Source organism: Muntiacus reevesi, chromosome 2 (genome assembly GCF_963930625.1).
Source record: "Muntiacus reevesi chromosome 2, mMunRee1.1, whole genome shotgun sequence".
Classification (NCBI taxonomy): Eukaryota; Metazoa; Chordata; class Mammalia; order Artiodactyla; family Cervidae; genus Muntiacus; species Muntiacus reevesi.
Window position 1 is genome coordinate 258,381,627 of NC_089250.1, and position 104,512 is coordinate 258,486,138.

Consider the following 104,512-nt stretch of genomic DNA (forward strand, 5'->3'; position numbering starts at 1 on the left):
TTCTGCTGTCTGCTCAGTGAAAGATGGTTTGGACTGTGCAGCCAAGGATGTAGGCAGGAAGAAGGGTGAGGTGTAGAGGGCTCAAGAGACACCTTCAAGGAGGCAGTCTCTAAAGGGATATCCTTAGGTGAGGGTAGACACCAAGTGGGAGGGAAAGATGGGGTTTCCCAACCTTGGGGGCTTTAGTTCACTGAACGGGGAGTCCCCTCACCCCTTACCCTCCCTGTTAGGTTTCCTGAAAGCCTGTTGGCACTCTCTGTCAACTGCATTTGGATAAGAAAATGTTACTCTTTGAGCACAGCCTCCAACTCTTTTGAACATCAATGGGCAAACCACCAGTGGGGGAGCTGAGTCATGGGCACATGCTGTAGGCCTGGGAAGTGAGGGGGACCCCACTCCACTGGGTGATGACGTTATCTTCCAGACCCCTATACCTACAGTTGGGGTTCCTCCTTTGTGGCTTCCCCCACTTATTCCATATCCTCAGAGTGTGTATTTCTGTGTGGGAGGAAGGATGTTTTTCCTCCATATACATACGCGTCAAGGATTGGTGTTTTTCTGTGTCCAAGTCAAGGGTCTCTTATATGGGTATTTCATGGGTCTCTGGGTGTGGTGGTGTGAGGAGTTAGAAAGCTTAGAAATGGAAAATATTTAACGACCAGAGTAGCAAATGAATACAACTTCCCCATTTGCATTTTCCCTTTCACTCTGACTCATCTTCCCCTCTCCCCACACTATTATTGCCCCTCCACTGGCCCCACCCATTGGCACACCCTGTCTGATCTAGGAAGGGATAACATCTGCTTGCACCCAAGCTAGAATGAGAGGTAGAATGAAGACATGTTAGGTCTCAACAGAGAGTAGGATGGTCTGAACATTTGGGGGTCCTGAAGCCAAAAGGTGAAACAGGAGTTTTAGAGACATAATATTTGAATCTAGGAGGGAATGAAAATCTAGAGAGAAGCCTCAGGGAAAGCAGACTGGGTCTTGTCATCAGACCAGCCTACCAATGCCTGACTTGTTACTCTTCTAGTTATTTATTAGGCATATATGTCAGGCACATATCATAAGCTATCTAGCAATACCTGTTCTATGCATGAAAAATCTGTAAGAAATAATAAGAAACAGAAAAAGAAATGTGAGTCTCTCAGACCTCATCTTTTCCCCAGGCTAAGGAGTGCTAAAGTGTGAAAAGAGGGCAAATCTCCGAGGACCTTCACCCCCTGGGCAGGAAGTCAAAGAAACCCCGAAGTCCTGATTTCAGAGAAATGTCATTTGTCATCAGCCCAAGAAAAGGAGTTTTTCTCTTCGAAGACCACCGCAGGTCCTTCCTGGGGTTGCCCCCTTCAGAGCGTGATGGGAGGATCTGAGTCACTCACATACCCTGTCCCCAGTGATGGCCCAGATGACCTGGGTCATTCCCACAGAGGAGTGGAGGCTTCCCAGTACCAAGTCAGAGAGAGGGAGGAGGAGGCATGCTTTTGGCCCTCTTTCGCTCTCTTCTTAGAATCCAGATGTTTCAGTCCTTTTTACTTTTGAGGGTAGTATAGAGAGTTCCCAGCTGCTAGAGCTCTATTGACACCTCTGAGAAACAGAACTAATACTATTTGAATGATGCTATGTACCGAGAAACCACTTTCACATATATCATGTCATTTCATCTTCACCCCACCTCATAATGAGGTAGGCAGAACTTATCCCTATTTCATGGATGAGGTAACTGAGGCTCAGAGAGGTGACTTGCCCAAGGTGACTCAACTAGTATGTGGGAGAGATGAGAGGCAAATGCAGGTCTGATTATCCCAAAGTTCTTATTGCTTCAGATATACTTCTTTGACTTCAGAAATTCACAAATGAAATAAGAAGACCGGAGGTCAGGAGGCAGAACGCTTGGGTTCTGGAAGGAGAGGAGTGGTCTCTCCTGGAGGGGTGAAGCACAGCCAGGGGTAGAAGACCACACCCCTTGGGGGACTGTGGCAGACTGATACTTGGGACACCCAATGGAAGACTGTGAGGTCAGGGGCGGGGCTAGCTCCAGAGTAGGGGGGCCAGGAGCCCCAACAGCATTTCAGAGCATGCGGTGTCCAGGAGGAAGCTACAACCGGTGAGTGGTTGCTTCTCCCCAACTGAGACTTTCCTCCCATTACACTCCTCTTTCTGTCCACTTCCTGCCAGCCTGTAGCCCTCCCTGTGAGGTGTCCAAGTAGTAATTCCTCCCTCCTACGGGGTCTGTACTCAGGGTGAGCCCACGCATAGGAATATGCCTGCTGGGCTCTGGGACACTTAGGTCTGTCTCTTTGAATCTGGGTTCCCAGTTCTCTTCTTAAAAGCCAATGTGGTGGTTTTGATGTGTGACAAACTTCTGTCTTGTTGGGTTCTGTCTTTCTAATCTTCATTTTGGCTTATGAAAAACAAAATTGAACCGTCTCCTTATCCTTGAGAGGAAATAGCCTTTCCCTCCATAATTTCTATTTCCTTTTCGCCTGCTTCCTCCGGGGTCAGAGCCTTCTCCGACATCTCTCCATCCCTGGGTGAGGAGCCTTCTCTCCTGTGGGTTCCAACCTGCTCTCTTTATCTCACTGCATGGGAGCTTTTGGTCACTTCCAGTTCCTTCTCTGAGGATGGTTTCTAGAAGTTTCATCCTGAGGGAGATGATCAGTTGATGCCTTGGGCCTGCTTTCTGCAGCTACAACCCCATCTTGCTGCCCTTTTTTCCTTTCAGGACCCTCAGCTCCACATGACAGGCTTGCAGGAGAAGGACACACTAGTTTTCTCAACTCCCATGAAGCTGTGTCTGGCTCCATCCCTAACTTACAGGGCTGACTGAGTTTTGTGGTGATCCTGTCTGGAATGAGAGCCGGGGCCTACTCAGGGGTCTTTCCCTCCAGAGGAGCTTGGAGTAGCAGAAATATCAGGGTCTGCTCTCCCTTAAGTCAGATATTGCCAACTGGCAGGACCCATCTATCCACTACTTGAGATAGCTCTTCAATGTCAGGTCCTTGCTCTTTAAGTCCTGAATTTGGTCTAATTTCCATTCTCTCACCACCTCCACCCCTGCTGATTCTGAACAACCTCAGGTTTTCTCTTGGGTCAGTTTATCTGCTCCATTCAGAACAGAGAGCTGATTCAAAGCCAGCAACTCACTCTTTCTTCCCTCACCTCCACAGGCTTGAGTATGCGGTTCCTCCCTCCCCTTTTCATCATGGACCCTACACTGTGGCCTTTCTCTCAGAACCTCTGAGATTGTTACCCAGGCAAGGCACAATGCCCCTGTCCCCAACAAGACTGCCTAGTCCCTATGCTTCTGATCGGCTGGTACGGCTAGCAGCCAGGCTCCGGCCGGCACTATGTGATACCCTGATCACAGTGGGGAGCCACGAGTTCCCTGCGCACAGCCTGGTGCTGGCAGGTGTGAGCCAGCAACTGGGTCGCAGGGGCCGCTGGGCTGTGGTGAAAGGCATCAGCCCTTCCACCTTTGCCCAACTTCTGCACTTTGTTTATGGGGAGAGTCTAGAGCTGCATCCTAGGGAACTGGGGCCCCTTGAGGAGGCAGCCAGAGCACTGGGGGTACAGTCCCTGGAAGAGGCATGCATTAGGGCTCGAAGGGACATGGCCAGAGAAGAGCTGGGTCCAGGACTGAAGAGACAACAGGAGGAGCTAGAGAAACCCACAGGGGACTCGATGAGAAGCGTGGGAGACTCTGGGGAGAAGCAGAGACCAGAGAAGTTTGTTAGGGCTGGTGGGAAAGAGCAGGAGACGTTGCACAGGCACAGGCCACCAAGAGAGAGCCCTGAGATAGCAGAGGCAACTCTGGAGGGTCAAGAGGAGCAGATGAGACCAAAAGAGAAACTCCACCAAGCCCTTGTTGGCCATGGCAGAGTAGGTGGGAAGCAAGAAGTAATCATGTGGTTGAGGGACAGTGCAGGGGGCTCTGAGGAAAGTCTGCAGGAGTTCCCTGGCCCCCTTCCCCCAGCAGGTTCCTTCCAAACTGGCATCACCCCCAGGCCTTGGTGGGCTGAGGCCCCTTGGCTGGGGGAGGGCCAGCCTGCCCTGTGGAGCATCCTTCTGTTGCCACCGAGATATGGCACTCCCTTTTCCCATAGCATCCCTATGACTGGAGCCTGGCAAGAGGTCTGGCCTCGGGACCAGAGGTGAGTTGAAGGGCTTATGGAAGACCTCTGGCTGGGAGGGAGTGGCTCAGGAGGCAGCAACGATGGGTGGAAGGGTACCATATCTCTTATCTCTACTATACATTTCCTGAGTTGAGGTAGGACAAGAAGCTGTCACCACAAGGCAAGCCAAAGCCCAGTCCCCACAGAGGACTTATGACTCCTCCCTCCCTAGAAAGGGATCCGCAGGATCCCAGGTGTAACCAAGGCTGTAACTCTTCCCCATCCCACCCCCAGGATCCCACTGTCCCTGAACCTCCACAAAGGCCTTTGGAGCCAGAACCAGCTGGCCTCCTCCAGCCCCACCCCAGGTAAGCCCCTCACTGCCTGGCATGCACCCTGTAACATGGTCTCCCGGCTAGGAGTGGCTGGAGCTCCAGGAGTCCCGCCTGAGCAGGGCGCCTGCTTCACTCTGTTCCCTCCAGGTTCCCTCCCCCAGGGCCCCACACAGCTCAGTCCTGGGGAGACAGAAGAGTCTGATCAGAGGCACACAGGTGAGTAGGTGCTTTTGCCTCAGCGCCACTATGGCCCCAGCCTGAGTGTTCCAGTGGCCCGGCTCTGGGAATCCCAGCCCTGCCCTCCTTTGCCTTTTGTTCCCACAGGTGAGCTAGCAACCTGTGTGGGTCATGTCGGCACCGCAAGCCATCCATCTCACCAACACCCTCCCCCACCCACTCCTGCTCGGTCTCGGCCCTATTCTTGTTCTGTCTGTGGGAAGAGGTTTTCACTCAAACATCAGATGGAGACGCACTACCGTGTCCACACAGGTATGGGCGCCCTGCCTTGTGCAAACTGCTTCCTTCCAAACTCCAGTGGGCCCGCTCCTAAGGCCCTCTGTGAGTGCCATGCTCCCGAGCAACAACCTTGCCCAGCTGCCCCTACCTACCCCTACGCGAGCCTTCACTCCCTTCTTTCCTTCATGAGCCTTCCCCTCCACCTGCCCTAGGAGAGAAGCCCTTTTCCTGTAGCCTCTGTCCCCAGCGCTCCAGGGACTTCTCAGCCATGACCAAGCACCTGCGGACGCACGGGGCCGCACCCTACCGCTGCCCTCTGTGCCAGGCCGGCTGCCCCAGCCTGGCCTCCATGCAGGCGCACATGCGCGGCCACTCGCCCAGTCAGCTCCCGCCGGGATGGACCATTCGCTCCACCTTCCTCTACTCCTCCTCCTCCTCGAGGCCGTCTAGGACCTCGACCTCTCCCAGTAGGCCCTCTTCCTCCACCACCTGACGGGGCGTCAGTAACTTCTTTGGTTTCAGCCAAGCTTACAATTAAAAGGTGAAAGACGGGCCGGTGGGCAGGCTAGGCTTCTGATTCCGCACCGCGGCTGCGGCAGCCTAGCAAACTCGGCTCCAAGAAGCGCCGCGGGAAGGGCGCCAGAAGCCCTCTCCCAGACGGCCTCGGGCCGCGGACGTGGGCCAGAGAGGCCCTGTGGGGTGAGGGCAGTGAAGTTTGCACGAGTGACGGTTAACTGTGCGGGGACTGGCGATTCATCACCAAAATAAAGAGTTTCCTGTGCTCTCCTCCCGGGACCAGAAAGTCGAGTTCAGATTTTCGTCTGCGCGCGGGGGGCCGCCTTGCCCTTAGTCCTGTAGCGGCCCCTGGTGGTTCAACGTGGCGGCCACCTCCTCCGTCTCCCGGGGCTTCTGATCTTCCCCTCGAGGCAGCGGGCCGCGAGGACAGGGTGTCCAGACCGACTTCGCAGCAAGCCCTGTGTGGAAAGGCTGTGAGAACCCAAGTTACTGGTCCCTTCCGCAGCAAGCAACTGCGCGCCAAGTTTGAGTCTGGGTCGTCTAGCCCCGGGCTCGAAAGGAACTCATGCTACGGTCTGCTTTCAGCCACCCGACTCCTTCCCGGAGCACAAGAGCCAAAAGGCCGCAGCCCCTCCAGAATCTTCCCTCCACGCCGTACGGAGCGGCTGCCGGGTCAAACTCCAAACTGAGGCGGCCGCCCCTTACCCAGCCCACGCCTCCTGCAGTCGCGAACTTCATCTCCCAGTGTCCCTGAGCGTCCCAGGGTCCAAGGCCCGCTGCACTCTGGGAGTGGTAGTTCACGCGGGCCGCTGGTCTCGACAAAAACAATGGGAGGGGTCTGGGGCGGGAACCACATCTCCCGGCGGCCCAGGAGATGGCTTTCTGGGCCGGGTCAGGCTCCCATAGTCCCGGTTCTCGCGGCCCTAGCTCGCGGCGGAAGGAGCGAGGCGCTCGAACTACATTTCCCGGAGGCCCTTGCGCTTCGCCCTCTCCCGCCGCGACGCGGGGTCTAGGCTCTTTAGGTGCGGTCTAAGGGTGACCAGCCGGCCGGCCTCGGACTCCCGCTCCCGTGGTGCCCCGCGCGGCCGGCCCAGCCCCCGGCTCGTGTCGGCCCCGCGGCGGCGCTGGTTGTTGTCGTGAGCCTAAGCCGCCCCGCCCCTCCTCTGCTCCCCTCCCCCCGGCCCTGCGTACGGGCCGCCCCTCCCCCCGCCTCCCCGGCCCCTCTCACGGTGCCAAGATGGCGGCGGCGGCGGGCGGCGGCAGTTGCCCCGGGCCTGGCTCCGCGCGGGGCCGCTTCCCTGGCCGGCCGCGGGGCTCCGGCGGGGGCGGGGGCCGCGGCGGACGGGGCAACGGGGCCGAAAGAGTGCGGGTAGCTCTGCGGCGCGGCGGCGGCGCGGCGGGGCCGGGCGGAGCCGAGCCCGGGGAGGACACGGCCCTGCTCCGTTTGCTGGGACTCCACCGGGGCCTGCGCCGGCTCCGCCGCCTGTGGGCCGGCCCGCGCATTCAGCGGGGCCGGGGCCGGGGTCGGGGCCGGGGCTGGGGCCCGAGCCGGGGCTGCCTGCTGGAGGAGGAGAGCAGTGACGGGGAGTCCGACGATGAGGTGAGGCAGTAGGAGGCGTCCCCAGCGCCGGGCGGGGCGGAGGCAGGGGGCTTCCATGGGTCTGGGTGGCCCTGAGGGGTGGCGTGGGGAAGCGGAGTCCTTAGGGCTCTTGGGGAGGGAAAGGGCCCTGGAAATAGGCAGGGGAGGAGGTAGGCTGTGCGGAGCTGTCGGTGGAAGAGGCCTCTGAAAGTGGATAGAGAAGCCTGAGCTGCCGCTGAGCACTTCGGCTCGAGGCAGGTCCTGCTGAAGTGTCCTGGGCTGATTTTTCTTGGTAGTTGGCAAAGCCGGGGCTGGAGAGATTTGGGCTAGGAAGCTATGGGACTGCATCCCCAACCAGTGGTGGTTGACAGCAGAAGCGTGGCTTGAGTGGACGCAGGCTAGCCTGTGGACCTAGGCTGTGGACCTGCAAGCTGCCCCACCCGGCTTCAGAAGCTCCGACACATCACATTTCACCAGTGCCCCAATTCTTCTTCGGACTAAAGTGGAGAGAGGGGAGAATGGTGGAGGGCTTCCTCTTGGGGGCAGAGGTGGAAGAGATATGGGATGTAGGTGAGACTGGGCACTCGAGCAGGTCTGAGTTCAATTCAGGATTTATCACCAGTCTCTCAGAAAGGGCTCGAAGGTGTGGGTTGTATTGCTTAGGACGGTTTGTAGGCACCTGAGGGCTCACAGCAGGTCATAATATGATAAACTACTTAATACATGCACACCCCACTTGGGTGCCCCAATTCCCATTTTTCATTCAGAGAGAAACAACAGCTTGAGAGGGTATAGACAGAGGTTCTACTTTTTTCTGAGTTGGAGGATGAGGGAATATGAGGGTAGTAGCTACTGCCTGACATAGGAAGACCCTGTTCTGTTCCCTTTGAGCCAGTGGACCACTGATGGCTTGTGTTGGTGTGGTCTGAAACTGGGGATGCAATTTCAAAATACATTCTGTCTCCATCCCTGTGAAGATATTGTGTATTTTCCCAGTTCACCTTCCAGTCTTTTTAGTTCATTTGTAAATAGGGAATACGTTAAGGGGGAAGCTGGGGATATTCCTCAATACCTGAGTCTCAGGCTAAACAAGGGCTTTGGCACTGACTGCTGTTTCTCCCCTCCACCCTTGGTCCCATAAATCAGGAGTTTCAGGGTTTTCATTCAGATGAAGATGTGGCCCCCAGTTCCCTGCGCTCTGCGCTCCGATCCCAGCGAGGTGAGTGATGGGGAAACTCTACCTCTGTAGCTTTATAGGAATGTTACTCTTGTTTTTTGTGTCAGCTCTGCCCTGCTCTAGAGTCTCCCATCAGTTACCAAGTGTGTTCTATGTCAAAGCCTCAGCTAGGCTGGGTTGTGGGGGAAGCAGACAAGTCAGAGTCCCTGCACTCTTGGAGTCTTCCTCTGTCTGCAGGGCCAGCTTGACCCATCTCCCCACACCTATTCTCCTTTTAGGTCGAGCCCCCCGAGGTCGGGGCCGCAAGCATAAGACGACCCCCCTTCCGCCTCCTCGCCTAGCAGATGTGGCTCCTACACCCCCAAAGACTCCTGCGCGGAAACGGGGTGAGGAGGGCACAGAACGGATGGTGCAGGCACTGACTGAACTTCTCCGGCGGGCCCAGGCACCCCCAGCCCCCCGGAGCCGGGCATGTGAGTCCTCCACCCCCCGTCGGTGTCGGGGACGGCCCCCAGGACGGCCAGCAGGCCCCTGCAGGAAGAAGCAACAAGCAGTAGTGGTGGCAGAAGCAGCTGTGACAATCCCCAAACCTGAGCCCCCAACTCCTGTTGTTCCAGTAAAACACCGAACTGGCAGCTGGAAGTGCAAGGAGGGGCCCGGCCCAGGACCTGGGACCCCCAAGCGTGGAGGACAGTCTGGGCGAGGAGGCCGTGGAGGCAGGGGCCGAGGCCGAGGCCGGCTCCCCCTCGTGATCAAGTTTGTTTCAAAGGCCAAAAAAATGAAGATGGGACAGTTGTCCTTGGGACTTGAATCAGGTCAGGGTCAAGATCAGCATGAGGAAAGCTGGCAGGATGCCCCCCAGGAGAAAGCTGGATCTGGGCAAGGAGAGGGCCCCTGCTGGAGGAAGGAGCAGAAGCTGGAGGAGGAGGGAGAGGAGGAGAAAGAAGAGGAAGATGAGGAAGAGAGAGCTGTAGCTGAGGAAGCAATGGTGCTAGCCGAGGAAAAGGAAGAGGCAAAGCTGCCGTCGCCACCCCTGACTCCTCCAGCCCCTCCACCTCCTCCATCCCTGCCACCCCCCTCAGCATCTCCTCCATCCCCACTTTGCCCTCCCCCCCCACCTGTGTCTCCTCCCCCCCCACCATCCCCCCCACCGCCTCATGCCCCCGAGGAGCAGGAAGAGTCCCCTCCTCCCGTGGTCCCAGCTACATGCTCGCGAAAGAGGGGCCGGCCTCCCCTGACTCCCAGCCAGCGGGCAGAGCGAGAAGCTGCTCGGGCAGGGCCAGAGGGCACCTCTCCTCCCACTCCAGTCCCCAGCACTGCCACAGGAGGCCCTCTGGAAGACAGCCCCACTGTGGCCCCCAAAAGTACCACCTTTCTGAAGAACATCCGACAGTTTATTATGCCTGTGGTGAGTGCCCGCTCTTCCCGTGTCATCAAGACACCCCGGCGATTTATGGATGAAGACCCCCCCAAGCCCCCAAAGGTGGAGGTCTCGCCTACTCTACGGCCTCCCATTGCCACTTCCCCACTGGCCCCCCAGGAACCAGCACCAGCCCCCTCTCCTCCCCGTGCCCCAACTCCTCCATCTACCCCAGTCCCACTCCCTGAGAAGAGACGGTCCATCCTAAGGGAACCCACATTTCGCTGGACCTCACTGACCCGGGAACTGCCCCCTCCTCCCCCTGCTCCTCCGCCGGCCCCACCCCCACTTCCTGCCCCTGTCACTCCTTCCCGGAGGCCCCTGCTCCTTCGGGCCCCTCAGTTTACCCCAAGTGAAGCCCACCTGAAGATCTACGAATCGGTGCTTACTACTCCTCCTCTTGGGGCCCCTGAAGCCCCTGAGCCAGAGCCGCCTCCTGCCGATGACTCTCCAGCTGAGCCTGAGCCGCGGGCAGTGGGCCGCACGAACCACCTCAGCTTGCCTCGATTTGCCCCTGTGGTCGCCACTCCTATTAAGGCTGAGATGCCCTCCCCTGGGGCTCCAGCTCCAAGCAGTGGGCAGCAGCCTCACGCTCAGCTGCAGCAGCCCCTACAGGCCTTGCACACCCAGCTGCTGCCCCCAGCACTACCACCACCGCAGTCACTGCTGCAGCCACAGTTACAGCTGCAGCCGCCGCCACAGCAGGCGCCACCACTGGAAAAGGCCCGGATCGCAGGCCTGGGGTCCTTACCACTGTCTGGTGTGGAGGAGAAAATGTTCAGCCTCCTCAAGAGAGCCAAGGTGCAGCTAATCAAGATTGACCAGCAGCAGCAGCAGAAAGTGGCGTCTTTGATGCCGGTGAGCATGGTGCTTTGGCCAGGCCCCTGCACCCAGTCACTCAGGCTCAATTCTCTGCAGTCACTTTATCTCCTGTCTCTCAGGACATCATCTAGTGTTGCAGGGAACCTTTCAAGCCCGTCTTTCCCCTGTCCCCCAGCTTCTTGGGTTCCTTTCCCGGCCCCATTTGTCCTCCCTCTCCAGCCTCTGACCCTATTTATTCCCCCACCAGCCCAGCCCTGGAGGGCAGATGGAGGAGGTTGTGGGGACTGTCAAGCAGATCCCAGATAGAGGTTCTGTCAAGTCGGAAGATGAATCAGTGGAAACTAAGAGGGAGAGACCATCGGTATGGAGGGGGGAGAAGGCCCTCTGGGGAAGACTGGCAGAGGGAGTGTGAGGGGCAGCTCTCCACAGGTATTCCTGGTTTCTCCTCCCCCAGGGCCCCGAGTCCCCTGTGCAAGGACCCCGCATCAAACATGTGTGCCGTCACGCTGCTGTGGCCCTGGGTCAGGCCCGGGCCATGGTGCCCGAAGACGTCCCCCGCCTCAGCGCTCTCCCTCTCCGTGATCGGCAGGACCTCAACGCGGAGGGTAGGGGCGGGTGTGTTGTGGGGAAGTTTTGACAGCTGTGTCAAATTTGGGGGTAAGCGAAGGAATCAAGAACTTGGGAGAATGGCAGCTGAGTAGGGTGCTTAGGGCCAGGTGGCAAGTGGGTTGGACTGCTAGGTCTTAGAGCGGACTTGGGAATACCTGGAGCCTGAGCATGGTGGGAAAGTGGGGCCGGTTGAATGGGATCTCGGGGAGGTCAGGGGACTGGGGTAGAACTCCTGTGCTTCATGGCTCCATACCCACCTCTCCACTGCACTAGATACGTCATCAGCATCTGAGACCGAGAGCGTCCCATCCCGGTCCCAGCCGGGAAAGGTGGAGTCAGCAGGGCCCGGGGGAGACTCAGAGCCTGCAGGGTCTGGAGGGACCCTGGCACACGCACCCCGGCGCTCACTGCCCTCCCATCACGGCAAGAAGATGCGGATGGCACGGTGTGGACACTGTCGGGGCTGCCTGCGTGTGCAGGACTGTGGCTCCTGTGTCAACTGCCTGGACAAGCCCAAGTTTGGGGGCCCCAACACCAAGAAGCAGTGCTGTGTGTGAGTAGCTGGGGTGCAGGCTTAATTCCTACCCATGGTTGTCAGTCACCCAGGCCTCCTGCCCCAGCAGAGCAGTGGGATTGGCATCCTTGTGGAGAGCTTCCTCTCTTCCCCCAGACCACCAGTCCCCTACCCTGGTGACGTGCTGCTCCCCTCCCCAGATACCGGAAGTGTGACAAGATAGAGGCACGGAAGATGGAACGGCTGGCCAAAAAAGGTAACGAGGCTTGAGAAGCATTTCTTTACACAGTCTTACTGAGATGCATGGTATGGAGGAAACCATGTCTTTCTCTGTTCTCTTTGCTTTATCCTTACAGTCCACCACCTTTGTCGTTTCTCCCATTGCGCACTTTTGTATTTCCTGTACTTGTTCTCTTCTGCCCCGCTTTTTTCTGGCTTTTCTCCATCCTAGTGTCCATTTCCCTGGCTGAGCTCAGATCCTACTAAGTCCCCTGTTCCCACAGGCCGGACGATAGTGAAGACGCTGTTGCCCTGGGATTCCGATGAATCTCCTGAGGCCTCCCCTGGTCCTCCAGGCCCACGCCGGGGGGCGGGAGCTGGGGGGCCCCGGGAGGAGGTGGTGGCCGCCCCAGGGCCCGAGGAGCAGGACTCCTTCCTACTGCAGCGCAAGTCAGCCCGGCGCTGCGTCAAACAGCGACCCTCCTATGATATCTTCGAGGACTCGGATGACTCAGAGCCTGGGGGTCCCCCTGCTCCTCGGCGTCGGACCCCCCGGGAGAATGGTATGAATTGTTGCTGCTTTCGCTATCAGTCCTGTGTGTGGAAGGGTTATTAGGACTCCCCAACCCAAGGCTCTGTCAGTCTCCAGGAGAGTGACTTAGTGAAGAAAAGGGTATGGTTTTAGTGGGCAGGGAGAACAGGTGCCGGAGGTTTTCAGTAGGTTATTGAACAAGGTTCAAGTCATCCTCATGGACTTGGGCTCATTAAAGGCCTGGGGATCCGGAAGTCACATGGGGTGGTAGAGGAGGGGGGATGGGGCAGAGAAGAGGGGGAACCTCACCACTCCTGTGTCCTGCCTAGAGCTGCCAGTGCCAGAACCAGAGGAGCAGAGCCGGCCCCGCAAACCCACCCTGCAGCCTGTGTTGCAGCTCAAGGCCCGAAGGCGCTTGGACAAGGTCAGCATAGCCCCACACCAAGAACCTGAGCCCTGTGTAAGGCATGGCTCCATCCCAGGGAGTTTCCTGACAAGTCAGGGTCACAGGCTCACCTGAGTGCTGTAGTGTGTCCATGCCAGAGGACAGGCCCTGGGTGGGTGAAGCAGGCATGTCTCTCTGGAAGGTCAAGTAGGACCTAGGCAAAAGGCAGGTTGGCGTAGGCTGGAGAGAGGGCAGTGAGAAGTTGGTAAAGGGTGGGGCTGCAGCCCTCTGAGCACCACTGTCCCTCCCTAGGATGCTTTGGGTCCTGGCTCTTTTGCCTCTTTTCCCAATGGCTGGACTGGAAAACAAAAGTCTCCAGATGGTGTGCACCGGGTTCGTGTGGATTTTAAGGTATGGTTTAGGGTGGTGGGAAGAAACATGTTGGTTACAAATGAGAACCCTGGTCTTTAAGTTTGGATCTTGCTGTGTTCCTGGCTGCTCCCTCATTCTTCATCTTCTCTTCCCTCAGGAGGATTGTGACCTGGAGAACGTGTGGCTGATGGGTGGCCTAAGCGTACTCACCTCCGTGCCAGGCGGACCACCCATGGTGTGCTTGCTGTGTGCCAGCAAAGGCCTGCATGAGGTTGGATCCCTTCCCCTTCAAGTCTCCGTTAGCCCTGACTGCCTGGTTTTTGGGCCCTCTCAACAGGGTCACTCTCCCTGGCCTCCTGGCCCCTCACTCTGCCCATTGTTCACTCTCCCCACTCCTAGCTGGTGTTCTGCCAGGTCTGCTGTGACCCTTTCCACCCATTCTGCCTGGAGGAGGCCGAGCGACCCCTGCCCCAACATCATGACACTTGGTGCTGTCGCCGCTGCAAGTTTTGCCATGTCTGTGGGCGCAAAGGCCGGGGATCCAAGGTTTGGACACAGGGGCGTGGCAGTGGCAGCGGCAGCATGGAGGAGAGGGGTGTCTCTGAGCCGGTGGGTTTTGCCATTGCTGTCTTTCTATGACATCCTATAGCACCTCCTGGAGTGTGAGCGCTGCCGCCATGCTTACCATCCAGCCTGTCTGGGGCCCAGCTACCCAACCCGGGCCACACGCAAACGGCGCCACTGGGTGAGAGATGAGGCCCCCTCTCCTGGCTGTGGAGCGCTAATTAATGCCGCCACCACCCCAGAACTGCTCTAGGCCAGGGCTCTTGGGGGTGGGAGGGTGGAGGTCCTCTTAAGAGTTTGATAAACATCACATGTCCTCTTCAAGAATTTCACACAGACGAGATTTCTGTGCAGAATTTGCATGTAATGGTTTTACAGGCTCATGGATTCCGTAGTCCCCTGCTGTAGCCTCATCTCTTCCCGTCTCAGTCTGCCATTCTCCCCACTTCATCTCTCTCCTGCCCTGCTGCTTTCCCTCTCCATCCTCCTCTTCACCTCTCCCACACACCTGTTCTCCTTACCCATCCTTTCGCATCTGTCTCATGCCCACTCCTCTTTGCCCCTCCCCACTTTGCACTGCTCCAGCCTGGTGTCTGGTTCTCCCCCTAACATTGCCCTGCCCCCCCCAGATCTGCTCAGCCTGCGTGCGCTGTAAGAGCTGTGGGGCAACTCCAGGCAAGAACTGGGACGTCGAGTGGTCGGGAGATTACAGCCTCTGCCCCAGGTGCACCCAGCTCTTTGAGAAAGGTGGGGACCTGGCAGGGGACCGGGGCCCCGGGGGCCACCGGGGAGTGGGCCAGGTTCCTAGACAAGCAGTTGGAAGAGATACTCTTTGCTAGTATTTCTCCACTCTCTTCTACCTCTGGAGCCTTTCTTTCCATTCAAAGCACTCTTTTGTAGGAGCCCTTCTAGTACTTGGAGGGACACGGCCCCTCTGAGGGCAGTGGGAGTGGAGGGCTTGGACCCCACTCTCATGGTGGTCCTGGAAGTACCTCCTAAAACCTTAAGTCTCTGCTGAGCTATCTGAAGACATGGGCTTCCTCATTGGCTCAAGCAGCGGGTTTAGCAAGGCTCTTTGCATTGTGAGGCCTTGGGGCTGCAGAGTTAGGAGAGCAACCTTATCCTTAGCCAGCCTTTGGGGCGTGGTAGGGGACCCAGGTGGGGCAGGACAGGGCAGCTCGTGCAGCAGTCATGGGCCGGCTGGCCTCCATGCCAGGCTGCTGAGGGCAGCTCATGGCACCAGCCCCTCTGACTTGCTGCTTCTTGTTCCAGGAAACTACTGCCCGATCTGCACACGCTGCTATGAAGACAATGACTACGAGAGCAAGATGATGCAGTGTGCACAGTGTGACCACTGGGTGCACGCCAAGTGTGAGGGGCTCTCAGGTGAGTGGACGGGAGACGGGTGTGGCCCCAGCCATGTCCTGCCCTTGGCCGCAGGCTCTCAGGGGACAGCAAAACATTCTCAGTGACCTGGGGCGGTCTGAGAACTTCCACGTCACTGAAACCATTTTTCCCTTTCCTGCCCTGGCTGTTCTAGATGAAGACTACGAGATCCTTTCAGGGCTGCCAGACTCGGTGCTGTACACCTGTGGGCCGTGTGCTGGGGCCACGCACCCCCGCTGGCGAGAGGCCCTGAGTGGGGCCCTGCAGGGGGGCCTGCGCCAGGTGCTTCAGGGCCTGCTGAGCTCCAAGGTGGCAGGCCCACTGCTGCTGTGCACCCAGGTCTGCGGGCCCGGATGACTGGACGGGAGGGGCCCAGCCCAGCACGAGCCCTGCTGACTTCCCCTCTTTGCAGTGTGGGCAGGATGGACAGCAGCTGCACCCAGGGCCCTGTGATCTGCACGCTGTGAGCCGGCGCTTCGAGGAGGGCCACTACAAGTCTGTGGTGAGTGGGACACTGAGGAGCCGCTGCGTGCCTGGGGGAGAGGATTATGGTGGGGGCTCAGGTCCTGACAAACCCCCTTACAGCACAGCTTCATGGAGGATGTGGTGGGCATCCTGATGAGGCACTCTGAGGAAGGAGAGATGCTGGAGCGCCGGGCTGGAGGCCAGACCAAGGGGCTCCTACTGAAGGTGACCTCTTTGGGGGCTGCCCTGAGGTTGGCTTGCATGGTAGCAGGGAGGAGAGTGGGTTCCTGCCCTCACCACCTCTCCTGGGGAAGACAGTTCTCATTCTGTTAACCCCCTCCCCAGCTGCTAGAGTCTGCGTTCGGCTGGTTCGACGCCCACGACCCCAAGTACTGGCGACGGAGTACCCGGCTGCCCAAGTGAGCAAGGCTGGGTAGCAGGGAGGGAACCAGGGAGTGAGGGCAAAGGCAAGGGCACCTGGGAATCCAGGGTCCAGCTGGACTGAGAAGAGACAAGGAGCATGCTGAGGGTCTTGGAGGGCAGTGGGGCCAGGATGAGAGTCCCTCGTGGTTCCAGACGAGCAGAGACTCGTGTGGTTAACTCTGACTTTGGGTGTACATTACGCAAGGTGCTGCTGGGGACAGCAGTGGGCAAGCCGTGCTTGGGGGATTGGGCAGGCACCGATAACCTAGACAGCTAGGGCTTTGATGGGGAGGCCCAGGGGCTGTGGGAGCCCAGAGGAGGTGCCTACCTAGGAGCCTCAGGCCTGAGACTTCCCAGAGAAATGACATCTAAGCTGAGAAGTGGAGGAGATGTATTCTGGGCATGGAGAACAATATTTTATGTGGCAAAGGAGGCACAAGAGGGTCTGGCTTGTTTGGAAGTCTGAGAGAAGTTCCACATAGAGGACAGAGGGGGTCATGTCGTAATCAGGTTGATACCATGGGTGGGCCCCAGTCCAGCACCCCTCCGTTAGATGTGTCAGAGGCTGACCCTGCCTGTCCACAGCGGAGTCCTTCCCAATGCTGTGTTACCCCCATCCCTGGACCACGTCTACGCTCAGTGGAGGCAGCAGGAACCAGAGACCCCAGAATCAGGGCAGCCTCCAGGGGATCCCTCAACAGGTACTGGGCAGTTGGGGCTAGAAACTCGATCGCCTGGTTGGTGGGCCAGGCTCCAGGTCCTCATTCTTTGACCATCCTTCCCACACCCCTTCCAGCTTTCCAGGGCAAGGATTCAGCTGCTTTCTCACATCTGGAGGACCCCCGTCAGTGTGCGCTCTGCCTGAAATACGGGGATGCGGACTCTAAGGTGAGGGCTACTGCATGAAGACCCAGGTTGTGGGGTCTGGTCTCTGACTCCTCCCCTCACACCACGACTCTGCCCCCAGGAGGCGGGACGGCTCCTGTACATTGGGCAGAATGAGTGGACACACGTCAACTGTGCCATTTGGTCAGCCGAAGTGTTTGAAGAAAATGACGGCTCCCTCAAGAACGTGCATGCTGCTGTGGCTCGAGGGAGGCAGATGGTGAGGGCGCGGGCCTGGAGAGGGGGCAGTTCTCGGGGGCTGGGGTGGGGCCCAACTCCAGTAGAGACAGCTCTGGTTTTGCGGTCTCTGCCACAGTTTGTCCTCGGTGCCTCTTTTGGCTGTCCAGGACTCTAGTGCTGCAGCGAAAGCAAGTCTTTTCCTATTTGTGCTGTCTGGTTTAATACGGGTCTGAAGCCTGCGAGACTAAAAGTTAGATGGTCTCCTGTTACTAAGCTTGTGTGGCATTTGCCTCTTACTCCATCCCTGTGAGGTGAGGTGCTGCGTGGGAACCCCTCCCCTGTGGGTTGCCGCCAGCTCACCCTCAGGAAATAGGATGAGAGAGACCTGCCACAGCGGGCAGAGGTGAGGGTTCAGTGAGGTAATACGGGCTCCACGTTAGAACAGCATGTGGAAGCCTTAGCTCCTGTTATTTTTCTTCCTGCTACAACTGTTTCAAGGAGTCTGCCCTTGTTTTGATGTGCGCCTGGGCCTGGATGCCACTGGTGGGGAGGGAATGCGCCGTTGTTCTGTGAGGTGCTAGGCTCGGCAGGGGCCCAAGGGAGTCTTTGAGGACAGCGATGCTGGGTGTCAGGCCCTGGCTTCCTCGCTTAGCAACCCCTTCTGCCCGTAGCGCTGTGAGCTCTGCCTGAAGCCTGGTGCTACGGTGGGCTGCTGCCTCTCCTCCTGCCTCAGCAACTTCCACTTCATGTGCGCCCGGGCCAGCTACTGCATCTTCCAGGATGACAAGAAGGTGTTCTGCCAGAAACACACAGACCTGTTGGATGGCAAGGTGGGCCCTCACCTTGGGGACCCAGTGCCCCACTGCGCTCTCCTCTTCCTCTCAGGGAGCCTGTAGCCCCTTGGGCCTCACCCAGCTGCCTCTTAGTGTCCCTTGTTCCCTTACGCTCCGCCCTCAGTCATTTAGTCAAGCCCCTTGACTGACCAGTCTCTGGAGCGAGCCTTCCCTCACATCCCCCTCACCCCCTCACCAATCCAGCAACCCCATTTGCCACCCACCTCCCAGGAGATCGTGAATCCTGACGGTTTTGATGTTCTCCGCCGAGTCTACGTGGACTTTGAGGGCATCAATTTCAAGCGAAAGTTCTTGACGGGGCTTGAACCTGATGCCATCAATGTGCTCATTGGTAAGCAGCTTGCTCTCTCCCCTCGTCTTCCTGACCCTGCCTAGGCCCGCTCTCCTGACCTCTCCCACCCACCTATACCATAGGTTCCATCCGGATCGACTCCTTGGGCACTCTCTCTGACCTCTCAGACTGTGAGGGACGGCTCTTCCCCATTGGCTACCAGTGAGCAACCCAAGGGGCGTTGGTGGGGCTGGGGGCCTCCAGGGTTGGATCTTGTTTCCCAAGTTGTCCTGACCCTTTTGTCCCACACGCACCCCCCCCCCAACCAACCTTACCCCCGCCAGGTGCTCCCGGCTGTACTGGAGCACAGTTGATGCCCGGCGGCGCTGCTGGTATCGGTGCCGGATCCTGGAATATCGGCCGTGGGGGCCAAGGGAAGAGCCAGTTCACCTGGAGGCAGCAGAGGAGAACCAGACCATTGTGCACAGTCCTGCCCCTTCCTCAGGTACGGCCTTGGGGCTCACGCATTTTCTTCCCTGAGTGCTGCCCTCCACAAACAGCTACCCACCAAGCCTTGTTCTCCTGTGCCATAATGAAATCCCAGGATGTTTGGCATTGTTCTGTTTGTTGTAATGATTAATTTCATGCCAGGAAGTGAGGAGAGAGGTGTGCACTAACTGCTCGTGAGGTTGGCAGCTTCTGGACATATGTAGGGAGCATTTATGGCTACCTGACTTGGGGCTCCGTGCTTGTGTTATGCTCCCCACAACCCCTTGAGAAAGGGATAAGCTCCTCTGTACATCTCAGAAAGGACATAGTGGCAGAGCCAGGATTCAACCCTAGATCTCCTCATTTCCCAAACTGACACCCTCCCCTCCATGCTAGCGCTTAGGGCCGGTTGGCAGGAAGCACAGAATGGGCTTAAGGACTGGTAGCCCACTGGGAGGAGGGAAAGATGTGGATTGTGCTTGTGGGCAGGGTGTTTGTTCTGGGTTGGAGCACAACATGGAGAGAGGGGAAAGAGGGTACGGCCATCCTGGCTGGAAACACGGGAGTGTTAGGAGGAGGCGGCAGAGATCAGCTTGTACAGATTGGGTGGAGCCAGGTAATGGGGCGCCACAAGCGCCAGGATGGGGTGGTTGCGTTTGATGTGGCTGGGATGTGCAGCACAAGTGAGAAAGTGGTAGGACTGGCCGTGCTGGAGGGAGGGCAGTACCCTGCGTGGGGCCTGAATCTGGGAGAGAGCAGCAGGCATCCAGGAAGTGAGGAAATGGCAAAGGATGAGTGAGGGAGTCACAAAGGGACTCTGAGCCACGTGTATGGGGAGGTTTTGCAGAAGCCAGAGAGGTTTGAGACCTGGGCGATGACTGCGAACGCAGCACCTTGTGTCCAGGTCAGGGGCCAGACGGAGAAGGTGTGAGTGCCTCAAAAGAATGAAAGGTGTGTGAGCAGAGGCTTTCACAAGGAGCCCCCGCCACCCACGATGCCATTTTCTTGCCACTCTAGAGCCCCCAGATCATGTGGACCCCCCGCCAGATACAGATGCCCTTGTCCCTAGAGCTCCTGAGCACCACCCATCCGTTCAGAACCCGGACCCCCCACCTCGGCTGGATCCAAGCAGCGCCCCTCCTCCAGCCCCCCGCTCCTTCTCGGGGGCTCGAATCAAAGTGCCCAACTACTCACCATCCCGGAGGCCCTTGGGGGGTGTGTCATTTGGACCCCTGCCCTCCCCTGGTATGTACCTGGAAGTCCTGGGGAGGGGTGGGGCAGGGTGAGGCAGGAACTCCTGGCTGACACCAACCCTTCCCCCTACAGGAAGTCCATCTTCTCTGACCCACCACATCCCTACAGTGGGAGACCCGGACTTCCCAGCTCCCCCAAGACGCTCCCGTCGCCCCAGCCCTCTGGCTTCCAGGCTGCCACCTTCACGGCGGGCCTCTCCCCCTCTCAGAACCTCTCCTCAGCTCAGGGTGCCCCCTCCTACCTCAGTCGTTAGAGCCCTCACACCTACCTCAGGGGAGCTGGCTCCCCCAAGCCGGGCCCCGTCTCCTCCACCACCCCCTGAAGACCTGGGCCCAGACTTTGAGGACATGGAGGTGGTATCAGGACTGAGTGCTGCTGACCTGGACTTTGCGGCCAGCCTGCTGGGGACTGAGCCCTTCCAGGAAGAGATCGTGGCTGCGGGGACCGGGGGTAGCAGCCACGGGGGCCTGGGGGACAGCTCAGAGGAGGAGGCCAGCCCCACCCCCCGCTACGTCCACTTCCCTGTGACTGTGGTGTCTGGTCCTGCCCTGGGCCCCGGTGCCCTCCCCGGAGCCCCCCGCATTGAACAGCTGGACGGAGTGGATGATGGCACCGACAGCGAGGCCGAGGCAGTCCAACAGCCTCGGGGCCAGGGGACTCCTCCTTCAGGGCCAGGAGCAGGCCGGGCAGGGGTCATCGGGGCTGCAGGGGACAGGGCCCGACCTCCTGAGGACTTGCCGTCAGAGATTGTGGATTTTGTGTTGAAGAACCTAGGGGGTCCTGGGGAGGGGGTTGCTGGACCCAGAGAGGAGCCCCTCCCCCCAGCACCTCCCCTGGCCAATGGCAGCCAACCCCCTCAGGGCCTGCCCCCTAACCCAGCTGACCCCACCCGGACGTTTGCCTGGCTCCCTGGACCCCCAGGGGTCCGGGTATTGAGCCTGGGCCCTGCCCCTGAGCCCCCGAAACCTGCCGCATCCAAGATCATCCTCGTCAACAAGCTGGGGCAGGTGTTTGTAAAGATGGCAGGGGAGGGTGAACCTGTCTCACCCCCAGTGAAGCCACCGCCTCTGCCCCCTCCCATGCCCCCCACAACTCCCACTTCCTGGACTCTGCCCCCAGGACCCCTGCTGGGTGTGTTGCCAGTAGTAGGGGTGGTCCGCCAAGCCCCGCCCCCACCCCCCCCTCCATTGACGCTGGTGTTGAGCAGTGGGCCCCCCAGCCCGCCCCGCCAGGCCATCCGTGTCAAAAGGGTGTCCACCTTCTCTGGCCGTTCTCCACCAGCGCCTCCACCAAGCAAGACTCCCCGGCTGGAGGAAGATGGAGAGTCCTTGGAGGACACCCCCCAGGGTTCAGGGCCTTGTGGCAGTGGGTGAGTGAGTGTGGCCAGGCTGTGGAGTGGGAGAGAGGTGGGCAGGGGAAGGCACTCAGCCTTCTTACGGTGCCCCTACCCCAGGTTCAGCCGAGTGAGGATGAAAACGCCCACCGTGCGTGGAGTTCTCGACCTGGATGATCCTGGGGAGCCCACTGCAGGGGAAAGTCCGAGGTGAGTGACCAGCCTCCTTTCCCTGGAGGCTCTGGTACCGCTGTCCTTTCCTCCTTCTGACAGGTCTCTTCTCACAGGCCCCTCCAGGACCGGTCCCCTCTGCTGCCACTTCCTGAAGGTGGTCCTCCCCGGGCCCCTGACGGTCCCCCTGACCTGCTGCTTGAGTCCCAGTGGCACCACTACTCAGGTAGGGACCAGCCTCTCCCTCTCACTGCCTCCCTCCCCCATGCTTGTCTCAGCTGAGTAACTGGCATACATAATTGGTTCACTTTAAACACTTCCTAGGTGTTGCACATTGCACACTCAATGTGGATACAAGCCTGAGGCAGGGTGCTAGCGTTGCAGAGATACCCTTAGGAGCTTGTGGTCTGTGGCGGAAACAGACATATGCCTGTCCAGTGTCCCCTAAAGGTCAAGGAAGGGCTTCAGAACTTCGTGTGCCAGGGTCAGAGGGTTAGGTACCTAGTAGAGCCAAAGATGGGGTTCTGGGGATTATTCAGAAAGGGTTCAGCCCACTTGAGACCCAGAGGAAGGGCAAGAGCAGTAGGGAAGTCAGAGGAGAAAGGTGTCCAGAGGCTCAGGGCAGGCAGTAGTCGGCCATCCCACCTGCTGCAGAGGACACCATGCACGTGGGCTCTGGGAGAGGTGTGCTGTCTGTGCAGGTAGCAAAGGGTGGGGAAGACGTTGGGTCAAGAGTCTAAAACTGAAGACAGTGGGTGACGAGGAAGCCAGAACAAAGCCCAGGCACCTCACCGAAAAGCTCAGCTGAGAGTCTTGGGTAGGGGAAAGGTGAGACAGACTTACAGGGGTTTTATGTGAGGACTGAAAGCAAAGGCAAGAAGGAAGTTGAATGGGACTCCTGGATGGAAAAGGAGGTGGGAGGAGGTGTGGCAGTCAGGTTTGAATTGGAGACCCCTGAGACAGAGGGAAGGACACGAGGAAGGTGTACAGGCATACCTCGTTTTATTGCCCTTCACTTTATCACATTTTTACAAATTGAAGGTTTGTGGAAACCCTGCATGGAGCAAGTCTTATCAGCGTCATTTTTCCAACAGTATTTGCTCACTTTGTGTCTCTGTGTCACACTTTGGTGTTTTTCATAATACTTTAAACTTTTTCATTATCTGTTATGGTGATCAGTGATCTTTGCTGTTACTATTGCAAGAAGATTACAACTTGCTGAAAGCTCAGATGATGGTTAGCATATTTTAGCGATAATTAAGGTATGTACATTGTTTTTTTTTAGCCATAATGCTGTTGCACATTTAAGAGACTACAATGTAGTGTAAACATAACTTTTATATGCCCTGGGAAACCCAAAAGATTTGTTGACTTGCTTTATTTCAGTATTTACCCTAATGCAGTGGTCTGGAACTGAACCCGCAATATCTGCGAGTTATGCCTGTACTTGCAGAGATAATGAGACATCAGGATGCAGGATGGGGCACTTGGAGCTATTCTGGCTGATGGACTCAGTGAAGCTGGAAGGGCAGTGCTCTGCTGATCATGGAGGGCAGGGGGAGAGGGAGTGGTCTCCAGCCAAGTAAGGTGGTAATTGAGCAGCCCAAGGCTCAGAATTTCTTGTGGCTCCAGTCCTGTTGGAATGTGTGGATTTTCTCATTATGTAGAGCTCAAATGCTGAGTAAGGAAGTGGAGCGAAGTGGACTGAGACTTTAGCTGAAAGGCTACTTACAGGGTCAGAGATGGCATAAGGAGGTGGTAGTGACCATGACAGACAGGGCCCTGCCCACAGGGACCAGACACATTTTGCTAGAGGAAACCGACATGTAATTAGCAAGTGCACTTCAGCTCAGAATGACCACTGTGAGAAAGAAGCCAGTGAGAGTGTGCCTGGGTGAGGCCTCTGTCTACAGACTGATATGTGTAGCTGTGTTCAGGGAACGGAATGGAAGTGAGAGTGGAGAAAGGCGGAAGAAGTCAGAGGAGGACCCTGGGTCACTTGGAGGCTTGGCGATGATGTGGGTCACACAGCAAGAGTTAGGTTTGGTCTTGCTTAGGACCAGAGGGTGGGCATATGGGCAGGTTGACCCAAAGAAGTTATGTGGGAAGAAAGTATGGCCATGTGAGTCCTGCCTCTCCTAAAATGTGCTCCATTCAAAACATTTGCCCCCATCCCACTCACCCTAGGTACAGTGGTTGGGCCTCAGTTCACATCCTGCTTGAGCCAGTAGCATCATTTGCTGCATGGATCCCTCCCTCCTTGATGCACTTCCTCTCCTGGCTTCCAGCCCTCTCCTCACCTTTGGTCATGCTTCATTGTTCTAGCCTGTCAACTTTGGTGTGTCCCAGGACCCTGACCTTGACTTCTCAATCTCCACTTATTCCTGAGTTCTCTTGTCTATTATCCTGGCTCTAAATCCCATCTCTAATTCTGATAGCTCCCAAATCGCTAGCCAGGCTCCTGTATCCTGCTGCCCGCCTGCCATCTCTGCCACAAGTTGAAAGGGGAGGTTTTCTAAGAGGGATCTCTGACTCTGTGTGTCCTAAACTGAGTTCTTGACTTCCACTACAAACTTGTTTCTCCCTTACCTTTACTGCCTCAGTCAGTGGCTGTTGTATCCTTCCAGTTGTTTAGACTCCACACCTGGAGTTGTCCTTGACTCTCCTCTTTTTCACATCCACTCACCTATGTTAGCTAGGCTTTCTGTTCTAGCTTTAAATTCTTTAGCCCTTGAGAAGTCCCTCATAGTGTACATATACTTGATTCTGTGAGTATGGGCTTTTTATAATACCATATTGGTAATCTTTACAGAAATGGGGTGCACATTAAAAAATTGTTGTTTAGTCAGTAAGTCATGTTTACCTCTTTTGTGACCCCATGGACTGTACTCCAGCAGCCTCCTGTGTCCATGGGATTTTCCAGACAAGAATACTGGAATGGGTTGCCGTTTCCTTCTCCAGAGAATCATCCCAACCCAGGGATCAAATACACGTCTCCTGCTTGGCAGGCAGATTCTTTACCACTGAGCCGCCAGGGAAGCCCACTTAAAAAAACACATGTGCAAAATAGTTCTCCAGTATTTTAAATTTTGTGTGAGATTCAGAAGAATGAGGAGCAGGTGGGCATTTGTGATAGACTGAATTTGAGTGAACTGTGAACATGTCCTACGGAAAAGGGACTAAAAACAATGTCCATTCTGTAGGATTCATTGGGCAAATATTGCAAGAGGAAGGCCATTAAATCTAGTAACTGTGCTTATACCCGAGGAGGAAGGGAAGGCAGAGGGGAGCCAGGGACGTTTGAGTCAAGGAAGGGTGACCCTCCCCAACTCTGATCTGCTCCCTGGGACCAGGTGAGGCTTCAAGCTCCGAGGAAGAGCCTCCATCCCCAGAGGACAAAGAGAACCAGGCCCCTAAACGGGCTGGCCCACACCTGCGTTTTGAGATCAGCAGTGAGGATGGGTTCAGCGTAGAGGCAGAGAGCTTGGAAGGTGAGTTGGGGATAGCGTTGACAGGGAGGGGAGATGTTCGATAGAACATTATCCTGACAGCTCGGCCCTGCCCTCTCCCCAGGGGCGTGGAGAACTCTGATTGAGAAGGTGCAAGAGGCCCGAGGGCATGCCCGGCTCAGACATCTCTCCTTCAGTGGTAACCGAGGGGGGTCCACAGGGATGCTGGGAGCTAGGATGACTCCCAGTTGACAGGATGGGCCTCCGACATGACCAGTGTGTCTTCACCGTTGACTCTCCCCAGGAATGAGTGGGGCAAGGCTCCTGGGCATCCACCATGATGCTGTCATCTTCCTGGCAGAGCAGCTGCCCGGGGCTCAGCGCTGCCAGCACTACAAGTTCCGCTACCACCAGCAGGGAGAGGGCCAGGAGGAGCCACCCCTGAACCCCCATGGGGCAGCCCGCGCTGAGGTCTATCTCCGGTGAGAGGTCTGGGGTGTGGCGCCTGGGTCTGGGTAGCCCTAGAGGAGTTCTCAAGGGTGGAAATTTAGTCTGCACAGATTGGAAACTGAGGTCTGAGAAGACACTAGGCTACTCCAGAAGTTGTTTCTGGAGACCACATCAGAAGAATGAATCCCGTCTCTTCCCTTTTGCCGTGTCTTAAATAGTAGCAGTATTCTTCCTGCCCCACCAGCAGCAGGCCCAGGCCAAAGAATAGATGAAAGAATGCCTACGAACCTCCCTCCTTTTCTCCCTCCCACCTGCAGCAAGTGCACCTTCGACATGTTCAACTTCTTGGCCTCCCAGCACCGGGTGCTCCCTGAGGGAGCCACCTGTGACGAGGAAGAGGATGAGGTGCAGCTCAGGTCAACCAGGTATGGGGGGCAGGCCGGGGTGCTGGGGGTGGTCTGGAAGGGCCCAAAAGAGAGTAATCGGGGCAAGAGAAGTCATTTCTCGGTACCGGCCTGTGTGACACTGCCATCCCCCACCAGACGTGCCACCAGTCTGGAGCTGCCCATGGCCATGCGCTTTCGCCACCTCAAGAAGACATCCAAAGAGGCTGTGGGTGTCTACAGGTTCGCGGGGTTGTGGGGAGGATGCCCCTTGGGTGGAGAGGCAGGTGCCCTGGTCAGGGGCTGCCTTGGTTCGGTCCCCCTGACCTCCCCTTTGCCCATCCTACCCTGCAGATCTGCCATCCATGGGCGGGGCCTGTTCTGTAAGCGCAACATCGATGCTGGCGAGATGGTCATTGAGTACTCTGGTATTGTCATTCGCTCTGTGCTGACTGACAAGCGGGAGAAGTTCTATGATGGGAAGGTAGGCTCTGCCAGGCCATGGGAATGAGGCAGCTGAAACAGGGCGGTCCATGGGAACAGAGCCTCTGACGTCCCCACCCTGTCCCTGTAGGGCATTGGGTGCTACATGTTCCGCATGGATGACTTTGATGTGGTGGACGCCACCATGCATGGCAATGCCGCCCGCTTCATCAACCACTCGTGTGAGCCCAATTGCTTCTCTCGAGTCATCCATGTGGAGGGCCAGAAGCACATCGTCATCTTCGCCCTGCGCCGCATCCTGCGTGGTGAGGAGCTCACCTATGACTACAAGTTCCCCATTGAGGATGCCAGCAACAAGCTGCCCTGCAACTGTGGCGCCAAGCGCTGCCGTCGCTTTCTTAACTGAAGCAGTGGCTGCCTGCCACACCCCCCGCTGCCATCTTGCCCCTAGCCTGGGGGCTCCCTCGTCCCTCCTAGAGCATCTCACCCCCACCCTCATGTTCAGGGTGGATGTGGGCCTGCAGGTGGCGAGGGCCCTGCCTCCACCCCTCCAGCCCACCCAGCAATCGCCCCCTTCTTGCCCTGGGGGCCCAGGATGTAGATATTGTACAAAAGTTTCTAAATCCCTTCTTTTCTATGCACTTTTTTATTTAAGGGGGTGGGATCCCAGGTGGGAACCCCCCCACAATAAAGTCTGTCAATGTTTGGAGAGGTGGTCTTCCATTTGTATGGTGCTGGGGGCAGGTAGGACCTCCTGTTTCTCTGCCCCACCCCCATCCTGAGCCAGGGAAGCCCATCAGCCTGAACAGGTAGCTAAGAGGGCATGGTTCAGAACTAAAATTGTGGGGTCTCTTAAGGCTCAGAGCTAAATACAGTACCTCTTCTGGGTTAGAATCGAACTAAGTCCCTGTAGATGAACTCTCCCAGGGGGAGCAGGGCCTTTTCTCAGAGGGGACCCTGGTTGCCCAGAGGTAACCCACAGCTGGTCTTGTATGTGAGGTGGGATTGGCCCATTCCATGGGGGTGGGATTAGAAGGAGAATCAGATAATGTCTGTTGAGTTTTGGCCCAATTAAGGCTCTGGGGGTGGGGAGCAGCATGCAAGATCCTAGTTTCCTGACGGGAAGTCAAACCCAGGCCCCTTGTAGTGGAAATGCAGAGTTGGAACTACTCTGCTGCCATGAATTAGGATTTCCTAATTCATACTGTTTTAAGAGGGCTCTTAATGAGGCCTGGAGATAGCAGCACTTACTTCAATAGAAATTTTATTGAATACTAGGCCAGGCAAGTCCCTGATCAGCCAAGTTTGGACAGCACCTGCAGTGCATCCGCTCTCCCTATCTGGGCCAGGTGTGTGCCAAGCTGGCCCAGAGAGGCAGAGGGCTCCCTCGCCACCACCATCTCGATCAGAGCCCTCAGAGGTGAGCGGCTGGGCCGCAGTGAGTAGGCAAAAGTGGACCAGGTAGCAGGCAGTCCGTATCTTGCAGCCAGGTGTCGAGTGGTGCCACAGGCCATCCTCCCACCTGGCCCAGGCTCAGGATCCAGCAGCAGGATCAGCTCCTCCAGCACCTCCAGCTCATCCAGGAGGCGAGACAGGGGCTGTGACTCCAGGCTTGGCATCTCTGGGAGACAGAGTGAGGGGTGAGGGGGCGAAGTGCAAACTTCCAGTCCACCTCCCCATCATTGGTGTATCCTCAACTAACCCCTGCCTAAGAGTGGAGGCAGAGAGACCTCCTTCCATGAGTCCCTTGCCTCTGAAGTCTCCAGGGAGGCTGGAGAGGAGGGGTGCAAGAAGCGGGTGTGGGTGTCAAGGTCGGTGCAAACCAAGCTAGGATACGGGTGTTGGACTGCTTTCCCTTGGTCGAGGCGACGGTGATGCCTTTGCAGGGCAAGCAGGATTATGACTGAGATCACGAGCAGAACCAGCACTAGGAACAGGGCAAAACTCAAACTCGGCCAGGCTTGCTGAGGGGCTTTGTGCTCAGAAGTCCACAAAACACTGGGAACCGCTGGTGAGCTGGGCTCCTGGGAGCTAAGGACGCTCGATTTTCCAGGTGTCAGTGGGCAGGGCTCCTTGTTAGGGACAGGCTTCTGGAAAACAAGGGGTTGGAATAAAGTGCGAGGCATGCTCTACTTCTGAATCCTCAGCACAAACCTCTCATCCTTACATCCTTCAATGGATCCACATCCCCGCCTGATCCAGCCCCCGCCTCCCACAACCCGCGACTCCTTTAACCCAGGCAAGTTATCTCTGGATACCAGGGCCCCATCCCTACTCTCTTCAGTTAAGCTACTCCCCTTCCCTTAAGACCCCACCCATCCGATCCCAAGTTACGCCTCCAGTTCTCGCCCGGCTCCCTGAAGCTGCACCCCTGACCAGGCCCTCTGAAACCTAACCAGTACCTCTCGGCAGGGCCGCCCGGTTCCGCCGCGGCTCCCCGAGGGAATGGGTGCCGTTGCTCCGCTGCCACAAAGGCTACATAGCTCCGCGTTGTTGCGATTGCACTGTCCAGGAGGACACTCTTTGAAGGGGTGCATTACGTGATTGCCAGCATCATCCAGCCCGCAGTTTTCCGAAAACTCTAGGTCTGGTGGGAGAGAGTCTCACGTGCTGTTGTCAAGCCGGCCTTCTTTGCGCTAGCTACGCCCTTTCATCTTTGCGCTGTCCTGGTAGGCCCCGCCCCTTACACGGTACTCATCCGACCTATCAGAGGCCGTGCCCACTTCTATCCCCGCCCCACACTATCTCAGGCAGCCTCCCAACCCTCTTTACCCAGGCCCCGCCCTTTAAATTGTCCTGCCCACTTCTTCCTCACTGTTCGGTTCCCGCCTAATGGGTCACACATCTTCACCTTGACCCTCTTAACCCACACAGCTCCCTTCTTCTCAGGTTTAGCCCCCATCCTCACACCGCCCCTACCCCGAAGCAAGCCTCACAGGCCTTAGCACACAGACCTTGCCCCTCCCCTCCGCCCCCATCACCCTTTAACTCCGACCGAACATACGCAAACGCCCAGTCCCGGATCCTCACCCGGGCAGGGGGGCGGCCCGAAGCGCTGCAGGCAGCTGCCGCAGCACCGGTTGTCAGGGTTCCAGTACTCGAGGCGGCCGCAGTGCTGAGAGGCCTCCCAAGGCGCCGCCTGGGCCAGAAGCAGCACAGCAGTCGGGAGGAGGCGTAGGGGCCCCATCCGGGCAGAGCCTGCAATCTGGGGGCCCCTGACCACACGACTTCCTGCCACAGCGCTTCTGCCGCACTTGCCAGGAAACCGGGGCAGAAGAAGGAAGCAGTGGATGTGGAGGCATAGGATCCTCAGTCCCCTTCAGAAGCCAAGAATCCATCCCCCAGCCCCTAGTCCAACTCCTGGCTGGTCATCAGAGAGGCCATAAGGCCCTGAGATGGTTAGAGCGAGGACTCTAGAGCCAGACTGTGTGGATTTATATCCTATCTCTGCCATCTTCCTGCCCTCTTTTCCCATCTGTAAAATGGGATAATAATAGTAACCTGTCTCACAGGGTAATTGTGGAGAAGTAAAACTATGACTGAAAGTAAAGCATTCAGAAGAGCATCTGGCATAGAATAACCTTAAGTATTATGTACTACCTATTTCAATCGCGGGGCAGTGGGCATGGAGGACCCAGTCCTCACCCACTAGACACTCCCACCCAATGCCCAGCAACCTTACCTTAACTCCTAACCACAATCTCCTCCAGATTAGGAGTCCTCCAACCTGCTGCAATCAAGCATCTCCCTCGAGAGTCATCAGCCAGATGTGAAGTTTCCAGCACAAAGGCAGCCCCACCTATTCAGCCCCACTTGGGGATTTCTGGGACCCCGGGTGTTCTGCTTTTGCACCTGTTGTTGGAAGTTCCTTGGCTGAGGTTGTGGCCAGAGCCCAGCCCCGCTTCCCCTTTTCACCAGATGTGGGGGTGGAAGGAAATCAGCCTACAGCCAGGCTCAAGCTAACAACAAGCTCTAAACCCTCAGTACAGAATTTTATTAGGGGAGGGGCAATAGAAGTTCCCTGTGTTGAAGGTGTTACATCATGGAGACACGAAGTCTGGAGAAGACGTCACTGGGAAGTTAAGGGAGCTTTGAGGAGATGTCCTGGTCAGGAACGTCTATGCCTGCCAAGGCTGGAGGGCAAGGGGGTCAGGGTCTCAGAAACGGCCATGCCGGTGGTCTGGGGACCGTCGTCGATTTCTTTCTCGGGGACGGTGGCCAGTATGGGACCTTGGGGGTGACCTGGGGACATAGAGAGGAGGGTTAGAGCCATAGGGAATAGTGTGCAGATCTACCACTTCAGCCTCCCTGCTCCGGGATAAATCATGGCAGCTGATGAAGTAAACAGTTACTGGGGGTGGCCTCAGGATAGGTGCACAGGGGCTAATCTCAGGACTGGAGATCCAGGATGGACTTGGGTTTGGGGTTCAGGCTGATTTAGGGGTATAGACTTAGATGCTGACCTTCAGAAGGGGCTGAGGGCTAGTCTTAGGGCACAAAAGGCTTGAGACACTTATTGGGGCATAGGATCAGATCATCTCAGGGTTCGGGGGGCTTGGGGTATGAGAAGTCTTGGCAGGCTGGTCCTGAAATACCTGCGCCTGGGTCCCCGCCCGTAAAGTTGCCGCCGGAGGTCGCGGGAAATGGGTCGCAGGTGCATGAAGTTGCAGAAACCACCGCGGGTACACTCCCTGGGTAAAGAATAAATACATGGCTGAATGGATGGATGAGGCCACTGTCACTGACAGCCCCCTCAACACACAACAGAAGTCTGGGACTCCAGGTGCCCATCCCACTTCTATACTACCATACCCCATCTCATACTGCCGACAGCACGACTCCCGGAAATCGGTGACGGGAGACAGCTCGGCATGCACAGCTTGCCCGTTGAACCAGCGGTTATTGAGCTCAACCACTGCCCGCTCTGCATCTTCCTCGCGCCGAAACTGAGGAAAAGTCAGTCAGGGTGAGCAATCAAACTCAGAAATCTTCAGGGGATTAGCTAGCAGCTCAAGGGCTGCACTGCGTTTAGTGATGGACCTCAAGCTGTGAGGCTTCAGTGGTGACCTTTAGGCACTGAAATGCCTTCACTTCTGGGCTCTGGGGGGACAGCAGGCACCTTGACATAAACATTGCCCACGAGGTGATCCCCCAGGTTGTCGCACACATTCATCTCTTCAATCTCCCCGTACTTCTCCTGCAGTTCGGTGAACACTTCCTGTGGAAGATCAGGAGGAAATCAGCTGAGCTCCCGGCCCACGGGAAACTCAATCCACCCCCGCCAACCCTCACCTCGAAGAAGTTATCGTAGTGTTCTTGCACCTCCACGTCGCTCACGTGACCTGGAGGAGGGGGCAGGGTGGAATCAGGGGGCGGCCTGCTGGGGGCTGTCCGCCCTGCCCCCAACACCGGCCGCTTACTCACAGTGCGATCCGTCTGCGGTTTGGGCGGTGTTCTGCGGATTCCGATACAGGTTGAGCAGCACTATGGTCTGAACAGAATTTAAAAGGGGCAGGGCCTGAGCTCAGAGGGCGGGGTTATATGCGAAGGGGTGGGGTATGACGGTTGAGGGTGAGACCTTGCAACAGAGAAAAAACCAGAAACAGCTTGTGTGCCTCAGCAACGCTTGCCCCTCTGAGAACCACAAGAGGGGGTATCTAGCTGTGAGGGATAGCCCAGGGGTGTGGTCTGTACGTACGGGGGCGTGGCCAAGTTCCTGGGAGAGGAGCCTGAAGGTTGGGGGACGAACCTGTAGAGGTCCGACAAGAGAAAAACCGGGCGATAGGGTGGGCCCTAGAAATCCGGAAAAGGCGGGACCTCGTGATGATGGACAACAGAAGGGGAATGGCTGGGACGCGTTAACCCTCCAAGCTCCGCGCCGGGTCTCACCTGGCTGAAAGTCGGCTTGTTGTGAAGCCGGGAGCACCGGTCCCCGTGCCGGCAGGCCCCGATCTTAAAGTAAAAAGAGCAGTTAACCCTGGAAGAGGTGCAAAGACAGAGGTGAACCGAGGGCCAGGGAGCTGGACACCCCAGAAACACCTACCCACGCCGCCCAGCCACCAGGTTACCAAGTGCCCCGTCCCCGGCCCCCCGAGGAGCCACTCCCTGCACCCATTCTCACTTGTCCTTCTCAGTCCCGAATATCGATGCTAAATATTCAGCCATTTTTACCCAAACCCTCCAGCTCTGTCTGCTATTACGTCATTTCCGTTGCTTAAAAGCACTGGGAAGCGTAGTTCGCTGCCTCCGCTCAGAAACTCCCTAGTGCGCTTGCGTGATGGAGGCTCTTTCCGCACGGGCTCACCCAGTAGAGTTGCCTGAAGGCGCATGCGCCCGGCGTTGCCTCACTAAAGAAGACTACAATCTCCAGAACTATTTGCGGCATCTCGCGCAAAAGTCCGTGGTTGAAAGTGGCAAAGGGGCCCAGACCGGAGGAAGTTAGGACTCCGCTGGTGAGTCGAGGGTCGTTTCCGCACCCAAATAAACATAAAGAGCGTCTCAACCCAGTCAGCTTGCTGGTGGGGGCAGGGGTGCCCTTCTTCCAGAAAATCCACCCTTCAGTTTCTCTCCGTTTTGTCGTAATAGGGGCGTGGTTGTTTGTGATCCTTGCATCTGTCACTTAGGGTCAGGACTTGGGTCTTGCCCCAGACCCTCGGAAGACCGGCCCTAGCGCAACTATGAACTTGGAGCGGGTGTCCAACGAGGAGAAGTTGAACCTCTGCCGGAAGTACTACCTGGGTGAGGGCCGGTATCCTGGGGTAGCCGAAGCGAGGGGGCGGGACTAGAGCGCCTGATGGAAGAGGGTCTGGGGCCCTGGGTTCTTGGGTCCAGAGGATGAAGTGGCTGGGGACGCCGATTCTTCGGTCCCAAGAGAGGAAGGGCCTGAGTCTTGCTGAAAGAGCAGACTGGGGCCTCAATTTCAGGATCCCAAAAGAGAAGTGTTCCGGGGGCTGGACTCCTGGTTCTGACAAAGAGGTGGTTGAGGACTCGGATTCTTGACTCCCAGGGAGGAGCCAGGATTTCTGAGTCCCTGATAGCAGAGATATCCATTTCACTTAGGTTGTGGGAGAGGATCTTCCTACTGGACCTTTCAACAGGTGGGTATTGGGTGGATCCTCATTTCTTCATGTCCCAGTCTTTTTTCTTCTCTTCAGGTGGGTTTGCCTTCCTGCCTTTTCTCTGGTTGGTCAACATTTTCTGGTTCTTTCGAGAGGCCTTCATTGTCCCGGCATACACGGAGCAGAGCCAAATCAAAGGCTGTGAGTCCAGGGCACAGAGGAAGGGAGGCTATCAGGTGTAAGGAGGGGGACTCCAAAAGCCTTGGTGGGAGGGGATGACGTAAGTTAAAGAATCCTGGAACTTTGTGGAAGAGAAGAGAGGGCCGCTCTCAGGAAGACCACAGAGCAGGTTGAGGCCAACCTTTCCCTTCCTGTTCCCTCTTACAGATGTCTGGCGCTCAGCTGTGGGCTTCTTCTTGTGGGTGATTGTACTCTCCACCTGGATCACTATCTTCCAGATCTACCGGCCACGTTGGGGCGCCCTTGGGGACTACCTCTCCTTCACCATACCCCTGGGTACCCCCTGACAGCTTCTTCTGTACAGGCCTGAGAACCAGGATGGGCTCCTCTATTCCAAGCCCACTCTCAAGCCCTCAAGACTTGTTCCTGTCTCCTATGTTCTCTGCTGACATCTCCCAATAAAGGACCCTAATTCTCAATATTGACTTCCTGGGGTCTTTTGGAGGTTGAAGGATAAGATGATTGGGGGGGGGGCGGTGTTTGCCCGCCATGCACACACCTTGTGAAATTTTATTTTCCCAACTAGAGATTGAACCCAGGCCCTCTGGGCCCTTGGCAGTGAGAGCACGGAGTCTGCCAGGGAATTCCCTAAAATAATTATTAATATTCAGAAACATTTATTGACTGCTTACTTTGTATTACGCTTAGTGCTTCAAACATGATGTACATTAGTTTACTGTGTACTACTCATAACTCTCAAAAGTCGGAAACGTCTTGCTTGGGAACACTCTTTTACAGATTTGGAACCAAAAAAGGAATAGTACTTCCATGAGTAGGGGCTGTTATCCTGTACTGGTAGTATGTGAATTTGAAAATATTAACTTTTCCACTGGGCTTCATTCATTATTTTCATCAGAAGTGTGGATCACAATACTACCCCCTAGAATTTATCTTGGCCACGGCACATGTGGTAAATGGAAGTTCCCCATTTTCTGAAGGAGACTGTAGCGATAAACAAGTATTCAATTGCTTTATTAGAGAAGGCTTCCTTGACTATCCTGTTTAAAGTTTCAGTTCCCCTCCTGGGTACTCCCCACGTGTCTTTCAGGCTATATTCTTTTTCCTATTACATTTCATTTAAAACGTTCTACTTGTTTATTGTTTATCTTCCATTCTCTATAAGCTCATTAGGGCAAGGATTTTTATCGTTTTGTTCACTGCGGTGTCCCCAGTACCTAGAGAGAAGTACCTTGCACGCTAATATTCGCTAAGTGAATGAAGCTAAACTTGAAAAGAGATTAACAGGGAGCTAGCTGGCACCTAGCGAGTGCTCAGTAAGAGGGAGCCCCGCCTACCCCCAGATTTGTTTTCCTCTTAGGGATAAAGAGACTTCCACAGTTAATAACTCCTGTTCAATAGCTAAACTGGTGTTACTCAAAGCTGCTAACTCTCCAAGTTCTCAGCAGCAGCCTCGCGATGCTCTGATCCTTCGTTTCCCACCGTGCGTTACTTCTACCGAGTCTCGGAAGTTAGAACCAGGTCCCAGGAAGGGCCCCGGAATGTCGTTGGTTTGTTTCCGGAAACCAGGCTCTAGGAAGGTGGGACTGAGAGCTGGGAGCCGACAACGGCAGCTATTAATTGGCCACGATATGGGATTGACGGTTGCACTGACTAATGGGAACAAGGAATTGCCGAGCGGGCCCGCCCACAGAAGGAACAGGAGGAGGTGGCGGCATCCGCGTCCGTCGCGGCCGGACACTACTCCGGGCGGCGGACTGGCTACACATGAAGCTTACCTTTGACCTCTCCCCGTCTGCCTCCGGCCTTGACTTGTGACTTTAGGCTCTTTTGGGCTCCTCTGGCCCAGCTAGCCAGATCCCAGACCCCAACCATGTTCCCGGTGAAGGTGAAAGTGGAGAAATCAGGTGAGGATCCCGAGGTTGGGGCCAGGTAAGGGAGCACCGGACTGATCAGGGTAAGGGAGCCCCATTAGACAGGATTATCGCGATAAGGTGGACTACGTGACTTCTCCCTGCAGCCCATGTGACTACCGCTGTCAGGCATCGATCGAGCGATTCCAGCCACCTTGATACCCTCCCGATCTGTGTTCAGGATAGCTTGGAGGCTGAATGGTGGTGGCCTGGCAATGTGATGCGGTCAGACCTGGGGAACCCGAACCGTGCGACTCTAAGAAGGACTCTTCTTGGCTCTGCCTCCATTTCCCCCTTTCCAGCAGTGGTCTTGAGTCAAGCATTATGCTGATCACCTGAAGTACAGGAAAGCTTTTAATCTTTGCAGTCACTGTATCCCAATAATCCTAGGGGATTAATAATTCTTACTTCCTAGGAAGTAGGAAATATAGATGGGGAAACTGAAGCTGAGAGAGAGGAAGTCATTCTGGGGTTGGGCCAAGCTGATGGGAACCCAGGGCTAGCATGTTAAGGGTGGTGGGAGAGACCTGGAATCCAGACCAAGTGAAATGACATGAGATAGTAAATGCTATAAGTGGTCAAGAAGAAAACGAAAAAGAAAAACAGGAGAAGGTAAAGAGATCAGGAGTGAGGCAAGGTGAGGGAGAGAGTGATAAGTGAGGGAACAGCAAATCTGACAAAGGAAATAGCTTTGAAATGGCAGAGAAGTGAAAGATTTCTCTGGCATGTTCAAGGGCCAGCAGGGAGGCCAGAGTGGCTGGAGCAGATCAAGTGAAGTGAGGTAGAAAGGTGAGGAGACAAGGACAAAGAGGGGAAGGAGGGGGGCAGATCTTGTAGGCCCAGGTTATGACTTTGGCTTTTGCTCCAAGGGCAGTGGGGAGCCAAGGGAGGGTTTTGAACCACAGAGGAAGTTTTTACAAGATGCCCCTTCCAACTGCCAAAAAATGCCCCAAAAATCGTGGGTGGAAGAGTGAAGGGGGCCTGACCACAAATGAGGGTGTTGAGGAAGGAGTAGGCAGGGTCATGAAAGCCTGTGAACACCAGGCTGACCACTAGGACTCTGCCTCAGAGGGCACTGCAGAGTTCTGGAGGGTTCTAAGCAGGGAAGGATCGGGGTCAGGTTTGGCTTTAAGAAGATTCCCCTGGCCACCTTGTGGAGGGTGAATCAGAAGGAGAGACCGAGGCTGGGGGCCCAGGGGGAGGAAGGGACACGACAGACAGACCAAGGAGGGGGCAGAGGGGAGAGCCCCTCAGGAGACAAGTAGACAGTTTATGGGGTGGGAGGGGAAGGGAGAGCAGTGACCATGTTGAGACCGAGAAAAGGGCTGGGTGACAGTGGGGATATCCCTGACATGGCGGTCCAGGAAAAAAGGATACATTTAGAGAGACACTGAGGCCAGTGTGGGACCCAGTCCGTGGAAGGAGCCTGGGGAATGTCCAGGGGGAAGTATCCGGGATTTCATGGGATCCCAAGATCTGAGGTTCAGGAGAGAAGCAGGGACTGGGGAAAGACACTGGGCGTGATCCATACCTTGGCTCCTACCCAAGGCTCTTTGCTAGAGAATCTCAGCTGCTCCCAGCCCCGCATCCCCACCCTGTCTCCTCTGAGTAATGTCTCCTGGCCTCTTCAGGAAGTCTCAGTACTGGCTAGTCATGTCCCCAAGCGTCCTTCCGGGCTCTGAGCACTGGGTCAGAGCTCCTATTAGTTGGAAGAGAAGATTGATCACCCCACAAGAAATGTAAGGAGATTTATAACATTATTACCTCCATAAATTCTGTGATGAAAAGAGGCAAACACATAGGTTCTTAGGGCCAGGCTGGGCCTGTGGCGTGCAGGAAGGTGGGCCCAGATCTCATTTCCTGAGGGGAAAAAAGCCCAAAATGGGTATTTTTAGGTGAAATCTCCCAACTATTCAAATGTAGTCATCTCATTCAGATTTAACACAGATTTGAATTAACCTCATTACCTCAGCCAAACAAAGTGCATCTTGGGGTTGGATTCTGCACCCACTTTGAGCCCCTGCCTTATAATGTTCACTGTGGAGCCAAATGACCTGGTGTACATCTTCAGCCTTTCAATTTTCTAGCTGTGTAACTTTGGGCAAGTAGCCTATCCTCTCTGTGCCTCAGTTTCATCATCTCTGAAATGGGGATAAAAATCGTATCCACCTGCCAGGGTTGTTGTAAAAACTCAATGGGTTGATATACGTGATGTACCTGGAACAACGCTTGGCACATAATAAGCTTTCATATACAGCATAGGTTTGTTTAAACCTCAAATCATTCCTAGCAATAGATATCATTTGGAGACCCATTTTCAAGATGAGGAAACAGGCTCAGTGAGGTAAGGTGATTCACCTTAGATCACACATGAGCATGTGGGTCAGCCCTGGAAGCCAGAGCTCTTACTCTTTAGTAGGCTCTGCCCACTGTACCCTCCCAGCACGCCTGGCCCCGCCAAACGATTGGATATGCATGCCCTTCTCTGGTCCAGCGGCTGCCCACCTGGCTTGGTCCTGGGAAGTGACTCCTGCTTAGTACCCTCCCTCTTCCCCAGAGTTGGAGATGGCCAAGGCCCGGAACCAACTGGATGCTGTTCTGCAGTGTCTGCTAGAGAAGAGTCATATGGACAGGTTGGGATCTGACCCAGGACAGGGTCACGGGAAGTTGGGGGCCCTGGCGGGTGGGACCCTCTGGCTGTGGGTGGGACCCCAGAGACTGACTTAGGAAGGAAGGGGCCCAATGGATGAGGCCACTGGGTACTTTCCCACCCTGGGCCCTGGGAACCCTGAGCATGCAGTTCTCTTCTGCTACCAGGGAGCGTCTGGATGAGGAACCTGGGAAGACCTCCTCAGACACCCACAACAAGTAAGTTTTATTGATGGAATCTGTGTCTGAGGGTTTGTGGTAGATAACTTCTTTCCTCATCTGAGCCCTGACCCCCCTGCCCCGTGCTTTTTCCATCAGAGTCTTAACCATTCTTCATATACAAAAGCCCTGGAGCAGCAGAAGTTTAGGTCCCCTGATAATGGCATGTCAGCCTGCAAGGGGTGGGACCCAAGGCCTCAGGATTTGGTGGGATCTCTATGAGCTCAATCACAGTACCCCCAGGGTACTCTTTGAGGGGTTATGAGCAGGCATTCGTTCAAGGGCAAGCCTGCTGACACCCTGTCTCTCCCCACAGGGATTGCTCCATCACGGCCACTGGCAAACGGTAAGGTGGCAGGGGCCCCACCAGCGGATGAGAGGTCCCTAGTCCCCACCCCAGTCCTGATGTGCTCCCTCCCCACACAGGCCATCTGCCCGATTCCCCCACCAGCGGCGGAAAAAGAGGAGGGAGATGGATGAGGGGCTGGCCGAGGGAGGGCCACAGCGATCCAGTGAGTAGGCGGTGGCCCTCGAGGGAGGGCAGTGATTGGGGGGGCTAGGCAAGGATGTTCATACCCTTCCCACTTGCCCCACCCTAGACACCTATGTGATCAAGCTGTTTGACCGGAGTGTGGACTTGGCTCAGTTCAGTGAGAACACACCACTGTACCCCATCTGCCGAGCCTGGATGCGCAACAGCCCCACAGTGCGCGAGCATGAACGCTCACCCAGCTCGCCACTGCCCCCCCTACCTGAGGATGAGGAGGTGAGATGGGTGGTGGGTTCCCACCCAGCAGCCAGGGAGTACAGTGGGTAGGCAGTCACAAGGTACCCTCCCCGGCAGACAAGCACACCAGTGATTCCTGAGTCTGGTGAGGCACACAGATAGGAACCCTTAGGCCAGGGCAAAGGTTGGAGTGCCCTAGAGCAGACAGACATGGCTTTCTGGTCTGAGAGGCAGAGAAGACAGGGTCCCCGGGTAAATAGATGTGCCCTCCAAGATCAGAAGTCACCAAGAGCTGAGGGACTGGGCAGGGGTTCTTAGGGCAACCAGGTATAGCCACCTGGTCTAGGGGAGCAGATTGCAACCCCTTGGACTAGGAATGGAGGTCTCCATAGATGGAGGTCTCTATGCTGGGCAGGAGTGACCAGGGGTCCCTGGGTTGGACAGGGTCCTTGGAGCAGACACATGACTCCTAAGTACAAGTCCCTGGAGAAACCTTCATGTCTTTTGTTGCTGGGGAAGGTGTGAAATGTGTGCCCCTGACTCTCTTGGGCCTGGTGTGGGGTCCTTGTATCCCCAGGGTTCCGAGGTCACCAACAGCAAGAGTCGTGACGTGTATAAGCTGCCTCCACCCACAGCTCCCGGGCCACCTGGAGACGCCTGCAGATCCCGAATTCCATCCCCACTGCAGCCTGAGACCCAGGGTACCCCTGATGATGAGGTGAGTATGCTGGGCTGGCTCAGGGCCATGGGGCAGGTGGTGTTGGTTGTGAGCGTGGTCATCCAGCCTGGCCTCTCCGTCATACAGCCCTCCGAGCCTGAGCCCTCACCCTCCACGCTCATCTACCGTAACATGCAGCGCTGGAAACGCATCCGCCAGAGGTGAGCATCCCCCCACCAGCTTGTTCTCCATGGCCTCTGCTCCAACTGCTGAGTCCTCCCTCTGCCTTCCCCCCACCCCCACTGCAGGTGGAAGGAGGCATCTCATCGGAACCAGCTTCGTTACTCAGAGAGCATGAAGATCCTACGGGAGATGTATGAGCGACAGTGATGTTCCCCTGTCCCCACCCCCATCCCAATAAACATTCCCCTCCTCCACAATGGTCTCCATTCGCTACAGCCTATCCTTCCTGGATCAGACATAAAGCAGTTGGCATAGCTCTAGCACATTTATTGGGGGAGTGGGCATAGGTGTGGGGGGGTGGGGCATCAGGGAATTTGAGGAGGGAGAAAGATTGTAGGAAATTAAAGAAAGTGGCTGCTTGGTTGGGTCTTGGAGAATAAGGGGAGGGGTGGTGTGGTTGGAGATTTGGGGGTTCAAGACAGAGTGACTGAGGAGTTCTGGATAGCGTGGGATATCTGTGCAGACTCTGGGGAGGAGGGATGGGTATCTGTACAGTTTGAGGTTGAGGGTTCTGGTTGGCTTAGAATAGGGGTACACGGGTAGGGTCAGAAAAGGGGTTCAAGGATCTGGGAGTGGCTGACTGAGGTTTCAGGTTAGAAAATGGGTTGGAGGGAGAGGGTGAGGAGAAGTGGTGTATCTGGTTGGAATGAGGGGAAGGATCTAGTCTTGGGGACCAGGCCAGGATTGTCCAGGGTAGGAGGTCTGTGCAGGGTCTTGGACATCTGAGAATGGGGGATTATGCTTGACTGGCCTAGGGTGGGGGCAGGGCTGTCTACACCATAATCTTTGGTGGTGGGTGGGATTGAAATGGGGTGAGGGGATGTTTTCTTAGAAAAGTCAAACGGAAATAGTTTGAAGTGGGGTTATATGCGAAGTGGGGTTGGTGGGGATGAGAGACTAGCTGAGGGATTGTGCTTGTAGGGTCTGGAAGTTAGAGAGGTGTCTGGAGATTTGGAAGTACGAGAGGGTGTGAGAACCGGAGTGTCAGTGGAAAGTAAGTTATCAGGGATGAGTAGGTTGGAAGGTTCAAGGCAGATCCCAGACGGGGTGGGCGGATAGTCTTGGCGAGCGCTGGGGACATCTGGTTGGGCGGAGTCAGGTCGGCTTTAAAAGGGCGGGGGCGCTGAGGCGGCTCCCAGGGTTCACGTGTGCCCTGACCCCTACTTGGCAGCCGCCCCGGGCGGCGACTGCAGTGGGGCCTGGGCCGGCGCAGGTGCGGCCTGGATGGAAAGGACGCCCTCGGGGGACAGCGCGGACGTCACGGCCGCAGGGTCCACGCCAGGCGGCAAGCGGTAGCGGCGGTGGAACTCGCGCGCAATGTATCCGTGCTCATCCTGGAGGGAGAGAGGCTTGAGAGGCTCCGCCAGGTTCCCGTAGGTGCCCCGCCCCTCCCGCCTGCGGATCCCGCCTACTCGTTCTGGCCCCGCCCCCGCCAGCGGGCTCACCGGGCGCTCCTCGTGGCGCGCATGAACCTCCACGTGGTCACCAACCACCTTGACGGCAATTTCCTCGGGTGAGAAGTGTTTCACATCCAGCAGCACCGAGAAATGCCCGGGGTCGGTCGATACCTGCGCACAACCTGATGGTCATCGGGCGGGGCGCGGCTCCCGGGGCCCAGCAAGGCCCCTCCCCTCGGCTCCCCTTCAGCCTATCCTGGCCTCCGGATCTGGGGCGTCCTCTTTCCCACTCTTAGCCCCCGAGGACCTCTTTACCCAGAATAACTAGCATCATCCCTCCCCCTGTAGCCACTGGGGTTCCCCCCCTCATCCAGGGTGATGAGGGCCCATCCCTTGCCCTCCAAGGTCAGGGACAGCTGCCCTCACAGGGGAGGCCTGCCGGCTCCCCCAGAGTCAACAACCTCGTAGTCCGTGTATCCTCCTGGCACTGACTCCTCAGCCCCCTTCCCCTCACAGCCCCTGGGGCCCTAACTGCTCCACCTCCTCCAGAAGTCGCCAAGAAGCCTCCTCCCCGAGTCTCCAGAGTCCTTTTTCTACCCTCCCGCTCGAGTTACGAGATTGCTTGAGCCCTCAGAGTTATTTGTACTCCTCCCCCTCTTCTGAGTGTCCAGACCCCCCTTTCTCAAGTTGCAGGACCCTCCCCCTCTGCCTCTCCATGAGACACACACAGTCACCACCCACAGTCCCCAAACTGTCTTCCTCAAGAATAACAAAAAATTCCCTCCCCCCGCCCCCGGAATCACTGGGAGCCCCACGCCTTTCAGAATGACTGGGCTCCCCCTTTCCCCCAGATTCCGTGGGTCCCCAGCCGCCTTCAGAATCACCAAGACACCCCTTCAGAGTGAGCGTCCCCATCCTATCAGGGACCCAGCCCTTACACTCCTCTGGGACGTGAGACCCTCCTCACACCGACTGGGCCCTCCCACCCGATTCAGGAAAACGACCTCTGAGAATCCATACTCAGGAAACTCCGGAAGCCCCTCTGAGTGGCCGGCCGGACTCTCCACCCAGCTCAAAGTCAAGGGACTTTCCTTTACCCCCCTCAGGGTGACCGAGTACCCCAGCCTCGGAAGCAGTCGGGTTACCGCCCCTCCCCCAGGTCTGGCACCTGGGCGGTAGGCAGCGCCACGCTGGGTGCGCGCAGGTAGTAGGGGGCCAGCGCGGCAGGGCAGAGCGCAGCCAGCTCGGCCTCCAGCAGCCCCTCGCCGAAGCGCTGGTCGAAGAGGCGCCCGGGAGCCGACAGCCCAGGCAAAGGGGCCGAGGCGCGGCGCAGCCAGGACGGCTGAACAGGCACCGGGATCTCCATCCTGCTCCGCCGTCCCCCTAGGCTCCGCAGTGCTCCAGCGAGCGCTGCCGCTGCTTTATAATACGCCCTGTGTCCGCCCCTCGGCGGGCCGCCCGGGGACATTGGGACCGCGGCCAGAGCCGGCCATTAATAGAGCCTTATTTAGACAGCCCAACAATGACTTGGCCATTTATTAAGCGCCTGCTGGATGCCAGCGAGGTATCATTCCCTAATTTCCCGAAAGAAAAACTAAGGCTGAGGAGGCGGAGCCTTGCCAAAGTGGGGTGCAAGCGTGGCGTTTGGGACCTACAGCCTGAAAAACCCACCAAAGAATTCCCAGTCCCTTTAATCCACCCCCGCCCCGAAGGTGCTCTGAGGATGACGCAGATGCCGGTCTTGGGAGCAGATTCCTGGGTAGAGGGAATGCTGTAGCTGAGCCAGGCTGTCAGGAGGACACAGAACAGACCCTATTCCCATTTGAGCAGGGCCCTGGACCCAACCCCTGTCAAGCCGGGCCTAATTCTGTGCGTCTGACTCAACCTCGGGTGCGCAGGACAGCGGGGTCTGCCAGGTGAGCAGCAGCCAGGGGGCGCGGGCAAGAACAGTCCAGGCTGGCCCCCCGGGGGCCGCACGCTGGGGCCCGAAATAGCTCGTTTTGATCCAGCCACCTCGGCCGGGAGCCCAGGCTTGGCACTTGGAGCAACCAGCTGCTCCTGGAGCAAGACGGAAGTGGTTAGAAGATCGGGGGGGGACTGGTAGACTTCTGGACTGATGAAGGGACGGCGGTTAGAGAGGGGGTAGGCTCCCTGATGGCCCCTGCAACGGGAAAATCCGTAGTTAGATTGGAATCTGGATGAGATTTAGACAGCAAGAGGGGGAGTGGTTAGAATACACATCTACAGCAAAGAGAGTGCATTGGAACCTCCTCCTAACTGCGAGCCCAGCCTCGAATCCTTTCCATTGGTCCATGGGCTTGCCAATTACTGCAGCTCGCTACCGTTCCCCAATCAAACAGGCCCTTTCATTCCCGTTACAGCCAATTGTGAGGCATCTCCCTTTGGCCATTGTCCAATTACTTTTATTTTCCTCTCTATCATTGGTCGCCTTAGAGGCCGCTCTCTTCCCGCGCCGGCAGTCCCCAAGAGGGGCGGGGTTATAGGGTATTGCTAAGCGACAAAGATGCGCTCCGGGTGAGTCCCGTGACCGAGCAGAGCAGGCGGAATCGGCGAGGTAGCTACAGGATGGACCGCAGGTGATGGATTACAGGAGGCCTGGGGAGGATCAAGGGTGAGAGTCACACAGTCTAAGATTAGGTTTGCTACGGTCCGGAGTCAAGTGTGCTCAACCGTACTGGAACTACAACTCCCAAGATGCTCCCCAGCATTAAGCGGCTCCGACCTTGGACTTTACCACTGCGGGGGTTCCATAACGTTTTACCTTCCGCTCTCTAATTGGCCCTAAGGGCTTTTTTTTTTTTTTTTTTTTTTTTTTTTGTTCCCCTCTAAACGTGTCCGGGGGCACCTTGGGAATTAAGATTCGTAATTTTTAATTTGCTCCCAGACTGTCACGGGTGTCTTGCTTAGGCGGAGCCCAGTGACTATAGGAATTGTAATCCGTCTACCCCTCTCCTTAGTGTCCCAAGGACTTGTGGGAAATATACTGTGATAGGGTTTAGCCTTGGCTCTTCTGACCTCTCCTTCAGAATCACCTGGAACTCTGCGAAACAGATGTATGTAGATGCCCAGCTCCCCTTCCAGATATTCTGATTCTTTTGATCTTGGGTGAGGACCACACCTCTGTATTTTTAAAAGACTCCTCTTAGACTGGATCCAGGGTTACGAATCACCAACCAACAGTTCCCGGGTTCTCTTTTGAGACTGCTCCAAGGACTGGTGGGAATCGCGCCTCCAGTGTTATTATATTGAATGTACGGTGGTGCTTCATGGGAATTATAGTTCGTCTCTTCCAGGATTCCGTGGGAACCGTAGTGTGGTTTGAAGCCACTACTGGCTATCCTGAAGCCAGACCTGGCACCCCCAGGTGAGGACACCCCACAGAGAGTGCTGTGTGCCACGACTAGAGGGAAGGAAGACGTGATGAGAGATGGGGGTGAGAGATTAAAAGACGGCCTCTCCTCTCTTCCCCATGGCCTTGCCCTTGTCCTCCACCACCTAAATCCCTTGTCATCTCTCCAATCACTCTGAGTTGTTGCCATTGTGGGATGTGTTTCCGCCCCTCTGGACTGAGACTTCGTATGTGTCTTCGTTTCCCTACAGGAATGACTCCTCAGCCTCACTTTTTCTTCTCTTCACCTCCTCTATCTTAGACCCTGAGCCCTTCCAGATCCCAGAGATCCAGACTTCCAGAAGCTTCCAAGGCTCTGGCCACAGGCCCCAGCTCCGCTGAGCTTTTTGAGGAATCCTGGCCATCCAGCTCAGGGACCCCTTCCCCACCCAGCACCACTGAGGGCCAGATGAGAGCCTCTCCACCACCCACCGTGACTGACAGTGGGGACTCCGTGGTGGCCAAGTAAGTTCCAGTAGCTCTCAGGGAAAAGAATTGTTTGGATCAGTGCGAGGGGGCAGACATAATAATCATCCTAGCCAGAGCTGCACTTTTAGGACCATGCTTCATTCATGTTACCAAGCGCTCTGAAGCTAGGTTCAAATCCAGGCTTTATCACTGTACAATCCTGGCCTCAGTTTCTTTAGCTTTAAATTGAAGATATTAATAACACACATGTTCTGGGTCTGTTTTAAGTTTTCTATGAATTACTGTCAGTACTGCATCTGTAACAAACAATAGTGAGCCACATAGCACTTGGATTTGTAGGATCCAAGTTCAGCTGCTATAACAAGGAGTCCCAAATGAATCGTGCCTTAAACAAGAGTGTTTATCAATATGTCTCCCTCACCTAACAGTCCAGGCAGAAGCAACCAGGGCTGATATGGCAGCCCCTAACTGAGGTGTCAGAGACACAATTTCCTTCTCTCTTGTCGTTCTCCCTTCCCTAGGCTAATTATTAGCCTTTACTTCATGGCCCATAATGGCTCCCAGCCACATCCACTTTCCAGAATTGCATCTTGTGGTCAGGAATATACATGGCCATAAAGCGGCAAGGGCATCTGGCAAATGTATTTATAGAAGAGTGTCTATGTGCCCAGGGTTATATCATCTTACATAATATTGCATTACTGTATAAGAAAGGAGAACAGATGCTGAGGATCAACTACCAAGTGTTGCTGTGGTGCTACATGTACACTGACTATTGTGATTATTATTGTTATTATTATTGGGTGCTTCTCATCCCACCCACCTCCCAATTCTCTGATGCTCACAGGTACATAAACCGGTTCCGACAGGCTCAGCCCACAAGCCGAGAAGAACGCCAGTCTGCAGGCCCAACTCCAGCTGATTTTTGGTGGCTGCGGCCTGAATCTTCAGACCCTGCAAGTCAACTTGCAGCAGGTACCTGCTTCAGTCTCATCTCCTCTTGAGCAATACCCCCAGCAGCTCCTCTGCCTGCCCCCACTAAATCAACTGGGGCATCTCAGCAGGAGCCAGTGAACCAGAAGGAAGACCCAACACAGCAGTCCTGACTCATGCTAAGATGGCCAGTGCATCGAAGGCTAAGGCTATGGCACCCCTTCAGGAAATAAAGCAGGTGACACTGCCACCCACTTCTTTCCCTCCATTCCTAGACTGATAGCACCAACCCTGAGGTAGAACTAGAGTCAGAAATTCCCTGGTGATCTAGTGGTTAAGACTCTCCACTTCCAATGCAGGGTGCGCAGGTTCGACCCTTGGTCAGGAAATTAGATCCTATATGCCGCTGCATGGCTCAGCCAAAAAAAAAGAAGGGAAAAAACCAAACAAACATGTAGTTTGCATTAGAGTCAACCCCCAATTCAAGGAAGCCTAAACAGAAAAGGGAGGCTTTGTTAGTGCAATCAAGAAATCCAAAACTAGATGCTTTTGAGCATAGCTGAATCCAGATGATTGAACAATATTGGGAGGAACTCAACTCGAATGGCTTTCAGTTCCTCCTTGTTTGGTTCAATCTCAGGTAGGATTTCCCCTCAAAATAGCTAAGATGTCTCCAGTAGCTATAGGCATCTGATATACTTGATTACTCCAGTGAAAAGAAAAAGCTTTTCCAATAGCTCCATCCAAAGCCCCAGGACTTACTCTCATTCGCTCATCTCTGTGAGCCAGGCACTGTGAACTGATGGACAGAACACTGTGACTAGCCAGGCCTGATCAGGAAGGTAGGGTCAACCCTTCTGCTATAGCAATGACTACACTGAGGGTTATGGATCCACAGAGGGAAACCTGGTCTGTCTTCCCTAAAGAGGAGGAGCAGATTGTCAGCCAGCATGTGAGGGTGCCAGGTGGAAGGTAGACCTGCATTCAGGCCCTCTGTCCAGAGCCCCTCTCCCAGAAGCCTTTGCGATGGGGGCTGACCTCTGACCCCTCTCACCTCACAGAGTCTCAACACATGGAACTCATCCCTGCTGGACTTGGAGACACTGAGCTTGCAAAGCAGAGCTGCCAGGCTGCTCAAACGCAGGTGCCTCCCCCGCCCGCATCATCCTCTCCAGTCCTTCCTCTCCGGGCCCAGGCCGCTGCCTCTGAGATCCCCGTGGCCTCACTTCTGCCTTCTCCCTCCAGCAAGGCCTCCACCTCCTCCACCTCCTCCCTCAGCCCCAGCGATGGCGGCAGCTCCTCATTCCCCATCAGCTCTGATGGCCTCTCTCCCTTCTCCATGACCTTCACTCCTGACTCCATCAAGGACCCTGACCTCAAGGCACAAGGTAAGTTCTGGGAGGTGAGGATGAGGGCCGTCTGGGTGCAAATTCCAACTTTTCAACTTATAGTGCTGTGACCTGCGCCTTGTTGACTCAACTGTAAAACAGGGATAATAACTGTATTCCCTTGCTGTAGGTGTCATGAGGATTAAAAAGAGTTGGTGAATGCACGGAGCACGTAGCATGGCTCTGTTAACAGTACCTATCATGGGAGGACTTCCCTGGCAGTCCAGTGGTTAAGACTCCACACTGCCAATGCAGGGGGTGCGGTTTCAATCCCTGATCAGGGAACTGAGATCCTGCATGCTATGAGCCGTGGCCAAAAAAATTTAAGAAAGCATACACAGTAGCTCCCATGAGTATGCAATTTCTCTCTGCATCCTGTCTGCAGTTCTGAACATGAAGCTCCAAAATCAGAAGGCTTGTTGCAAATTTGGCACCACAGCTGATTTGGCAGCAAAATTTGACCTAAACAATATGAAGAGTATTTATATATCTATCTCATTTAGGATGAAGTCATCCTTTTTTATTGACGCATAGTTGATTGACAATATTCTATTAGTTTAAGGTGGATGACATAGTAATTCAAGTGTTTAGAGATTATACTCCATTTGAAGTTATTTGTGGAGATGGTGATTTAGTGTCCAGCTGTAGCCCACCAGGTTCCTCTGCCCATGGGATTTCCCAGGCAAAAATACTGGAGTGGGTTGCCATTTCCTTCTCCAGGGGATCTTCCCAACTCAGGAATAGAATCCATGTCTCCTGCGTTGCAGGCAGATTCTTTATCACTTGGCCACCAGGGAAGCTCTTAACGTTATTAGATTAGCCAAAAAGTTCATTTGGTTAGTGAATACATTATTCTCTTTTATTTTCACTTAAAACCAAACAAATTTTTTGGCCAACTCTATATTCTAAAATATTGGCTATCTTCCCTGTGCTTCACAATATATCTTTGTAGCCTATTTATTTCTACACAGTAGTTTTTATCTCTTATCCCTTGTCCCTATCCCACCCCTCCCCTGCTTGCCTCTTGCCTAACCACTAGTTTGTTCCCTATATCTGTGAGTCAGTTTGTTTTGTTCTATTCAATTCATTTGTTTTATTCTTTCAGTTCTACATATAAGTGATAAAATATGGTATTCATCTTTCTCTGTCTGACTTATTTCACTAAGCATAATATCTTCCCCCCACCCCCAGAAAAGAACCATTTGTGTTGTTGCAAATGGTAGAATTTCATTCTTTTTTAATGGATGAGTAATATTCCATTATATATATATATACCACATCTTCTTTATCCATTCATCTGTTGATGAACACCAAAGTTGCTTCTGTATTTTGGCTGTTGTAAATAATGCTGCTGTTGGGGTGCATGTATCTTTCCAAATTACTGTTTTAATTTTCTTCAGATATATACCCAGGAGTGGAATTGCTGGATTGTATGATAGTTCTATTTTTAGTTTTTTGAGGAATCTCCATGCTGTTTTCCATAGGAGCTGTACCAATTTAAACACATTCCCATAAACACTGTACAAGGGTTCCCTTTTCTCCACATCTTTGCCAACATTTGTTATTTGTGGTCTTTTTTATGATAGCCATTTTGACAGATGTGAGGTGATTATCTCATTGTGGTTTTGATTTGCATTTCTCTGATGAGTAGTAATGTTGAGCATCTTTTAATGTGCCTGTTGGCCATCTGTCTTATTTGGAAAAGTGTCTGTTCACGTCTTCTGCCCATGTTTTAAAACATTTTTATTTTGTCCGTCAGGGTCTGAGTCTGGAAACACCCATGGAGTCATCCTATGGGGGTGGCGCTGACGTTGATACAATAGTCTCTGCATCAGAAGAGCTGCCATATGTACAGGGCTAAAATTAGTCATAGCTCAGAGTAAGAGCAGGAATACAAAGTGAGGTGGGGGGATTGTCTAGTGCTTCTCCAGATGTGAACCTGCTTCCACTTCCCACCTCCCCCTCCCCCCCCCCCATGGCCACAAGCCCCATGGAAAGCAAGGGACCACGGGCAGGGCCGCTTGCCACTGGGGGCTGCTGGGCAGCGAGGCCAGGCACCCAGGAAGTGGCCTCAGTTGTCCTCAGGCAGATTCTACCCATCTTTTAATTAAGTTTTTTCATGTTAAGTTGTATGCGCTATTAATCCCTTGTCAGTCATATCACTTGCAAATGTTTTCTCCCATTCAATAGGTTGTCTTTTTGTTTTGTTGATTGTTTCCTTTGCTGTACAAAAGCTTTTAAGTTTAACTGGGTCCCATTCATTTATTTTTGTTTTTGTTTCCTTTGCCTTAGGAGATAGATCTACAAAAATATTGCCATACCTATGTTTTCTTCTAGGAGTTTTATGGCTCAGATCTTACATTTAGGTCTTTAATCCATCTTGAGTTTATTTTTGTATGTGGTGGGAGAAAATGTTCTAATATTCTTTTACATGTAGTTGTCCAGTTTTCCTAGCAGCACTTATTGAAGAAACTGTCTTTTTTCCACTGTATATTTTTGCCTCCTTTGTTGTAGATTAACTGACCATAAGTGTGTGGGTTCATTTCTGGGTGCTTTGATCTATTCTATTCATCTGTGCCTGTTTTTTTGCCAGTATCATACTTTTGTGTGTGTGTGTGTGTGTGTAATAAAGTTTTATTAAAGTATAAAGGAGATAGAGAAAGCTTCTGACATAGGCATCAGAAGGGGGCAAAAGAGTACCCCCTTTGCTAGTGTTAGCAATGGAGTTATATACTCTCCAGTGAATCCAAAGAATGTCTGGAGGTTGCAAAGACCTCACCAGACCCACTCCCATAATTTGCATTTTAAGATAACAGTTGGCTAGAAGGTTTAATCCAAAGATTGTCCTCAGGCAGGATACATCCTTGTAAAGACCAGACCTACTCCCATAATTTACATTTTAAGATAACAGAATTAGCCAGAGGGTTTAATCCAAAGACTGTCCTCAGGCAGGATACATTATTATTATATAATCCTAAGGAATGTAGAGGAAAATAAGTAATAAAAGTTTGTCCTTTCTTCCTCCTTGAATATCCTAGACCTCTCTCTCCTTGGGGACCCCTAGACTTCTTATCAACCTGCCTAGGAAATGACTCTCTCATTCCCCCCGTTTCTTTTAGGAGAATTATGTTGCCTAGGGAAAAGGGGCATCGTTCTCATTCCATAACTGCTTCCGAGCTGACAAGGGGCGTTGTCCCTAAAATTGGTGAGGCAACATATTCTCCTAATCCTCATAGTGAGGATGTCTGATCCAGGGGCTCCAAGTAATAGTTGGAGGAGGCTGTGGCATTCATAGGAGCTTTGGACAACTATTTGTAAATTAAAAGCTTTTAGACGGTTAGAAAACCCCATTATACAGTTACTGACATAAGGCAAAATAGTCATTAAACCAAGTTAAAATCAAAATGAAAAGTCACATTATGTCCATAGTTACATCAGTTCATCTTAAGGTTGTTAGATGTCATCAGTTTAAGAAGAGGCATCACATGCGATTGTTGAAGGTATTTGCAGACTTGGAGAAAGTCCTTTCCTTGAAGTGGAGATATCCACCATGGGACGCCTTTCACAGTACCATACTGTTTTGACTGCTGTGGCTTTGTAGTATAGTCTGAAGTCAGGGAGTAAATGTTCATACTACTATGAATCTTATGAAATTTTTGTCTTTGTAAGTAAAAAATGGTTGAATAATGGCAATTTCACACTGTTCAACTATATACCAGTGTGTTTGAGTCTGATCTTCTGGCCCAGACCCCTGCCAACCCTGTACATACCTAGCAACTTTACTAAAACATGCAATGTGTTGAACTCTCAAATTTCTGCCCCCAAGATTTCAGAGGTTGGGTTAAAGACGTGGGTTACTGTTTCTGTCATCACTGTTGTTACTATTACTCTGTGCCCCAGTTCCTGGGATGCAGTGGTAGCTAGGAAAGATTCTCTCCATATCTCATGGGACTCCAATGAGTGGGGACAGGCGAGCAGAGAGAACAGAGTGCTGTTTGTGCATGTTGAGTGATCTTGCCCAAGCCCTCCCCTGATTCTTTGATGCTTCCAAGCTTCTCTTTTTATTTATTTCTCCTTCCTGATTCTGTTTCCTCATCTGTAAAATAGGGATAAACCTACTACATACTTCATAAGTTTTTTGCAGAGTAAATGTATGTATTCTTTTACGTAACACACATTGAATACATGTTGTGTGTGAAGCCTGTGCTCGAGATTGGGGATTCCTTAGTGAACCAACCATACATGGTCTCACCTTCATGGTCCTCACAGAATAGTGAGTGTGGGGCACAGAATACCTGCATAACTCCACAAACAAATATAAGTAGAAATGAGGAATGATGAAAGTGAGGACTATAGCCCTGTAGCCTGTACAAAGGACCTGAGGTGGGAGGGAGCACAATGCAGATAATGAATAAGAAAAGGCAAGAACCAGGGGTAAGGGTAGTGTGAGATAAGGTGGAAGATATTGGCAGGGGTCAGATTACATGGGGCAGCATAGCCATGTGAGGCATTTGGTCATGATCTACTGGGGAGCCACAGGAGGGTTGTGAGCAAGGCAGGGACAAGATCTTTACCAGGTGTTAGCAAACTCCCTGTGGCTGCTATGAGTACCTGGTGAGAGACAGACTCTGGTAGTTTGGCTTGGGCCAAAGCCTGAGGAGCAGAGTAGAGGGAAGTGACCAGGTCTGGAAATAGAATCACAGGATATAGAGGGGAGGGGAGGAGAGGTCCCAGATGCTGTCCCCTACCCCACTTTCCCTTCTCTGTGTAGCATTAGTAGGTAGGGCTTCTGAGAGAGAATGATAGCCATACTGATCATGACTCATGCAGTGATGCCCTGGGTGATGGGAAATGATGTCCCTTTGTCCCACAGGCCTGAGGATAGGTGGTGACTCTGCCCTTAGCCACTGCTGTATCCCCAGCACGGTGCTGGGCACTGGGATGGAGCACAATTTTGCATATATTTATTTTCCATTTTGCCTTTATGCCACATATACTGACACCAGGCCCTATTCTTGACACTGGGGATATGGTAACAGCCTGGCAGATAAAAAGTGCTGTCCTTGTGTAGCCGGCATTGTGGAGGGAGAGATGAACAATGAATAAGCAAACAAGTCCTAGATGCCCATCAGCAGATGAATGGATAAGGAAGCTGTGGTACATATACACCATGGAATATTACTCAGCCGTTAAAAAGAATTCATTTGAATCAGTTCTAATGAGATGGATGAAACTGGAGCCCATTATACAGAGTGAGGTGAGCCAGAAAGATAAAGAACATTACAGTATACTAACACATATATACGGAATTTAGAAAGATGGTAACGATGGCCCTATATGCAGGGCAGAAGAAGAGACGCAGAAGTACAGAACAGACTTTTGAACTCTGTGGGAGAAGGGGAGGGTGGGATGTTTCGAAAGAATAGCATGTATATTATCTGTGGTGAAACAGACCACCAGCCCAGGTGAGAGGCATGAGTCAAGTGCTCGGGCCTGTTGGGCTGGGAAGATCCAGAGGAATCGGGTGGAGAGGGAGGTGGGATGGGAGACCGGGATGGGGAATTCGTGTAACTCTATGGCTGATTCATATCAATGTATGACAAAACCCACTGTAAAATTAAAAAAAAAAAATTAAAAAAAAAAAAAAAAGCAAACAAGTGTGATCTTTAGTAGTTAGAAGGTGATAGGTGCTAAGGAGGAAAATGGAACAGGAAAGAGGATGGAGGGTGGTAGGGCTGGGCTGTTGCAATTTTGAATAGGGCAGCCGGGGATGGCCTCATGAAGAAGGTGGTACTTGGGCAAATACCTGAAGGACTTGGAGTTAACCCTGTGGATGCATAAGTGAAGAGCCTTCCAGGCAAAGGGAACCACAAGTGCAAAGACATGCTTTTTACCAGGAGAGAGGTGCAGCCCAGAGAAGATTCTAAATCAGGAGGGCCCTGACCTGACTCAGGTGTTCAGGCTCCCTGGACTGCCTCCCTGGATGGAGGCAGTTTGGGAGGATGGGAGAGAAGGGAAGCCAAGGAGGAAGTTGCTATGGGGTTGGCAGGTGAGGGCAGTAAAGTGGGAAGATGTGGGCAGATTCTGGAAGATCTGCCCTGGTCCCTGCTGTGACCACCGTGTCCAGAACAGTGCCTGGCACATAGTAAGGGCTCAGTGATATTTGTTGATGATGAAGAATCAAATGATGACAGGTTGAAGCCCATGAGAGCTCTCTTCTCTGATTCTGCCCCTTTCCCCATTTCCCAATCTGCAGGGGACTTGGGACAGTATCTGGAGAGCCTGTCTGAATAACCTGGTACTCAAAGGGTGTGTGCTAGGCTATCCTTGCTAATTACCCCAGGCCCTGCCTTACCGCTCTTCCCTCTACTTCCTCCACAGCAACCCCAGCACCTGCCCCCATCCTTACTCCTGCAGCCTCCTCCCAGGCACCCCTGCGGCCAGAGGATGACATTCTGTACCAGTGGCGGCAGCGGCGGAAACTTGAACAAGCTCGAAGAAGCCAGGGTGACGGAACCTGGGTGCTGCCGCAGACCCCTGCCCTCACCACCTCGGTGAGATGGAGGAGAGAGGAGCCTGAGTGGGGGGTGGTGGAGGGAGGATCCTAAGGGAAGTTGGAGGAAGGGGGAGGCTGAGGGGGACTGAGGACTCTCTACTATTTCTCCCCCTCTCAGGTCCCTTCCCCCATCTGTCTACAGCCATCTCCTCCCGCTGCGGAGACCCTTGGTTCCCTGGGAACCCAGTCTAACTCCATCCCACTTTGGGGCAGTGTGGTTCCGCCCGGTCTCCAGGAAGCTTTCCGCATGGAGAGGCCTCCTATTCCCCCAGGATTCTCTCCACACATCTTTTGGGGTCCCAGTCCCCATGGATTCTTCTGGGCCCCACAGCCCAGTCCCTGGATATCTCTTGGGGTCATCCCTCCAACATTCCCGGCCTCCACCCCAGCACCCGCGGCCTCCACCCCAGCGCCCCCGGCCTCCACTCCTGGCCCTCCAGCCTCAGCCCCCGCGCCCCGTGCCTCCACACCCACAACCCCTGCAGCCCCCCAGGAGTCCCCCATCCCTGCACCAAGCAGCCCAGAGGAGCTCGAGAAGCAGACCTCCAAGCCTCGGAGAAGGAGAGCCCAACGCCGGGAGTCTTCAGGGCGAGTCATGGCCGCGGATGAGCACGAGGGCCCTGGCCCGCAGCTCAAAGGCGCGCTGGGCCAGGTGGTGAAGGCTCGGCTGTTTCCGGACAGCCTGGAGGACACGCCCCCCCGGCTTGAGGGCCCGCCTCCACACGAGGCTCGGAAAGCCAAGGCCACACGTGCTCTGACCCCTCGCTCAGAGGACACGGCTCATGTATCTGGATCACCAGGTCGGTCTAAGGCGGGGTCTCGGAATGCCAAGACCCTGCTCCCCCTAGCGGGATCGGTGCTTAGAAAGGACGAAGACACTCCCTTGGCTGAAGTCAAGTGTCTGCAGCCCAAAATCCTGCCTCCTCCAGCTGAGGTGGTGGCCACTTGCGTTAAGGCCCCGCCCCCTCCGTTCGAGGCGGGGTCTCTTGAGGTGGTAGCCACGCCCTCACCCTCTGCTGGCCACGCCCCCTCAGAAGACCTGCTCTCCCAGGCTGCCAGACTTCTGCAGGCTGCAGAAGGTGAGCAGGCGTGCACGCCGCGCGTGGCTACCGTGTTCTGAATGGCAGTCCATTACACTGTGAGTCCGGCCCCTTGAATCTTGCTCCTTTCCCGCTTAGACTCCGATGGCAGCGAGTTCCAGGACGACCCTATACTACAGGTGCTAAGGATTCAAAGGACGGCACTGCGGCGGCAGAAAAGGTGACCATCGCCAGTATTTAACACTGCCGGCCCCTGAATTCTGAGACTGCCATGTGATGCCCACCTCTCCTGAACCCCTTTCCAAGAACATACTAATACCTCAGACCCTAACCCTGAGCAAATACCTCAACCTCTACCCCACTGTCCTTTTTCCAGGCAAGTGGATGCCCAAATAGCCTGCCTGCTGAGCCACCCTGAAGACCCAGAGCCTTGGTCTCCTCCAGCCAGGTCGCCCCCCCGGATCCCCAAGGCTGCGGCTGAGGAGGGAAGGAGCCTCTCTTGAGGCCAGACGACTTTGAATTGTACAGATTCTATTTTTCTTAATAAAAAAATTTTTTTTCAGATTACAGGTTGTCTCCAAAAAAGAAGTTGTTTGAAAAGGCCAAGGGTCTTGCTAATTTAGGGAAATAGCTCCCTGTACCCCCCCCTCCCCTCCCCCACACTAGCTCTGCTCTGCACTGCTTAACTCTTGTTTCTGACCACTGAAGCCAAGTCTCTTTTGGTTTCATCTTTGAGGGCAGGAGAGGGGTTCTGGGCAAGACTGGGGCTCACTTTATCTGACTTTCAACTCAGGAGTGGGTCCTCCTGTCTCAGATGAGACCAAAGGAACTGTTCTCTGGGTGTGAAACTTGTAGTCATTAGAGTGTTAGACAATGGTCAGGCCTCCACATCCTGCTTGACCCAGCAGCGGCATTAAGTGTACTGATCCCCACTCACTCTTTGAAGCACTTCCTTGCCTGGCTTCCAGAACCCCAGCCTTCTCCTCACCAATCTGGTTGTGCCTCATTGTGCCTCACACCTGTCACTTTGGTGTCCCAGGCCTTGACTTTTCTATCTACAATCAGTCCCAGGTGCTCTCATCTAGCTTCATGGTTCCGAACCTCATCTCTGTTCTGATAGATGACTTTGAACTGTACAAAGTGGTACAAATTGTGAAACCCAAGTACTACAACCAATTTCTATCTTCAGCCTAGAACCTTAGGTTCCTATATCCCATGACTTGCTCATCATCCACACAAAAAGTTCTAAGAAATATCTCAAACTCTATTGGTCTTAATCCTTGCATAAACCTGCTCCTCCCTGGCTCTCAGCTCCATCCTTCCACCTGCTCAAGTCAGAAGCCTCATAGCTGTCATTGATTCTCACAATCAGTTGACCAGCAAGTCATATCATCTCTACCTTTATAATCCCTCCAGGGACTTCCCTGGTTGTACAGTGGATAGGAATCCACCTGCAAATGCAGGGGACTTGGGTTCAATCCCTGGTTGGGGAAGATTCCACAGGCAGCAGAGTGACTAAGCCTTTGAGCCACAGCTACTGAGCCTGCCTGCTGCAACTCCTGCAGCCTGTGCACTTAGAGCCCATGCTCTGCAACAAGAGAAATCACCGCAATAAGAAGCCCGTGTACTAGAGAAAGTCAGCGTGCAGCCAAGTAGACCCAGCACAACCAAAAAAAATTCAATAAATAAAAGCTGTGATGAGAAACTATAAGAATCATCACCACTTACTAAAAAAATTAAAAAGTCTCTCCAGAATTTAACCCCTCCCTTGACCATAGTCTAGACTGTCATCATCTCTCTGGACTATTGAAAAGCCTATTGTTTTGTCTGCAAATTCTTTGGCACATTTCCTATCAAAAAAATAGAGTCCATGTTCCTTCTTGACACTGGGTAGAACTTTGTGACTGCCTCCACAAAGAATGCAAAGGAAGAAATTTTACTTTAATTTCTAAATTGGATTAGAAAAGATATCATTTCCACCTGTTTTTTTTTTTAATAATTAAAAGATGATTTATTTACTTATTTATGGCTGTGCTGGGTCTTCATTGCTGAGCAGGCATTCCTCTACTTGTGTCGAGTAGGGGCCACTCTCTAGTTGTGGTGTGCAGTCTTCTCGTTGTGGTGGCTTGTCTTGTTGCTGAGCACAATCTCTAGGGCACAGGGGCTTCTGTAGTTGGAGCATGAGGGCTCAGTAGTTGTGGTTCCCCGGCTCTAGAACACAGGCTCAATAGTTTTGGTACGCAGGTTCAGTTACTGCACGATATGTGGGATCTTCCTGGACCAGGGATCAAACCCATGTCTCCTGCATTGACAGGTGGATTATTTACCACTGAGCCACCAGGGAAGCCCTCCACTTTGTTTTCTCCTAATCTTTCCCCCTACTTCCTTTGGGAGTCCTGGGATGCTGTATAAAAATGTCCAGCTGCCATCCTGGATAAGGATTTGGATTATGAAGGTATATGCACTTCGTAGGGGCTTCCCAGATGGTGCTAGTGATGAAGAACTCACCTGCCAATGCAGGAGACATAAGAAACGCCAGTTCAATCCCTGGGTTGGGATGATACCCTGGAGGAGGGCATGGCAACCCACTCCAGTACTCTTGCCTGGAGAATCTCAAGGACAGTGGAGCCTGGCGAGCTACTGTCCATGGGATTGCAAAGAGTCGAACCGATTGAAGTGACTTAACACAAATGCGCACATGTACTTGTTAAAATTCAGTGAAATTGTGAATTACATTGGGTATATATTACCTGAAAAGAAAAATAAATATTGAACTCTAGTGAGAGATATGCATGCTGAAGTATTTATGGGACAGTATACAGTGTCTTTATTTTGAAATGTATCCAAAGTTAAATTAACAGATGAATAGAGTAATAGTTAGATGTGAGATAAAACAAATATAGTAAAATGTTAATGGTAGGATCTGGGGTAGTTATATGGGTAAAATTGTTCAGCTTTGCTGTATGTTAGACAATTTTTATAATAAGATGCAATCACGATTATGTTGATATTTGTATTTACCAAAAAGAGGATAGGATAGATTTCTGTAAAAAGTAGCTTTTGTATGTTATAGACATGATATTTGCTTTCAGTCTTTATGAACAAGCCATACATTTAAATAAAATAAAAAGAAGGAAATAGTTGTTTAGGTATCAGTTCAGTTCAGTTCAGTCGCTCAGTCGTGTCCGACTCTTTGCGACCCCATGAACCGCAGCACACCAGGTCCCCCGTCCATCACCAACTCCCGGAGTCCACCCAAACCCATGTCCATTGTGTCAGTGATGCCATCCAGCCATCTCATTCTCTGTCGTCCCCTTCTCCTCCTGCCCTCAATCTTTCCCAGCATCGGGGTCTTTTCAAATGAGTCAGCTCTCCACATCAGATGGCCAAAGTATTGGAGTTTCAGCTTCAACATCAGTCCCTCCAATGAACACCCAGGACTGATCTCCTTTAGGATGGGCTGGTTGGATCTCCTTGCAGTCCAAGCGACTCTCAAGAGTCTTCTTCAACACCACAGTTCAAAAGTATCAATTCTTTGACTCAGCTTTCTTTATAGTCCAACTCTCACATCCCTACATGACTACTGGAAAAACCATAGCCTTGACTAGATGGACTTTTGTTGGCAAAGTAATGTCTCTGCTTTTTAATATGCTGTCTAGGTTGGTCATAACTTTCCTTCCAAGGAGCAAGAGTCTTTTAATTTCATGGCTACAATCACCATCCGCAGTGATTTTGGAGCCCAGAAAAATTAAGTCAGCCACTGTTTCCACTGTTTCCCCATCTATTTGCCATGAAGTGATAGGACCAGATGCCATGATCTTAGTTTTCTGAATGTTGAGCTTTAAGCCAACCTTTTCACTTCTCCTCTTTCACTTTCATCAAAAGGCTCTTTAGTTCTTCACTTTCTGCCATAAGGGTGGTGTCATCTGCATATCTGAGGTTATTGATATTTCTCCCGGCAATCTTGATTCCAGCTCTGCTTCCTCCAGCCCAGTGTTTCTCATGATGTACTCTGTGTATAAGTTAAATAAGCAGGGTAACAATATGCAGCCTTGATGTACTCCTTTTCCTATTTGGAACCAGTCTGTTGTTCCATGTCCAGTTCTAACTGTTGCTTCCTGATCTGTATACAGGTTTCTCAAGAGTCAGGTCAGGTGGTCTGGTATTCCCATCTCTCAGAATTTTCCAGTTTATTGTGATCCACACAGTCAAAGGCTTTGGCATAGTCAATAAAGCCGAAATAGATATTTTCCTGGAATTCTCTTGCTTTTTCAATGATCCAGGGGATGTTGGCAATTTGATCTCTGGTTCTTCTGCCTTTTCTAAAACCAGCTTGAACATCTGGAAGTTCACGTATTGCTGAAGCCTGGCTTGGAGAATTTTGAGCATTACTTTAGGTATAAGGAGAAAGAAAAAGTTGTTTATAGCAACAGAATCTGATTTAGTTGGTGTGTGTGGGGTGAGTGGGGCCTAGAAGTATTCCTGAGGAGTTGAGATAGGTAGGAATTAATAATTAACAAAGGGCCATCCTAATGACTATTTCTAGGTTACAAGCTACCCCCAAAACTTAGTGGCACAAAACAGTGATTCTGTTATGCTCATAGATTCTATGAGTCAAAAATTTGGACAGGGCAGAGCTGGGGACAGATCGTTTCTGCTCCATGATGTCTAGGGGTTCAGCTGGGAAGACAAAAGTGGCTTGACATCTGGGAATGGAATCTCTGGAGCTTCTTCACTCCTAAGTTCGGCATCAGGACTCAGAGAACTCCAAGTTAGACTGTAGTGTCTATACAAGTTCTCTCCATGTGGCTTTTTTTGGTTTGTTTGTGTTCATGTGCTCAGTTTTGTTCCGACTCTTTGCGACCCCATGGACTGTAGCCCGCCAGACTCCTCTGTCCATGAGATTTCCCAGGCAAGAGTATTGGAGTGGGTTGCTGTTTCTTACTCCAGGGGATCTTCCCAACTGAGGGATCAAACCCATGTCTCCTGTGGCAGATTCTGCATTGCAGGCAGATTCTTCACTTGCAGAGTCTGTGGCTTAGGCTTCCTCAAAGCATGAACTGTCTTAGCAGAATTGCGCTTCTACATGGTGCATCAAGGCTCCAGAGCTAGCCATTCCAGCAGACAAAGAGGAAACAGCATTACCTTTTACTACCTAGCCTTGAAAATCACATAGTGTCAATTCTTATTCATTCCTATTCTCTGTTGGTTGAAGTTGTCACAGTCTTGCCCAGATTCAAGAGGGAGGGAAGGCAGACTCTACTTTCTCAGGAGAGGAGTGTGAAAGAATTTGCAGTTGTGTTTCAGTGAGGGGGAGGGGGGCGCAAAGAATATTCCAGACAGAGGGTACTTCATGTGGGAAATCCCTGTCGTGGAAGTGAGTTCAAGAAGTTCAATAAATTGAAGTAAGTAGCTGTAAATTGACTTCTCCTTCACACTCCCTTTCCCCAATCTCTGCTTAATTTTTATCCATATTTTAAAATATTTGTTTTGCAAACTCTTTTCCCACTAGCTTTTGAGCTCCATGTGGGCAGGGTATATTTCCCCCATTTTGGTTGCTGATAGATTCACAAATTAAGTGATCAGGGTTTTTGAATGAATGAATGGGTGGATCAAGGATGTACCTTGTTGAGGGCATGACCAATGACAAGTTCTCTTGGAAAGTGTATTGTTACAGAGTGTTTTCTGAACTTCAGTCAACAACAGGAACAATCAGAATTGAGTTTGTGCGAGGCATCTGAGCCAGTGAAAAATATCCATGGGCCAATGTTCTTAGTATTCCAAGAGCAGGGGTGAGTCGAGACTGATAAAGTGGGGATTGGGACTTTGAAGAGCTGCTTAGGGAGTGGAGAAAAGCTTGCATTCATGAGAGAAGCCAGTTAAGAGTGTCAGAAGAGCCATCACTGACAGTAGACTAAGGGAAGAGTCCACTGCTTGGTGTTAGAAATGTTAGAAGCAAAGCATAAAGAACCCGGGGGTGTGTCTCAGGAGGGGAGTGACGGCCAATGAAACGCAGGCATGGGCGTGGCGCTGTCAAACTTCGCGGGGCGGGACCGAAGAGATCTAGCCAGAAAGAGGACCCAAGCTGAAGCCAATGATTAACCGCCAGGTGGGCGGGGCGTCGTCCTAAGGCCAAGGGTGGAGCCAATGAGAATCTGCGCCGCTTCCCTCATTGCCCCCGCCCCCGTGGGGCGCGCGCGCCAGAGCCACGGGCAGCCGTTATAGGCGGGGCCTGCAGCCGCCCGCGCGCGGCTCGCGCCCTCCCCTTTGTGTCGCCATGGCGGCGGCATCGGCGACGAGGACGACGAGCGAGGGGTCCAGCGCGGCTGGCGCCTGAGGAGGCTACGCGGCTATGGTGGTGAGGCGCCCACGCGGCCATCCGTCCTGCGGCGAAGTCAGTCTGTCCGCCCTCGGCCACGCCCCACGCGCCCCGCCCCTGGCCCCGCCCGAGTCCGCGGCCCGCACCGCCCCTCACCCTTCGTCGCGGTCCCTCTCTTACCCCGACCTGGTCTTGGGCTCGAGCCCTTACCCCGGCCCCGCCCCCTAAGCGCGCGTCTCTGTTCCACGCCCTGTAGCGGGGTGACAGTGGCCGAAGACCCAGTCTTGGGAGAAAAAAGGGCTGGTCCAGGGAAGGACCCCGCATCCTCTAAGTGGCCCCCGCGAGGGCCTTCTGAGGGTCTCCGAGTCCTCCACCAGCCCCTGTCCCACAGCCATCCTCAGCATCGTCATTCCATCCTCCTCCTCTCCCTGGCCTAGACCCCTCCTCCTGCTACCATCAGCCCCTTTCTCATTCTTGAGCCCCACCCCCACCCGGCTCCAGCCTCAGCCTGACCCTTTTCTTCTCCTTTCTCATCCCATCCCAGTCCTTCTCAACCACCCCTCCCTTACCCCCTCCCCGCATCAGCTTGAACCTTTAGTTCAGCCTCTCCAACTGCTCCCCTCCTCCTTACTCCACCTCAATCCCCAGCGTGCATTGTACCCCCCGATGTAATCATTGGGTCCTCTCCATCTTCTTGTCCTCATCCGCCCTCCCCCACCGTCTCCCTCTCCCACCATGCTGCTCCTGCTCATTCATCCATTCATTCCCTCATTCCCTCACTTAGCATTCACTGAGACCTCCGTGTAGCCCCTTTCCTCCAGGCACCGAGAAAGTCAGAATCCATCCTGCCTTGGGGAACTTCATGGGCTGGAGGGGGACCGATCCAAGGGTGAGACCCAAAGGATGAAGTCGGGGTTGTAGGAGAATGAAGGAGGGAGAGGCTAGGGCCCATTCTGGGAAATCCTCATCTGGCAGATGGTTAATTTATTCATCAGATTTTACCCAGCCCCTGCTGGGTGACTGAGCTGGCACTGGGCATTGGGACCCAGAGAGGAATCAGGTGCAACCCTACTTGTGAGGAGCTTCAATTCTCTGCCCAGCTCTGTGCAGGGCAATGCTGGGGGAGTAGGGACTGAGAGCCTCAGTCCCGTGGGGGAGATGGACTTGTCACCAGATGGGGACATCTCAGAGTGCACAGGGCTGTAATGAGGGAAGTTAAGGCAACATCATCAAGCCTGGGATGGGGGAAACTACCATGAGAGTCAGATCTGAGTGCTAAGTGAAAGCATGGGGAAAAGATGGGGATGAGTGTTCCATGCAGCGGCAACAGCCTTTGCAAAGGCCTAGAAGGCAATGAGAAGATGATTCTTTTGTTGGATTCTTAGAAGTCTGAGAGCTCTGAGGTAGAGGCAGTGGGAAGAAATGAGGCTGGAGAGGTAAGCAGAGACCAGAGTAGACTTTATCTTAAAGGTAACAGGGAGCCATTGAAGATCCCTGACCTGGGGAGAGACAGAGGCAGATTTGTGTTTTGTGAAAGTGACTTGCTGTGAAGAAGTGGGCAGGAGGGGAGAGGTGGAAGCAGGGAGACTGATAAGATGGGAGCTGTGATTGTCCAGACATTGATGAAAGGCGTGGAAAGGCATGGAAAGGCACAACCCCTTCTCTCCTGGGGCTACAGGAGGCTTTTAAACAGGGAGAGATAGCATGCTCTTGCCCTGAGGCACCTATGGCCCCTGCTCTTCCAGTCCCCCAGTCCAGACCACACATGAAGAAGCAGACCTACCCAGAGCCCAGCCTTCACCTCCCCCTGACCTACCCCTCTACCCCATGCTCAGGACAGTGTGCGGAGCAACTCGGGCCTGCAGGCCCAAGCTGCCAGATAACAATGCTCCCGTTGTCTCTCTGCTCCCATCTCTGGGGGCCTCTGATTCTTCTTTCTACTCTACAGGCTCGCAGCACTGACAGCCTGGATGGCCCAGGGGAGGGCTCGGTGCAACCCCTGCCGCCTGCTGGGGGACCCAGTGTGAAGGGGAAGCCTGGGAAGAGGTGAGAGGTGAGGGAGAGCCTCAACCTAGGAGGGGAGCCAAGCATAGGGCTACTAGTGATCTGTCCCCTGTCCCCTAGGCTCTCGGCTCCTCGAGGTCCCTTTCCCCGGCTGGCAGACTGTGCGCATTTCCACTACGAGAACGTTGACTTCGGCCACATTCAGGTATGGGGGTTGCACCCAGGTGGGTAGGCAGGATCCGACCCAACCCTGAAGCAGCATCAGCCACTTTACCCCTGAAACCTCCCCCCGGACTGCTCGGTGGCAGGAGCTTCAGGGCAGAGGGAAGACTTGTTCCTTCATTCATTTGTTCCTTCATTCATTCAGCAATGACTTTTTGTTAGATGTGAACTTTGTGCCAGGACCTTGGACTCTGACTGAGCCATCACCAGGCCTTGACTGTGGGGAGACCCAGGAAACCCACCCCTTGATAGTGCCCATCTAGAGAGGTCAGGACAGGGACAAAAGTGAGACCCTCACCTGGGCCTTTTGTTTCCCTCTGCAGCTCCTGCTGTCTCCAGAGCGTGAAGGTCCGAACGTCTCTGGAGAGAATGAACTGGTGTTCGCGGTGCAGGTGACCTGTCAGGTGTGGCCAGCACCCCCTGCCTCTCCTCTGGCCCGGTGAACTGACTGCCGTGGTCCTCAACCCAGTATAATGAAGCCACTGTATCCCCGTCCTTCCCACTCCCGCAGGGCCGTTCCTGGCCAGTTCTCCGCAGTTATGATGACTTCCGTTCCTTGGATGCCCACCTCCACCGATGCATATTTGACCGGAGGTTTTCCTGCCTCCCAGAGCTTCCTCCACCCCCAGAGGGTGCCAGGGCTGCCCAGGTAAACTACTTGTCCCAGCCCCTGCTTCAGCCAAGGTGTGTCCTCACCAGTGATGGGTGAAACCATCAAGGCAGGAGAGATAGATAAATATTAAACACTGTTATGATCTGAGTTCCAACCAGTTGGGGGGCCTCAGAACTGCAGCAGGGTGACTCCCTTTAGTTTTTAGGATCATGGGGAGTTTCAAGGGGCTCCAGGGGAGGAGGGTCAGAATGGCCAGACCGCTAGGCGCACACAGGGCATTGACCCAGCCTATTTATCAACTGATACGACAGTATTTCAGTACTTCGCAGTGGAGCAGCACCCATGTGTTCATGTTGAATTTCAGCCCTGCCAGAGGCAAGCCAGGGCAGTACAGGAGGGCGGTGGGCTCCTTGGGCGGGGTGTTCTCACAAACCCCACTCTGACAACCTGTCCCAGATGCTGGTGCCGCTGCTGCTGCAGTACCTGGAAACCCTGTCAGGCCTGGTGGACAGTAACCTCAACTGTGGGCCGGTGCTTACCTGGATGGAGGTGGGCCCGGCAGGGGGCTTGGAGTTGGGAGTGAGGGAGGGATGTCTGAGGAACAAGAAGCAGCCTGGGAGGGTGTGTGGGCACAGGAAAGAAAAGAACCGGAGTGGAAAAGAAAAAAAAAAAAAGAACCGGAGTGGAGGAGGCACTGGTATTTCAGTATCTGTGTGGGCGCTTGCCTGTGAGAGAGAATGCAAGTGGGTGCGTGCGTGCGTGCGTGTGTGTGTGTGTGTGTGTGCAGGTGTTGGGCTGTGGGGATGTGAGAATTTCAAGGTATATTGGTATACTAGCTAGAAATAGGTTTGGCTGTAGCTCGCAGAATGCCAGGCTAAGAGTGCAGGTTTTCGGATAGCAGATATGCAATGTTTGCTGTGGAGGATGTGGGTGCAGGAGTGAATCAGAATGGTTTCGGGCAGGGGCATCCTGGGACATGGAAGGGAATTTGCTTTGGAAGGGGCAAGAGTGTAGGTGTTTTACCAATAGCTCTGAGTGACAGGGGCACCCAGGTGGGGGACGGGGTGGCCTCCAGTGGCGGAACCTTCTCGGTCTTTACTATTGCCTTCTTCTGGCCTCTCCCTGCCACATCCCCCTCCATCTCAGCTGGACAACCATGGCCGGCGACTGCTCCTCAGTGAGGAGGCCTCACTCAATATCCCCGCAGTGGCCGCTGCCCATGTGGTAAAGCGGTACACAGCCCAGGCACCTGACGAGCTGTCCTTTGAGGTAAGGCTGTGGGGGAGCAGACTCTAGCTGGGCTCCCCACTTTATCTGTGCCTTCTGACCCTGCCTCATGCCCACCCACACCCAGGTAGGAGACATTGTTTCCGTGATCGACATGCCACCCACGGAGGATCGGAGCTGGTGGCGGGGCAAGCGGGGCTTCCAGGTGAGCCTGGCTCAAGCTGGACAGGTGGGGCTGGGGCACTGCACCAGCTCAGGTGGCCCCGTCACTTACCCCAGACCCTCCTCAGGTCGGTTTCTTCCCCAGCGAGTGTGTGGAACTATTCACGGAGAGGCCGGGTCCAGGACTAAAGGGGGGTGAGTGTCCTGGGCAGAGTGGGGAGGCCCTCCTGCATCCTTTCCCTGCCCTCCATCCTTTCCACCATTGTTCACCCTGCAGATGCCGATGGTCCCTCATGTGGTGTCCTGGCTCCCCAGGGTGTCTCCTCTCTGACCTCAGGTAATGCGAACATTACCCGTTTGTAATTACTGGGGGCCAGACCCTGCCCCGTCTCCCCATGCGACCCTGTGTGACCTGCCTTTATCTCCACAGCAGTGCCCCGGCCACGGGGGAAGCTGGCTGGCCTCCTCCGCACCTTCATGCGCTCCCGCCCTTCCCGGCAGCGTCTGCGGCAGCGGGGCATTCTGCGGCAGAGGGTGTTTGGCTGTGACCTGGGAGAACACCTCAGCAACTCAGGCCAGGACGGTGAGGCCCGGTCCGCCTCCCCTGCCCTTCCTCCCCACCAGGCTGTGACCCATCCAGCTCCGAACCCCCGCTTTCTCCCAGTGCCCCAGGTGCTGCGCTGCTGCTCTGAGTTTATTGAGGCCCACGGGGTGGTGGATGGAATCTATCGGCTCTCGGGTGTGTCATCCAACATCCAGAGGCTACGGTGAGGACCCTCCACCAAACCCTTCCCTCCACACACATTTCTTTAGTGTCATCTCTAATCCAGTTCCCGTGCTGTGTGTTGGGGACACAGAGTTAATGGGAGTTAGGAGGACAAAGGCAGGGTTGAATCAAGGGTGGGGGGCACAGGGAGGGCTTCCTTGAGGAGGTGACACCTCAGCTGGGGTCTGAAAGGTGAGAGTAGGACAAGCATTCAAAGTGGAGGAGTCAACCTTCATGAGCACCTCCCACATGCCAAGCATTAAGCTCTAGGGACACCATGGTGAATGAGACAGCCGGAGACTCCTGCCCTCATGGGGTCCATGTGCTGGAGGGAGAGGCAGACAGGAAAGGAGAGAGTTGACAATAGGTGACAGGTGGCCTGGAGAAAAAGAAGATGAGGTAAGGGAGATCATAATAAGAAATCAAGGCGGATGGAGAAGGCCTCCTAGGAGAGAGCTCGCTGTGGAGGAGGTGGGAGAGCGAGCATCGTGGTTGTCCACCATGGAGGGAACAGCCAGCGAGAGGGAAAAGTGGCAGGAGATGATGTCTGAGAAGTGATTAGGGGTGAGTAGGCTCACGGGGCCTTTTTGATGGCTGTTAGGCTCTTGGCTTTTACTGGGAGTAAAGCAGGAACCACAGGAAGGATTGTGGGCCGAAGAGGGGCAGCAGGCGGAACAGGCTAAGAAGTGGGAAGCACTGAGGCCCGGGCTTCCAGGCGAGAGCATAGAACCTGAGGCCGAGGTCCCATGTATAGAGCTTTTTCACCTGAGAGGGTGACACCGCCAGGTGGTGAGCAGAGGCCACTGGGATTTCAGCTGCATTTTCCAGTGCCTCTTGGAGCCAGGAAAATGGCACAACTTTGTGGATGGAGCCCAGTCACACTGTGGAGGCAGATAGACTTGGGTAGCTACAAGCAGGGTGTCTCCCACCAGAGCCTCAGTGTCCCTCCTGTGTAAATGGGGCGCCCTTGTCTTTGGCATGCAGGGTTGTTGGGGGGAAGGGGGCTCAGTAAGGTACTGCCTCTGAAGACCCAGCACAGGAAGAGGGTGGCATCTACCTGTGGACGCCTTGGGTGTGGGGACAGGACCCGGCCCGGTGGGCCAGCTCTGACCTGCATCTTCTTCCCAACGTGGTGGCCTCAGGCATGAGTTCGACAGTGAGAGGATCCCCGAGCTGTCTGGCCCCGCCTTCCTACAGGACATCCACAGCGTGTCCTCCCTCTGCAAGCTCTACTTCCGAGAGCTGCCCAACCCCTTGCTCACTTACCAGCTCTACGGGAAGTTCAGTGTGAGTGAGGGTGACTGCGAGGCAGGAGGGCCGGGAGGCAGCAGCCCAGCCCGCTCACACTGTGCTCTGTCTCAGGAGGCCATGTCGGTGCCAGGGGAGGAGGAACGCCTGGTGAGGGTTCATGATGTCATCCAGCAGTTGCCCCCACCTCACTACCGGTAAACCAGGAGGGGCAGGGAAGGGTGGTGGTGGACTCGCAAGGGAGGTGAGGCTCAGGCGTCCCCCTCCACTCCCACCCCCAGGACCCTGGAGTACCTGCTGAGGCACTTGGCCCGCATGGCGAGACACAGTGCCAACACGAGCATGCACGCCCGCAACCTGGCCATCGTTTGGGCACCTAACCTGCTACGGTAAGCTGGCAGCTCACCAGCCTGCTCCCCCAGCTCCCTACCAACCCCCAGGCTGGACCTGGAGTCTCCCCGCCACCCCCCCCGCCCCCAACCTTACCCCACATCCAACCTCATATCCAACTTTGGCTCTTTTGATCACTTCACCCAACACATTATTTCTTTTCTTGTAATTTATTTATGGTTGTGGGGGTCTTCGTTGCTGCATTGGGGGTTTTCTCTAGTTGCAGTGAGCAGGCACTACTCCTTGCAGTGCACAGGCTTCTCATCGCGGTGGTGTCTCTTATTGTAGAACACAGGCTCTAGGCTCATGGGCTTCAGTAGTTGCAGCATGTGGCTCCAGGGCACCCAGGATTCAGTAGTCGCGGCACAGGGTCTCATGAGCTGTGGCTCACCAGCCCTAGAGCGCACGGACTCAGTAGTTATGGCACATGGGCTTTAGTTGCCCCAAGTCATGTGGGGTCCTCCCGGACCAGGGATTGAACCCACGTCCCCTGTGTTGGCAGGCAGACTCCTATCCACTACCACCAGGGAAGTCCCTCAACACGTATTTCTTTTTTTTTTTTTTCAACACGTATTTCTTAAGTGTTGAGTGCCCATATACCAGCCCCTGTTCTCAGCACTGGGGACACAGTGGTGATCAGTAACCTGTGCTTTGAGTACACAATCTCATGCAGGTGATGACAGTGGACATTACCAAAAAAAAAAAAAAAGAGCACCGTGTGACAGCGATGAGGGCCGAGGAGAAAGATTACAAAGTAGGGGAGGGAGATGTGGTCAGTCATGGCACTTGAAATTTTTAGATAGAGTGGCAGGGAAGGCTTCAGGAAGAAGTCCTCCTTGGCCAGCAGCAGGGTAAGCCTGAAAGGATTTGATGGTGACCGAGACAGGCAAGTTTTCTGTCCTGGAGCAGTTCAGTTCTTCTTGGGAATCAGATAAATAAATAAAATAGCTAGTACGTGGTAGGTATAAGAACTATGAGCAAAAATAGACAGACCTGGGATATATAGGTTTACAATTTTAAATAAAATAGGTGGGGAAGACTCTTTTGAGAAGGCAACATTTGAATTAACAGCTGCAGAAGGTAAGAGAAGGACCTGTGTAGCTGAGAAGGAGCAAACCAAGCAGAGGAAATAGCAAGTGCAAAGGTCCCGGGGCTGGGTCAGGTTTTGGAGGCCAGTGTCACTGGAGCTGAGTGAGAGAGTGCAGGGTTGAGGGGGAGGAGATGGTAAGGTCAGAGAGGCGATGAGGGAACAGACAGGGGAGTGGCTTACAAGTTATGGGTCAGGGTGAGGATCTGGCTTTTACTAGGAATGACATGCAGCCAGAGGAGGGCTCTGAGCCGGGAGGGCCCTGATATGTGACTTAGGGGTTCACAGGCTCCCTCTGGCTGAGTATGGGGAGCAAACCATAGGGGTTTGAGGGGGAGCAGGGAGAACAGGGAGGAGGCTGTGTTGGTTCATGAGGGAGAGGATGGAGGCGGGGCCAGAGTAGGGACTTGGGAAGCTGAGTTCAGATTCTGCATAGAGTTTGTGGGTGGAGCAGCCCACAGGGTCTCCTGCAATTGGATGTGGGTGTTAGAGAAAGAGGGGTCAAGGGCAATACCAAGGTATTGACTAAGATGGGATAGGTAGGGAGGAAGCAGGTTCTGGGGAAAAGTGGAGAATCTAGTTATAGATGTGATCAGTTTGATAAGGTCAGAGACATCACTGCTTCCACGGTGCCCCAACCCCCCTGGCCAGAACCCACCAGCTGGGGCTCCAGGCACCCGGCCACCCTCCTCCTCCTCCCATCCAGGTCCATGGAGCTGGAGTCAGTGGGGCTGGGGGGGGCAGCAGCCTTCCGGGAGGTGCGGGTACAGTCAGTGGTGGTGGAATTCCTGCTCACCCACGTGGATGTCCTGTTCAGCGATACCTTCACATCTGCTGGCCTCGACCCTGCAGGTATGCCCATCCTATCCCATGTACTGACTACCACCCCCCCCCCATCATCAGGGCTGCAGTGGGAGGGCAAGTGGGCTCCCAGCCCCATCCCTATCCCACTGAAGCTGGACCTCCCTTCTGGTTCCTTGAGGACCCCGCCCCGGCCTCTCCCTCCCCTTCCCCCCCCTTCTCATTTCAGCTCCTACGCTCAGGATCCCCACTTCTTGGCCCGGACATCGTTCTTCCTTCACCCCTTGTAGCTCCTGGGGGCACTTGGGGCCATGGGTCCACCTGGGAGGAGGTGGGAGGTCCCCAGACTTGACCCTGCCCCGGCCCCACCCAGACTCCCTGCCCTGCCCCGGACCCCAGCCCAGTCAGGACTCAACACGTCGGAGGGCCCCCTGGCCCGAGGTAACTGAAGCCAGAGCCACTGTCCTCGCTGGCTGCTGGGAGCTGCCTCCTCATCAGCTCGTTCTGCCTCACTCCTCCTCCTCACCTGCCTGCTGCCCACCCATTCCCGCCTGATCCGTCCTGGCCCCCTGCCTTGCCAGCCCGGGTGGGCACGCTGCGGGGCCGGGGCTTGGGCTGTAGCGCTTGGCTTTGCCTGTGGCCTTCAGCAGCCCCAGGGCTGACGATTGCCCCCTCTCCCAACTCCCCAGGCCGCTGCCTCCTCCCCAGGCCCAAGTCCCTTGCGGGCAGCGGCCCCTCCACTCGCCTGCTAACACTAGAGGAAGCCCAGGCTCGGACCCAGGGTCGGCTGGGGATACCCACCGAGCCCACAACTTCCAAGGCCCCAACTTCACCTGTGGAAAGGTGAGTAAGATGCCCAGAAGGGAGGGACTGGCCGGGGGACCCAGCTCCTCAGCTGGCCTCCTATGTCTTGACCCAAACTCCAGGAGGAAAGGGGAGAGAGGCGAGAAACAGCGGAAACCTGGGGGTAGCAGCTGGAAGACCTTCTTTGCACTGGGTCGGGGCCCCAGCATCCCCCGAAAGAAGCCTCTGCCCTGGCTAGGGGGCACCCGGGCCAGACAGCAGCCTTCAGGTCAGAAGCGGGGCAGTGGGCGTGTTGGCTGGAGAGGCACCCTGGAGTGCACCCATGACCCTTCATCCTCTCCTTGCAGGCTGCCGACCTGACACTGTCACACTGAGGTCTGCCAAGAGTGAGGAGTCTCTGTCATCGCAGGCCAGTGGGGCTGGTGAGCACGGGGTGACCCTTGCCTGTGCCCAGGTGGATCTGGGAGGGACTGGGGCTCTGAGCTGGCCTCCACGTGGTATTCTTAGATTTGAGGGTCTTGGGGTTTTTTGTTATAATCTGGACCTTATATACAATAAGTTTGATAAAGCTTCACTCTTGGTTCACGATGCACTGTGGTCATTGGCCCATGCAGGGTCCTTCTAGTCTTTTGTTCATCCCTTTTGAAAAAAATTAAATAGTATCATGAACACCCATGAACCCACTGGCCAGAACTAAAGGCCTCCCACCACAGTACCTGCGAACTCCTCCCCCTCCCACCTGCTGCCTCCCCACATCAGGCATCCTCTGATAGTCTTCATCCCTTTGCTTTTACAGTTTTGTCACGTACGGGTGTAGGGATCAACAACATACCACTAGTTGTTTTGAAACTTTGATCAAAGAGTATTATTAAAAAGGGGTATCGTGCTGTGTGTGTACTAACTCATCACTACATCACAGGTTGCCGTCTGCACAGCTGGTGTAGCTCAGGTTCCTTCCTCTCCATCACTGTCCATTGTCGAGTGTGGGTATTCCCTCAGGGGAGGGGGTACTTGTCCATGCCCCCCTGATGGATCTGGGGGCTCTGACAAGCGTGCCCAAGAGTGGAGGCGCACACTGTACAATACGCCCACATCCAGCTGTACAAGACGAGGCCCAGGTAGTTCCCAGATGTGGTCTCCCCAGGCTGTCCTCCCAGCCACCAGGTTTGAGTTCCTGTTGGTCTCGAGCTTGTAGCCAGTGGGGTTGTCAGACTTTGTTCTTGCCGCTGGAACAATATAATTGTCTTCATGGACTTGCCACTGATATCCTCTATCACCCGTGAGTCTGCACAGCTCTCCCTGGATCCCCAGCCATTGTGACCCTAGGCAGGGAGGTGTCTCTGTGTGTTATTTCCCCAACTTACTTGGGGGGGGTGTGTCCTGTTCTCACTGATGTTATCTGGGTAGGTAGTTCTGACCCCTGACCCCTAACTCCCCCTCCCCCACACCGCCCTTCCAGGTCTCCAGCGACTGCACAGGCTACGGCGACCCCACTCCAGCAGTGATGCCTTCCCCGTGGGCCCCGCACCCGCTGGCTCCTGTGAGAGCCTGTCGTCATCCGAGTCCACCGAGTCCTCCTCCGAGTCGTCGTCCTCCTCGTCCTCTGAGTCCTCCGCAGCTGGGCTGGGAGCACTCTCTGGCTCCCCTTCACACCGAACCTCAGCCTGGCTAGACGACGGTGACGAGCTGGACTTTAGCCCACCCCGCTGCCTGGAGGGGCTCCGGGGGCTTGACTTTGATCCCCTTACCTTTCGCTGCAGCAGCCCCACCCCCGGGGACCCGGCACCTCCCGCCAGCCCGGCCCCCCCAGCCCCTGCCTCTTCCTTTCCACCCAGGGCGACCCCCCAGGCCCTCTCGCCCCGAGGCCCCACCAGCCCTGCCTCACCCGCTGCCCTGGACATCTCGGAGCCCCTGTCTGTGTCAGTGCCACCTGCTGTCCTGGAGCTGCTGGGGGCTGGAGGAACACCTGCCTCGGCCACCCCAACACCAGCCCTCAGCTCCAGCCCGGGCCTGCGCCCCCACCTCATCCCTTTGCTGCTGCGTGGAGCTGAGGCCCAGCTGAGTGACACCTGCCAACAAGAGATCTGCAGCAAGTTGGCATTGCCTGGTCCCCGGGGAGCCCAAGGCCAGCATGGTGTGTCCTGTCCAGCCCAGCCCAGCCCAGCCCACCCCCTCACAACCCCGAGGCTGTGCCCAAGACCTGGCTGACTCCTCTTCGCGTTCCTCTCCTAGGTGCTGGTATGGATTCACCGCTGCTGCCCCCACCCCTGTCCCTCCTGCGCCCGGGGGGGGCCCCACCCCCGCCTCCCAAAAACCCAGCACGCCTCATGGCCCTGGCCCTGGCTGAGCGGGCTCAGCAGGTGGCACAGAGACAGAGCCAGCAGGAGCAGGGGAGCACCCCGTCTGCCCCTCAGTCCCCTTTCCGCCGTTCCCTGTCCCTGGAGGTGGGCGGTGAGCCCCCAGGGACCCCAGGGAGTGGGCCACCCCCCCACCCCGTAGCCCCCCCAGGCGGCTGGGTTCCGGGACCCCCACCCTCCTTACCAAGGCAACAAAGTGATGGGAGCCTGGTGAGGAGCCAGCGGCCCGCAGGGACCTCCAGGAGGGCACCCCGAGGCCCTGCCCAGGTCAGTGCCCAGCTCAGGATGGGTGGGGGGCGCAGGGCTGCGCCAGAGATGGCAGCCCAGCTTCCGTGTTCTCTCCCCCAGCAGGTTCCCACCCCTGGCTTCTTCTCAGCTCCCCGGGAGTGCCTACCACCCTTCCTCGGGGTCCCCAAACCAGGCTTGTACCCCCTTGGCTCCCCATCCTTCCAGCCCAGCTCCCCGGCCCCAGTCTGGAGGAGCCCCCTGGTTCCCCCTGGACCACTGGACAGAGGAGAGAACCTGTACTATGAGATCGAGGCGGGTGAGGGGTCCCCCTACTCTGGCCCCACTCGGTCCTGGAGTCCCTTGCGCTCCATGCCCCCAGACAGGCTCAATGCCTCCTATGGCATGCTTGGCCAATCCCCACCACTCCACAGGTCCCCCGACTTCCTGCTCAGTTACCCACCACCCTCCTCCTGTTTTCCCCACGACCACCTTGGCTACTCAGCCCCCCAGCACTCGACCCGGCGCCCCACCCGACCTGAACCCCTCTATGTCAACCTAGCCCTCGGGCCCAGGGGCCCCTCACCCGCTTCTTCCAGCTCCTCCTCCCCTCCTGCTCACCCCCGCAGTCGCTCTGATCCTGGCCCCCCAGCCCCCCGCCTCCCCCAAAAGCAGCGGGCCCCCTGGGGCCACCACACCCCTCACAGGGTGCCTGGGCCCTGGGGCCCTCCAGACCCTCTCCCCTACAGGGCAGCCCCACCAGCCTATGGGAGGGGGGGCGAGCACCACCGAGGGTCCCTGTACAGAAGTGGGGGGCAAGGGAGGGAGGGGGCTGGTCCCCCACCCCCCTACCCTACTCCCAGCTGGTCCTTTCACCCTGAGAGCCAGACCCGAAGCTACTGCTGAGCCAGAGCTGGGGGGGGACCTTCCTTCTCTCTCTTCCCCTCTCACTGATCTTGGTCCAACCTAATCCCTTGTTTTGTATTTTCCTGAGCTTCTGACCCCTACCCCAGGTTTCTAACTTTGTAACTTGCCTTTGATGTGGGTCCCTAACCCGTTATCATAGCCTACCTACCCTGGGCTGACGGACATACCCGTCCCCCCATCCTGGGGCCTCTCGCACACATCTGAGAGGGTTAGGCTGACTCCTTACCCTCCCTTTCCCTCCAGGGGTCCTCAGCATGTCCTGTCCGTGCACAGGGGGTGGGGGACTGCTCCTGCTATCTCCCCACACTCCCTACTAAAACCATCTGACAAAATTAATGAATAAAAATGGTGAAAATGTGGCTGCTGGTGTCATGCTGGGGCCAGGCTCAATGAATAGAGAGGCAGTGACAGGTGGGTTGCTTTCTCATTTTATCGTTTCAGCAGGGGCTAAGTGGGGCGTCACTCCTGGGAGGTTCCCAGGGGCGACATCTGCAGAGAATGGGCTATGGGTGCCTAACAGTGTGCGTCAGGAGTGGGACTGAGCCTGGGCCCGTCTTCAAGTTGGCATCCACCTTGCAGCTCTGCTATGATCTCCTCCAGCAGATCCATCCTGGGAGAGGGTGGGGTAGAGGGGTGGGCTGAGGTTGACCTCAGGGAGGAGGAAGGGGCCCGGGGCCTTCCCACCAGCACCCCACTTCTCACTTCTGCAGGCTGGAGAAGCGACTTCCTCTGATCAGCTCAGGGCTGGGTACCTGCAGGAGTAACGACTAGAGCTGCCACCAGTGGCCGCGGAGCTCAGGAGGGCCCTGGGAGGGCGGGCTGGGCCAGGTCCTGGGCTCAGGGCCCTCTGCTTCACCTGCCCTCGTGGCCTTCCCTGCCAGCAGCCTCCAGGGCGTGGGAAGCCTCCCTGTGGGTCAGCAGGCAGGGGCTGGGCTCACGGGGCTGGGGGTCCAGCAGGGCAGCCCTGTGTGTGTGCCGCCGCAGCCCCCGCAGGGCTTGGATCTTGGCTGAGAACTTCCTCTCAAACCGCTCCTCAGAGCTCTGAGTCCCCAGCAGGGAGGCTGAGTCCTGAAGGCTGGCGTGCAGGGCGAGGCCCTGGGGGAAGCAGGGTTGGTCGGGGGAGGGGGGGGTCACTGGTCATCGAGGGGAACAGTGGGGGCCCCAGGGGGTCCCTGGTCAGAGGAGAGGCAGCCAGGGGAATTGGGGTTGGTGACAACTGGGGGGAAGGGTCACGGGTGAGCAAATGGACGATGGCGCAGGACTCGGGGTATCCATACTGTTGATCTGGGCTCCAGGCTGTGGTCCAGGCTGACCCTGGCTGTGGGGCTGTGCCCTGGGCAGAGGCCAGGGCGGGGACTTGGGCTGCTGCCTAGAGTCAAGCTGCTGCCCGAGTCCCAGGTGGCACCCCTCTGGACTCTGCTGTGGCCCATGACCTGCAGAGAGTGATGGCAGAGGGCTGGCGTGGGTGGCCCACAGCTCCCTCGGTCCTCCACGTGCCTGTCCTGGCTCCTGCCTAGGAGGGGAGGGGCCTGGGAACATCAGAGAGGGGCACAGGCGCGGGAGCGTCTCTGGGCTTGTAGACCAGCTAGTTGGAAACGGGGCGGGGGCACAGCTGAGCCTTGCTCAGCACCTGCTCCCATCCCCTGTGCCCTCTGACCTGGTAGAGAACCCTGGGGTGGAGGGCACTGTGTGGTCCAGTCCCTTGGGGGGCTCACCTCAGAGGCGGAGTCCTGTGGAGAGGAGGCTGGGTGTGGGACACAGGCTCTGCCTGAGGTTCCATGGCGACCACCCTCCCCGGCCCGCCTGTCCTGTACCTGGGCCATGGCCTCCCGCAGCAGGTATCGTGTACTCTGCAGGCTGCCACAGCGGTCAGCAGGCCCTAGGCCCAGCCCAGCCCGAACCAGGGCCTGGTAGGGGGCTGGCACCAAGGGGTCCAGGGCCGGGCTCTCACCCGCCTCCAGTTTAGCCTTCACCTCAGGCCCTTTCCTTCCAGCCCAGGGCAGCTCTCCTGTGAGGAAGCATGATTGGGGGACCCAACCGAGATGGGGGGCCTCAGTGGGGCTAGGAACAGGGTTACTCACTGACCCGTGAAGACCTCCTGGGCCAGGATGCAGAAGCTGTAGAGGTCTGAGGTGGCCGCAGGCGTGTCACCACGGATGAGCTCCAGCGGAAGCCACGGGTACAGTTCAGGAGGCGGGGGCAGCCCTGGGCCTGGGCCTCCCCAGGGGTAGCCCTGCCGCAGCCTGTGAAGGCCAAGGGACCCGGTGAGTCAGCGGCTGCTGGATGGGGCCACGGGGGCAGGGCAGGGAGGCAGGCACTCACCTGGGCTGCAGCCAGCATTGGTGCAGCGGGCGCCCATGCTCCAGGCCGCCCACCTTGGCCAGGCCTGGCCGCACCAGCTGCACTGCATGGGAGCTGAGGCCGCCGTGAGCACGCCAGCGGGCCTGCAGGAACAGCAGGGCCTCCAGCACCTGCAGCAGCAGGTGGCCCGACAGCAGGCCTGGCACGAGGTGGGGGGGCCCCCGTTCTTGTGGGCCCTGGGGGTGTAGCACCACATGCAGGGAGCCCAGCCACACGGGTTCGAAGAGAAGGCACAGCCCCGACAGGTCCTCCGAGGGGCACAGTGCCATCAGCAGCAGCAGGCTGGGGTGGTGCAGGGCGCTGGGCAGGAGGAGAGCAGGCCGCTCGTGAGGAGGCCCCAGCCCGCCCGGCCGGGAGCTGACCATCTGCCTCAGCCACCGGACAGAGGAGAAACAGTGACCCTGGGTCACAGAGCCTGGCAGTAGTGGGGCCAGCACCACTGTCCATGGTACCCTCCCACCACCCACTCCTCTCCGAGGCCTACAGAACTGGGCGCCCGCTTTCCCGTGGTGAGGTGGGTCACTCCAGTAAGAGGGCTCCGTGCCAAGTGCTGGCCCAGGGGTGAAGGCTGTAACCGCGGCCACCACCACATTCCCTGGTCATCTATGTCCACTCAAGTCGGGCAGGCCTGGGGGGCCGGCTGGAGGGACCCACCTGCAGTGTTGAAGGTCAGCCAACAGCACATCAGCCTGGGCTCCTGGCACCTTCAGCTGCCGCACGGTCACGGGGTGGCCCCTCCACAGGAGGCTGGAGGAAGGCGGAGGGGACAGCGTGCGGGTCTGAGACAAGCGGTTTCCCGGTGAGGGGGCAGGAGGGCCGGATTCTCCCCAGCTCTGCTGGACACCAGGCAGGGTGTGGGAAGGGCTCTCTCACTTGGCCATGAGGGTGTGGGAGCTGCTCCTATAGGTGCGGTCGGGCTCGCCCTGCGCTGGTAGCAGCTCCTTGGGGTCCGCGAGTGGTACGCCTGTTACCAGCCCCAGTGGCCACAGGCTGCTCAGCTGGGGGTGGGGAGCGGGACTGTGAAGCAGGAAGAGGACAGACGCCGTGGTCACCACTCCCTCCCACATCTCCCGCTTACCTGGCCGAACCCTAAGGCAGGGACATGGGAGGGTCTCCTGGTCTGCTCCGGTCTCCATGCCCTGAGGTAAAGGGCCATCTGAGAGTAAGTCCAGAGTAGCCAGGCGTGGCGGGTGGGCAGGCCTCAGGACGTGCCCCGTTACCTGTCCGCCTGCACCAGCCTCAGACCACCACACAGGCTGTGTCCAGAGCTGGCCTGCCACTGGCCCAGGGAGGCAGCGGGCGCCAACTCACTGCCGTGCACCAGGGCTGACATGTGGGCCCGGCACAGCTGTAACAGTTCCAGAATCTGGACGGGGCAGGGAGCATGTGGGGTGAGGCGGGGTGGGGGGCCTGGCCCTGAGGCCCTCAGCCCACCCTGACCACAGCTCACCTCCCAGCTCTGCTTGGCACCACCTTGTTCTGCCCAGTCCCGAGGGCTGCGCCCCTGCTGGTCACGCAGACGCAGGTCACCACCCGCCTGCAGCAGGTGTAGAAGCACCAGGCTACGGCCCGAGAAGGCGCCCGCGTGCATGGGCGTGCTGCCGTCCAGGCAGCGGCTGCAGTGGAACAGGAAGGACAGGAATGGATTAGGAAATGGATGGAACAGGGGCAGGAGGTGGCAGGAGGGGAGCATGGAGGGATACGGGGGCCACTATGCTCGAGGGAGGAGGGCATCAGGATGGGGGGCTCACTTGGGGACACAGTGGAGTCTTTGAGAGGGTGAGTGGATGGCGGTGAGCATGGCGGCACCGGGAAGATGGGAATAGTTTCTGGAGGACAAGAACAGGTAAACTGAGAGAACAAGATGCGTCACTGGGGATGGGAGGGGGTCTGAGAGAGGTCGGGTCTCTGGGGAAGATAGCCCTGGCTCTCAGGCTCTCTGGGGCTCAGACTCAGGGCGCTGGGAGTTTGGGGGCATCACCACGTGTCCACTTACTGGTTGGGGTTGGCACCAGAGGCTAGCAGGAGCTGCACGGCTGAGCTGTGGCCCAGCAGTGCCGAGAGGAAGAGCGCCGTCTGTCCGGCCGAGTTCTCACTGTCTACCTGGACAACTGAGGGGGAGCGAGGCTTAGGACTATTCCCGCCCCTTACTCCAGGGGCAGACGGCCTGGCAACACCTTTCCCAATTCCCAGCCCCCATAATCCCTCCCTGACTGGGTGACCCTTGAGTCCATCGCTATGCCCTGGAACCGCCACTGGGGACTCTGCCTCAGAATCCATCTCAACACACTCCTCGCCAGTCAGTCCACAGAACTGGAATAAGGTGACGTCTACCTGCCCTGCCAACATCCATGCCCCTATCCCAGAGGTGTCAAAAATCACACAAAAGGGGGTTTCCCTGGTGGCTCAGTAAAGAATCCACCTGCCAGTGCAGGAGACACAGGTTCAATCCCTGGTCTGGGAAGATCCCACAGGCTGTGGGGCAACTAAGCCCATGCACCACAACTACTGATCCTGTGCTCTAGAACCGGAGCCTCAACTACTGAGCCCCACGGCCTAGAGTCTGTGCTCCACAATAAGAGAAGCCACCACAATGAGAAGCCCGTGGAGCACAACTAGAGAAAAAGCCTGCACATCAGTGAAGACCCCAGTGCAGCCACAAATAAATAAATTTTTAAAATCGCACAAAGGTACCCAGGGCAAGAGGGTAAGGCTCATTTTTATGAGGCAAAATATGACCTTAACTCCAAAACCAGATGAGAGTTTCCAGAACCAGAAATGAAGTCATACATCAATTCAAATTATGATCATATATGCAAAGCCCCTAAATAAAGTAAAAGGGGTAACCCAATCAATTTATTCCCAGAAAACAAGGATGAATCAACAAAAGAATATCTATCAATGTAAAAAAACACATTCACAAATTAAAAAATAAAAATCACATTTAACTGTATCAGTAGATGCAGAAAAAGCACTTAGTAAAATTCAATACCAAAAAACAAACAAAAAAAATTCAATGCCTACTTATGATTAGGGGAAAAATCTCTACCTCAGAAAACTAACAATAGATGGAAAGTTTCTTACTTGATAAAAATTACAAACCAAAACCCAAGAGCAAAGTCCTAATGCAGAAACATACGACTCTTCTCTTTAATATCAAGAATAAAAGAGATGTCCGTTGATAACAAGGTTTAGGAGTTCTGGCCAACATCTTATGACAGAAAAAGAGAGATTGTGGTTTAAAGACTGAAGAGCTGAGACCAAACTGTCACTGTCTGCAGATAACAATGAAGGAAAAGAATCAACACACAAAACCATTAAGCAAGTTCAGAAAGTGGCTGGATACACAATCAACTTACAAAAATCAGTGAACAACAGAAACTGTAAGTTTGATCGTGTTAATTTCCTGCCTACACCTCCAGGGGTTTTCAATTAGACACACAAAAAAATCCAACAAAATTCACACTACTCTTAAGGCCTGTTCCTGTCTGTAGTTGCTGCCTCCCTGAGTCCTTTTGCTCCCTGCTACTACTTATACATCCCCAGTTTTTGGGTCTGGGGGGGGTTTTTGGCTTTTAAAATTTATTTTTAATTAGAGAATAATTGCTTTACAATATCATGTACCCAGTTTGTTTTGATTTTAGGGCCTTTGCACTGGCTATTCCCTCTGAAGTGCTTTTTCCCCAGCTGTTTCCATGACTGGCTCTTAGGCTGTGGGACCCAAGTATCAACCCATTTGAAACACCCTTCAGGGTGTCTCCCTCATTCTCATCACTCTCTTAAATCCTCATTATAGATTTAATTCACAACGATCTGGAGGGTCATTTTCACCCCTAAGTCTCCATCACAGACAACAACACCCTGGCACATGACAGGTGCCTGATACACAACTCTTAACTGGTCAACTGAAGTTGCGTCCTCCTTTCTGCTCCTTGACCTCGTTCCCCCAGGTAGTTTCAGCAGCCAAACTCACCTCTCCGCAGGAGTCGGGTGAGGCCCCAGGTTGGGCCCCCAGCCACAGCCAGGCGATGCAGACGGCCCACCTGGCTTTCTGGATCCGGAACACAGCCCAGCTCCACAGGGAATCGAGAACGCAGTGAGGGCATCTGTGGACTCCGTCAGCTCCTGGCCAGGGATGAGGCCAGCAGGTCTCATGAGGGCAGGAGGATGTGGAGGACTAGATCTCTGGGGGCAATAAAGACAGAGCTGGCTGTGAGTCTTGGGGGGGGGACAGTCTGAGAAAGAAAGGCGATTTGGGAGGGGTGTGATTTGGAGAGAGGCGTCTGAATGAGAAGTAGGGTGGGACCTGGGAGAGCTTCAGACCAGAAGGTCAGGGGTCCAAGGGAGTCTGGGAGTGAAAAGAAGCTAAGGAAATCTGCTCTCCGTGGCAGAGGGGTAGTAAGGACTATGAGGATAGGAGTCAGGGGCTTGGGAAGAGAGTCTGAAGACTACATAGGGGCGGGAGGGAGAGGGCTCTGAGGGTTAGGACCTGAGAGGGAGGAGCAGTCTACAGGCTGTGAGACAGGAGTGTCCAAGAAAGGACAGCCTGAGGGCAGGGTCTGCAGTCTGGGAAAGGGCCTTGAGGCGGGGTAGGGGGCGGTGGCTGGGGTCTGTGGGCTGGGAAAGGGCCTGAGGGCTGAGGGCATGGACTGAGCTGTAGGGAAGTGTCTGTGTACTTGGATGGGGTCTATGGATTAGAAAGGACAGAAGAAAGGAGTCTGAAGACTGTATCTGTGGGCTGGGAGAAAGGTGTGCAGAAATGAGAGGGAGGCTGAGAAAGGGGTGGGGTCTGCGGGTACAGGAGGGGTGGGAAGGGAGAACGGGGGCGGGGCTCTGTGGGCTGGGGGAGGGGCCTGGTGGCCGGCTGGGGACCCAGTCCCCGCAGCTTTGCACCTACCGTTGGGCTCGGACAGTGATCACCACGTGACTGCCACGTGACCCCACGCTGACGTTCCGGAGGTCTAGGCGGCAATTCCAGGCGCATGCGCATCAGTGGTCGCCAGCCATCTTTGCACTTGCGCAGTAGCCTCCTGCCCCTGAGAGCTACTCTTATGGCCCTGAGGCGACCCGGTAGAAGAGACTGCAATGTCCACCCCAGAGCTGTGGCTGCCTCGTAATATTACTGCCTTGTTTGGAATGCCCAGCCTTTCACCGTCCCTGTCCTCGGCTGTCTTCCCGTGCTTCTCATCCCAGCCCCACGGGCAGTGTCCTGTTCGTCTCTGCCCCAGTCTCTCTCCTTTGCCCCACCCGTGGGCTCCTCAGTGTGCTGAACACCTCTCCCAGGACGTCCCCTGGGACCTTCACACCTACCTGGTCCCACCCTGGCTTCAGTATCTCCTCCAAACTGCACTTCCTGCCAGATCCCCATCTTAAGAGTTGGTCCCACTGTCCCCTCTCACCCAGAGCCCTGGGTCTCACCCTGAATGTCTCCCTCAGATCCAGCCTATCAGCTCCATGGCCCTTCCACTCAGTTTTCTGGTGGTTCTTTCCTCTAGTCCACCCATCATGTGACAGCCAGGTGTCTCTTAGCTAAAAAGTCTTACATGACTCTGCCCCTTCCCTACTTCAAACCTTCTTGACCCCCTAGTGGCCTTGGACAGAGTTGAAGCCCTGCAGTGTGGCATCTAAGACTGCATCATCTACCCCCGCCCCCATCTTTGTCTTCCCACTTCCCAGTCTGTCTGTGCACATGCCCTTGTCTTTGAATGCTCTTCTCAATATTTACTTGGTTATACTTGTGAATTCTCTGGGAAGCCCTCTTGATTACCAGGTGTCTCTTCTGGCCTCCTTCAGCCTCTGAACTTTCCTCAAGGTTGCCCAGATACTCCCCCAAGCTCCTCCATCACAGCCCTGATCACCCTGGGCTGTCACTGTCTGAAGGTGGGTCTGTCTACCCCTACTGGACTAAAAACCCGGTGAGGCCAGGCGTAGGGTTGTGTTGGTCTCTGTTTTGACCCCAGCATTGTTTACCTCAGAGCCTAGCTCAGAAGGAGCCTCAGTAAATGTTTATTAAGTGAGACAGTGATTTGCTCTTCTGTCTGCCCTCCCTGGATGTGTGACCTTAAGCCCAACCTCTAGATTTCAGTGTTTCAGTGTCTGCTTTTCATCTGTGGTGTTTATCTGGGTGTCCACAGGAGTGAAGAAAATTCCCATGTCAGCCACTGACTGGTTGAGTAGACCTGACCCCAGGCCCTTTGCATGACAGACTGCCGCAGGGTTGCGGGGGGACCTCCTTAGTCTTTGATCAATGCCCTTGCTGTGCTTTAGGGTCATGTAAAGATCCTCTTGAGCCGCACAGCCCCTGAACTTGGGCTGGTTGAGGTCAAGATGAGCCCTTCCCCAAAGAGGTGGCTTCGGTGCAAGGCAGCTGCTTGGGCAACAGCTCAAGAACTTTATTGACCACGTGACTCCTGGGGGTGCTAACGGGGGGATACCCTCAGGCCCCGCCCCAGCAGCCTCCGCCGAAGTTCTTGGCTGAGCAGCTCCTGTTCCCTGCGTGCTCCCCGTAGTACACTTCGGTTCTCCTGGGCCCTCCGGATCAGGTAAGGGACCACCTCCTCCAGGGAGCCATAGGGGATGGACTTGTACACAGCATAGCCAGCCTGCCCTGGAGGGAGAGTATTTGCAGGGTGTGGGCTCACGTTTGGCGAGAGGCTCCCCTCGGCTCCATCTGGAACAGAGACTTCCATTTCTGAGAGCATGACAGATTAGGTGAGTTGGACAAAATCTCCTGCTGAAAAAACTAAAACTCCTGGAGTAAACATTAAAATAAAAAATTCTCGATGTATAGAACAGACTTTTGGACTCTATGGGAGAGGGCGAGGGTGGGATGATCTGAGAGAACAGCATCGAAACATGTATAATATCAAGTGTGAAACAGATCACCAGTCCAGGTTGGATGCATGAGACAAGTGCTCGGGGCTGGTGCACTAGGGTGACCCAGAGGGATGGGATGGGGAGGGAGGTGGGAGAGGGGTTCAGGATGGGGAACACATGTAAATCCATGGCTGATTCATGTCAATGTATGGCAAAAACCACTATAATATTGTAAAGTAATTAGCCTCCAACTAATAAAAATAATTGGGAAAAAAATAAAAAATTCTCAAAGTTATAAAAATGCTGCAAAAAGAATAAAGTGAAAGTGTGTCCAAGCGGACACAACCTGCTCGGTCATGTCCAACTCTTTGCAACCCCATGGACTGTACAGTCCATGGAATTCTCCAGGCCAGAATACTGGAGTAGGTAGCCTTTCCCTTCGCCAGGGGATCTTCCCAACCCAGGGATCGAACCCAGGTCTCCCAAATTGCAGGTGGATTCTTTACTAGCTGAGCCACAAGGGAAGCCCAAGAATACTGGAGTGGGTAGCATATCCCTTCTCCAGGGGAATCTTCCCGACCCAGGAATCCAACCGTGGTCTCCTGCATTGTGGGCGAATTCTTTACCAACTGAGCTATTAGGGAAGCAAAGAGAATAAGGAATTTACTAATTCAAGAATTAAGAGAAAATGAGGGGCTTCTTTTGTGACTAAGTGGTAGAGAATCTGCCTGCCGATGCAGGAGACAGGGATTCAATCCCTGGTCTGGGAAGATCCCACATGCCACTGGACAACTAAGCCCACGTGCCACAAATACTGACCCCACATGCCGCAACTACTGAAGCCCCAATGCCTAGAGCCCATGCTCTGCAACAGGAGAAACTGCAATGAGAAGCCCATGCACTGCAACTAGAGAGTAAGCCCCTGCTCACCACAGCTAGAGAAAAGACCACAGAGCAATGAAGACTTAGCACAGCCAAAAATAAATTTAAAAATAAAAAAAAGAGAGAGAGAGAGGACCCAGAGCAGAAGGATTACACAAGAAGCATTTCTTTCCTGAGGTCAAAACTGAGTTTCTGTCTAATGACTTCAAAGTTAAGGGGGTACAGAAATGGAGGCCTAAAGCGTGACCAGGATTAAGAGTTACAAAGAAGAGCTTCCCCAGATTAAGTGTGAACCTCAAAATCTAGAGCCTCAGAGTAAGAGTTAACAATAAGTCAACTCTCTCATAAGGAAAGTTGGCCTTGACCATAAACAGAGCAAGGAAGAAAACAAATCCATCTCTGAGAGGTTGTGGCCATGGGTGGCGTGTCTGTGCACTCATTCACTTCAGTCATTGTCAGACTTTGCCTACAGGCTATGGACTGTTAGCTCACAAGGCTCCTCTGTCCATGAGATTCTCCAGGCAAGAATACTGGAGTGGGTTGCCATACCCTCCTCCAGGGGATCTTCCTGACCCAGGGATCGAACCTGCGTCTCCTGCATCTCCTGCATTGCAGGCAGATTCTTTACTGCTGAGCCACCCGGGAAGCCCGTTACCATGGGTTAGTCTCCTAAAATATTTGCAGCCCCAGTGTGGATCCTTGGGATATCTCTAGAAACCTCAAGCTGTGAAGTTAGGGTACAGTGATTTTGTACCCCTTAGCTCCTGGCAGAAGAAAACATAAATCTTCTGGTCTCGGGCCCTGGGGAACCTTACAGTAAAGATAACAAAGCAGACAGGAAACAAGATACCAAGATCAAGAACCGAGATACCAAGATCAAGACAGAAACAAAACAGCACAGACGCAGAGACATAGGCCCGCGAGGCCTTCAGATATGGGACAGACCTCTCTGGAAGGGCCTGCCGCTGGGCTGGCTGCAGGCTGTTGATGGGAGCCAGGCCAGGCATCGCCTGGGAATGGGAGAAGGGATCTGTTTGGGAGGGAATGAGGCTGGGGCAGGTTAGGTGGGAGGTGGGAGTAGGGGCTGGGAGGGACGGATCACTTACATACCCAGTGCCAAGGAGACATGATCACACATCCCCAGAAGTTGTCCAAAGCAGACTGGCCCATCTGGAGGAATGCCCAGCTCCCACATGCTACAAAAAAGGTCACATCATCAATCCAGACAGTGGCTGGATCCAGAGCTGAAAGTTAGCCACGGCACACTCATATGGCTCTTCTAGTTATTCAAATATTGAAGTATTTCCAAACTCACTGATAAATAACCATGGCCCTGGGTCCCCTGAAAGCTCCCTGGTGAGTCTCAGCTCCTTTCCTGAAATGTTTGGACTTCCCTATTCCCCAGCAAATAAGGGGCAGTTCCTTGTTCAGCTGGAGCCTACAGGTGTAGCAGGGGTTGAATATTTTGAATTTTCTCCCCAGACCCCCTTTGAACCTACTGGCCCACACAGTCCTTCCCCTTGTCAACCACCCTTTGGGCACTTATTTCCATTCCCCTACTTCATACCGCTTGGTTGCCTGGCGAACAGAGTCCTCATTGTGGGAAGCCACCATGAGGTGGCACATGGGGCCACGATGGGACACTTGGGTCAGCATCAGCTCCAGACAGCGGCTGTAACTGAAGGGAGACGAAGGGTTAGTTTATGGCACCTGGTGAGTTAGGGTCAGGCCCCAGAGACGAGATTTATGTCCCTGAGGGGCAGGGTGCCTAAGGGCAAGGACCCTGAAGTCAGGAAGTACCTACATCCCACCTGCCTCAGCCGTGAGGGACATCTTCTTTCTGAGCCTTTTCCTTCTCTTTAACAACACACATTCACCTGTTAGCACTGTTGTGAGGATGGAGTGAGATGAGGGTAGACCTGAAGTCTTTGGCACAATGGCAGTCTCACAGCAAAGGGCCATGTCACAGGAGATGACATTTACCCACCAACATTCACTTCAGCAATGTCTGCAGAGCAGGGTTAGCAACACCCCAAATGTCTGTAAGTGGGGGACTGGCTAAATGAACATCCGGAGGATAGTGGAGGGCCCCTGTGGGGGCAGGGACCCCCCCTATGATTGGATGGGAATGTGGGTGGAAGTGAGCTCTGTCAGTCTGTTCATTTTTGTGTCATTTTGATTTTTTGGGGGGGGACCGTGCAGAGAGTGGCATGTGGGATCTTAGATCTTCAACTGGGGATCAAACCCACTCCCCTCAAAGTAGAAGCAAGGAGTCCTAACCTCTGGACCACCAGGTAAGTCCCCATTTTGATTTTTGAATCATGTGAATGTATTATTTATTTAAAATCTCTATTAAAATGTTAATGGGACTGTGCTGGAGAAGATGTGGAGAAATTGAAATTCTCCCACTGTGCTAGTGTGAGTCTAAATGGCTGCAGCCACTTTGGGAAACCATCTGGCAGTTCTTCAAAAAGTTAAACATGGAGTGACCATAGTGAAGTGAAGTGAGTGAAGCTGCTCAGTCGTGTCCGACTCCTTGCAACCCCATGGACTGTATGTAACCCACCAGGCTCCTCCATCCATGGAATTTTCCAGGCAAGCGTATTGGAGTGGGATGCCAGGAGTGACCATAGGACCCAGAAATTCCAGTCCTAGAGAGTTGGACTTTTAAGAGAATTTAAAATGTACATTTACCAAAAAAATATGTACATGAATGTTCACAGCGGCACTGTCCACAACTGACAAAAAGTGTCAGCAATCCAAATAGCCATCAATTGATGAATGGATAAATCAAATGTGGTCTCTCCATACAATGGGATATTATTCAACCGTAACAAGGAATGAAGCCCTGACACACGCTAGGACATGGTTGAACCTTGAAAGCATTATGCTGAGTGAAAGAAGCCAGGTACAGAAGGTCACGTATTATGTGACTCCACTAATATGAGATGTCCAGAAGAGACAAATCCATAGTAACGAAAAGTAGATTAATGGCTTCCAGGGCCTAAGGGGATGGGAATTATGAGTGACTGCTAATGGACATTTGTATTAGCAAATTAGCAAATAGAAGGGGGAAAGGTGGAAGCAGTGACAGATTTTCTCTTCTTGGGCTCCAAAATCACTGCATGGCGATTGCAGCCATGAAATTAGAAGATGATTGCTTCTTGGCAGGAAAGCCATGACAACCCTAGACAGTGTGTTAAAAAGGCAAAGACATCACTTTGCCACCAAAATCTATATAGTCAAGGATATGGTCTTTCCAGTAGTCTTGTACAGATGTGAGAGCTGGACTATAAAGAAGGCTGAGTGCCAAAGAAATGATGCTTTTGAACTGTGGGGCTAGAGATGACTCTTGAGAGTCCCTTGGAAAGCAAGGAGATCAAACCAGTCAATCCTAAAGGAAATCAACCTTGAATACTCTTTGGAAGGACTGATGCTGAAGCTGAAACTCCAGTACTTTGCAAACAGCTGACTCACTGGAAAAGACCCTGACTCTGGGAAAGATTGAAGGCAGAAGGAGAAGAGGACGACAGAGGATGAGATGGTTGGATGGCATCACTGATTCAATGGTCATGAACTTGGGCAAACTCTTGGAGATGGTGAGGGACAGGGAAGCCTGGCGAGCTGCAGTTCATGGTGTCTCGAAGAGTCAGACATAACTTGGCTACTGAACAAAAACAGCTGATGGATATGTGGGGTTTTTTTTTGTCTGTGCCATGTTTGTTTGTGTGTGTGTCTGTCTGTTTGTTTGTTTTGCTGAGGGATGTGGGACCTTAGTTCCCAGACCAGGGATCGAGTCCATTTTCCCCTGCAGTGGATCCTCAGAGTCTTAACCACTGGACCACCTGGGAGGTCCCGGAGTTTCTTTTTGAGATGATGAAAATGTTCTGAAATTGGTAGTGATGGCCGCACAATTTGATGAATATACTAAAAGCCACTGAATTGTAGTTTAAAATATCAAATTGTATGGTATGTGAATTATATCTCAGTAAAAAAAAAAAAAAAGATTCCAAATGATTAAGCCCATAGGACACAAATGTGCCTAGGAGGCTTCATGGGCTTTGGATGCAAGCTTAGCCTTCGTGGCTTGACCACTTTCTGTGGGGGCTTGGTAAGTCTCTGTGGCTCTACAGACCCCTCCTTGTCCACTGGGAAATGGGATCAGGCTTTGAAAGCTCCATGAGAACAGAGCCTGGGGTCCAACTGGATTGCTACCACAACCAGGATCCAACACAGGTCCTGATCTAAAACAAGTGATCAGCAAGTGTGTATTGAAAGAATAAATCTTTTCTTCTCAGGGCCATGAAATGGTGGCCCCAGGAGCTCAGCCATGTCTTGCCTGTGATTAGAGGTGTATCAGAGTGAGGGTTCTAGAGTCAGTCTGCAAGTGCTAAGTCACTTCAGTCGTGTCCGACTCTGTGACTCGAGGGACTGCAGCCTGCCAGGCTTCTTTGTCTATGGGATTCTCCAGGCAAGAATAGTGGAGTGGGCTGCCATGTCCTCCTCCAGGGGATCTTCATGACCCAGGGATCGAACCTGCATCTCTGGCATTGGCAAGAGGGTTCTTTACTGCTACCGCCACCAGGGAAGCCAGTCTGCCAAGGCTCAAATCTTGGCACTGCCACTCACACTAGCTCTGCAACCTTGGGTGAGAGATGTCACCTCTTTGTGCCTCAGTTCCATCCTCTGTAAATTAGAGAGAGAGCAATAGTATCTACTGCTTGGGGTTGTTTACTCATTCATTCACCAGACCTGTACCGAGCACCTCCCATGGAGCAGGAGCAGTATTAAGCACTGAGGACTCAGCAGTGAATAAGTTAGAAAATGCTGCCCTCCTGGGCCCCTGCTCTCATGGGAGAGAAAGACAATGAGCGACTGAATGCCAGAGCTCTGCTGCCAATCAGTGCTGGGAGAAAAATAAATCCAAGAAGAGAAGGTGTGGTGTGTTTCAGTTTTTGGTAGGGAGGGCAAGAAGGTCCCCTGAGAAGGTCCGAACAAGTAAAGACCTAAAAAGGTGAGTGAGTGAGCCCTGCCACATGGCCATCTGGAGGGAGAAGGTTCTGGGCACTGGGAACAAGAAGTGCAAAGTCCCTGGGGTCATCAAGGAGGCCAGTGTGGCTGGAGTGAAGTGAGTGAGGGGACAGGACTGCAGGCCACTGCGAGGATCTGGGGTTTATCAAGGGTGTGCTGGGAGCTATGGGAGGATTTGAACTGAGGACGGAGATTTGCCACAGGTATTAACAGGCTCCCCGCTGGCGACAGGTTGGGGAGGGGTGACAGAGAAGGAAGCAGGCTGCTGTTCAGGTGGGATGTGACAGTCTCCTGGTCAGGGAGAGAGAGTGACCTGTAGACGCATGTAGGTTGCTGGACACTGTGGGGAATGAGCTCTAATCAAAGGTTAGATGCTAATGCTATTCCTCTCGAGGCTGGCAGAGGATGAGATGGCTAGATAGCATCACTGACTCAATGGACATGAATTTGAGCAAACTCTGGGAGATAGTGAAGGACAGGGAAGCCTGGCGTGCTGCAGTCCATGGGGTCACAGAGTCAGACACAACTTAGCTACTGAACAACCACAGCAACAGTTATTCATCTCAGAGGCCGGCCTGCCCCTGTCCCACCTCTGACTGGTAGCCTCATAGTCAGGCTGAGTGGGATCTTCGGTTCCCTGGAGCCGGGCCATCTCTCTCTCCTTGTCCAGATACGCCCCTCGTACCAACTTCACTCCAAAGGCCAGACCAGCCCTGTCTGCGGCCTCAGCGTCCCGCCTCAGCCGCTCATAGGTGTCCTGGTGGAGCACATGGGCAGCTTCAGATCAAGGCGCTGGGACCCCGGCCTGCAGCCCCTTGTCCCCGACCACACCCCCCATCCCCAGAGTGCACCACACACCTTCAGATAGGCCTGGTAAGTGTTCCACACCCAGGGCCCGCCTTCCCTGGAGCTGTTCCAGCGCGTGGCCAGGGCAGCCACCAGCAGAGAGAGTGCTGGGTTCAGGGAGGTGTACTCGGCATCCACCAGGAGCCTCACGCGCTGTGCCCGGGCGTGCTGAGGGTGAGAGGGACTGCGGTTGGGCCCCGGGGGTGACCAGCAAGCAGATGCGGTGGAGGCAGGCCTCGGCAGAAGCTGTTACCTGTACCACCCGCTGCAAGCGACTCAGAGAGGCCTGGAGATGTCGTGTTTGCTCGGTGTTGAGGCAGGAGACCCGGAGGTCCTGGGGGGCAGTGGGGAGGCAAGGTGACTCAGGCCTTCTGGACCCTTCCAGAGCCCAAGCCTCCTCTCCCCCACCAGCAGGCAGGGTAAAAAAATTTAGAAGTTACTAGAAATCTGGAAAGCAGCTGTGTCATATAGATACTATTTATTGAGGTATAATACATGGATGGATGGGCTTCCCAGGTGGTGCTAGTGGTAAAGAACTTGCCGGCCAATGCGGTTCTATCCCTGGGCCGGGAAGATCCCCTGGAGGAGGGGACGGCAACCCACTCCAGTATTCTTGCCTGGGAAATCCCATGGACAGAGGAGCCTGGCCAGTTACAGTCCCGTGGGCTCACAGAGTCGGACATGACTGAAGCGACTTAGCACGCGCACACACACACACACGCGCGCGCACACACACACACACACACACACACACACACACGGGTTGAGAGCCCAGAATTTGAGTTTGAGTTTTGGCTCCACCATTCACTGTGTGGCCTTAAACAAGTCATGTTACCTATCTGGGCCTCAATGTGCTCCTCTGTAAAATGGGGATGATTATAGTATCTACCTCATTCAGTTGCTGTGTGGATAAAAAATGGGTTAATATGTGAGGAGTGCCTGGCCGTAAACAGGGCAGGACAGGGCCAGCATATGATAAGTGCTCAATGGTTTTGTTGTTTTGTGTGTGCTCAGTCGTGTCTGACTGTTAGAGACGCCATGGACCATAGCCCGCCAGGCTCTTCTGTCCATGGGATTTCCCAGGCAAGAATACTGGGGCGGGTTGCCGTCCCCTCCTCCAGGGGATCTTCCTGATCCAGGGATCAAACCCATGTCTCTTGCACCTCCTGCTTTGGCAGGCAGATTCTTTACCAGTGTACCACCTGGGAAGCCCTCAGCACTCAATACATGTTATTACTGTTATAATAATAGGTGGATTCAAATGCCATCTTATGTATTTAATCTTCACGATGATCCTAGTAGGCAATAGTTATTCCAAGCTCCATTTTCTAGTGAGAAAACCAAAGCTGGGAAAGTGAAGTGACTTAGAGTTAGCATCTAGGAATAGTAACCAGCTCCTAATAAGAGCCATGAGTGTTACCTTGCATTAGTTTTTCAGGATGCCTCATTGCAACTCGCAAGGCTCGCCTGGTCTGACCTTTATTCTACCTCCTCCCACTCTTCGCCTCGCTCACTGCTCTGCAGCCTCACTGGCCTCCCAGCTACTCTTTGAACATGCCAGGTACCTTCCCACCTCAGAGCCTTTGCTCTGGCTGTTCCTTCCACCTGGTACACTGTTCCCCTAGATGTCCATCCACCCCACTCCAACCTCTCAACAGGGTCTTTATTTTCTCTGGTTTGATTTTGCAACTCTCTAGCTGGGGCTTTCCCTTCCACTTCCTCAGCCTTATTTTTCCCTACAGTGCTTGTTTTTTAAAATTAATTTATTTATCTGGCTGTGCAGGGTCTTAGTTGCAGCATGCAGGATCTTTTAGTTGCAGCATTCGAATTCTTAGTTGTGAGATTTGGGATCTAGTTTCCTGACAGGGATCGGATCTGAGCCCCCTGCATTAGGAGCATGGAGTCTTAGCCACTGGACCACTACCCTCCATGTCTGAATCCAAGATCACTTCTAATAAACAGGAAACTTTCAGCAAGCTCAAGTGAAAAGGTGGTTTACTAATACAGGAAAACTCTCGGAACACAATTTCGAATGTACCTACTTTATCTGCATTATTACTGTGATTCCTTCACACAATTAAGTAAACATAATTTCCAATTTACAAATAAGGAAACTGAGACCCAGAGGGTAACCTAACCTTTAAAAAGAACGAATTTCCTGGCTGGGTGCACTTGCACCTCCTCCCCACCATGTGACCAGCAGCTAAGCAAGTCAGCACTCAGCTTTGTTTTTTTGTCTTAACTTTTTATTGGACTTTTTTTTTGCTTTTATTGTTGCTTTTTTGGGCTTCCCCATTGGCTCTGTGGTAAAGAGTCCACCTGCCAATGCAAGAGACTTGGAGACACAGGTTCAGCAGCGGAGCAAGTCAGCACTCAGCTTTGTTTTTTTGTCTTAACTTTTTATTGGACTTTTTTTTTTGCTTTGATTGTTGCTTTTTTGGGCTTCCCCATTGGCTCAGTGGTAAAGAGTCCACCTGCCAATGCAAGAGACTTGGAGACACAGGTTCAGTCCCTGGGTTGGGAAGCTCCTCTGGAGGAGGAAATGGCAGCTCACTCCAGTGGACAGAGAAACCTGGTGAGCTGCAGCCCATGGGGTCTCAGAAGAGTCAGGCAAGACCGAGCACAGCACACATAGCTGCTTTACAATGATGTGGTAGTTTCTGCTGTGCATCTAAGTGCATCAGTCATACATATACATACTGTCCTTTGTTGGATTTCCTTCCCATGTAGGTCACCATAAAGCATTGAGTAGAGTTCTCTGTGCTACACAGTAGGTTCTCATTAGTTATCTACATTACATATAATACTGTACATGATTGCCAGAAGAAATATCAATAACCTCAGATATGCAGATGACACCACCCTTATGGCAGAAAGCAAAGAAGAACTAAAGCGCCTCTTGATGAGAGTGAAAGAGGAGAGTGAAAAAGTTGGCTTAAAGCTCAACATTCAGAAAACTAAGACCATGGCATCCAGTCCCATCACTTCATGGCAAATAGATGGGGAAACAATGGAAACAGTGACAGACTTTATTTTCCTGGGCTCCAAAATCACTGCAGGTGGTGACTGCAGCCATGAAATTAAAAGACACTGGCTCCTTGGAAGAAAAGTTATGACCAACTTAGATAGCATATTAAAAAGCAGAGACTTTACTTTGCCAACAAAGGTCCGTCTAGTCAAAGCTGTGGTTTTTCCAGTGGTCATGTATGGATGTGAGAGCTGGACTATAAAGAAAGCTGAGTGCCGAAGAATTGATGCTTTTGAACTGTGGTGTTGAAGAAGACCCTTGAGAGTCCCTTGGACTGCAAGGAGCCCCATCCTGTCCATTCTAAAGAAAATCAGTCCTGAATATTCATTGGAAGGACTGATCCTGAAGCTGAAACTCCAATACTTTGGCCACCTGGTACAAAGAACTGACTCATTTGAAAAGACCCTGATGCTGGGAAAGATTGAAGGCAGGAGGAGAAAGGGATGACAGAGGATGAGATGGTTGGATGACATCACCAACTCTATTGACATGACTTTGAGTAAGCTCTGGGAGTTGGTGATGGATGGGGAAGCCTGGTGTGCTGCAGTCCACGGGGTCGCAAAGAGTCAGACACAACTGAGTGACTGAACTGAACTGAACTGAACTGATATATGTCAATCCCAATCTCCCAGTTCATCCTGCCCGCCACCCTTGGTATCCATACATTTGTTTTCTATATCTTTGTCTCTATTTCTGCTTTGCAGTAAGTTCATCTGTACCATTTTTCTAGATTCCACATATATGCGTTAATATATGATTTGTTTTTCTCTTTGACTTTGACTTGAATGATTATCTCTTGCAAGTAAGTGCCTCGAGGACATATATTTTGTTTATCTTGGTCAGCATCCCCACCCCTCAATGGACATGAGTTTGAGCAAGCTCTGGGAGATGGTGAAGGACAAGGAAACCTGGCATGCTGCAGTACATGGGGTCACAAAGAATCAGACATGATTGAGTGACTGAACAACAACAGTCTCCACCCCTAGCACAGCACTTGGAACATGGTACAGGTTCAACAAACATTTAAGGAATTGTTACACATTTGTAACAGGGATCTTCCCTGATGGCTCAGACGGTAAAGAATCTGCCAGCAATGCTGGAGGCTTGGGTTCAATCCCTGGGTCAGGAAGATTCCCCTGGAGAAGGGAATGGCAGCCCACTCCAGTAATTCTTGCCTGGAGAATCCCATGGACAGAGGAGCCTGGCGGGCTACAGTCCATGGGGTCGCAACGAGTTGGCCACGACTTACTGAGGCACACAGTTCTCAGTCTTCTTACGGGGATTCTACAGTGAATGTGAGCTGCTGCTGACTCAGGGAGTCCAGTTGGTTCAGAGAAATGGGGAAGTTAAACAAGAGGAACAGGTGGAATCAGGGCTCTGTTATGGCCAACAGGACTCCTTCCCAGGCGGCGCTAGTGGTAAAGAACCTACCTGCCAATGCAGGAGATACAAGAGATACGGGTTCAACCCCTGGGTTGGGAAGATCCCCTGGAGGAGGGCATGATAACCCACTCCAATATTCTTGCCTGGAGAATCCCATGGATAGAGGAGCCTGGAGGGCTACGGTCCATAGGGTCAGAAAGAGTTGGACACGACTGAAGCGACTTAGCACACACACACACACACACACACACACACACACACACACACACTCATGGCCAACAGGATGGATATGGACCCCATCCTGGGGAAGAAGACTCTCTCCAGAAGGGAGGAGCGAGGGGCACCTACCTGCCCAGTTCCTCTCCCCAGTCAGGGAATCGTCTCTCCCCGTGGAGCGTCGTCCAGGGGAGCTCTGGGGTATGAGCAGCTGGTGGAGCCGCCACCCTCACAGGGGGCCGACCCGGCCCTCATTTACCCTTCACCACCATCTGAGGTGGCGACTACTGTCACCCCCATTTTACAGAGGGGACGCAGAGGTGAAGGCACGGAGATGTGAAGCTACTCGTCCAAAGTCACACAGCCTGACCTAGGATTTAAACCTCAGCTTCTCCAGAGCCTGAGTACTTAACCATCACCCTGTACACCCACCCAGAGGCAGAGAGGAAACGCTTCCCTCAAATATAGGTAAATCTGTTAGGACAGCGCGCGGCACGTTGTGAGTGGTCGGTAGGTTCTCCACCGTTAATATGTTGTTCCAAACTCACTTGCTTCATTGATTTACTCACTCATTTGATATGTTAATCACATCCTGTCTAGGTGCTAGGGCCTGGGACATGGCCGTGAACAGAACAGTCATAAACCGTGCTGTGGAACCGGAGACTGTGAAGACCACGGATGGATGGGGGCTGGGATCTGGGGTGGGGGCGGCAGGGCGGCTCTGACACAGGGACAGGAAGAAGGGACAGCTTTAGGGAGACACAGGCCAGTGTGGGACCCAGTGGGTGTGAGAAGTCTGGGGGACACCCAGGGGGAGGTTTGGTGCAGGGGGAAGGTCAGGGGAAAGGCTGGGCCTGGAGACAGAGAGGTGGGCATCATTAGTGCAAAGCGGGGAAACTGAGGCTGGAGGGGTGAGTGAGAAAGCCCTTTAGAGGGGAGTGAGGAGCAAGCCTGGGCCTCGCCCTGGGGAACCTCCATATTTGAGTGTCAGGCAGAGTAAACTTAACGAAGACTGAGGATGAGCCGGGAAAGATGGAAAAGGAGGAACACCAGGTCTGATGGTGTTGGGGAAGACAAGGGAAGTGAGTGACACAGAAGGAGGAGGGCCCCTCTGTCATGGTGAAGGTGCCTGCCTGGCAAGGGTTTTAGTCCTGAAAACTGCCCTGGGAAGAAATTACTGCCATTGCCACATGCGCATGAAAAGGTGAGGAAGGGGTGAAGCTTGTTGCGCTCCAAAGCTGATCCTTTAGGCACTGCTCTATGTGTTCTGTGAGGCATTAAAAAAATTACAAATTAAAAAACAAACATCAGCAGGTCCCAGGTAGTGTTATTTGGCGGTGATGGAGACTCAGAGGCCAGCTGGGGGCCCATCCCAGGAGAGGTAAACCAGGCGGCCAGAAGCCCAAATTAGAAACAGTGGATTGGGACTTCCCTTGTGGTTCAGGGGTTAAGAATCCGCCTACTGATGCAGTGGATGTGGGTTTGATTCCTGGTCTGGGAAGACCCCACATGACTCGGAGCAACTGAGTCGGTGCATCACAGCTACTGAAGCCCGGGCACCCTAGAACCTGTGCTCCGCACCAAGAGAAGCCACCACAGTGAGGAGTCCCATGTACCACAATTAGAGTATCCCCCACTCTCCCCAACTAGAGAATGTCCAAGCACAGCAGTGAAGACCCAGGACAGCCAAAAATAAATAAATAAGTAATTTTTTTAAAAATGGATTAGGTGTACACAGAGATGCTTGAAGGGAGCTAAAAATCAGAATGCTCAGTGGAAAAACATAAGAAACAGAATGCAATAGATAACATAATGTTGTTTAGCTGCAAAGTCCTGTGTGACTCTTTATGACCCCATAGACTGTGGTGTGCCAGGCTTCTTTGTCCTTCACTATCTCTAGGAGTTTCCTCAAACTCATGTTCATTGAGTTGGTGATGCTGTCTAACCACCCCATCCTCAGCCGCCTCCTTCTCCTCCTGCTCTCCATCTTTCCCAGTATCAGAGTCTTTTTCAACATAATGATGAATGTTACTTGTAGATATTTAAAAACTATACCCAACCCCCAGACTGATGGAGAAGGGCACAAAGGAACTTTCTGCAGGGTTGGAAATGTTCTGTACGTTGATACGGATTATAGTAGCTCCAGTGTGTATTTGTCAAAGCTCATCAAAAGGTACATTTACAATGCATGCATCTCACTGTATATAAATTTTTCCTGAAAAGAAATGACTTCTGAGCTCTAGTTGGTGATATGCATTCTGAAGCATTTGGGGGAGAAGCGTGCTGATGTCTGCAAATTACTTTGAAATGCATCAGAAAATAAGATGGGTGGGTGGATGGATAAAGGAATGGATATGATTTAAAAGCAACGATAGTTAAATGTTAACAACGGCAGGTGTTCACCATAAAGTTCTTTTGATTTTTCTGTATGTTTGAAAATTTTTGTAATAAAATGTTGGAAAAATATGCCCCCAAATAGCATATATTTGGCAAAACCACATCATGGTAACAAAAAGATGTATATTATACAAGGTGAAGTGATTACTGATGGCGGGGAAGGTAGAAGTAAGATAGGAAAATATAGAATTTAAATGAAAGAATGAATGAGTGAATGAATGAACCAAAACCCCACTGGTCTAATCATAGCTCCTAGCTAGTTAGCACACACTAGCGTAGCTGAATTGATTGAAAAAATATTGGTTACTTTTTTATTGGTAAAGAGCTACTGTCTTCATTGATCCTACGAGAGCTCCCAGCTCCCAGGCCCCTAGCCTAGAATCCCCAGGTGACCCATATTCCAGTTACTCTCCAGCCATGCCCCAGGGCAGTAACCCCATTTATTCTGATAGTTCTAAGCCTGGGAAGTAGAGATAGTTAAATATTTAGAACATTCCGCTGCCAGGTGTCTGCTGCCTTTGCACTCCCCACCAACCATTCAGTCTCCCCCAACCTGTGGTCCTTACCTGTCCAGAGTCCATGGCTTCTGCCAGCCTCTCAGGGCTCAGCTCCAAAGACTCCCCTGGCCTTCGGACCCATGAGGCGAGCTCCTTCTGGAATGGGATGGTGGGTGGAGCGGTGAGGGGGACCTGGTGGGCAACCGGCCCTCCCCTCCCACCCGGCCAGCCCTTACACAGAGCCGAGTGCTCATCAGCGCCGTCATCTTCAGCTGCATGAGGGCATTCCCCATCGGGTCAGGTGTCTCCAGGAGGCCTCGTGACAGGTCCACACATCGCAGCATCGCGCTGAGGTTCCCTTCATACCAGGCCTCGCTGCCCAGCCAGCAGGCATCAGGGCCAAGAGCCCACTCGTCCCTTCCCGCCAGCCTCCCGGCCTCCCTGGGCCCGGGCCCCTCTACTCACCCCGTCTTGACAGCCGAGTCTGGCTCCTCCTCGATGGGAACTGCCAGCAGAGGCCGCAGGCCTAGGCTCTGGAGCTGTAGGACACAGCCCCTCACCTCCTCGGCGGTCTCACCAGCCACAAACTGCCCGTAGATGGATGCTCGGAGAAGCGCACCCGAGAGCCGGGAGCCCAGGAGGCGCCGAGACCAGGCTTGGAGCTGGGGTGACAGGGAGCAGGGGCTCAGAACCAGGCCCTGGGAACTTCCTAGGTTAGCCCCCCCGGGATCGCTGCTCACCGCCAGGCCGTGGGTGACCAGAGGCGGCCAGGCACACAGCCGTAGCACCAGCAAAGCCCGGGTCAGTTCTCCCGTGCCCTTGAGGTGGAAGGCCCCTCCATCAAAGCTGAGGGGCTGCCAGCCCCTCGCGGAGGGGCCAGCTTGGGAGCAGAGCATACGACAGGTCCGGAGCATCAGGAACCCTTCGCCACTTCCACACTGGGTCAGGGGGTTTTGGAGGCAGCTGGTCTACCCAGTGCCCCTTGCTCGGCCAGGGACAGTGACTGATTAACCAGACAGTAGCCAGGGAAAGGCAAATCTTTAGGATCACAGACTCCTTGAGGGGCAGTTAATTATTAACTTATAGGGACATAGTTCAGAATAACGGGGACAGGAAAGGAAAGCCCCCCTCAAAACCTCGATGACCCTCAGCATAACAGCTCACAATTATTAGGCACCCATCATATGCCAGTGGGTATTAAGTCAGAGTGCTCTGGGAGCCAAGCAGTGTGGCTTTGTGATCTTGGGAAAGTTATTAAACATCTCTCGTTGCAATTGCTTCATCTTAAAGTGGGAGAGAGTGTAGTTTGCAAATACACACAATCTTTAACCTATCTATTCTATATTAAGTATATATCCTGGAGAACTTGAACATGGACATCAGGAAACATGTACAGGAAGAAATGTTCACAACAGTATTTTTTCAATAGCCCTAAATGGAAGCTGCCCAAATTTCCATCAGAGAATGGAGAAACACACTGTGGTAGATTGCTGCTACTATACAGCAATGAAAAAAGAATAAACTACTGATGCATACAACCACATGGATGAATCTCACACACATGTTGTGTGAAAGAAACCAGACGCCAAACAGGACATGCTGTCTAATTCTAGTCAATAAACTTGAACGCAGGGATAATGAAATGGCAATATAGTGTGTGGGGGGATGGGTACATACATGGGTGATAAAACTATAAAGAAAAGACAAGCAAGGAAATCATTATCACCAAAATCAGAAAGGGATCAGAGGAGTTGTAACCAGGTGGGGTCTCATGGGGGCTTCTGTGCCCTTTTTTCATAACCTGATAATGATTCACAGTTGTTCATATTGTAAGGGTTTTAAACTATATTCTATTTTCCCTCCCGCCCACTATCAAGATGGAAGTGGGGAAGTTTGCTTAGTATTTATTTGGCTGTGTCGGGTCTTAGTTGCAGCACTTGGGACCTTTAGTTGTGGCATGTGGGATCCAGTTCCCTGACGGAGGATGGAACCTGGGCCTCCTGCATTGGGAGGGCGACGTCTTAGCCACTGGACCACCAGGGATATCCTTAAACTTTTTTTTAGTTACATGTACAGTTTTAAAAATTATTTAAAAATTAAAATAGCACAAAAGGAAAGGAAGTGAAACAGTCTTTCTCCAACTACTCAATTTCAGTCCCTCAATTTCATGCCTCCAAGGCAATGAGGTATCCTTGGAGAGGATAGTTTGTGCATAAAAATGCACCTATATAACTCCTTTTTATATATAAGTGAGAAAATATTATTTGTCCCTTTGCACATTGACTTTTTTTTACTTAATGTATTTTGAAGGATTATGCTCATCTCAGCACATATAACTATATCTCAAATTTGAAAGCTTTTGTGTTATTTCTTCCTTTAGTTTTTTGTAGATTTCACCAGTGAAGCCATCTGATCCTGGAGCTTTCTTTGTGGGAAGGATTTTAATAATAAGTTCAATTTCTTTAATAAATATAGGTCTCTTCATATTTTCTATTGCTTCTTGGGTTAGCTCTCATATGTTGTATTTTCCCAGGAATTGGCATTTCATCTAACTTGTCAAAGCCCTTGGCACAAAGTTGTCATAACATTCTCTTTATACCCTTTTAAGGGTAACAGAATTTTTTATATCATTTTCTTTCTTTATTTTTGGCTATGCTGGGTCTTTGGTGCTGCACAGGCTTTTCTCTAGTTTCGGCGAGTAGGGACCTACTCTTCACTGCAGTGCACGGGCTTCTCTTGCTGCAGAGCACGGGCTCCAGGGTGTGTGGGCTTCAGTAATTGTGGCTCACAGTCCTGAAGCACAGGCTCAGTAGCTGTGATGCAGGGGTTTAGTTGCTCCACGGCAAGTAGGATCTTATCGGACCAGGGACCGAACTCGTGTCCCCTGCATAGGCAGGGGGATTCTTAACCACTGGATTACTAGGGAAGTCCCTAGAGAAGATATTTTTTTTATTTCTCAGTTGGCAGGTCTTACTCCCCCCTCCCCCCACCACTTGCTTATTCTTGAGATAGGACCAAACAGCAGATGAGTTGCTTTCATTTGTGGATCTCAAAGGTTAATGGTGATAGAAGGAGATTATTGAACCGAGAAAATAATTTGCTCCTTTCTCAAATTAGGCATAGGTGAGCCACACTTACATTGAACTAGTGATGTGTGTGGCTGTCTTCTATTTCTTATTTTGGAAATAGGAGGCATTTCCTATTAGCAGGAGGAATAAAATCCACTCTCTGACTTCTGACATTGTGTTAACCGATCAGGAGAATTTAGTTCTTCACCCAGGGTAGAGATGTGGGGGGTGCACTGAGGTGTGGTGATGAGATTATCAGTCTGATATGTTGATACTTACCCAAGATTTGCCCCAAGATGGGGCAATCCAGAACTAGGGGTGAATTATTTAGGGTTACTGAGCAAGAGGGATGAGAAATGGGAAGTCTCATCTGTAGTTAACCTTGAGGTCTGTCCTAAGACAGAAGCTTCCAGTAGCCTTGGAGGAGCTTAAGTGAAGCTCTCAGATTGTCATTCGGTGGGTGATGGTCCCTCAAGGTGAGAGTGAAAGAAGCTTTAGTATTAGCTCAGAGGCAGGGCAGAGTTCTAAGTGGGAGACCAGTCCTCAGAGTCCTCTCATTGGCTCTGACTGGGCCACCTGGTGAACCCTAAGCCAATCACTGGGCTTGGAAAATTAGACACTCTGGTTGGCCAGTTCTGAGAGGTATGCCTATTGGTGGAGCTCCAGCGGGGGCTTGGTACAAAACATGTCCGAAGTAGGGGACCTAGGCACTGATGCTTCCCAAGAAAAGACTGCATATCACCCGGAAAAGGGTGAATAAACCCTGGATGACAGAACAACTGAGCTCATGAGTGACTCTGATGGTTCTGCGAGAGAATACATAAACTTAGAAAAGAGATTGGCACGTGGAAACAGCTTATAAATGCTGTTTATCTGTTGTTGTTTCAACTGTTAAGTAGCTTCCTGTCTCCCAGAGGATAAACTACAATCCTTCATAATATATCTTTGCCCATCTCACCAACCTCAACTACCACTGCCTGTTATTCTCCAGCCTCAATTTTAGGAAGATCCCTTCCCACGTTGTATTCTTGGGGTCCTCTACGTCTCGATGCCCTACACAGCTACTTCGCCTTTAATATTGGGGCTCAGAGACCACACCATGCAGAGGACACTCTCTGACACAGACACCCTGAACTCCAGATCCCAATACACAACCAATCTTCTGCTATATTGATTCTTCTCAAACGGGCCGGTACTGCCCCCTGGTGGGAGTTCCGGGAAATTGCCCAAACGTTCTTGGTTGCCGCATTGTGGAGGCTGAGCCCATACCATAGGCTGAGCCCGGAAGAATTAATGCTTTCAAAATTAATGCTTTCAAATTGTGGTGTTGGAGAAGACTCTTGAGAGGATCTTGGACAGCAAGGAGATCAATCCGTCCCAAAGGAAATCAACCCTAAATATTCATTGGAAGGACTGATGCTGAAGTTGAAGCTGCAATAATTTGGCCACCTGATGTGAAGAACTAACTCATTGGAAAAGACCCTGATGCTGAGAAACATTAAGGGCAGGAGGAGAAGGGAGCGACAGAGGATGAGATAGTTGGATGGCATCATTGACTCAATGGACATGAGTTTGAGCAAGTTCCAGGAGATGATGAAGGACAGGGAAGCCTGGCATGCTGAAGTTCATGGGGTTGCAAGGAGTCGGACGCGACTTACCCACTGAACAACAACAGACATTCAGAGGCCAGGGTCTAGGCAGCCTGAACACTGCGTCTGCATCCTCAACAACTTGAAAAGATCTTTAAAAGCATTCACATGGGCACAAAGAAAAGTTTATAATTATCTAAAATTAATATAACACAAATACACATGCATGCATATTTGGGGGATGGTTTAAAGTATACTTTTTCTGAAATGAAACTGTATCATAAATAGAATGACAAATATAATTTAGTGTTTGTTCAGAATGGTACCAAGAGTTGTTCAGCATATCAGAAAAATCATAATACCATCTATGAGATATACTTTAATTTAATGTTGTATAATACAGAGAAAGAAATATGCATATAATCACCAGTATTCAGTGTGATAAATTTCAGAAAGTGACAACACCTTTGTAACTAGCAATCAGGTCAAGGAACATTATCAGTCCCCTAGAAACCCTCCTTGGGTCCCTTTCAAGTCACTGTTTCCCTCTCCCCCAAAGGAAACCACCTTTGCCATAAATCAGTTTTGACTTTTTAACTTTAAAGAGTTGAAATCATACGGTATATTCTCTTTTGAGTCTTTTGGATTCAATATTGTGTTTGTGAGATTCAGCCATGTTGTCAGTCAGTAGTTCATTTATCTTCATTGTCATAGTAACTGTTGGATGAATACACAATTTCATTGGGCTTCCCTGATGGCTCAACAGTAAAGTGTCTGCCTACCAAAGAAGGAGACGTGGGTTTGATCCCTGGGTCAGGAAGATGGCCTGGAAAAGGAGATAGCAATCCACTCCAGTATTCTTGCCTGGAGAATCCCATGGACAGAGGAGCGAGATGAGCTACAGTCCATGGGGTCAGTCAGACATGACTTGGCAACTGAGCATGCATGCATGGGTATGTGTGTGTTCAGAATTAGTAGATACAGCCAGTTTGGCAAAATGGTTGTATTGATTTACACTTCCACGAGCACATGCTTTTTCCTGACCATTTTTTGTTGAATTTTGATTTTCTTTTTTCTTCCTGTCCTCAGGCACACAGAATGAATTAACCACTATCCTTGGTTCATGATGCAATCTGATCCATGCAAGTTCCCTTCTCTGATAATGAGAAATCGGCTGTCATAAATATATTGATTTTCTTTTATGAAGCCCTCTGTATTTAACTGATTTCCCACTGTTACTGCCTCCCTTGTCCCAGGTACTAGCCCTTTGCATTACCCCAGGGCTCTAAGACCCTGCACTAGGCAACCCTCTCATTGTGCTTGGGTTCTGACACCTTACCTCGGGGGGGGGGGTGTCATGGCTCTCCACCCAGCACACACATGTGCATGCACACACACACACTCGTGTAGTCTTTGAGATTGCTTTAGCCTACAAAATACCATTAGGACTGAAAGCTCTTACTTTTTTCTCTTAGTTTATTTTTTAAAATACATATTTATTTATTTGGCTGCCCTGGCTGTTAGTTGTGGCACCTGGGATCCCCAGTTCTCCTTACGGCACACGAGATTTTTTTTTTTCCAGTTAAGGCATGTGGGATCTAGTTTCCTGACCAGGGATTCAACCCAGGCCCCCTGCATTGGGAGCACAGAGTCTTAACCACAGGACCACCAGGGAAATCTTTCTTTTATTTTATCTTTAATCCTTCCTTTTCATAGTTTTATCACCTTTTTTATTCATAATCCTAATGACTTTCTTTTCTATGTAGTCAGATTTGTATATTTTGTTAGTTTCAAAGACCATACTTCTGGATTTTTAAACAAGAATCTGCATTTTCCTTTCATTTATTTGATTTAATTTTCTTATTCCTTCTTCTTTCTTTGGGTTTATTCTATGGTTCATTTATTAGTTTCTTAAGATAGTCACCTCATAACTTTGGGGCTTTCTCCTTTTCTAGTATACGTATTTAAGTGTATAAATTTTCCCCCCAAATTCGGCTTTTGATGCCTCTCACAAGTTCTGATAGGTAGTATTTTCATTTTCTTCCAGTACTAGATAGTCTTCATTTCCCCATGATTTCCTTTTCTTAACCTAACTTGAGCCCATCCAATTTGGTTTGTATGGAATGTGGAATAAAGGCACCACAGTTCAGAGTCAGGCAAGCGTGTGGTGCTCTTGAACTGGGGCAGCCAGTCTCTGGACAAGCAGTAATTATGGACAAAGAGGGAAGCTAGGTATCTATAAGGAGAGAATGAGGGGAATTTGCTGAGGGATGCAGATAAGAGATGATGAGAAAGAGGGAAGATAAGAAGAACTGGTCAGATCTGCACAACCCATGAGACGCAGTGGTACTTCCTATTCTTTGCCTCTATGACTTTGTCA

General features: G+C 53.5%; 11 protein-coding genes across 13 annotated transcripts; 6 read left to right on the forward strand and 5 right to left on the reverse strand.

Moving 5' to 3' along the window:
* Nucleotides 1-2,297: 2,297 nt before the first annotated feature.
* On the forward strand, nucleotides 2,298-5,632 carry ZBTB32 (zinc finger and BTB domain containing 32). The gene is made up of 5 exons (XM_065926005.1): nucleotides 2,298-4,151; nucleotides 4,407-4,480; nucleotides 4,595-4,663; nucleotides 4,772-4,936; nucleotides 5,116-5,632. The coding sequence occupies exons 1-5, from the start codon at nucleotides 2,989-2,991 to the stop codon at nucleotides 5,394-5,396; spliced, it is 1,752 nt and encodes a 583-aa protein (XP_065782077.1). The 5' UTR covers nucleotides 2,298-2,988; the 3' UTR covers nucleotides 5,397-5,632.
* Nucleotides 5,633-6,656: 1,024 nt separating this feature from the next.
* On the forward strand, nucleotides 6,657-26,744 carry KMT2B (lysine methyltransferase 2B). The gene is made up of 37 exons (XM_065925786.1): nucleotides 6,657-7,019; nucleotides 8,145-8,217; nucleotides 8,454-10,453; nucleotides 10,665-10,778; nucleotides 10,872-11,022; nucleotides 11,300-11,579; nucleotides 11,741-11,796; nucleotides 12,044-12,322; nucleotides 12,621-12,715; nucleotides 12,989-13,087; nucleotides 13,206-13,319; nucleotides 13,448-13,594; nucleotides 13,698-13,793; nucleotides 14,242-14,359; nucleotides 14,885-14,998; nucleotides 15,153-15,337; nucleotides 15,411-15,500; nucleotides 15,584-15,688; nucleotides 15,809-15,882; nucleotides 16,472-16,587; nucleotides 16,683-16,774; nucleotides 16,854-16,991; nucleotides 17,623-17,781; nucleotides 18,016-18,136; nucleotides 18,220-18,298; nucleotides 18,421-18,581; nucleotides 19,583-19,810; nucleotides 19,892-21,188; nucleotides 21,273-21,362; nucleotides 21,440-21,549; nucleotides 24,677-24,814; nucleotides 24,897-24,971; nucleotides 25,077-25,254; nucleotides 25,540-25,647; nucleotides 25,765-25,848; nucleotides 25,960-26,089; nucleotides 26,180-26,744. Exons 1-37 carry the CDS (start codon nucleotides 6,657-6,659, stop codon nucleotides 26,453-26,455), a joined length of 8,133 nt encoding a protein of 2,710 aa, XP_065781858.1. The 3' UTR covers nucleotides 26,456-26,744.
* A 150-nt stretch (nucleotides 26,745-26,894) lies between these two features.
* Nucleotides 26,895-29,877, reverse strand: IGFLR1 (IGF like family receptor 1). The gene is made up of 5 exons (XM_065925942.1): nucleotides 29,732-29,877; nucleotides 29,080-29,302; nucleotides 28,452-28,636; nucleotides 27,752-28,139; nucleotides 26,895-27,670 (listed from the first exon to the last, which is right to left on the reverse strand). The coding sequence occupies exons 2-5, from the start codon at nucleotides 29,234-29,236 to the stop codon at nucleotides 27,345-27,347; spliced, it is 1,056 nt and encodes a 351-aa protein (XP_065782014.1). The 5' UTR covers nucleotides 29,237-29,302; nucleotides 29,732-29,877; the 3' UTR covers nucleotides 26,895-27,344.
* A 143-nt stretch (nucleotides 29,878-30,020) lies between these two features.
* On the reverse strand, nucleotides 30,021-32,325 carry U2AF1L4 (U2 small nuclear RNA auxiliary factor 1 like 4). 2 transcript variants are annotated; one of them, XM_065925971.1, is made up of 9 exons: nucleotides 32,171-32,325; nucleotides 31,939-32,026; nucleotides 31,748-31,798; nucleotides 31,474-31,540; nucleotides 31,342-31,391; nucleotides 31,169-31,267; nucleotides 30,862-30,995; nucleotides 30,645-30,740; nucleotides 30,021-30,291 (listed from the first exon to the last, which is right to left on the reverse strand). In XM_065925971.1, the coding sequence occupies exons 1-9, from the start codon at nucleotides 32,212-32,214 to the stop codon at nucleotides 30,207-30,209; spliced, it is 714 nt and encodes a 237-aa protein (XP_065782043.1). In that variant the 5' UTR covers nucleotides 32,215-32,325; the 3' UTR covers nucleotides 30,021-30,206. The 2 variants fall into 2 exon arrangements, with proteins under 2 accessions (XP_065782043.1, XP_065782044.1); XM_065925972.1 differs by lacking the exon at nucleotides 31,748-31,798 and having other exon boundaries at nucleotides 32,171-32,323.
* Nucleotides 32,326-32,364: 39 nt separating this feature from the next.
* PSENEN (presenilin enhancer, gamma-secretase subunit) lies at nucleotides 32,365-33,766 on the forward strand. 2 transcript variants are annotated; one of them, XM_065925989.1, is made up of 4 exons: nucleotides 32,365-32,501; nucleotides 32,635-32,787; nucleotides 33,204-33,308; nucleotides 33,495-33,766. In XM_065925989.1, the coding sequence occupies exons 2-4, from the start codon at nucleotides 32,727-32,729 to the stop codon at nucleotides 33,632-33,634; spliced, it is 306 nt and encodes a 101-aa protein (XP_065782061.1). In that variant the 5' UTR covers nucleotides 32,365-32,501; nucleotides 32,635-32,726; the 3' UTR covers nucleotides 33,635-33,766. The 2 variants fall into 2 exon arrangements, with proteins under 2 accessions (XP_065782061.1, XP_065782062.1); XM_065925990.1 differs by having other exon boundaries at nucleotides 32,370-32,501; nucleotides 32,673-32,787.
* Nucleotides 33,767-35,013: 1,247 nt separating this feature from the next.
* On the forward strand, nucleotides 35,014-39,907 carry LIN37 (lin-37 DREAM MuvB core complex component). The gene is made up of 9 exons (XM_065925964.1): nucleotides 35,014-35,212; nucleotides 37,776-37,851; nucleotides 38,036-38,086; nucleotides 38,403-38,432; nucleotides 38,513-38,598; nucleotides 38,686-38,852; nucleotides 39,391-39,531; nucleotides 39,619-39,692; nucleotides 39,780-39,907. Exons 1-9 carry the CDS (start codon nucleotides 35,179-35,181, stop codon nucleotides 39,859-39,861), a joined length of 741 nt encoding a protein of 246 aa, XP_065782036.1. The 5' UTR covers nucleotides 35,014-35,178; the 3' UTR covers nucleotides 39,862-39,907.
* Nucleotides 39,908-39,965: 58 nt separating this feature from the next.
* HSPB6 (heat shock protein family B (small) member 6) lies at nucleotides 39,966-42,527 on the reverse strand. Its single transcript, XM_065925974.1, has 3 exons — nucleotides 42,280-42,527; nucleotides 41,160-41,282; nucleotides 39,966-41,048 (listed from the first exon to the last, which is right to left on the reverse strand). The coding sequence occupies exons 1-3, from the start codon at nucleotides 42,475-42,477 to the stop codon at nucleotides 40,875-40,877; spliced, it is 495 nt and encodes a 164-aa protein (XP_065782046.1). The 5' UTR covers nucleotides 42,478-42,527; the 3' UTR covers nucleotides 39,966-40,874.
* Nucleotides 42,528-43,765: 1,238 nt separating this feature from the next.
* PROSER3 (proline and serine rich 3) lies at nucleotides 43,766-55,427 on the forward strand. Its single transcript, XM_065925807.1, has 10 exons — nucleotides 43,766-44,565; nucleotides 44,783-44,985; nucleotides 45,797-45,924; nucleotides 46,011-46,120; nucleotides 46,944-47,026; nucleotides 47,128-47,270; nucleotides 53,652-53,824; nucleotides 53,969-54,905; nucleotides 55,005-55,086; nucleotides 55,243-55,427. The coding sequence occupies exons 1-10, from the start codon at nucleotides 44,560-44,562 to the stop codon at nucleotides 55,367-55,369; spliced, it is 1,992 nt and encodes a 663-aa protein (XP_065781879.1). The 5' UTR covers nucleotides 43,766-44,559; the 3' UTR covers nucleotides 55,370-55,427.
* Nucleotides 55,428-61,092: 5,665 nt separating this feature from the next.
* ARHGAP33 (Rho GTPase activating protein 33) lies at nucleotides 61,093-74,329 on the forward strand. Its single transcript, XM_065926002.1, has 22 exons — nucleotides 61,093-61,224; nucleotides 63,134-63,231; nucleotides 63,310-63,394; nucleotides 63,735-63,815; nucleotides 63,923-64,060; nucleotides 64,481-64,573; nucleotides 65,171-65,293; nucleotides 65,379-65,456; nucleotides 65,542-65,608; nucleotides 65,691-65,750; nucleotides 65,844-65,996; nucleotides 66,078-66,180; nucleotides 67,322-67,466; nucleotides 67,542-67,624; nucleotides 67,709-67,816; nucleotides 69,611-69,756; nucleotides 70,395-70,548; nucleotides 70,632-70,777; nucleotides 70,857-70,931; nucleotides 71,969-72,643; nucleotides 72,742-73,133; nucleotides 73,218-74,329. Exons 1-22 carry the CDS (start codon nucleotides 61,219-61,221, stop codon nucleotides 73,995-73,997), a joined length of 3,789 nt encoding a protein of 1,262 aa, XP_065782074.1. The 5' UTR covers nucleotides 61,093-61,218; the 3' UTR covers nucleotides 73,998-74,329.
* A 137-nt stretch (nucleotides 74,330-74,466) lies between these two features.
* LOC136157485 (inactive serine/threonine-protein kinase TEX14-like) lies at nucleotides 74,467-80,485 on the reverse strand. The gene is made up of 16 exons (XM_065919353.1): nucleotides 80,353-80,485; nucleotides 78,376-78,490; nucleotides 78,131-78,208; nucleotides 77,830-77,995; nucleotides 77,600-77,745; nucleotides 77,458-77,518; nucleotides 77,253-77,377; nucleotides 77,034-77,126; nucleotides 76,341-76,679; nucleotides 76,104-76,261; nucleotides 75,833-76,026; nucleotides 75,734-75,748; nucleotides 75,296-75,451; nucleotides 74,875-75,113; nucleotides 74,721-74,770; nucleotides 74,467-74,628 (listed from the first exon to the last, which is right to left on the reverse strand). Exons 1-15 carry the CDS (start codon nucleotides 80,483-80,485, stop codon nucleotides 74,752-74,754), a joined length of 2,037 nt encoding a protein of 678 aa, XP_065775425.1. The 3' UTR covers nucleotides 74,467-74,628; nucleotides 74,721-74,751.
* Nucleotides 80,486-82,308: 1,823 nt separating this feature from the next.
* Nucleotides 82,309-98,468, reverse strand: PRODH2 (proline dehydrogenase 2). Its single transcript, XM_065925919.1, has 10 exons — nucleotides 98,216-98,468; nucleotides 97,941-98,137; nucleotides 97,712-97,850; nucleotides 97,545-97,631; nucleotides 90,208-90,288; nucleotides 89,967-90,122; nucleotides 89,699-89,865; nucleotides 85,645-85,755; nucleotides 85,188-85,273; nucleotides 82,309-82,986 (listed from the first exon to the last, which is right to left on the reverse strand). The coding sequence occupies exons 1-10, from the start codon at nucleotides 98,387-98,389 to the stop codon at nucleotides 82,799-82,801; spliced, it is 1,386 nt and encodes a 461-aa protein (XP_065781991.1). The 5' UTR covers nucleotides 98,390-98,468; the 3' UTR covers nucleotides 82,309-82,798.
* Nucleotides 98,469-104,512: the final 6,044 nt, after the last annotated feature.

Bases quoted from the DNA above. Each gene is read 5' to 3' on its own strand.
- IGFLR1 (XM_065925942.1), bottom strand. From the start codon at position 29,236: ATGGGGCCCCTACGCCTCCTCCCGACTGCTGTGCTGCTTCTGGCCCAG. The intron at 28,637-29,079 runs GTGAGGATCCGG...CTCTCCCACCAG, and splicing joins CGGGCCGCCCCCCTGCCCGG to ACCTAGAGTTTTCGGAAAAC. The intron at 27,671-27,751 runs GTTAGTTGAGGA...TCTGTCTCCCAG, and splicing joins GCCTCCACTCTTAGGCAGGG to AGATGCCAAGCCTGGAGTCA.
- KMT2B (XM_065925786.1), top strand. From the start codon at position 6,657: ATGGCGGCGGCGGCGGGCGGCGGCAGTTGCCCCGGGCCTGGCTCCGCG. The intron at 14,360-14,884 runs GTGGGGACCTGG...TTCTTGTTCCAG, and splicing joins CACCCAGCTCTTTGAGAAAG to GAAACTACTGCCCGATCTGC. The intron at 25,255-25,539 runs GTGAGAGGTCTG...TCCCACCTGCAG, and splicing joins CGCGCTGAGGTCTATCTCCG to CAAGTGCACCTTCGACATGT.
- PRODH2 (XM_065925919.1), bottom strand. From the start codon at position 98,389: ATGCTCCGGACCTGTCGTATGCTCTGCTCCCAAGCTGGCCCCTCCGCG. The intron at 98,138-98,215 runs GTGAGCAGCGAT...CTGTCACCCCAG, and splicing joins TGGTCACCCACGGCCTGGCG to CTCCAAGCCTGGTCTCGGCG. The intron at 82,987-85,187 runs GTATGTAAGTGA...CTCTCCCTCCAG, and splicing joins TCATGTCTCCTTGGCACTGG to GGCAGGCTGGCTATGCTGTG.
- HSPB6 (XM_065925974.1), bottom strand. From the start codon at position 42,477: ATGGAGATCCCGGTGCCTGTTCAGCCGTCCTGGCTGCGCCGCGCCTCG. The intron at 41,283-42,279 runs GTGCCAGACCTG...GGTTGTGCGCAG, and splicing joins TGGCGCTGCCTACCGCCCAG to GTATCGACCGACCCCGGGCA. The intron at 41,049-41,159 runs GTGAGCCCGCTG...CTCTCCCTCCAG, and splicing joins CGCGCCACGAGGAGCGCCCG to GATGAGCACGGATACATTGC.
- LOC136157485 (XM_065919353.1), bottom strand. From the start codon at position 80,485: ATGCCCTCACTGCGTTCTCGATTCCCTGTGGAGCTGGGCTGTGTTCCG. The intron at 78,491-80,352 runs GTGAGTTTGGCT...GCTCCCCCTCAG, and splicing joins CACCCGACTCCTGCGGAGAG to TTGTCCAGGTAGACAGTGAG. The intron at 77,127-77,252 runs GTGAGAGAGCCC...GCCTTCCTCCAG, and splicing joins TCCCACACCCTCATGGCCAA to CCTCCTGTGGAGGGGCCACC.
- PROSER3 (XM_065925807.1), top strand. The intron at 46,121-46,943 runs GTGACACTGCCA...CTCACCTCACAG, and splicing joins CCCTTCAGGAAATAAAGCAG to AGTCTCAACACATGGAACTC. The intron at 53,825-53,968 runs GTGAGATGGAGG...ATCTGTCTACAG, and splicing joins CCCCTGCCCTCACCACCTCG to CCATCTCCTCCCGCTGCGGA.
- LIN37 (XM_065925964.1), top strand. From the start codon at position 35,179: ATGTTCCCGGTGAAGGTGAAAGTGGAGAAATCAG. The intron at 35,213-37,775 runs GTGAGGATCCCG...CCTCTTCCCCAG, and splicing joins GGTGAAAGTGGAGAAATCAG to AGTTGGAGATGGCCAAGGCC. The intron at 38,433-38,512 runs GTAAGGTGGCAG...CTCCCCACACAG, and splicing joins ATCACGGCCACTGGCAAACG to GCCATCTGCCCGATTCCCCC.
- ARHGAP33 (XM_065926002.1), top strand. The intron at 67,467-67,541 runs GTGAGTGAGGGT...GCTCTGTCTCAG, and splicing joins AGCTCTACGGGAAGTTCAGT to GAGGCCATGTCGGTGCCAGG. The intron at 67,817-69,610 runs GTAAGCTGGCAG...CCTCCCATCCAG, and splicing joins TGGGCACCTAACCTGCTACG to GTCCATGGAGCTGGAGTCAG.
- ZBTB32 (XM_065926005.1), top strand. From the start codon at position 2,989: ATGTCAGGTCCTTGCTCTTTAAGTCCTGAATTTGGTCTAATTTCCATT. The intron at 4,152-4,406 runs GTGAGTTGAAGG...TCCCACCCCCAG, and splicing joins GTCTGGCCTCGGGACCAGAG to GATCCCACTGTCCCTGAACC. The intron at 4,937-5,115 runs GTATGGGCGCCC...CACCTGCCCTAG, and splicing joins GCACTACCGTGTCCACACAG to GAGAGAAGCCCTTTTCCTGT.
- PSENEN (XM_065925989.1), top strand. From the start codon at position 32,727: ATGAACTTGGAGCGGGTGTCCAACGAGGAGAAGTTGAACCTCTGCCGG. The intron at 32,788-33,203 runs GTGAGGGCCGGT...TCTTCTCTTCAG, and splicing joins CTGCCGGAAGTACTACCTGG to GTGGGTTTGCCTTCCTGCCT. The intron at 33,309-33,494 runs GTGAGTCCAGGG...TCCCTCTTACAG, and splicing joins GCAGAGCCAAATCAAAGGCT to ATGTCTGGCGCTCAGCTGTG.
- U2AF1L4 (XM_065925971.1), bottom strand. From the start codon at position 32,214: ATGGCTGAATATTTAGCATCGATATTCGGGACTGAGAAGGACAA. The intron at 32,027-32,170 runs GTGAGAATGGGT...CACCTCTTCCAG, and splicing joins TTCGGGACTGAGAAGGACAA to GGTTAACTGCTCTTTTTACT. The intron at 30,996-31,168 runs GTGCCTGCTGTC...ACTTTTCCTCAG, and splicing joins TGGGCAATGTTTATGTCAAG to TTTCGGCGCGAGGAAGATGC.